Source organism: Dasypus novemcinctus, chromosome 12 (assembly GCF_030445035.2).
Source record: "Dasypus novemcinctus isolate mDasNov1 chromosome 12, mDasNov1.1.hap2, whole genome shotgun sequence".
NCBI lineage: Eukaryota > Metazoa > Chordata > Mammalia > Cingulata > Dasypodidae > Dasypus > Dasypus novemcinctus.
This window is the reverse complement of record NC_080684.1, coordinates 37452453-37576305: the sequence shown is the minus strand read 5'-3', so window position 1 is coordinate 37576305 and position 123853 is coordinate 37452453. Positions and strand designations below refer to the sequence as shown.

Below are 123853 nucleotides of genomic sequence, written 5' to 3'. Positions count from 1 at the left end.
TTAATGGTTGATTTATAAAAACTTGAAGCTACCTCATAAGGTTTCAGTGAGGATTAAAACAGATAAGTTGGGAAGTGAATGTGGCATGCGATTGGGCTCCCCTCTACCATATGGGAGGTCCCGTGTTTGGTTCCCAGGCCTCCTGGTGAAGGAGAGCTGGCTTGCGTGGAGAGCTGACGCAACAAAGAAGACACAGAGGAAAGACAATTAGAGACACAACAAACCAGGGAGTTGAGGTGGCTCAGGCAATTGAGTGCCTCTCTTCCATGTTGCAAGGTCCTAGGATTGGTTCCTGGTGCCTGCTAAAGAGAAGCCTAGAGGAGACAAGCAGAGACAGAAGAACAAACAGCGAATGAACACAGAGAGCAGACTGAATGCAAGCAGCAAGGGGGGAGAATAAATAAATCTTTTTTTAAAAAAACAAACAGATAAGGTGTATTAGGTTTCTCCAGAAAAAGAGAACTGGCGGGATTCACACACAAATGTATGTACTATGAGATTTCTTACAGGAACTGGCTCACATGACCATGGGGCTTGGCAAGTCCAAATTCTATAGAGCAGGCTGCAAGTGGGGAAATCCCAAGAAGATTTTGATGAATTCCCCAGGAGAAGCTGACTGGTCTAAGTAGAGAAATTCTGACTGCTGAAATAATCAGTTCTCCCTTTAAGGCCTTAACTGATTGGATGAGACCTCTTTTCTTGCAGAAGGCAGTCTCCCTTGTTGATTGTAGATGGAATCAACGGACTAATGATTTAAATCTATGATATATTATCACAGCAACAATCGTGCTAGTGTTTGCTGGACACCGTAACCTAGCCAAGTTGACACATGAATGTAACCATCACATAAGGCATGCAAAGCAGTTATTAAACTTAAACATGCAAAGAAGTCACCTGGAGATCTTGTGAAAATGTAAATATAATTCATTATTAATAGATCGATCCTCATGTTTTCCACATCTTTTTGTATGACAATTTTTAATGATTATGCATAACTTAAAATTATCTGTTTGGATTTTTAGTTGTTACTATATTTTTAGTATTATAAACAATGTTTCTAATTGTATTCAATTTTAAAGAAATTTGAAATTAAGATTTATATTAGCTACATTTTAAAGATATTGAAATTGTTACTTGTGTTTTACCTGGCTGAAATCAAGATGTCAGCAGGTTTGTACTCCTTCTGGAGGCTCGGGGAGAATCTTTTCCTTGCCTTTCTTAGCTTCTGGTAGCCACCTGCATTCCATTCCCAATTTGCAAAGCTGTGACATCTTAAAAAGTAAATAACCTGTGGAAGGGTTTACAAGTTTGAATTATTTTAATCAGATTCCTGCCCTCCCGACTCCTGTCAGAAATTAATACTAAAAGCTTTGGAATTGTTTCTTCTCTTCTTTTTTCAGCTTTATTAAAGTATAACTTGTGTACAATAAAAATCACCAATTTTAAGCATACAATTTTACCACATTTTGGCAAGTAGATATAGTTGTCTGTAACCACTACCACAATCATCTAGGACATTTCCATCACCCCAGAAGTTCTCTCATGCCCGTTCCGTGGATTAGGAATTTTGATGGAAGGAGAAAGGAAGGAAATTTAGGAGTACAGGAAGACCAATAACCGCAGTTCCTTCAGTTTTGCTTGGGGTGCAGGAGCTCACAATCCTGCCTTTTCCACCTCCTGCTCCCCCATTCCTCCTCCCATCCCAGACACCTTTTGTCAGATCATGAAATCCCAGCTGACTTGAACTAGTATTGTGGACCTTTTAATTTAGGGTGGCCACCTCATCCCAGCTTGCCCAGAGCTTCCCAATTTTAGTACCCAAAGTCCTGTGTCCAGGGAGCCCACTTCAGTCCTTGGCAACCCACACAGTTGGTTACCCTAGCAGTGATGTTCATGCGCTGTTTCAAAACCTGAGGTTGCCATCTCATTTTTAGAGTCACTTCCGTCATGCATGTACTAGGCACTCAATAAATGGGTGAATGGGTGGACACAGATAGGCCTCAAGTTGTAGACCCTGGCCTGGGGAGCAGGAGGCCTGGGTTCTGGTCCCAACTCCTCTAGGCCACAGTGGTGTGACTTGGAAGGTGTTTTTCTCCCTTTAGGTCTGTTTCCTCCACTGCAATGTGAGGGATCTGTAGCCACTTGTGCCTCAGACACTGATACTGCTCCACCTATACATGGATTATGCTCTTACAATTACTTCCACTCAGCTTTCTCTCTTCCCTGCCTTTTTTTTTTTCTTCAAATATATAGATCAATAAATTATTTAAGGACAGGTCGGTAATGGAACTGCTGATGGGCCAGGCTTATGCAGAGTGCTTCTGTGAAAGCAGTAGAGTTTGGACCTTGAACCACACAGCTGTGGCTGGGAGTTGGAGAGTCAAGTCTCTACCTTTAGCTAAGTGCCTGTAATTACCTAATTTGATCTTTGTGCATGCCTGGGAGAGAGGGTGGTAAGCAGGAGGAACCTGCTATTTAGGAATTTTCCTGGGTGGAAGAAGGGGTAGGAAAATAGGATTTTATAAGCTTTTTATCTGAGGCTGCTATGTTCAGCTGAGCCAGGGCCTGGGAAACGATATCTCTGGGTCTTTCTCATTGTCCTAGGGTGAAGGATTAAAATTAGGAGCATCTGAGCTTGGACTGGGAACCATGGCAGACTTAGGGTCAGAAGGCTTGCAGTGTGCTCCTGGGGTTCTGTCCTGCATTAGCTGTGGAGCCATGGCCACATTGTGTAACCTCTGTGAGCCACAGTGTTTGCCTCTAGTTTTCCTTTTCAATGGAGGATCTGAACTGCCTACCTCCCAGGCTGAGTGCAGTGAAACTGAGACAGGCTATACAACTGTGAGGTATTGTTACCAGCTTTAGTCTTTGGGTCTCTGATCGGGACTGGTTCATAGGGGAAGAGAAGTGGGGAGGGATTTGGGAGTTTTTGTCTGCTTAGTTTCTCAAGTAATTTCGCTAACATTCCCTGATCCCCAATTATATAGGAAGGGTAGATTTGAGGGAGGAACTGTTTCTTTGCTGAGACGACTCCCTAGCCTGCCCTCCTTGACAAAATTTCTGACTTCTCTCGGAAAAGTTTTCCCTTAGTTATAAATTCCTTTTCTTCTGCTTTCCTCATTTCCAAATATGGGGGCAGTGGAGCAAGAACCCGCCTCTATTTGAGCCCTCAGCTAAAGCTGGCCGGACACCCCCTCCCTTTCTAGGGGGTCTTTCTGAAGCGATTCAGCCTCTTCCCTGGAGCATCAGGCCTCAGAAGGGTTAAGTGAGCCACACCCTTAGCAGGAACAGCCTCGGACTTTGTGCTGAGCGCGGTCTCTGGCCTCTCCTGGCTTGACTGGCACAGGGAGCCAGGCTGGAGAAGGCAGCACAAAGCAAGGCCAGAAGAGTGGACACTGGCAAGCGGAGGGCAGCCTCTTTCTGACTTCCCTGACACCATGGACAGCTCCTGCTAACGAAGGCACCTCTCCACCCGTGGGACCTGGGACTCCTATGCCCCCTTCCTGCCAAATTGCGATTTCATCTACCATTCTCCAAGGGGGCACTGAAGTTACACCCTAGTTCCAGTGTTGGGTGAGTCCTGTCTTGACCTTTTACTGCTGCTCTTGCCACATCTTGTGGTACCTCATCTGGGGCTGCTCCCTTTCCCCCTCTCCCACCCCTAGCCAGTTAGATTCCTCCTCTCAAATCCAAATCCAAAGGAGATGTCTTCTGCAACCCATCCCCTTTTGCTTCTCACCCTTCCCTGCCAAGTTACTTAAACCTTACCATTTATTTCACCTGGAAAGTGGGGTATAATAATACTACCTACCTGATAGGGGTATTGTAAGCATCAAATAAATCAGTATATGCAGTGTTTAGAACAGTGCCTGGCTGTGGGGAGTGCTGCGTGATTGCTAGAGACTCGTTATCCGTGTTACTGCTCCCCCACACTTGTTTCATAGGAAATGACAAGTGCTCTCCTTTCCTGGAGATTGGAAAAAGCAGAGTGCCAAGGAGAAGGAAGCTGGTGCCCTCTTCCTGTCCCACCTTCCATGCCTGCTCCCCGCTCCAGTTCAGAGATGCCAGGAGAGGAGGAGGATGTGGCTCCTCTTCCTGTTGGGGAGTGGCATTGTACTGGTGGCGCTGTCCTGCATGCAGCCACCCTGCCTACCCTGCCCCATAGGGCAGACCGAGGAGGGCTGCTGGGCCTCCTCCTCAGCGGACACCTGCTGTGTGCCTCCTGAGTGGGGACTGTGCCCTGTAATTCTCCCTGCAGCTCCAGCTCTGCTCCTCCTTGCCTATTCTTGCCTGCTACTAAAAAGCTAGGTGTGTCTTTCTGGGGCAAAGTCCATGAAACACAGAAGGTTACAGGAATGGGTGTAATGCTGGAGATAGAAAAATAGGGACCGATTTGTAGGCCTATCCAGAGGCAACCACTTGTTTGTTGGGGGAACAAACCCTACTTTTCTCTTTTGGCTATTCTTTTATGGAGGAACTCCTGCCTTGCCCTCTAACTCATCTTCTTGTGCAGTTCCTATTTAAAAAATGAAGCTCACCCTACCAATGAGAGGAGAGGAGAGACCTTTGGAAGAACTTTTAAAATTGGGTGGGTTGGGTGACTGAAATGGGCTATAAGAGAAAGAGGGTTGAGAATGAGAATCGGGGGTAGATAGGGAGTCTGGACTCTGGCCAGGCAGGAGGGAGAGAGCTTTCTGTCCCGGCTGAGTTATGAAGCTTCGTTTCCCCTTCCCTTCTAGCTCACTCTCCTTCAAACACTGCACTTCCCAGTTGTGGCTTACTGGGTGCCTGCCTTGTACCCTGATGGTCAGGGACAGGTAGTCCTGTCCTACCCTTGTCCCACCTTCACCAACCCTCACCCCTAAAGCTTAGCAGACATCATCAAACTGCCCCTCTCCCCCCCTTACTCTCAGGATCAGTAGCCTCTCCGGACATGGCTTTCCTGGAAGGTTCCATTGGTGTGGAGGACCTTGTCCTCCTGGAACCTCTGGCACAGGAGTCTCTGATCAAGAACCTTCAGCTTCGTTATGAGAACAAAGAAATTTATGTGAGTGCTGTTTGGGTGCTGCCAGCTGTGGGCATGTGGCCAGAGAGCTCATGTACTCCTGCTCCCCACCTCCCTACCCCACCTCACCTGCCCCTCTAGCTCATATCCTTCTCCTCCTTCCCCGGCTCCAGACCTACATTGGGGACGTGGTGATCTCAGTGAATCCCTACCAGCAGCTGCCCATCTATGGCCCAGAGTTCATTGCCAAATACCAGGACTATACCTTCTACGAGCTGAAGCCCCACATGTGAGTAGTGGGGCTGAGGGAAGGTAGGCCCAGCTTCCTGGCTGTGAGACATCAGCATCCTCTGTCCTTGCCCTGAGGGAGGTTCTCCAGGGCCCCTTCCTCCCCTGGTCCTCTGGAGGCCCCTTCCTAGGGCCTGTCACTTCTTGCCTCAGTCTGGTCCAACCAAGGCCTGGTACTGAGTGACAGATGGTGACCGGGGCTAGTCCTATCTCATTCACTGTCCACCCCCCCCCCCCAGCTATGCGTTGGCAAATCTGGCATACCAGTCCCTGAAGGAGCAGGACCAAGACCAGTGTATCCTCATCACAGGAGAGAGTGGAGCTGGGAAGACAGGTGAGACGCCTAACTGGAGGCGGCATGGAGTCGCCTCTGAACCAGCCCCTTTGTCTCTTTGCAAGCCAGGCCTAGTTCTGTCCCCCACAGAAATTCCTTCCCAGTTTTTCTGACTCTGAGGGGTGTGAGGTGCTGGAATGAGGGGCCTTAAGGAGGGTGTGGGGGGCTGCTGGGTCAGCTCTGGGTGGGGAGCCATGTGGGAGTTTCTCTTGGACAGAGGCTAGTAAGCTGGTGATGTCTTACGTGGCGGCTGTCTGCGGGAAAGGCGAGCAAGTGAATTCAGTGAAGGAACAACTGCTTCAGTCGAACCCGGTTCTGGAGGGTGAGAATTTCCTGCCTCCGCCCTCCCTCTCCCCTCCCCTCTCACCCCTCTAGAGTCCCTCAGTCCTAAACCTTTTTTTCCCAGTATCCCAGCAACCACTGTTCTCATGGAAAATCTAAGATAGGTGTGAGGACTGGAAGACCTTCCTTCCCCCCTCTAGAGCCCTGCCTCTCCCCTCCACCCCACCTCACTTCCGCTCTCCTCATCTCTGCAGCTTTTGGCAATGCTAAGACCATTCGCAACACCAACTCCTCTCGATTCGTGAGTGAGCATCTCCCGGGCCTGGGAGGGGCAGGGGTGGGGGTTTGGGAGGGAGGAATGCAGCACAGACCCCTCCCAGGCAGGGTGACAAGAAGAGGATGAAGCAAAGTCAGTCTCACTCTCTCTCTCTGGTCTCTCTGAAGGGGAAGTACATGGATATTGAGTTTGACTTCAAGGGAGCTCCCCTCGGTGGCGTCATCACGAACTGTATGTGTCTCCCCCTTTCACTCACCACCTCTCTCTTAAGCCTGCCCACTCTGCTAATCTGCTGTGGTACAAAAGAGGACTATTAGAAAATAGACTTCCAACCACTAGAGACCAGGGATGAGGGCAGCCTTAGGGTGAGGCCACAGTATCTTCCAGGCCTTCCTAACATTATTATCTGATTCTTGGCCAGACCTGCTTGAGAAATCCCGGGTGGTGGAGCAGCTCAAAGGAGAGAGGAACTTCCACATCTTCTATCAGCTGCTGGCTGGAGCAGATGCACAGCTGCTAAGTAGGTGCTGCCTGGAGCACCCCCAACTCCATTGGGTCCCCAGAACCTATGTTCCCTTCAGGAACAGTCCTCACCTTTTGAACCTTCCCTGTCTCCCCATCCCCCAAGACCTCTCCTGGCCTGCATTCTTCACCCTGGACCTTACTCACCCATTGTTCAGAACAAATCTCCTGACCTGTGTTCTCTTCCTTTCCTGGCGTTTTATTGCAAGAGATAAGCCTGATTGCTGCTTCACTGCTCCTCTGTCCCACCTGGGTTCCTCTTTCCCCAAGCTGGCTTCATGAATGGAACACTCATTTCCATCTGCCATCCTTTCCTACCTTGAGGTTTAAGGGAGTTTATTGATCAGCAGGAAAATTGGTAGGATATTACAAGTGCTCAAGAAACTCTCAGTGAGCTCTAGTGGAAGTTGTCCTGGGTCTGCATCTGCCTCCCCCTATTCCTGATTTCTTCTGCTTACCTAGTTCTATGGAAGCTCCATTCATTCAATCCTCGAATATCTCTTGAACACCTATTACGGTCATTGCGTTAGCCTCTAGTGATACAAAGATGAGTAAGACATGGACCCTGTCCTCGAGGAACTTATAGTCTTTTAGGGACGGCAGATGTGTGAATAGTCACATTACAATACAGTATCATCCGAGCAAATAGGCCTGTGCAGGTGACTGTAGGAACAGAAGGTGTGGAGCACCTTGCCTTGTCCTGGGGATGAGTTCATTCCAGCTAGCCTGACCTGGAGCTGGACTGGCCCAAGGAGGCTCTGGGTAGGCATCACTGCAGGGTCTGGTGGGACTTGAGGCCCTGCCAGATTAGGCTCACAATCCCTTCTCTAGCCGTGAGCACCATGGGTGTCTGTTCCCCAGAGATTTGTCCCTTGGGTTTTTGGCTATTCTGTGCCAGATTTGTGCCTGTCTCTTTTTCCCCTCCTGGAGATCTATGGTTGAAGATTCCCACAGGACTCACTCTCCCTCCTGGCATAATAGCCTCAATCATTTTCAATTTGTCTGAATAATGGGCGCTTGTGTCTTTTTCTTCCCAGTTCTGCCAGAGGAGGCCTCTTTATCCATTGGTTGAGGCTAAGTCTGGGCTGGGTCTCATCAACCAAGGGCCCAAGTCTTTCTCCCTCCTGGTGCCTTTTTCCTAGCAGACTTCTATTTCAAAATTTGTGTTCCAGGGGGAAGTTCCCATTAAACTCGTTTGAGGGACCCTCCCTGATTCTTAGGTCATTTGTATAATAGATCACTGACATCCCTCAATCTCCATGATTAACCTAATCCTTCCCATCTCAGAATGGCTTTGACCATTCTCTTGATCTATTTATTTTTTATTTTGTAAAGTTCCTGGATGCCAGCCAGGCATCCAGGATACAGAGATGAGAGACACGGTCTCAATACATGAGTCACTCATTTGTGGGTGAGACTGACAAAAAAAAACAACCCATGTGATATGGATTGGGATAGAAATTCCCCATGGGGGAACACAATAGAGCTCTCTGGTTCAGCTCCTGCAGCATCAGAGAAAAATCTTCTGGAAGCTGTGTCAGGGCCAGGGAGCACGGTACCTGCTCCTTCGTTGGTGCTCAGTGAACAATTAATGAATGAAGCAATCCAGGCCAAGGGTGAGGTGTCGAGTCTGGGGGTGGGTGGGAGATAGGTGCTTTCCTTTCTTCCTGTACACTCATCCTCTCAGAGGTACTGAGATCTGAGCAGGATGGAGGTTTTGCCTGTTCGTTTTTATTATTTAGAATTTATGAGTGAGGAGAAGAGGAGAATGAGGCTTTTTTTTTCCATAAGGACTGGAATAAAACTCAACTACGAACACTTCACACTTAAAAATTTAGTCTACCGTCAGAAGGATTAATGATCCCAAAACAAAGGAGGTGGGGGAAGAAGCTAAAACAAAAGGGGTCCTTTGAATAAATGAGTGAGCCAGCTGAGGGCAAGGGCTATGATGTGTCGAGGCTGAAGGGCTCCAGAGAGTCCATGTGCTAACCCACTTCCCTTCACACTGGCCCCCCCAGAGGCTCTGAAGCTCCAGCGGGATACGAGTGGCTATGCCTACCTGAACAAGGAAGTGTCCACAGTGGATGGCATGGATGATGCTTCCAACTTCAGGGCTGTACAGGTGGGTGCCAGGGCGGGGTAGGCTTGAGCCCTTGGCCATCCCCTGAGCCCAGGCCCAGGCTTTGAGAAAGGAAGCACTGGACTGGCAACACCAGCCCAGTTTGTGTTTTCTGCTCCCTCCCCCAAGAATGCGATGACTGTGCTTGGGTTCTCGGAAGAGGAGATTCAACAGGTGCTAGAGGTGACAGCCCTGGTGCTGAAGCTGGGGAACGTGGAGCTGGCAGACGAGTTCCAGGCCAGCGGGATAGCAGCAAGTGGCATCCGTGATGGGCAAGGTTTGAACCATCTTGCTGGAGCACCCGTCCCCCCAAGACCCCTGAATCTCCTGTTATAATTCCTGCTCTTCCACCCGCTCCAGCCTATTCCACTTCACCCTGATTCAGTCCCACTCAGCCTGCACCTGAGTCCTCCCCCAAACAGACTCAGTGAGAATTCCCAGGGAGGCAGAAAGAGAAGAGCTTTTGAAGTTTGACAGACCCATGTTCTGGGACCTCCCTGAGTCTCTGCTGACTCTTCTGCAGAATAAGTGGGGATAATCCCACCTATTTCAGGAGAGTCTCGGATTAAAGTACATCATGCATGGGAAGTGCCAGATCTCCCTTCTCTCCTTCCACACAGAGATTTCCCCAGGGCCATGTTCTCGATTGGCCCTGCCTCCCCAGCCCAGTCTCCCAGGCAGTTTCACTTATCAGGCCCACCTCTCTCCCCTGGGGGAAAGCCCTCTCTCAGGCCATGTTGCCTTTTCTGGTCACTTTAGGTGTTGGGGAGATTGGGGAGATAGCGGGTTTGAATTCAGAGGAACTAGAGAGAGCTTTGTGCTCCAGGACAATGGAAACAACCAAAGAAAAGGTGGTCACTACACTGACTGTCATCCAGGTAAGGGGCTCTCTGGGAGGGCACTGGTCTTGAGTCAGCTCCGGGGCCGCCCACACTGACCACCCTGGCCTGGCCTGCAGGCACAGTACGCTCGGGACGCCCTGGCCAAGAACATCTATAGCCGCCTCTTCAACTGGATAATAAACCGAATCAACGAGAGCATCAAGGTGAGAGAGCCCTCCTCCCTCAACACTCTCCTTCCTCTGTCTCACCGTTCTCGTCCTGGTTTCCGTAACTCGGATTCTGAGATGAACAGAGTAAGGAAGTTGAGGAGTTGGGGGAACGGTTCCTTCCAGTAGTGTGTCCTGGAAACCTCCCTGGTTTTGGAGGTAGGCAATCTGGCTGCCTTACTTACTAGCTGTGTGGCCTTTCAATTTTACAGAGATTCTGAACCTGGGTTTCCCAGTTTAGAAAGTGGGGCATTAATGCTCCCCACTTCGCAGGGCTTAGTGAGGATCAGGTGAAACTACGTGCTTGGTTACCATATGACCCCGCAATTCCTCTCTTTGGGATATATATCCAGGAGAATCGAAAACACTCGGCCACTCACCAACTTGTACACAAATGTTCTAGCTGCATTATTCATAGTAGTCAGAAAGTGGAAATAGCCCAATGTCCATCAACTGATGAATGAATAAACATAATGTGGTCTATCTATACAATGCAGTATCTTTAAAAGAATAATGAAAAGTCATAAAAAGGAATGAAGCCCTGATACACGTGACATGGGTAAGCCTTGAAAACATTATGCTAAGCAAAAGAAATCAGACACAAAGGCAACCAATTGTGTGGTTTCCTTTATATGAAATGTCCAGAATAGGCCAATCCAAGAGAAGAGAAGTTAGAGTAGTGATTCCCAGGGGTGTAGGGAGTGGCTGCTAACAGGACCAGGGTTTCTTTCTGGGTTGATGAAATATTCTGGAATTAGGTAATGGTAATGGTTGCACAACCTTGTGAACCTACTAAAATCACTAACTTGTGCACTTTAAAAGGGTGACTTTTATGGTATGTGAGGTATAGTTCAATAAAGCTGTTATTTTAAAAATTATGTACATGAAAGTGCCATATATTTAGAAGGTACTCAGGGACAGCAGCAGGGTAAAATGGAATTTGAATCCAGGTTTGGGTAAAATTTTAGCCCTTCTGAAATTTGAGTTTATATCTGTAAAATGAGAATACTCATACCTTATAGGGTTATGGTAAGAAGGAATGAAATAAGGATGTGAGATTGTTTGTAAACAGCTCCACAAATGTGAGGGCAGGTTATTACCCCAGAGGAGTTGAATGTCTCTCCCTCCTGCCAGGGCAGCACCATTCTGGACCTGATTTGCATCTTCCTTTTGTCCCTTTCCCCTATCCTTGCTTGTTCTCCAGCATGTGGAGGAGGAAGGAGAATAAATCACAAGGATTTCTTTCCAACTCCCCCAGCTCTGTTTGGCCCCTGTTTCAACCACGTCTGCCCAGAAGGGCCCAGCCTGGTGTGCAGAGGGGCCTGGCCTCAGATTTATCCTTCCTCCTCTTCAGGTCGGCACTGGGGAGAAGAAGAAGGTCATGGGGGTCCTGGATATTTACGGCTTTGAAATCTTATTGGTGAGAGAGATCCACTCAATTAGTCCCTCCCTAGGGTTCGAGGCAGGAAGGCTCAAAGTGGTCGGGTCAAGAGGAAAGGGGGTCTCGGGTGAGCTGCTCTGCCTCTCTCTAACCCACGTACACTCCCTCAGAATAATAGCTTTGAGCAATTTGTGATCAACTACTGCAACGAGAAGCTACAGCAGGTGTTCATAGAGCTGACACTGAAAGAGGAACAAGAGGAATATAACAGGGAGGTAAGTCTTCTCCCTACTTCCCCTTTCTTAAATGACTTCTAGGCATTTGCCAAATCTTCCTCCTTGATCATAATTTCCCCTAAGTCGTCCCCAGTTGGGATCACAAAAGGCAAAAATTTCCCCTTGCACAGCTGAATATTCCAGCATTACCAAGTAGCCCTAATTCTCTGCTCTCCATCCCTGCCTCTCCCAGGCTCCCCACTCCCCACTCCAGGCCAGGTCAGGAGGGCCGCAGGGTGATGGACGGGAGTGTGGAGAGTCCTTTCAAGAGTGAAGTGACAGTGGAGGCTGGCCTTTGTCAGACTGTGCTCCAGACCTAGAAGGGACATGTCTCCTGGGCTTGGCACCCACCACATCCCTTTCTGTGTCCTTTTCTAACATCTGAGTCCTTTGTGCCCTCCAGGGCCCTGGCCGCTGTTGCCATCTCCTCCTGTAGCACCCTGATCCCCGACTTCGACAGAAGTGCCCCATGGCGCAACATCTCCACACTCCCTCCCTGACCCAGTAAAAAGCCCCATGTTCTATGTCTAGGTGTTAGAAAAGTCCTCTGCTTGAGCTCATCCATCCCAAAGTGTGAATGGCTGAAAGTCTCACTTGTTAAAACCCTCCCAGCAATGTTCCCTTGTGAGCTCTCAGGAATCTGTTATGCAAAATTTTAGGTAATGTGGTTGCAATGTGTGGAAATATATATATGTATTTTTAGGAGGTACCAGGGATTGAACCTGGGACCTCATAGATGTGAAGCAGGTGCTCAATCACTGAGCTACACCTGCTCCATTTAGTTCTTTCGCATGTTTTTATTTTTAAAATTTAATTTTTTTTTACAGATTTATTTTTTTATTTCTGTCCCCCCCCCCCCCCCGCCCAGTTGTCTGCTCTCTGTCTCTCTGTGTCCATTCGCTGTGTGTTCTTCTGTGACTGCTTCTGTCCTTATCAGCGGCACTGGGAATCTGTGTTTTCTTTTTGTTGCATCATCTTGTTGTGTCAGCTCTCTGTGTGTACAGCACCATTCCTGGGCAGGCTGCACTTTCTTTCACGCTGGGTGGCTCTCCCTACGGGGTGCACTCCTTGCGCGTGGGGCTCCCCTACGCGGGGGACACCCCTGAGTGGCAGGGCACTCCTTGCGCACAGCAGCACTGCACGTGGGCCAGCTCCACACAGGTCAAGGAGGCCCGGGGTTTGAACTGCGGACCTCCCATGTGGTAGGCAGATGCCCTAACCACTGGGTCAGTCTGCTTCCCTGAAATTTAATTATTGAACAATTTTGAGTTTTGAAACCTTCCTGTGTTTCAAAACTCAAAAAGCTTAAAAGTGTGTATAGTGAAAGTCTCCCTCCCTCCCCTGCCCCAGCCTCCTAGTTCCCCTCCATAGCCAGAGGCAATCAAGTGGGCCTTCTTTCAGGGGCATTGTAAGTGTGTACAAGCCAACCTGAAAATATATTTTCCCACAGATGTTTTTACAAATGGCAGTAAATGCATTCTATCCTACACCTTGCCTTCATCTGTTAACAAGAGGTCTTTCCATATCAGTATGTAAAGATCCCTGTTTTTTTTTTTTTTTTTTTTTTACACCTACATGGGACTGTAAGGATATCATAAGTCACTTAACCAGTTGGGGGAAGTGTTTATGGGATGTAGGGGAAGGGCAACTTTACTTATTCCACTTGGTTTTCTCTAAAGACCTGTGAGAGAGGAGGGAAGAAAAGTCTCGAACTCTCCAGCCCCACCTGGGAATGGCCTCAGCCTGGGATGTAGGGCCCTTGGGACCGGGCTGGGGTCAGGCGCTATCTTGCCTGCAGGGCTGATGTCCAGCAAGTTCCATTCCTGTTTTTAAATTTTATTTTTTAAAATTATACAGTCCCAAGGTATCATGTAGACCAATAGTTGTCAAAGCGTGGTCCTGGACCAAGAGCATCAGCCTGGCCCAGGAGAGTGTTGGGAAGGCAGATTCCCTGGTTCTACCCAGACCTACTGAATCAGAAACTCTGGGGGTGGGAGCCAGCAGTCTGTGCTTTAACAAGCTCTCCATCGTGATTGTGATGTCCATTCAAACTTGAGAATCACTGATGGAGGTCTTTGAAGATGTGTCAGATTAGTTTTGCTCTTTAATGATAAGCTCACTCCTGGGCTCAGGTTTTATAATTCTTCGTTACCAGAGAGGTGTGGACTTTTGCTCTTCCACTTGCGCAATCCTTCCCCATTCCCATGCTGGGGTAATCCCTAACCCAATCTTCACCCTGCATATGACACGCCCTCTCCATCCTACTCCACGTGCAGGGCTCCCTGCCCGGTCTCACCTCCCTCATAGCTGCTCTGGGACCTTCCATTTGTCTGACCCCGCCTCGATTCTCCACCCACCTTGGAGGGGTAGGGAGGGCAACAGGAAGCACACCAAGGAGCCTCTTAACTAAGGGCCTTTCTGATGGTCCCTTGTGAGGTAGGGGAGGGGGCTCTGGATCTGGTGAGCTCTCTGGGGATTTATCTTGGGCCTGCTCCCTGTAATCTGCCACGTCTTCCCTCACCAGGGCATACCGTGGACAAAGGTGGACTACTTTGATAATGGCATCATCTGTAACCTCATTGAGCATGTGAGTTATCCTCTTCTTAGCTCTAGGAGACCTCGCTTTCCAGATTACCTGAACATGCTGCTCTTGATCCTGTCCCACCTCTACCCCGCCCTACTTGTAAAGGATGATAATGAGCAAAGGATGAGAGGAGGCAGAGGGGGCAGTGGTGAGAACAGGGGCCTCTTGGAGGACAGGTCCAGGTGAGGCTGATCTTGTTCCCCCCGGCCCAGGGTCAGCGAGGCATCCTGGCCATGCTGGATGAGGAGTGCCTGCGGCCAGGGGTGGTCAGCGACTCCACCTTCCTCGCGAAACTCAACCAGCTCTTCTCCAAGCACACCCACTACGAGAGCAAAGTCACCCAGAACGCCCAGCGCCAGTATGACCAAACCATGGGCCTCAGCTGCTTCCGCATCCTCCACTATGCGGGCAAGGTGATGTGGCAGGGCTGGAGGGCAACGTCTAGGGCTGGGCATGGGAAAAGTCAGTGGGGAGATGAGAGTTGGGGGTACTTGACAATGAGATTGGGCGGCCGAGTGCTGGGATGAGGTCGTGGGGCTTCCAAACCAGTAGCCGCCCCTCTCCAGGTGATGTACAATGTGGCTGGCTTCATTGACAAGAATAATGACCTCCTCTTCCGGGACCTGTCCCAGACCATGTGGAGGGCCAAGCACCCCCTCCTCCGGTCCTTGTTTCCTGAGGGCAATCCCAAGCAGGCATCTCTCAAACGCCCCCCGACTGCTGGGACCCAGTTCAAGAGTTCTGTGGCCATCCTCATGAAGAACCTGTATTCCAAGAACCCCAACTACATCAGGTGACGTGCTGGGTACACAGTGAACAGGCTGCGTACAGGCTGGCATGTGCAGGGTCTGTGCCCTGAAGAGCAGGCCCCTTGGGGACAGTCTCTGGAATGAGAGGATCCGAGGCCCTTTCCTCATGTACAGCAGGGCCAGGGGAGGAGCTGAAACTCCTGAAGGAGGAGAGAGAGCATCAGGCTTTGGGAGGGACCACTCCGCAGTGAGTGACGCTGGGAAGGCCACTGTGACCCTTTCCTATGAAGTTTTTCAACAAAGGGAAATGGATGCAGAACCGGGGTGGGCTACCCTGGCAGAGGTGTTGGGTCCTGAAGCCCGTGACTCGCCCCCCTCCGACAGGTGCATTAAGCCCAATGAGCAGCAGCAGCAAGGTCACTTCTCCTCCGAGCTGGTGGAAGCCCAGGTCCGGTACCTGGGGCTGCTGGAGAATGTGCGGGTACGACGGGCAGGCTATGCCTACCGCCAGGGCTACAGGCCCTTCCTGGAAAGGTACCGATTGCTGAGCCGGAGCACCTGGCCTCGCTGGAGTGGAGGAGATCGGTAAGACCCGGTGGGGAGACCCGGGAGCAGGGCAGGGCAGGGGCCGTCCATAGGGGAAGGACCAGGAGGGGATGATGCTGTGCTCTTCTGCTGAGGTCCGGTGAATAGCTCTTTGGGGAAATGAATTCTTACTCTTCAGGGGCTCTGAATCTGTTTGGGCCCAGGATGAAAAGGGCTAAGGTTAAAGTGGAGGCAGCCTCTCCTGGGCCATCCCTCTGCAGCTTTCCCTCACTTGCCCCTGCAGGGAGGGGGTCGAGAAGGTCTTGGGAGAGCTGAGTATGGCCCCAGAGGAGCTGGCCTTTGGGAAGACAAAGATCTTCATTAGAAGTCCCAAGACTGTGAGTTTGAGAATGAACTTGTCTTTGGTGGGGGTGGGAAGGCAGAAGAGTGAGAGAGCCCACCGAGGGAGGCCGGAGGGGAGGGGAGGCTCTAGAATCTGGAATGGACAGTGAGTGGGGCAGTCTCCTCACTGCAGATGAGCTGAGTCTTGGGGTCCCCTGCACGCCCCCGTGCCCTCGCATGGCCCTCTGAGTGCCCCTGCCTGAAGTGGTCTCCTGGAGGGCAGGGACAATGTTCCACTCCTGTTTGGTTTCCCAGCTCCTAGCACAGTACCAGCTATAGCATAACCATCCAGTAGATGCTTGTTAAGTAAATGAATGAATAAATGATTGAGCTAGCAGCGATCACGTAAAACATGAAATGTTGACTGGGAAGCCTCTGAACCGGCGGCATGGGAGGAAAGCACTGTTGTTCCCTGGGCCAGCTTCTCTGTCCCCTTCTCGCCACCACCAGCTGTTCTACCTGGAGGAGCAAAGGCGCCTCAGACTCCAGCAGCTGGCCACGCTCATCCAGAAGGTGTACCGGGGCTGGCGCTGCCGCGTGCACTACCAGCTGATGCGCAAGAGTCAGATCCTCATCTCCTCCTGGTTTCGGGGCAACATGGTATCAGTCACCCCCAAAGTCCAGGCCCCTCACTCTAGTGGGATGCGGGAGGCAGGGTTTGGGTGGGCAAGTCCATCAAGGGGTTCACTAACCGGCCCAATGTTTTCTGCAGCAAAAGAAACACTACGGGAAGATGAAAGCATCGGCAATGTTGATCCAGGCCTTTGTGAGAGGGTGGAAGGTAATGGGGATGGGAAGAGGGATTTCCTCCACATCCGTGGTTCCGTCCCCCACATGGAAACCTCTGGATTGTGCCAGCTGCTAGGGAGAAAGACTAGCAGAGAGGAAGTCAAGCCTGCCTCCAGGACCTACCCCAGTGCGAGTGCACGGTGTGTCATTGTCTGCGAGTGCACGGTGTGTCATTGTCTGCGAGCTGAGAGTGTGGTGTGTGTTGGGGGAATCTGGACATGAAGGTCAGGGTGTGCCTCTGACTGGGGGACGTGGGGGGGACACTCTGCCTTCTGCTTTAAGAGTCTTCCTCGATACTGAGTTGTCTGACTTGACCCCTCCCTCCAGCTACATCTCAGCCCTTTACCTCATTCTAGAGCTCTTTGTGGTCAAAAATGGTAGACCTCTTCCTTGTACCCTGTCCGTCTCCACTTTGTCTTCTTTCTTGTATGTCCCTGCAGGCCCGCAAGGAATATCGAAAGTATTTCCGGTCAGGGGCTACCCTCATATTGTCAGATTTCATCTACAAGAGGATGGTGAGTGGTGAGAGTGGAGGTGGGAGGTGGGGGAGGGAGTGGAGGGAGGGCAGGTTTGAAAGAGGAACTGTGGGGTTTGAGAAGAGGTGATTCAAAGCTTTCCTAGCTCCTCCTGGATCTGACTGTTCTAAATCCTGGGAGAAGAGGGAGGGTAGCAGCCTCAGGGAGCAGGCCCCGCCTCTAGGGCCCTGGGGGCAGAATCAGAGAGCTTTTTGGCCATTCCAGGCAGCCTGCTGGCCGGAAGGGCACACCCTCCAGCTGGCCCGGGCGGGACTGGGCCCCTAGGAGGCTGAGGCTGGATGTTTAACAAATGGCTGCAGAGGCTGAGTCTCTTTGAATAGCAGATTGAAGATTAACTAGCATAACCTGAAGAGATCGCTCTTGGCGCAGCAGTGAGGAATCCCATGGCGCTCTCTCGCCTCTGAAACTCCAGCAGAAGAGTCAGCTGGAGAGCCCAGGAAGAAGGACCTGTCTTAATCCTGGAGGATTCAGGCCAGGGCGGGCAGGAAGAAGCCAGGGCCTGGATAAGCATTCTAACTATGTAGTTTCCAGTGGGCGAAAACAGGGCAAGAGATGAGTGATTTCCAGCAGATAGCGATGGTGCTGAGCAGCTGGGAAACCAGACAGCGAGAGCAGCATTTCCAGTGAGGCCCTGGGAAGGCTGGAGAGGCAGAGGAGGAGGTGACCTGGGGTAGAGGGCTGGTACCCGTTACAACTGACCGCCGCTGACTTAACAGTTAGGACTCTTACTAGCCATGCTCGTTCCGATGTGAGTCAATCACTTGGAGCCCCTCGGTTGTGGGGAAGGCTGGATCCTTTGGCTGAGGAGAGGAAGTCTGTCTCCTCTCTTGCTGGCTCCAGTGTGTCTGCCTGCCTGCACGGCTTATGTGTTCTCCTGCTACATACCTGAGGCCTATAATCTGATTTTGCTCTTATCTCCTGACTGCCCCCTTTTCCATCTTTTCACCTGTGTATTCTCAGGCAGCTGCTGAATGTCAACCCAGAAGCTGCTGGGTTTAGACCAAGAGTTCCGTCAATGGCTCCCCCATCGGAGCCTGCCGAGGGCCACTGAGCATTGATTCCCCCAGCCAATCTGCTATTCCATACATTTTGCCATTGCCTTGACCATACCTAGGACAGCATCCACTCTCTTTTGAACGCTTACTATGCACTAGGCTCTTGGCATGCTTCAACTCACAAAACGCTTTAAACAACTGTGAAGTGAGCTCGGTTCTTTCCCCATTTTATAGGTAAAAGTAAGGCTTGGGGAGGTTAAATAACCTGCTGGGGGCCCCCCATCTGCTAAGTGCCTAGGGCTGGGGTTCAAATTGACTCCAGACCTTTTAACCACTGTCTACTACTGCTCTCCCACCCCTAGTTGAGGCCTGGGCAATAAGACATCCCTGGCCCTGGAAGGACCTGAGGGAAGGGGGCTGCCCCAGGGAAGAGAGCATTTTCTGGATTTAGAAAAAACACAAAAAACTGTCAGAAGATCCACGGGAATCGGAGCAAAAGGGATTATGGGAGATGCCCACAGTCAAACCAGTCCAAGGACTGGGGACTCGGGGGTGAACTGGAGGCCTCGCAGGCCCAGATCCTGTGGAGCGAGCCCAGTAGACCTTCCAGGAGCAGAAGCTCCCCACAAGAGCTTGGGAGTTCCTGGAGAATTAGAGAGTGGTAGATACCAGGCTCTTTTTCTAATTTTTTAATGAAAAATTTTCATAAAAAGTCCAAGCATTTGGAAGTACCCAAGATCGAGTCATTTTCAATACCTTCGTAATTCTACCTGTAAACAAGCAGGGTGCTGGGTGCTCTCATGATTTAAAGATTTCAGAGTCCTTGTTCTAGATTAGGGGAGACTCAGCAGATGCAACAGGGGACACTTGATTGGATCCTGGATCAAGAAAAATAAAAAACAAATGTATAAAGGACATGCGGGGAAATTTAAGTATGGGTTGCTGTTGGATGAGTGTTTCTAATTAATGTTTATTTTCTTAGGTGTGGTGATAGAGCAGTGATGTGTAGTATGTCTTGGTTTTTGGGAAATGCATGCTGATATTTTAGGGGAAAATGTCATAATATCTGTAACCTACTTCAGGATGGTATGGGGGGTATGTTTATATATTTATATGAGCATGTATGTGTCATTGACAGCAATTAACAGATGAGGTAATATTTTAATACTGTAAGTTGATAAATTTAGATGACGTTTACTGATGTTCATTGAACAGTTTACTTAACTTTTCTGAAGTTTAAAAACTTTCAAAAAACAAATTATATTAAATTGAAAAAACAACTTAGGTTAGATTATGTTACACTTGAGCTCAAAACTCTCCAATGGTGTCCCATATAATTCAGAATAAAAGCCCAAGTCTTGCCCACAGCCTACAAGGCCCACTGTGGTCTGCCTCTGGCCCCCTCTCCCCCCTTCTCTCCTCTTACTCAGGCTACTGCAGCCACACTGCCTTTCTCTCTGTTCCTGGATCGTGCTACCGTTTAGTTCTGCCCTGGCCCTGCCCTTGTCAATGCAGATAGCATTGCATTTCATTTAAAGCACTTATCACTACATTATATTATGTTTTACATATATTTGCTTGTGCTCTGTCTCCTTTCCACTCACCGTAGAATGAAAGCTGTTAGAATAAAGACTGTCTGCTCTGTTCACTGCTGGGTGCCTGACCTAGACAGTGCCCAGCTGAAAGCGGGTGCTCAATAAATGTTGAATGGTGAAAAAATTCTAGATCTGGGGTCCTGCCTTCCAAGGACTTACTGTCTAGAAGAGGGAGACTTCCACATAAAGAACTTGTAGCACATAGACACAGGTATAGACCAAGTGCTATGGGCCCTCAAAGAAAGGAGAGGCCACTCCTGGCCAGGGGAATCAGGGAGGGCTTTGGACTGAATCTCAAAGTGGAGGATGTGGCTTAACAGAGTTGAGCTAAGAGTACAGCCTGAGCTAAAGGGGCAGAGTGACACCACATGGGTGGGGACAAGGACCTGACAAGTAGTCCTGCCTGGCTGTCGTGCCGGGAAATGCAGGGGACCCTGTGACCTAAAGCTGGACTCTAAGTGGAGGACTCTGGATGCCAGGCTGCAGTGTTTGGACTGGGCTGGTCCAACAGCCAGCACAGGCAGCAGCAGCCAACTGTGGACCGCTGCGAGCCGAGAGAATCAGGAAGCTCCAGCAACAAAATATTGAGGCCAGCTTGCTGCCCTAGGTAGCACTGATTAAACCAATTCTTCCCGCCTTCCAATCTCCCTCTTGTGCCCTCACCTCCCAACTCCAAGCCTACAGTTCGCACTGAAAGAGATCCAGGCAGGTGATTCCCTCACCTTCTCAGCTCCACTTGCTGCTCCCATAGAGGTGGCATCCTTCCTTTTAAGTGGCAGCCTCTGGGTGCGAAGTGTACACACCAGAAAGCGTCTCTTCTCATTCCACTTGCTCTGTCCCTGCTCCCAACCCAGGCACAGAAATTCCTACTGGGGCTCAAGAACAGCCTGCCTTCTACCAATGTCTTGGACAACAAGTGGCCAGCTGCCCCTTACAAGTATTTTCACAGAGCTAATCAGGAGCTGCAGCAGCTCTTCCACCAGTGGAAGGTGAGTGGGGCCCTGGGCAGCACCCCTCGTACCCAGACACCTTCCCTCTCCTTTGTTCTTTTTCAGGAACTACTGAGCATCCATCTGGGACTGGGCCTTGCACTGTGTGCTGAGCACAGATCCCTGTTGGTGCTTGTCCTCAACTGCTTTCACTCACCTCCCTCTGCATGCCCTCAGTTCCTGCCCTTGTCCTCAGTGTCCCTCCACCCCCTGCCCTCTCTCTGAAGTGTCGGGCACCTACCCTTGTGCCTCTGTCTCTCTTTTGCCCGAGTGTACCCTAGTCCCTGTCCTCCTTCCATGTCTCTCGGGAAATGCTCCTGTCCCAACAGCTTCCCTCCCACCTCTGTCCCCCAGCCCTGCCCCTCTCCCTCCACCATCTGAGCTCCTGCCCTCCCATCACCAGTGCAAGAAGTTCCGGGACCAGCTGTCCCCGAAGCAGGTAGAGGTCCTGAGGGAGAAGCTCTGTGCCAGTGAACTGTTCAAGGGCAAGAAGGCTTCATATCCCCAGAGGTGAGGGCCTCCCAGACCCTTGCAGCCCCTTTCTTCAAGTGCAAAGAGGAGATTCCGCTGGTGGGGTTGGCTGATCTAGGTGGTTCTCAGGCTTTAGTCCATGAGCATCAGAATCACCTGGCAGGCCCCTTAACAGGCAGGTTGCTTGGCTGCTCCTCAGTGTTTCTGATTTGATTCAGCAGGTCTGGGGTGGGGCCCAAGAATTTGCCTTTCTATCAAGTTCCCAGGTGCTGCTGCTGCTGTTTGTCGGAGGCCACACCTTGAGAACCCCTGAGCTAGACCATGTGGTGGAGGGTGGGCGAGGGGGTATAGAGGACTAAGATGGGGACTCTGGGAGGGAGGCACAGGGCCGTGGGGGGCCAGCGGTGAAGACTGGTCTCCACTGCCCACCCTCCCATGTGTCCTCAGTGTCCCCCTACCATTCCGCGGTGATTACATCGGGCTGCAAGGGAATCCCAAGCTGCAGAAGCTGAAGGGCGGGGAGGAAGGGCCTGTGCTGGTCGCAGAGACCGTGAAGAAGGTCAATCGCGGCAACGGCAAGGTGACGGCTAGCCTCCTCAACTCCTGCCATGGTCTGATCCAGAGCCGTGGGGCCGGCGGCTGAAAAGCAGGCCGGGCTGGTTGTGTGTGAACTCTGGGTTTTCCTCCAAGAAGCCTCTGGCTCCGAGTGGAGTGGAGTGGGGTGGGGTGGGGTGGGGTGGCGGTCAATCCCTGCCTTTACTCACCTCTCACGTTCTGTCCCTAGACCTCCTCTCGGATTTTCCTCCTGACCAAGGGGCGGGTGATTCTCGCGGACGCCAAGAAGTCCCAGGCCCAGATCGTCATTGGGCTGGACCGCGTGGCTGGGGTGTCGGTCAGCAGCCTCAGGGATGGGCTGTTTAGCCTGCATCTGAGTGAGGTGCCGGAGCCTCACTCCCGGTGGGGGCAGAGTCTCAGACAGGAGAAGGGGGCGGCAGCACGGGGCTGGGGCGGCCTGGAGGCTGTGGGACCAGACCCCTCACCCGGCCTGTTCCTTCATCATCTGATGAGGTGAAAAACCAATCCCTTCCCCGACGTCTTCTTCCTCTTCCTCAGACGTCATCGTTGGGCTCCAAGGGGGACTTGCTGCTGGTCAGCGGGCACGTGATTGAACTGCTGACGAGATTGTCCCGCGCTGTGCTGGATGCCACGCAGCGGCAGCTGCCCGTCACCGTGACTGAGAAGTAGGGCCACGAGCTGGGGCTGAGGGAGGGCCTGGGCCGGTGACCGAACCGTCGGCCCTCGTGACTGGGAGAACTGGCACGGGAGAAAGTGGGGCATGCCATGTGGAGGCTCAAGAAGGGTTTCTTAGTGCCCCCACCCCCCTCTCTCTGGGGATGGACTTGCCTCAGGGAGGGGAGGTGGAGTGATTATGAAAATGTGGGGGCAGGGCTATGAGGAGATGGGGCGCTAGCTTTGTCTTTCTTGTCTACCCCCCTCCAGCTTCTCAGTGAAATTCAAGGAGAGCAGTGTGGCTGTCAAGGTCGTCCAGGGCCCTAGGGGTGGTGGGGATGGCAAGCTCAGCTGCAAGAAGAAGGGGAGTCGTTGCCTGGAGGTGACCGTACAGTGAGGCGGGGGCCTAACACGAGACAGCAGCTTCCTCCTCCTGGACCAGCACCAACCATCCTTCCACCCACCTTTTCAGGAGGATTGCTTGTCCAACCCTCTGATTGTGGGGTGGGGTTTAGAGATGGAAGCACCCTTGAAGAGAACTTTTCTTCTCCCGAACCTTTCCAGTGTCTCCTCCAAACTTGGCTTCCTCCCACCCTCACCCTCTGCCCACTAATAAAACATGCCTTCTGTGCGGTTTGCTGAGTTTGGGTGGCTCCCATGTCCTCCCCCCATCTTCTCACCCAGTTACACTTAGCTCCCCTCCCCCACTCTCCTTCCCCTCGCTCAGGCTCCTTGGAGCCAGCTAAGGCAGATAATAACACTAGAAAAGAAGGGAAATTGTCTCCGGGCTCCTTGACCCGCTGAGCTCTGATGGAGAGGCTGGGGTGGGGAAGGGGGGGTCGGGGATGGGACCCAGGTCGCAGGTGGCCAATGGCCTGATTCATTAAGTGTGTCCCTGATGGAAGAAACAAGGATCCCTGTCTTGGCGGAAACTGGGATCCTTTGGAGATTAAGTCAGAAAAGGCGCTCAAGGCTGGAGGACTCACGTAAGCTGAGGTGAGCTGGGGGTAGGCAGGGTGCCCTGCATCTAGGAGCTCAATCATGCCCCACCCCCAAGCCCAGCGCTGGGCTGCTCACACCCACCCCCCTGGCAACCCCTTCCTCTCCATACACCCCAGGTGCCAGGCTGCTGCCAGCCATCTTTGCTAATCACTGTCCCACAGCTGGGTCCTGCAGCTGGTGACACTTGGACAGGCAAGGCTGCCCCACCCAGACTTTCCTTATGACTCGACCTCTTCCCTCTTGCCTTTGTTTATTTTCTCTGTGTGTCATCATCGTCATCTTTTCCTCTGTCTCCATCTGTCTCGCACCATCTCATCCCTGTTTCTGTGGGCTCTGACTAATAGTAATATGTACTATTTTGTAAAATGCTTTTAATCTTTTCCACCCCCCTTCACATCTACTTCCTCATAGACTGTCTCGTGTCAGCCCTCTCTTCACCTTTGGCGAACAGACAGCCCATCTAGGTGCAGTATTTATATCTGAGCTCTGAGAGCCGGCAAATGGCCGCCTGTGCTTGGCGCCTCCTCCTCTCGCGAGCTCTGCCTTCCCTGCCTCTTCCCTGACTCCTCCGCTGAGTTCACCGTGCCTTGAGGCCGGGGTCTCTCCCTCACCTCCACCAGCAGGCGGCTCACAGCCCAGGTAATCAGGCTGGCCGGGGAGGCCTGATGCACTGTTCTTCCTGCCTGCAAATTAATCTTGCTCTCAGAGCACAAGCCGCAGGAGCCTCTGGCACACCCTGTTCTGAGCTGAGTCTGGACCCAGGAGTCGGCTCTCTCCAGGCGGGTGAGATGCTCAGCCTGTCTTGGGGGGGGCTTGCCCAAAGTGGGGTAGCTTGGCCCCTGGCCAGCCTTCCCCACCCGACAGCGCCCCCCATTCTTGACTTCTCAGAATCTGGCCGAGGAGATCCTGCCTGGCAGAGAGGGCGGTGGGCCACCCGAGCCCGACCGCCCCCGCTCTCTGCCTCATCTCCTGCTCCCAGGGCCCAAATTGTCGTCACTTGCCCAGTGAAGTGTCTGGTCATTTTCAGAAGCAATTTCAGGAGCACACGCAGCTGCTGCTCCCTCTCCTGCTTTCCTGCTCCCAGGGCTGAAGGCGCTGTCAGCTCAGAGCCGGGGGCAGGTGGGCAAGGCCTGGGGCCTCTGGTCGCCCTTGGTCGTGTGGAGGGTGCCAGTTCAAGGAGGGGCTGGGGTCCCTCTCATTCTCCTTTCCTCGCCCATCTCTCCCTTCTCCCTCCTCTTTCTGTCTTTGCCTCTCTTCTCTTCGAGGCCCAGGAGTGTCTTTCCATCCCCTGCAGCCTTCAGGGTTTCAGGCTCCTCGCCTCTGTTGTAGGCCTTGACCTGGCCTCCACCTCCTGTGGGAGAAGCCAGAGTTCTCGGGCGGCTACCCCTCCAGCCCTCTCCTGCCTCAGCCAGTCCAGCATTCAAGGCTCTGGGCTGTTTCATCCTCTAAGGGGTGCGAGCCATTGGCACTCCCCTAATCCTTTCGAGGAGCCATCCCAGTGCCTCACAGCTCACACCAGCTTTAGCTCGGCCCTCCTGGCTCAGCCCGCTTCTTCCCCTCTTCTAGCCCCTTCCAACTCCTAGCTATCTCCTGGCTGCTGGACATGGCAGGACGGGTGCAGAAGCCAGCATCCTTCCATTCTTCACTAATGTCTACCCCCAAAGTCGCATAGGGCTCCCCTCCCCCTTCTCTGCCTCCAGCACCACTGTAGGAGGTAGAGAGGGTCCCCACATGTGCACCCAAATTGTACATCTGAGGTTGACATGTGCAGGTCCTCTCGTGTGACGTTCTCATGCTATGGCTTTCCCCACCCCTGTCCCCGGAATGACGGACTCACCATCTCCTCTGAGCAGAGCTGCACACAGCCTTCCCCTGGCCCCAGCAATAGAGATGGGGCTGCAGCGGGGAGGCCCTGCTGGGGACCTTGGAGTTCCAGTACCCTGCTCCTCTGGGCAGTGACAGCATCTGAGATGGGGCTCAGATAAAATGTAGGTGTTCAAAAAAAAAGAGTAGGTGCTCCTATCTGCCAACACCCACTTTACATGCTATTTGCATATGCTTTGTGGCAAAACGAAGCCGGGCCTGCTCCCATGCTCCAATGCCCCCTCCTTCACCACCTCTCTTACTTAGTTTAGCATTGGCTCTTTCAAGTCTTTGCTAATCCCCGAGATCAAGGGGTGATGTTCTCCTGGCCTTCGCCTTCCTCTCCCCATCCTTGGCTCCCACCATCCTCTGAGATGCTGCATCATCAAAGGACATTATTCATGGCGGACCTTTGCAGAAGCCCTGCCTCCTGGTGCCCGGGCTTTGGGGGCAGGCATGGACGGGCTGGGGGTGGGGTGTCAACACCTGGTCAGCCTAGGCCCTGTGTGCTCCTGCCCCCACTCCCAGCTCCCCCGGCCTCCAGCCTGCCTCCTGGGGCCTACTTCCCCGGGGGCAGGACAGGGAGATGGGGAGGTCCCGGTGGGAGCAGCCCTGAGCCTCCCAAAGGCCCACCTCAGTCGCGCCGCCGTTTGCCTGGACAAAGCCTCCTTACTCCGGTGCCTCGGTCCACCCTGGGTCTGGCCCTGTTCTTTGCCTACACGGCGCTCTAATTAACTTGTAATGGGAAGTTTTTAACGAGGTCCCATTAGCTTCTCCCATCATAAAGAGGCCTTGAGACCCAGCTGCTGCCCTCACTCTGAGCTGAAGCCGAGTGCTGTGCAGCCGGGGCGACAGTGACAGTGAACCCCAGTTCTGGGGCTTGGGGGCAGGGCTGGGAATGTGGGGCGGGGAGACAAACATTTCAGGACCTTAGTAGTACTCCATGGACTAAGAAGCTTGGCTCTATCTTTTTTTCATTTTTAAGTATTTATTTCATTTTTAAATATTTTATTTCATTTTAAGTATTATTTCATATTAAGTATTATTTCATTTTATTTTATTTTTTTAAAGATTTATTTATTTATTTAATTTCACGCCCCCCCCCCCCGGTTGTCTGTTCTCTGTGTTTATTTGCTGCGTCTTGTTTCTTTGTCCACTTGAGCAGGCTGCACTTTCTTTCGCACTGGGCAGCTCTCCTTACAGGGTGCACTCCTTGCGCGTGCGGCTCCCCTACACGGGGGGCACCCCTGCATGGCACAGCACTCCTTGCGCGCATCAGCACTGTGCATGGGCCAGCTCCACACGGGTCAAGGAGGCCCAGGGTTTGAACTGCGGACCTCCCATGTGGTAGACGGACGCCCTAACCACTGGGCCAAGTCCGTTTTCCCTATTTCATTTTAAAGTAACTATCAACAACTATTCCATGCCAAACACTATAGGGCTAGGGATACAGTAGCAAACCAAACAGGCAAAAATTCTTGCCCTCCTGATGCTTGCGTTCTAGTGGGGGAGTAGACAGGCAATAAATCAGTAGGGGAGTTGGCATGGTGGATGTGATAAGTGCTACAAAGGAAAAAGCAGAAGGGGATATGGAATATTGGGGTGGTTGTACTTTTAAGTGGGGTGACTAGAGAAGGCCTTGGTGAGCAGGAGCCTTTGCAGGAAATACGTAACAGATAAATTTCTTCCCAATCCCAAAATGTAAGAGTAAAAGACCCCAAATCTCCTTCAGGCAGAGTTAACTTCTCCCTCTACAGGTCAAAGTTCACACTAGTACAGTAAAAACAACAGGAGATTTGGATTGAGAAAAATCAGAATTTGTTCTCTACTGATGAGTAGTTGTATGTCCTGGCGCAAATGACTAAATCTCCTAAGCCTCAGTTTCCTCGTCTGAAAAATTGGAATATTTCTGCCTACATGGCGATGGCGATGAAAATCGCATGGATTGCTGTATGCCCACCTGCCTTGCAAGCGTTCAGGTCCTGATGCCATCTTCCACTTTGCATCTCCTCCATGGCTTTCAGCATCACTGTGTCCCTCTGGCTCTTTCTGGGCCTGGCTCTTTCAGACTCTCCCCTGGAGCTCTCTACCTCAGGTATGAAACGAGCAGAAAAAAGTCCCTCAACAGGGTGAGGCATGAACCAGAGGCTTGAAAGTCCAGGGGAGAGGATGCCCGAGCTACAGGAAGACAGATTAGAGTTGGGGAAAATGTAACAGAGAGGCAGGGAAGCAATTAAGAGATCAATGCTGGGTCGGGGGCAGGGGAACAGCCCAGGGTCCTGTTCTTCTCTTCTGAGATTACAGCAGGAGGGACAGAAGCTAGAACTCTGGAACATCCTAACCAGGGCTGGTTGGGGGTCAAGGAGGAGTGGGGGCGTGGAGGGAAGAGGTACTGGGGAAGAAGCCACTGGAGGCTTCTGGATTCAACCGCAGGTAGAGATACTGCCCCTCCCTGGGGACGAGGGCCGATGTGATGGAGCAGCTCTGGCATTCCAGTGGGGGCAGCGTCCAGCTGCGAGGGGCCTAGAGGGGGGAACGAGGCCCGAGGCGATGCCAGACGCATCCCCCAGCGCTCAGCAGCCTAGCCTGGTCTTCGTGGCAGTATCAGGGCCAGAGAGGCACCTGCCTGATGGCTTGTTGTGCAGAGCCCCCTCTCAAGTGCTCTGGCCTGGAAGTCAAGCCTGAAGTTCTGTTTTTATTTTATATATTTGTTAAGGAGGTAGCGGGGATTGAACCCAGTACCTCGTACATGGGAAGCAGAAGCTTAAACCACTGAGCTACACCTACTCCCCAAGCCTGAGTTTTAAAGACAAGGAGCTGGTGGGTGAACCAGTGGGGGAAAGAGGCCCAGGAGTTCATACCTACTGAGCCAGTGACAAGCCATGCACCAGAACATTCCCTAGAGGTGCTGGGCAAGTGGGCTTCTGCCCTGAGTTGCTGGACAGCTCCAGCGGGGTCTGTGCTTTTCCTGTGTGTGTGCTTGTGTGGCTGTGGGCGTGTGTCTGGCTGTGTGTCTGCAGCCTATATCCTCCTTCCCCCACCAACCCCCCCCTCCCCTCCAGCCACCCTGGGATTGGCGACTCTTAGCCCCTCCCCTTGGCTCCCCCAGACCCTCCCCGAGCCTTTATCAGGGAGCTGGGACTGAGTTCCTGCCACATTCCCAGGTCCCCTCCACTCTGTTTCTCTCTTCAGGGCGAGCGGCACCAGCAGCAACAGAGTGTGGGGGGAGTGGGCCGCGCTCCCAGCCAGCTCCCTGTTCTTCCAGACCGTCCAGCCCCAGGCTCCAAGCTGCTCCACAGGTAGGCAAGGATGAGCAGTAAGGGAGCTGGGGAATGCTGGATGGGGGGCACCCAGGGGAGGGACCAGAGCCAGGAGGTGGCATCCTTTGATGGGGTAGCAGGATACTGGAAGGTGAGCAGAAAGCACCCGCGGGGGCAGAGAGCTGGTTAATATTTGGAGCCTGGGGGGGGACTCTGATTCTTCCATGCCAGAAAGTTTTTGCCGAAAGTCTTGGGGCTCCAGATGGCTGGCAGCTAGCATCCGGGGTGCCTCTGTAAGCTGACTGAGGGAACAGCGCTAGGCATGTCCTGCAGAGCTATCCTCTTCCTCGGAGCCCAGAGGCTCCAGCTCCGTGCTACTGCCAGCGCACATCCTGGGAGGTCTGGTGGGGCATTAGGGAAACTGAGACTGCTCAGAGACAGCCTCCTCCTTCTCCCCAGGCCGGGGGCTCCGATGGAAGAGGGGGCTGGGGGATGGTCCCACCAGGCTTCTGGTCAGGAATGTCCCTGCGAGTGGCCCCGCGCTGAGGGCGCTGCCTGTGTCCTCCTCCTCTGCCCCCTGTCCAGGCGCCATGCGGAGCCCCCTGCTGTTCGCAGCCCTCCTGGCCCTCAGCCTGGCTCGGAGCCACGGGACTGTCTGTGAAGACTCACAGGAGCAGGTGGTGCCCGGCAGGCGCCAGGGCAAGGTAAGGCGGCCCCTGCGCTGGCCCCGCCCTGGAGAGTCCCGGGCAACATCAAGGAGCCTGCGACTTGCTTCCTGGACAGCTGGAGAGAGGAAGGCTGGGTGGGGTGGGGAGGGGCTGGGGGTTATTATCTGCCTTACCCAACAGAGGTATTCTGCCTCCTTTTGGGTTTCTCTCTCTGGGAGGGTCTCTGTCTCTCTGCGTGTCTTTGATGGCTGGTATGTAAAAAGTGCAGTGAGGGTTGATGGGTGGTTTGGGTGGTTGGTTGATTGGTGACTTGCTGCGAGGGGGTGAGTGAGGGTGGTCTCAGGTTCTCTACAGTCCAGCTCAAGTTCTGTCCCTTTGCAGGGGGCTCCACCCTGGATGATGTAACAGTCAAGCATTCTCTCCTAAATGGTTATTTGTATGCTATTTCCCCTACCAGTTATGTGTATTATTTTATTTACAAAATGCAAATGGATCTCTCTATTCTCTGCTCATTCACCCCTAGAAACCTCTAAAGGTACTCCTAAAATCCCAGTCTCTTCTCTCCTCTCCCTTGTTCCCTTCCATTCTCTGCGTAGTCAGGATTGGAAGGAAAAAAAAAAAAAGCAGGTTGGGCACTAATTTCCAAAGCTCCTCTAAGAAAAAGGAAAGGAATTGTCAGGGTAGGGGTACTGGGGAGAGCAGAGAGGAAGTCTTTTCAAGGTTTTGCAGTGACAGCAATTACATTGGTACGAATGCTTTTAGGATGATTACAGGTGGGACTTATTACAAATTCAGTGTGTGAAGTCTAACTGTCTCTCCAGCTCGAATCTGTTTAGCATCTCATCACTGGAGGCGGGCAGAGTAGTCGAACAATTGGGGCAAAGTGGCTGCCTGGGAAGCAAGGCTCTGGGCAAAGGGAGAGAGAAGCAGCCTTCATCCAGCGGAGAGGCGTCCCGGGCACCGTCGGCTGGCGGCCTGGCAGGTGGGGGCAGTTGCCCCGGATCTGAAAGCCCAGAGTCTGGACCCTGTGTTTGCAGCCACAGTGTTCCGGCCTGGGACCGTTGGGGTATCTGGTGTGAGACCTCGGGTAGCAGGAGGTCGTCTCTTCCCCTCTTGGTCAGTGAGGCGGGGTCCTGCACCCAGCCCCACCCTCCACAGATCTGTGAGGCTGAGGGACATCGAGGCATGAGACGGGAAGGCTGCGCACTGTGTGTCTATGCAGCTGGGCTGTGGGGGGCCTCCGTGTAAACGTGCTTCTGCGTGGGCCTGGGCTCTGGAGAGGGCACTGCTGAGGCTCAAGGTGAGCATCCCCAAACGGGGTCACTGTTACTGCCTCTGTGGCTGCGGCTCCCTGGGCGTGGGGTGTGTGACGACCGTCCTGCTGTCCCAAGCTGCTGAAAAGTCCTGAGGACGGCGAAGAGGCCCTGCTTGGCAGCAGCTCCATGATCTGGGGCTCAGTGGCAGGGTGGGGGGAAGAAGAGGAGATGCCATTCTGAGCATGCCATTTCCTGAAATTCTAGGTCCAGGCAGAAAGGGCAGAGGGAGAGAGAACCCAAGAGGAGGAGAGAGCGAGGGGCAGTGGGAAAGCAGGGGGGCCTTCGGGGTTGCAGGTGTGCTCTGCTGCCCGCCCCAGCCGGCCCGTTTCCTGACCGGAACCCAGTCACAGAGCGCAGGCCAGACACACCGGCCCCGAAGAGGGCCTTCCTTGGAAGTGGGGGAGCTCAGGCCCCCTCACCTAGTGGGGCAATCGCAGCCTTGGACAAACTGGTTCCTGACGTGCTGGGAGAAGAGGAGCCGAGAGAGGGCCCCGCGGACCAGTCCCCTTGGTGCTAGGGTGGTAGGGTGATGAACCGGCCGGGGTTGCCCAGTGCTGTCCTGGTTTTAGCAATGAAAGTTCTGTGTCTCAGAAAGCCCTCAGTCCTGGCACCCAGTCGACCAGCCTTCCAGGGGAGCCCCTGAGCCCGCAACCTGCCGGCTGTGGTGGAGCCTAATAAAGCCCCACCACACCATCAGCCAGAGATCGGGGGGTGTGTCCCCACCTGCCCATGTGGCGGGTTTTCTGTGTGTCAAATCAGACTTCTTCCCCCCCTGTCCCCAGCCTCAGACATCCTGGCCTGGGGCAGAGGGGATGGATAGAACTTCAGGGGTCTGTGTCTCCATTCACCAGTGCTTTTCAAACCTTAATGTGCATATGGATCATGTTAAAATGCAGATTCTGTCTTAGTAGGCCTGGAGTAGGGCCGAGAGGGTGCATTTCTAATCAGCCTCGGTGATGCCTGGTCCACGGTCCACACTTGGAGAGCTCACTTCTCTTCCAGTGTAAACCACAGGAGATTCTGAAAGAAACAGGATATCAGGTTCCACTGGGATGGGCTCAAGAAGAGACCGTTTCTTGTGGGAAAAGAGAGTGAGTGGATTGGAGTGTGAGCCTCCTGCCTCAGCTCTCTTGGTTTCTTCCCCTCCATCTTCCCCCACGAAGAATTCTGAGTTCTCCCAGCTGCCCCCATCATTGCTCCGGAGACTCTACGACAGCCGCTCAGTCTCTCTGGATGGACTGCTCAAAATGCTGAGCAAAGCTAGCGTGGGTAAGGAGCAGCCCTGGGGAGAGGGAGGCGTGAGGGCAGGACCCTGAAGATGCCTGGGGAACCCCTTCAGCTGGGAGGGAAACCGGAGTGGCTTACTGAATTCTTGAATTCTTTCCCTCTCTAATGGTCACTGTCTGGACTCCATTCTCAATTTATACACTTGTTCTTGGTTTCACAGATTCGAAGGAACTGTCACTTCCCCAGAAACGTGAGTAGCCTCTTCTCTCTCCCTGTCTCTGCTAACCACTTGCCTAGAGCTCCACAGGCATGGGGCCCAGTGGCCCTCTTGGCTGGCCCCATCTCAGCTGGCACAAGCAGTGGACCAGCTGCACCTGCTCGGCCAGCTTTCCTGAGTTTGAAAGGCCACTGGGAACCAGGAGGAAGCAGGTGTGGGGGGCCTGGTGGACTCTCCCTCCCTCCCCTGGCTGGCCACTGGGAACCAAGATTGGTGGTTGTGAAGATGTCTAGCCAGCTACCTGCTGGGGAAAGAATTCTTATATGGAGGAGGGAGAGATGGGTGGAAAGGGTAACTCAGGGGATGTGTCCGCCGACTGTGGGGAGCCATGCTGTGGCAAGGTGCACGTGCCTGTCCAAGATGAAGAGACAGACCAGAAACCCATCTCAGGTGTCCCAGGAAGTCTTGGCACCTGTCTGGGGGTGCATCTGCCCCCACCCCACCCACCATCATCACCATCGACAAGGTTGGCCTTCTTTCTGCAGGTGACATGCATGACTTCTTTGTGGGACTGATGGGCAAGCGGAACGGCCAGCCAGGTAGGAGTGTTGGAGGTCTGGAGGAGGGGTTTGGGGTACTGCTGAGGATACGGCAGAAACCCAGTGCCTCACAGGGGTCACCAGGGAAAGGCAGAACTTTCTTAGCTATGGCCAGGCTCCCTGGGCCCCTTCATCCAGTCAGCTGGGATCCTCAGACCAGCCCTCCCCGAGAGCAGAGCGGGGAGACCCTTAGGAGAACCCCACTGCAGCTGGGAGGAGCCGGGGAGGCTCCGCTTGCTCCCCATTCTCCCAAACTGGGTGTGTCTCTTCTTCCCAACCCTGTCTTCCACTGCTGGGTCATGGTGAAGGTCACGTTTAGAAAAATCCCTCCTAACCACACTGTTTGTAACAACACAGACCCTCCTATTGACGTGAACCACGAGAGCGTCCCCGGCTTTGGCAAGCTCAAGTATCCCCCCAGTGAGGAATGAGGTGAGGATCTGGCTGGGAGAGGAGAGGTGACTGTGGGGGGGGTGGGGGTTGCCAGTTGTGCTACAGGCACCGAACGCTCAGCAAGTTACCCTAAACGAGCCCAGCACAGAGCTGGTCAAACACAGGCTCTTAGAGCACGGGGACACACACAGACCTTTCTGTCTCTTTCCCCTGTTGCGTGGACTCTTGAGCAGGTGTGAATGGCAGGAGGTGGGGAGAGAAGGGCTTCCCCTGGGGCTTCTCTGATGAGCGACTTCAGTTGTTTGGACTCTTTTCTCTTAGGAGCTGTGCAAAGGACTGGGAGATCAGCATCTGATAATTACTAGGACCACAGCCAACTCACAGGCTGTGCATTTTGCCTCCCAGGCAGCTGAACCTTTCAAATTCTTCTGAATCCTCATTAGCTGGTCCAGTGCCTCTGTGTAGTCCTGCATAAGGGTGATTTAGGAAGAAACAGAAGCAACTCTAAAGTCAGCGGGGTGGAGTGGGACCTCTCGGAGTCCCTCTGTGTGGCATGGGGATGCGAGCGTGGCCTGCGTTTGGATCCTGGCTCTGCCACTCACCAGCTGTGTGATCTTAGTCAAGCTGCATAACCCTCTTGGGTCTTGGTTTCCTTAGCTGAAAAAACGAGAGTAGTAACAACGGCTTGCAGGGTTGGGGTTCTGGAGATTGCGTATAGGTACTATACTATAGGTATAGTGCTCAGATGTGTTTGGCACAGGGCGCCGTGTGTTGGATTTGTTACTGCTACCGCCTGGGAGGTATGGGGGCGTCCACCCGCTTCCCTGGTCTGCGGGCCTAGAGCTGTCTGGGATGGACCCCAGGCCTGAGTGGGCTGACAGAGCTCTCATGTGGGATGTGAGCGTCGGAGTCCCGCAGGGAAGTGTCTAGTCAAAACACAGAAACTTCCGCCTGGACACCATCTTCCCACACACAGCAATAGCAGCGCAGCTGACAGCTTTCTTTTCACAAGCTTCGAAAGAAAGAAGGTGGGGTGGGGGGCAGAAAGGAGGGGAATTGTCCAGCCTCAGTTAGCACAGAGAGAGCCTTGCCCCACTTCCTGCGCTGTCCCTGCTACCCACACTCATGGGTCTCAGGGTGGCCAGCCCGTGGCCCAAGGAGCTGGCTCTCCGTGATACTGCCCGTGCATGACTCCCGGGACCCCCCATTCAGGGCTGGGTGAGAGGGCACAAAGAGCCATAATAACCGTAACTGGCTGATTACATGCTACTTACCGTATCATTTTGCTCTCATTAGATGGCTATTTCAGTCCTGCTGACGGCCAGATAATTACATAGGCAGCTATAGCTGGATGACATACTCTCCTCCAGTGTTATGCACTGACCATAAAGATAATTACAGTGCAATTTTGCCATAGTGTTTTATACAAACGGCAGAAACAAGTACATTGAAGAAATGTACTTTTAATGTTTGCTGGTGAATCCAGGCTCTTTCAGAGGGACCGGGTCCATAATTGCAGGCTTCAAAATCTCACCATCACCACTGATGGAGCATCTCAACCTGTGAGGTACCAGGCAGAAAGGACATAAGGGCTCCGGAGACTGGCATCTAAAGGAAATTAGACGAGACAGAGCAACACAGGCGGTTGTGTTTCTGTGGAGCAGTCTGGGGGAAGCAGTCATCTTATTTCATTCATGTGAAGCTGCTGGGACAAAAAGTGGTCCCTGGGCCTGTCCATTGTCTGGGAGGTTTCTGGGAAGAGTAGGAGAGGCTGGGGGTCATTAACACCTGGGACCCTTGGGAGAGGCTGTGTGTATCCCTGGCTCATGGGGACGCTGGGATGATAAGGACTTTGTCACCAAGTCTTTCTGCATCCCTCCCTCCAGTGCGCCAGGTGTTTATAAGGAGCATGATAAATATGGCAGCTGGGAAGGTGCAAGCACCTGCTGCCAGGAGAGCCCAGTCCGTTATTTCATAGGCTGTATGGAAAGCTGAGGGATAAGAATTGTTCTCTCTCCTTCTCCTTTACGTGCTCCCTGCTCCCTCAGTGGGTGGTGGACTAGAGTTTTACAGGACACAAGAAGTGACTTCTTTCTTTCGGTCTTTAGCACTCCCCTTCTGGATCCTTGCGCTTCGTCATGAAGACAGCCTGTCACCCTCTCCCAGCGCCCAGGCGCACCCTCTCCTATTTCCCTTTTTCATCCTCACCATTGTAGTATCCTCGTGCTTTGACTCCTTTCTCATCCCTCTACCCCACATCGGTGTGGGAGCTGCATCGTGAATATTCCCAGTCCCAACCAGCATTGACTACAGAGTCCCCTGGAATTGCTTACATGGAAACTATAATGTCCCTCTCTACTCTTCAACAATAAAGGATTTTTACATATGAGTTAGAGTGATGTGTTTGTTTGGTTGATTGGAGGGTTTTTCTTTTTTTTGACTCTTCCAGATGTATCAAACATCCATACATATGATATACATACATATAATATTGAAATGGAAGTACCTCTATTTTCTACATATATTGATTTTCTCAACAGTGCCTTATACAGTGCTTCATGCAATAAATAGCAGAAGATTTCTTTAGTGATTAGAAGAGTAAATGAATGAATTTGATAGCTGGTTTCTGGTTTCAAGCACGTAGACTTTCACAGACAAGCTGCAGACAAAGAAAAACCAGAATATCTGAATGGCTTGTCTGTATTTCTAGGATGGGCCTGGTAGACATCAGTCTTGGAATCTGACCCTACTTAGGTTCCGTGGGAGGTGGAGGTCAAGGCTGTGCAAAAACCCAGCCAGAGAGGACATGTCTCTGGCACTGGACCATTTTTCTGCCCCAAGGTATTGAGGAAGAGTCTTGTGGCCGGTCCTGGGGATGAGATGGTGACCCATACACAGAATTTACCATGTAGCCTGGCTGCAGATAAACAGAACTTGATCCAGCTAGGATGGGGGTGGACAGGAAGTTCCTGCAGGAGCTGAGAAAGAAGGGAGCAGATACCTTCAGGGCAAAACGGCATTAAGTGGTTGCCTTAGTTGCTATAAAGGGAAAACCTTTATCCTAGACTCTTTGATAATGTACTTAGACTAGAAGTCCCTAGGATGTGTAAGGCATGTAAATGTGGTGTGCATGGGTGGGGGTGTCTTTTATGTATTTTATGTGCCAACTATCACAGCCCACTGATTCCAAGGGGGTTCTGTGCACTAATGGAACAGGCTGGGAAAGCCTCAGGCTCCCTATCTTAGTCTGGTTCATGACCTTGGCCATGACCCTAAATCACCCCAATAGAAAGTCTATACTCAGCTCTCCTAAGGCAGTGAGAGCATAGGGTCACCTGGGTCAGAGGCTATTTCCTGTAGTTCCTTTGCCCCAGGGAAAGTTTCTTCCCAGAGCCTGACTGGGGCAACTTTGGACTACAGCTGGACTGGGAGGGTGGGGGAAGGAAGGAGAAGCTCACCTCAGCATCTCTGGTGACAGGTTTATTGCTAGAGGTCAAAGAATGCTCCCACCCTAGATCTCTGAGCCTTTCTCATGGACTAGTCATCTTGCTGACTTTTCAAAATTAATGACCTATGGTTTTGAAAATGGGGCAACTTTTGCAGCATCTGGGGTAATTTCTTTAGTCATGAAAGCTTCAAGAACTGCTTCTGCCAGGCTTGGTGGGAGACGGGTGTGTGCTGAGATGAAGAGACAAATTGTTTGTCTAGTAGGTGCATAAATGTAGAAAGGTTGCTCTCTGGTGGGATGGACAAAAATTGCAGTCCTGGGGATTCCAGGAGCAATAAAGATACATTTTTAACTCAGATTCCTGTTTCTGTACTTAGAGATCCTGTGGAGGGATCTTGGTCGTCCCCTTCCCATTTTGAACAGTTCGATGCCTAGAAAGACCCGGTCAATAAGACCTTGACTGAGTTCCTGGCCCTCTCTTCTCTGTTTAGCTTTGTCTATGTGTGTTACCATGACTGTGGTGATTTACTTGACATAAAACGAACAAACAAACAACAACAACAAAAACCACATTTCAGTATAAACAGCATGGTTTGTGTTTGGGTAAGTTACCTTTAATTTACACTCTTGGGGTGGTAAGCTGGCAGCTGAAGGAGGCAGTTGATTGGAAAGACTGAACAGGCCCAAGACCCTTGCAAGGCCGGCAGCTACTCCAGGCATGCTGGAGGCCTGGTGCCTAGCTCGTTCTACCATGTTCCATGTCGGGGCTCTGTCACCTTGCCAGGCCGTGGAGGCCTGGGCCTGCCATCAGAACACATTGTATCAGCTTCTGAGTGACCCGATCACGGGAGGGCAAAGTGGACTCCCCACTACAAAACTAAAAAACAGGTTCTATGGCTTTTTTGTGTCTCCTGGCTGGTAAATGTTAAATATTAGGCAGCATTGGTACAATCCATGCCTTCGGTCTAATCTATCAGTAGGTCATGAGGTTGTGGGAGAGGGAACTCACAGTCTCCCCAGTTCGCCAAGAGAACTGATAATTGCTGAACAGCTGAACGTAGGTCACTTGGCAACGTGATGTGTGCTCCCCTCTCCCCACTTACCCACCAAGGAATTACTGAACCCCACCATGTGTGTGCCCTGGAGGCTTGTGCTGGGCTGAGGGGCGAAACCAAAGAGTCCTGCAGCCTGCAGGTTCCTCTGCACTGAGGAGAAATCGACCATGATTTCTAATGTTTCTGGTGGTGGTGGTGGGGACAGGCAGGTCAGGTAGTTTTGGTTTGATGACAATATTTGAAGAGAGGATTTGGGAGCAAACCTTGGAGAAGAAAGGTGTGGTGGGGGAGGCAGAGTGATGGAGCCCTGGAAAGAGTTGGGGAAGGCAGGCTGCAAGAAACAGGGCTGGGCTGGCAAGGTGCAGTGGGAGCCTGTGACTTTCTTCTTCTGGCCAGCTAGCTGGAATTAGGAGCAGCAATGGGTTTTCAAAGGGGACCACTAGGGATCCAACCTGAAGTGCTCCTTCTTTCCTTCCATCATTCATTCAAATAAGCTTAATGAGCACTTATCATATGTGCCAGGAAGTATGGTAAGAGAGGGATGCAGTAAACACAATACCACACAGCGCCTGCCTTCAGGAAACTCACAGCCCAGTGGAACAGACATAAATTAATCAAATAATTGTGTAACTTTTCCTAAAACTGCAATTGTGGAAGTTCTGAGGAGAAGCTTCTGGAACGATGAGACGGAACAGGAGAGGCGATGAGAGCTTGGAGTTTGAACGGGATCGAATCACTTCTCCAAACACCAGAGCCAGGAGGGAGAGATCCTCCACCCGGCGAATCAGCGCTCCGAAAAAGCCAGGCCTGGGAGGAACGGGGCTGGGGGCTTGGAAACGTGCCGCAGCCGCTGGCGCCGGGCTAGAGCGGGCGCCGCGGGGTCGCGCGGGGCGGAGGGGCGGCCGCGGCTGGGCGGCTGCGGTCCTGGCCGGCCTCGTGCCCGGCCCCGCCGTGGGGGGGCGCTGCCTGCTCCCGGGCAGCTGGGGGCGCCGCGGCCGTGCGGCGGGGGGCGCTGCCTCCTCCGGGACGGCGGGGGGCGCTGCGGCCCGGGCGGTGGGGGCGGCCCGGGCCGGCGCGGCGAGCGGCGCGGCGGATGGAGAGTCTGGCCGCGGCCGGCGGCGCCGCCTCCTCGTCGGGCCGGGCACGGCGGGCCGGGGCCTTTGTGTGAGGCGGCGGCGGCGATGGTGCTCGGGGCCCCGCGGAGCCGGGTAAGCGCGGCAGGGCGGGGGGCTGCCCCGGCCGAGGCCCGACCCCCGGCCCGGCCCTCCCTTCGCCCTCGCTGGGCCCCTTCTGCCCGCTCCCTTCCACGGACCCAGCCTCCCCGCCCGCGCGCCCACCGTCGCCCCCTTTTCGGCCCCGCAGCCCGCCGCGCACCCGCCCCCCGCCCCGGGTCGCCGGGCGAATCCCCGCCTGTTGGTGGAGGCACCAGATGGGGCGCCCCAGCCGGACCGGACGGGCTTCCCTCTTCAGAGGAGAGCTGCGGCGCCACCGGATTGTCGGGGTGCCCTGCTCCGAAGTTGCGACCCTCCCCGCCGCCCTTCATGTCCCCCCTTTTCCCACGGCTTCCTGATACCCCCATCTGTGGATCCGTTGATGTTGATGACGGACGGGGACCCGGAGCAGCTTGGCTGGTGCCCAGCAAGGCTCAGAAGCCTCCTGGGCCCCAGAAAAAGTTGGGAATTGTTGGTAGAATCTGGTGAGAAGGAGAAAGGGGCTGTGTTGCTTGGGGCGAGTCCTGAGCAGGAACAAGAATGCAGCTAGCTCATCCTCCTCAGGCCTTGCGGACCGGGAAGGGGAAAAGGTGGTATTGAACAAGCCCTCAGGAGGCTTGCCTGTGTAATTAGATGCCTTTCTTAAGGCATGAAATACATTTATTAGTAAACAGTGTTAAGAAGGAATAAAACACTTCATTTTAAATACCATAGTTGTGTTCTATTTTGCTTTGCCCTTTTGGTTTCTGAATGTTTAAACTTCATCCACAGAATCCAGAGAATGTGACAGAGCAGTGCCTGAGATGGGTTATAGAAAGACCAGGGAGTAGGCATGTGGCACAGTTAGAGAGGGAAGGGAATTCAGTAAAGAGCAAGAAATTTATTTAAGGGCTGAAAGGAAGCAGTAATGACAGAAAACTAAAAGATGGAGCATTCTTATCTTTTCCCCGGGAGCAAATGGAGCTTTGATAATTGCGTTCAAGTATGTATATGGCTTTGTGAGGGAAGAGTGTATCTTCAGTGAGGTAGGAAAGTGTGTACTTAGCAGGAAATTAATAGGAGCTAAATTTGAGCCAGTTGCTCTGGTGATGAAGTGCAAGATTATATCCTTGGGAATGCCTCTGGCTTTTCTCTCAGGCACAGAGGTCTAGCTTCTCTCCAGCCAGGCCTATGATCTCTCTCACTGACTGGGAAAGCCTAAACTATGAGATTTTTTCCCCAGTATGTTTGGATTTTGTTAAGATGACCCTATGTGTTTGGTACATGTGAGGGGAGAGATTGCTGTCCCACCATTTTTGCTGCGCTTGCTCCCAGCAGAATGGAGCAGCTCTTGCCTGCCTGCCTGTTCACGTCCGTTTTCCCCCCGGGGCCTAGAAGCCCTCGACCTGCTGGTGTTTTCTCCCGCAGAGCCCCTCACTTGCAGGTGTGTGTCTGGCCATCCATCTTCTCCTCTTGCTGTCCACAGATTAACCGTGCTGCTAAGGAGGCAACTTCCTAGGAGCTGCTAAGATGGGCATGAGGATCAAACTGCAAAGCACCAACCACCCCAACAACCTGCTGAAGGAACTCAACAAGTGCCGGCTGTCGGAGACCATGTGCGATGTCACCATCGTGGTGGGGAGCCGCTCCTTCCCGGCCCACAAGGCTGTGCTGGCCTGCGCGGCTGGCTACTTCCAGAACCTCTTCCTGAATACCGGACTCGATGCCGCCAGGACCTACGTGGTGGACTTCATCACCCCTGCCAATTTTGAGAAGATTCTGAGCTTTGTCTATACATCAGAGCTCTTCACGGACCTGATCAATGTTGGGGTCATCTACGAGGTAGCTGAGCGCCTGGGCATGGAGGATCTCCTCCGGGCCTGTCACTCTACCTTCCCTGACCTGGAGAGCACTGCCGTGGCCAAGCCCCTGACCAGCGCCAGCGAGAGCCACTCTGGTACCCTAAGTTGTACCTCAGCAGAACCCACCCATCCCCTTGGAGAGCTCCGGGGCGGCGGGGAGCACTTTGGTGTTGATAGAAACTGTATGTTGCCCAGTGATGCTGGGGGAAGCTACAAAGAAGAGGAGAAAAATATTACTGGTGACACTAACCACAGCCTGCCCCTGCCACCGCCACCACCACCAAAGACAGAACATGATGCCCCTGCTCCCTTCCCGTCCGTTACTGGGATGGTGACCCAGCCAGGCCTAGGTACCATCAGCATGGGTATCCAGACCAACGTGAGCTCCTGCCAGCCATACAAAGTTCAAAGCAATGGAGACTTCAGTAAAAACAGCTTCTTTACCCCTGACAGTGCAATAGACATTACCTCTGGGGGCAACTCCTGTCTGAGCAATAGTGACCACTCCAAAGATCCAGGCTTTGGGCAGATGGATGAGCTCCAGCTGGAGGACTTGGGGGATGACGACTTGCAGTTTGAAGATGCCACCGAGGAGATAGGCACAGCTGAAGAGGTGATTGAGCTGAGTGACGACAGTGAGGACGAGCTGACTTTTGGAGAGAATGACAACCAGGAAAATAAGGCCATGCCCTGCCAGGTATGCAAGAAAGTTCTGGAGCCCAATATTCAACTGATCCGACAGCATGCGCGGGACCACGTGGACCTGCTGACAGGCAACTGCAAGGTCTGTGAGACCCACTTTCAGGACCGAAACTCCCGGGTGACCCACGTCCTGTCCCATATTGGTATTTTTCTCTTCTCCTGTGACATGTGTGAAACCAAGTTCTTTACCCAGTGGCAGCTGACCCTCCACCGACGGGATGGGATATTTGAAAACAACATCATTGTCCACCCCAATGATCCCCTGCCCGGGAAGCTGAGTCTGTTTTCAGGGGCAGCCTCTCCTGAGTTGAAATGTGCAGCCTGTGGGAAAGCATTGGCCAAAGATTTCCATCTGGTCCGGGGCCACATCCTCGACCATCTGAACTTGAAGGGCCAGGCCTGCAGCATCTGTGACCAGCGCCACCTCAACCTCTGCAGCCTCATGTGGCACACGCTCTCCCATCTTGGCATTTCAGTCTTCTCCTGCTCTGTCTGTGCCAACAGCTTTGTAGACTGGCATCTCCTGGAGAAGCACATGGCTGTGCACCAAAGCCTGGAAGATGCCCTCTTCCATTGCCACTTGTGCAGCCAGAGCTTCAAGTCAGAGGCTGCCTATCGCTACCACGTCAGCCAGCACAAATGTAGCAGTGGCCTTGATGTACGGCCTGGTTTTGGGCTACAGCATCCAGCACTCCAGAAGCGGAAGCTGCCGGCGGAGGAGTTCCTGGGCGAGGAGCTAGCATTGCAGGGCCAACCAGGGAACAGCAAGTATAGCTGTAAGGTCTGTGGCAAAAGGTTTGCTCACACGAGCGAGTTCAACTACCATCGGCGGATCCATACAGGCGAGAAGCCGTACCAGTGTAAGGTGTGTCACAAGTTCTTCCGAGGCCGCTCGACCATCAAGTGCCACCTGAAAACACACTCGGGGGCCCTCATGTACCGCTGCACGGTCTGCGGCCACTACAGCTCCACCCTTAACCTCATGAGCAAGCACGTTGGTGTGCACAAGGGCAGTCTCCCGCCTGACTTCACCATTGAGCAGACCTTCATGTACATTATCCATTCCAAAGAAGCGGAGAAGAACCCAGACAGCTGACTGGTTCCCGGCAAAGCCAGGGTCAGCTCCCTAGGGACAGCTAGGACCTCAATTTTCTAAGGGCTGTTGGTCCCTCCCCCGCTGAAGTTACAAGTTTGCCTTGCTTAGGAATTTGGTTCTGTGTTGTGTTTAAAGAAGAAAAACGAAGAAATAGCACATAAGCTGAGTTACTGTTTTTGAGAAGCAATGGCCGTATCACGTTTACCTCCATACCTGTGCTTGCCCGGGAAGGGCTGTGTTTTTTATTCTTTTGAGTCTGGTTTTGGGATCTAGTCAAGCAGCTGGTGTCAACTAGATCCTCTTCTCCAGCCTCTCTACTTTTAGTTTACTGATAGGTTTTATGCTGCTAAGAACCCAACCAACAGCCTCACTGTATAGAGGAGGTGGAGAGAGGTTTTCACTGCAGGTATTGCTGCCAGACCTCCAACTGGGACAACCAGCTATGAGGAAGATTTTGGAAATGTCATTCAGAAAAGACTAGTCTGCAGGGCAGCTCATCTTAGGTTCCAGCCCCAGCCCTTGGCAGGGAAGAGGTGTCAGGGACGGAGGTGCCTGCTTGTTCCAAGGCCCTTATCTTCTGACTGGATGGTGAAAATCTTTGGGTGGCTAGAGCCAGACTGGGGACAAAGCTTTTTATTTAGGGGAAGGGATAAGTGAAAAAGCTTTGGGGTGAATCCTTGCCAGCTAGAAGGGGTTGCCCTGCAATCCTGTCCTAAGTAGCAGTGGGATGGACAGGAAGGGAGGTTTCTCTTTTCTCCTCATTTCCAAAGAAAAATGGTTTTACGGAGTGATGGCCCAGGACGTCAGGCCTTCCCTCTGGGCAGAGGGCAGGGAATCCCTTTGACATAGTCATGTGTCATTCTGGCCACCTCCATTGACCGTGAGTGTCCTGGTGGAGCGGTGGGGATGTCACTGACAGCAGCAGCAGCCTTGCCTTAATTTACAGCCAGTCTCCCACCCAGAAGTGTTTGGCCTATAGTGTACATTAGAAAACCCCACGAGGTGGCGGAGTGGTGGGCTCTGTGCGCTCTTCAGGATTAAGGGGACCTGAGTAACTGGTGGCTTGTAGTGGGGAGTGCGTTCCGACTGTCCAGTCGGGTAATGCTGTTGTTTAATTGTGCTAACAGGGCCCGAGTTTTGGCAGCTCATCTTCGACCAGCTGGAATTTATCCTGATCTGTCATGGCATCACCTCCAGAGGGCGCTGTTGGATGGGGGCTGGTTCAGGCCCTGCATAGGGCGCTGGGAACATGTCTACCTGGTTCACAGGCTGGTTGGCGCCCTTCTTAGTGGGATTTTGAAGGGGCCTTGCCCAAAGAACGCTTGAGGGAGAGGGCCCTCAGACCTTGCAAACTCACAAGGTGGCATCTCAGTAAATCATACTACCTCACCTGCTCCGGCGAGCGCTGGGAGTCCCTGGGCTCCGGCCTGACCCTGCTCCTCGTGAAACTCAGCAGCAGCCCTGGCTGTTTCACAAGCAAGTGGTTTGAACTAACTCACAAGGCCTTTTTGAACGTTAGTATTTATTTATTTTTTGTTTTTGTATACATATTACCCAGCATCTCTTGATAAAGAGATTTCAGGAAAACGAGTTTCTCCTCAGCAAGTGGCCCTATTCAAGGGGAGTCCTGGCCAAATATTTGGGGAACAGGGTTATCACAGGAGAGAACATGTCAAGCCTTTGAAACAAGCAAATTTCTTTCCTCCCTCTCCAGATAGTCTCTAGCAGAATAAGCCCAGGAAACATTTTAGGCAATGGATGTGAGTCCTGGGAAGTTAGGGCCAAGAGTAGTAAAATAATGGAGTCCAGTTAAATTACCAGGCCCTTCATCCCCATTCCATCCTGTGATGGAGTAGATTGGGGTCGGGATTGAGGGGCTCAAGTCTCATGAAGGACCTCTTTGCACATTTTCTCATCCTTCCTAAACCTGGAAAGCCTCCTGGCCTTGTGTAATAATGAGACTTGCAGGGAAACCAAAGCTCCCTCTCTGTTGACCCACTGCAGCTCTCCTAAACCCTAAAATGGTGACTCCTCCAAGGTGGATCCCGTGGCTCTCTGGTGGGGTGACCATCAGATGAAGGGACTTGCACAGGGACCAGTTTAAAGGCCCAGCTTTCATCATTCAAACCCAACTTGTTTAATGTCCCCTCAGGAAAGCAGTGTTGGGACTTGCCGTAACTGACTGACTTCTCCGTTTCTTTCTCTCGCTGACCATTAGAAATGTACAAAGGAAAATGCGTTCAAGACTATAATCAAGCATCTGCTAAGCTTTTCAAACCTCCCAGACTAGGGGTGAGGACTGATGTTTTTTGATGGGCCAGATTTGAGAGAGGTGGTATTTATTGGAACCCAGTCAGGTAGCTGAGAGTGGAGAAATGTGCTGAAGAAACACTTCTTGAACAGAGGGCGACTTAGATGCTGGGTAGTCTGTATACTTAACCTGAAACTGTGAAGTTTTCCCTTTTTGCCAGTAAACCAAAAAGCAAACCCTTGAAACTTTGCCCCTGAAACACTAAACAAAAAACTGGACCCCTTGATCCCCCTGAGGCTGGTTGATCACGGCGGCCCAGTGAGTCCCAGTCAGACATGTAGCAGGATCAGCAGCTGATGAGGCTCATTGCCCAAACATCCCATTCCTCTGTGTGTCCCAAAGTCAGGTGAGCTCTTCCCTCTGTTTGAAGTCAGGTTTGCTTCCTTGGCCTCCAGCTCACCCTTGTCTGAGCTGTTTTACTTGAAACACTGTATTGTGGCAGGAGCACTCTAGGATGCCTGGGAGAATGTATTTGTTTTATTTAGTCGTTTTTGTTTTTGTTTTTGTTTTTTAGGCTACTGTTCATTTGATTTTGTTGCCCTGTCTCTGCTGAAGCCCAGTTCAGCCCTGTCTCCTGCTGTATTGCCCTGAGGCTCTGTTTGACCCTTGAATGTTCTCTCTTCTCCTTTTTCCCCTTTTTCTTCTCTACTCAGGACCAACTACATAATTTACAGAGCCCCTTGTTAAAAATTATTAGGAATTTCAAGATGAGAGAGCATTGAACCAGCACAGGGCCGTTCCCAACTTGTTTCCTAATGGAAGATGGTAATATTTGTACAGCACACGGGAGGCCACTGTGGCCAGAGGAAGGGCATGCTGTCATGCACGCAGGCTCACTGGTGCCAGAGCACCAGCTGGAAGCTCTGCTGTACCTTAGTATTTGGTCCTAAATTTTAAGACTCCACGGAGTCTCTGTAGTTGATGGCAAATGAGAAAGAAGGGGTAGGGGTGGGAATGGGGTTTTGGCCCAGGTTACCCCTCAGAACAAGGAAATGGATAAAAGTTCTAACTCTCTTCTGTTCTGACCTGCCAGCATCCTGTGCCTCCAAGACAAGGCTTTGGGCCTAAATATCTTCTCCCTCGTCAGGTTTTTGCTACTGATGAATTTCCTTCCCAGCCGTCCCTTCTGGCCTGCTGCCATGCCCTATTCCCTAGACTACTCAACTTCGGAAGTGAATTTAAGTCTTTTCATAGAGGGACATAAGAGTGGGGTGGCCCACACGGCCTTTTCCCTATATCCAGCACTGAATGAGTCAGGGAGCAGGTGTTTGCCTCAATGTGGCTTCTCACCATAAACTTAACATCAGGATGAAAACGAAGTTGCTTTGATGTTTCTCTAACACCCGTCCCCGTCCAATCCACCCCCCTCCAACCTCTAATAACTAAAGGCTCTTTTATGAAGCAGACAAGGGTTGTTGACGTCTAACTCCTTCCATTAAATTAATAAGTACTGACCTCCTAATATTTAAGTGTTTACTATCTATTGCTGTAAAGTTTTGTATATTTTGTAAACGTTTTTTCCCCCCAGATAGTAGATGTCTAAAATCGTTGTACATCTGATTCTTTTATATTCCATTGTTGGGCACAAACTGTGGTTTTTATTTAGAATAAAAAAAGGAAATTTGAAATGTGAGTTGTTTTCCTATTGGCTGTGAATATGCTTATACCTCAAATTCAGAATTTCAGGGCTCATCACCCTTTTTGTAGCAGCAGATGCCAGAATTCTTTCAGGTAGCACATTTTCCTTTCCTGTAGCTGGAATTTCCCTGGATTGGCGCATTGACCTGTTTTTAGTAGGAAATTAAGTCAATGATCCAACCTTTTTGGTGGTGGTTAGGGCGTTGCTGAGGGCATCTTCTGCCAGCCTGGAGAGCAGTGGGCAGTTGGACTCGACATTCCTGAGAGATTTGGCCATAAATTGTCTTGCCAATACCATATATTTCTCTGTGATGCGGTATGGCTTTAAGTGGGGAGGGGCAGATGGAGAGTAAGAAAGGGGAAGGTTCAAACTGGTGAGGCAAAGGTTTGATATAATTTTGTGAGGTCCATACAAGGGTATGCCCACAGAAGGAGACTGAGGCCTCTAGAAACTAGTGCAGTGCCCCGGTCTCACCATCTGCCAGGCCGGTGCTGGGGCCCGCCAGGGCGCGGGGCTGGCCAAGCAGCATTTACCACCGTCAGCACAGCCAGTTCCCGCTCTCTTCCGTGAAAGAAAGACCTGGAGGAAGTATTCATGCTGGGGGTGGGGACGAAGAGCAAGATTTGGGGGACGTGGCTTCTGACGTGACCTGGGATGTAACAGACATGTAAACTCAGGTTTCTTTTGGGGAACTTCTGGAGTCCAAGTCAGAGGAGGCAGTGGTATGGGCATCTGATCTTGGCTTGTTTTTTTTAGTGGAGACGGGGGTGGGGTGTCTTTTTAATGCATTTTTTGCATTGTTAGGTTAAGCCCTTACTGCAACCCTAGACTCTGGTTCAAAATGCTTTCAGCTCTGCACCACCGAGGGTAGCATAAGACCCTTCTAGGTTTGGGTCCAGCAAGCAGGGTGATGGTAGATGCAGATTTCCCTCCATGCTCCTGGTAAACCTGGGTACATACACCATTGGAGCACACACTTAATGCATCTGGCAAAGACAGTTTCAGATTTCTAAATGCAGAGGAGACAGCTCCCAGGTAAGTGAGTAGTTATTCTAAATTAAACATTCCAGACACACTGAGCACTTAATCAGGACAAGAAGAGCTGGCAGAGGCTACCAGTGGTTACAGCCAATGCCTTCAGTGCACAGCAGGACTAAGGCCACGGGCTTGGAACTGGAAGGCAGAAACTCGGTCCTGCTCTTAGGCTTTTGCAAGAGTTCTTCATGGACACAGCCAGTGTTTCCTAAATTGATACCTGAGCCTTTTCCAGAAGGCCCATTGTTAACAAGAGGGTTTCTTTTCCTATCTGTGGGAAAGTGTTAATAGAGGTGAGTTGCTAGATAGGGAAATTCTGGTAAGACTTGGCCAGAAAGAATAAGGATAAGGATGAGAAGTGACTGAGAAGAATGTCAGAATTCTGCCTTGTGGTAGAATTGTTGAACTTCCACTTTGGCCTTTCCCATCCTGTGCAGGCGACAAAGGCCATTGGTGCCTGCTGCTGGCTGTCCCAGGGCCTGATCCCGGAATGGGAGTCCCTTGATGTTCTCCTAGGATCTGGAGGGAAAGGGAGAGACAGGGAGATTTCTGGCAGCATCTCTCCCTAGAAGTCTGGAAATAGCCTAAACCCAGAGCTGGGAAGAAGTCACATCTGAAGAGCATTGACCTGGGACAGCTCCTCCACTTCTGGGCGGAGGGGGAGCAGGATGGACAAGGGATGGGTATCCGCAAGGAAATGGAGCCCTGTTTCCTGGACGTCTGGGGGTGGAAAGACCATCCTGCAGGGAGCCTGCCTCTGACCTCAGTTTCGCCCACCCGTTGTCCCTAACCCTCTCCACTTATCATAGCACTGAGGACGCACAGCTGGGGAATGTCCAGCTGAGCCCTCCTGGTTCCTTGGCCTCTGGCCTCTTGTCCCCGCAACCTGCAGAGTGTGCTGGGAAGTCAACAAGTACACAAACACAAAAGGAAAGTTTGTGGGATTCCGGCAGAGTGCACTCTTTCCGGCCCAGATGATTTATGAATTGAGTGCATCTAGTTTCCTCTGCTGAGCATCTCTTTAGCTTTCGCTCCCTTCCCAAGCCCAGTTGTAAGTGCAGATGTTTTTCAGAGATCCAGAGTCATGGCTGTGTATTATTTATTTTGCTTTTGCTTTCCTGTCTGGTTCCCTTAGACACAGGGACCGAGACAATTAGTACAACACCAAGGAGCTGTTCCCCTAGCCCTCCTCGCCCCTCACCCTCTCCCCACCTCGGTATTTGAAGACACACTCAAAACTGACCATGGATGCTCAGACCTTCCCTTTCCCCGAACAAAAAATCTCTTATCTACACCTCCGGCCTTTTCATTTCACGGAGGGAAAATCGGAATCTGCCTCAGTTGGCTAAACAAGGTCGAGGAGTGGAGGTGGGCGAGGTATTTGGAGGCAAAGAGGGTGCCTGAAAGTCGAGGCTTGGGTGGGGGTGGGAGCCTGCTGCGGTGGGCTGCACGCCCTCCTTGGTGATAACGATGGAGTGCTGGGTGGAGGAGGAGGAGGAGGAAGCCCGTCTGCCGGCTCTGGTCTTGTCCTTGGGAAGGTAATGGACCACCGCGCTCAGGAGCCGCCCCCTGAAGCCCGGGCTGAGGAAGTTGTAAAGGATGGGGTTGGCAACGCAGTGGAGCATGGAGAAGCAGTCGATGATGTCGTAGAAGAAGTAGAGCAGGTGGGTCAGGTAGCAGTGCAGCGAGACGTGGGTGCCATGCAGCGTGAGCAGCAGCAGGGTCACGTGGTAGGGCAGCCAGCAGATGACAAAGACCGCTATGTAGGCGCACACCAGCAGGCAGTGGCGCCGGCCCTCGGGCTGCTCTGCCCGGCGCAGCCTGCGGGCTGTCAGCACGTTGAAGACGGCGATGAGCGGGAGGGGCAGCAGGAAGCCCAGGACGGTGGTGGACAGCGCCACCGCCAGGGCCCACGCGCTGTACGTCTCGAAGGGCGCCATGAAGAGGCACATGGGTTCAGAGCCCTCCACCACCTGGATGTGGATGACCTCGGGCAGCGGGATGAGGGCCGACACGACCCAGACGCCGGCGCACACGGCCTGCCGCGCCCGGTGCTGGTGGCGCTGCCAGGCGGGAGAGGCGTTGGTGAGGGTGACGTAGCGGTCGACGCTGAGGCACACCAGGAAGAAGATGCTGCTGTACATGTTGGCGAAGTAGAAGTAGTGAGTGAAGCGGCAGGAGAAGCTGCCCCAGAGCCAGGTGTAGTCCAGCGTGACCTCCAGCATCCACACGGGCAGAGAGAGGACGATGCCCAGGTCCGCGATGGCCATGTTGAGGATGTAGAGGTTCAGCAGCCCCGCCCGGCCCGGGCAGCGCCAGTTGACGCCGATCACCAGGAGGTTCTCCACCAGCCCGACCACGAAGATGGCCAGGTAGAGCACAAAGAGCACCACCCGCTTGGCGTTCTCGCTGAGCTCCACGTGGCACTCGGACAGGGTGTGGTTGAAGAAGTACAGCAGTTCCGTCCAGTTGTGGATCTCTCCAAAGTCACTGGGGGGGACCGTGGTGGAACCCTCTGAGGGCCTGGGCCCTGAGCTAGGTTTGACCGACATCGGGACCACCAAACACCTGTGGGGAGGAAGGAGGGGGGTAGCAGAGAGAGGAGACCTTGAAGGCAGTCTTGTGCCCTCAAGGCAGAAGGACGCAAGGACTGGGCTTTTGGGCATGAATGTTCTAGGTCTGGAGCCGCGAGAAGAGAACCGAGAACATTCAAGCTGGGACTAAGTAACACTCGCTTTCCGGCTTTGACCCAATGGCAGAGATGGCTTCCTTCTTGGGTGCTGGGAGAGACCCTGGCTGCTTGTCCCCAAAGGATTTCTTCCCAGCCCCAGGTGTTCTCCAGCCTCCACTACCTTTCCCACAGGTCTTGGCTAGGGGCTCTCGCTCTGTCTTGCCGCTGGTGTCTTGCACACCTGCACACCCGCAGCCCTCCAATTCACCCCTTGGAAAACCTGTGGGTCGCGCAGGTTCGGTGTCTCAAAGCCCTGATCGCCCTCTTCCCTGGGAGACGCCCACACTCACCTGAATTCCCGCCGGGAGCACCTCGCCTGCGGCAGCGGTCCCGGCCTTCGGGGAGCTGCGCGGACGCCGGAGGGGCTGCAGCTGTGGGGCTCGCTGTGCTGCTGCCTTCAGGGCCGCCCTCCGCAGCCGGGAAGTAGCTGTCACTGGCTGAGGCGCCGTGGGAGAGGGCCGTGGTTTTTCCTGCCTTTCCCCTGCCCAGTGAGAGGGGAAGTCACAGCAGAAGACCCTGTGTGCCAGGGCTGGGGAGGAGCCGGGCTGCGCGGAAACCGGACCCTTCACGCATTAGCTGTGTGAATCGACCTCTTTAGCGCCGTGCTTCTTCCCTCTGCAAAAACGGGTCCACGATAGGATCTCCTACTAGGGATTGTGAGAATGAAACGAGCCGTCAAGGTGAAGTGCTTTAATGCAGGGCGGTCGTGATCATTGCTTTCCTGCCACACGGGCGCTTTCCTCTCTCCGCAGCTGCTAGGACTCCCAAGCCCCCGGCCTGTCCTGGTTTCTGCTGAAGCAGACCTGGATTGGGGGGCGGGGGGCTTGAAATCAGTCTAGACATCAGTGCAGCTGTTGATGACTGCCCCTTCCCCTGCAGGCTCGTGCTGCCTGCATTCCGCCCAGCCCCTGCCAGGGTTTCCAGCTCTGCCTTCATTTCGGGATCTGAGGAAAGACTCCGAGGAGGGAGAAAAGCCCGAACATGGGGCGGGCAAGTGGGCTTGTGGGTGGGGGAGGGGAGCAGTAGCCCCTGACCCCCCTTGCTGCTCTAGTGAGGGTTGGCGACGAGGCGCGCCACGCCGCAAGGGGTCCCTCCGTGACCCGGAGCCCATGACTCGCGTGGTTGCGGACGTCTTGTGTCGGCAGAGCTTCGTGCTTCTCAGAGCACTTTTGCCCCAGTTAATCTCATCGGGTCCTTGCGACACCCCTCTGGGGAGGGAGGGTGGGCTCTCTTGTCCCCTCTGACACCCAGGGAGCTGCATGTTTCACACAAGACACGCTTTTGTCGGAGCTGCCTGGAGCTGGGCCCACGGTCTGTGGAATGCCGGGTGTGTTGTCTGGAGGAGACGTCTTTAATTTTATCGGTTTTCTTAAACCCTCTCCTCACACATCAGACCATCCAGCTCGAGAAATCTGTTGTCATGATGTCCTATGAAGATGTGAGATGTGGTCTACTTTGAATTTTCAGACAGTTCTACTCTCTTTGGGAGCTAAGTTTCTACCCCATGGATATCTATGTTTTTTTCAGAAAGGAGCCTTCTGAGAATTTTCACAGCCCTCTCTCTGCCTTTGACCCACACAGGCACACCTCTGCCAGGTCACCGCCCTCCAAGGAAGACCCTACTTGCCTTCTCGGTCCTCTCCACTTGGATCCCACCTTCTGACCGTTTGCTCTTTTCATTCCCCTTGCGGCTGCTTTCAGCGGCTCATGTCTCCTGGGTGGCTGAATCTTCCACCCCGGGACCTTTTCCCTCCCTTATGGAGACTTCACCCCCTCCTGCAGCCTCACCTCCACCTGCTCCACCTCCAGTGTGTATTTGCAGCAAATGGAAGTGATGGTGGTTCCTTCTGGCAGAGGCACAAAGAGAAAGTTGCTCCCTCAGGAAGAGCAAGTGGGAGCTCTGCAGTTTTCCTGTGAGTTATCTTTTTTTTCTCTTTTGGGGAAGGTGGGGGTGGGGTGGTATGGGCTGCTGGAAAGAGAGAGATTGAGAGGAAGGGAAAGAGGGAGGGGCAGGAGGCTAGGCTCCTTGCCAACCCAGCAGGAGGAGGGGGCAAACAGCTGGGCTCCAAGCAGCAGGAGCCACAGCATCGAAACAATTCCTGGAAATTTACTCTTTCTCCCTCCTCCCCCCCCCCCTTTTTTTTTTTCCCTCAAAAAATGTAGACAAGACATTGTGATCAACAATCAGAAAGGAAGGAAGGTACCAGGGAGGGGGTATTGAGAAGCACAGATAAAGGCCGGCTGCCTCGGAAGGTCAGGTGGGGCAAAGGGCTTGTGCCTGCACCCTGGAGGAAGGGGTGGGGCGGGTGGCCCCAGGAACTCCCCTCCCCGCCTGGCGCGTGGCCGAGGACCCTACTGCATGTGGTGGAGGCAGGTGGGCTGTGGAGAGGTTGGCACCGAGGAGCTTGGCAGTGACTACGCGCCTGCGCAGCTGCCCCCCAGCTTCCAGGAGGGCACTAGGCGCAGAAGCCAGGTTGGCTGTGGAGGTCGCTCTGCCTTCCCGCTAAGGCGTCTCCGTGCTGAGACAGCTTTGTCAGCCCGGCAGCACCAGATAAGGGGTGCCCCAAGCCCCCTTCCCGCCTCTCAAGAAGGAGGCGGCCCGGCTCCCCCGCCCGCGGCTCGCTCCGCTCAGCCCTTCTCTTCTCACTCGCTCTAAGGAGATGCACTGCAGATCATGCCAGTTTGGGATCAGACCTGGATTTAACGCCTTGTTCCGCCGCTTGGCAGCGAGTCGCTTAACCTTTCTGAGCCTCAGTTTCTTTATAATGAAGTGAAGATAGTGATGCCTCCCTCACAGGGTTATTGTTTGGGATACGTGAGATAATCTATGTAAAGTGCTTGGCATGAACACGCCCTCCTCCCACTTCTGGGACAAGGAAGTGTCCGGCGAAGCTGGTTTTGAGATACCTCTTTCTATTCTCACCACCAGCAGCACCCCCCCCCCCCCCGCTTTTTTTTTTTCTCTGAATTGCATCAACACCAACTTCCTCTTTTATATAGTTGTCTGGGATTCTGTTTCTTACATAGAAGGGCAAGAACATTCCCAAATGCCACAGTAAATCACCACAGAAGAGATAATAGTAACAGCTAGCGTTTATTGAATACTCATCATTTCACCGGCTTGGTTGTAAGGTGCTTTGCATGCATTACCTCGTTTAATCCTTGTAATACCTAGAGAGATGAGGAAGCCGAGGCACAGAGAGGTTAAATAACCCCAAGAAGAAAAAAATCTGGCCTCAACACTACACCATCTGCCCCTCTCTGAATTTTCAGCCTGCCAGCCTCCCTACAGATATCAGACTTGCCAGTCCTCACAATCAGGTGACCCAATTCCTTTAAATAAATCTACTAATGTACACACAAATCTACCCTGCTGGTTGTATTTCTGTGGAGAACCCTTACAGATACCCCACCTCAGTGCCCAGCACAATTCCTGACACATGGTTTTATGCTCAGAATAAACTTGTCAAGTGAATCCTTTTTTTTTTTTAAAGATTTTATTTATTTATTTCTCTCCCCTTCCCCCGCCCCCCAACCCCCACCCTGGTTGTCTATTCTCTCTGTCTACTTGCTGTGTCTTCTTTGTCTGCTTCTGTCGTTGTCAGCAGCGCAGGAATCTGTGTTTCTTTTTGTTGTGTCATCTTGCTGTGTGTGCAGCACCATTCCCTGGGCAGGCTGCACTTTCTTTCGTGCTGGGCGGCTTTCCTCACGGGCGCACTCCTTGCGCGTGGGGCTCCCCTACGCGGGGGACACCCCTGCATGGCGCGGCACTCCTTGCGCGCATCAGCGCTGCGCATGGGCCAGCTCCACACGGGTCAAGGAGGCCCGGGGCTTGAACCGCGGACCTCCCATGTGGTAGACGGACGCCCTAACCACTGGGCCAAGTCCGCCGCCTCAAGTGAATCCTAATACTGTCTTTTCTCCTATTCATGCAGGAAATTGACCAACGAAACTGGTCAAAATGAATATACAGCATTTTTAGAGTCTATGCTTGTTGACCATCTTTAAATAATCAAGTAAAGAGAAAATGAAACGAAATGAAAAAAGTAATAACCTGCCCAGGTCACACTGCTCATAGTTTGATAAACTCATATTACAGGGGTTCTTAACCCAGATTCCTTGCACCTAATGGCTCCTAATGGTCTAAGAACTCCCTCAAAAGCATATGCAAAATTTTGTCTGTTTTGTGATGTACATTTTCATGGGGGCTTAGAGCCTTCCTTAGATTCCCAGTAGGGTCTCTGATGTCCAAAAGTTTAGAAATGACTGCCCGGGAAGAGCTTCTCAAGGACTTCTAAAGAAGTGAGGTAGAGCAGCCACTTCTGTGGAGGTGATTCAGCCTTGGGAATTCCGGGAAATTTCTTGAGGGAGAAGTCCACTTGATAGAGGACAAGGGGTAAGAGGGATCATCCCTGATGGGGTGTGAGAAAGGAAAGGGGGATTGTCCTTGCTGTCACCAACCCCCAGCCTTCCATAAGATGGACAACTGTTTCCTCTCCATGATTTTCTGAGAGACTGGGAGTTGCAACAGTAGTTTAAGGAAGAGGAAGCTTGGAAACGCTGATAAGAGGCTGCAAGGGCCCCAGATACCATTTCCCTCAGGGAAACAGGCACCACCCAGCCACCTCCCAGCAGGCGCCAGCTCTTCCCCTTCTTCAAGTTTCCACCCCTCCCCCCCACCTCCCCGCTTCTGTTCCTCCCTCAGATTCATCCACCTCCCCGGGCTTCTCCGTAGATGTCGAGACAGTTGGTTACCGGTCCCAGATTAATTCAATTTTCACTAACTTTGGTGAGCACCTAATGTGTGCCTGACAGAAATTCTCCTTGAATTCCCCAGTGCTTCCTGGAGCCCCGATTATTTTTAAGGTTTCACCATTTTGATGACGACGTATGGACTCCTAGACTTCCTGAAAGTTGGAGCTGGAGGACTCTAGGAAGTCATCTTGGTTCTCCTCCTTCATTTTAGAGATGGGGAAATGGAGACTTCAGTGAATCTCATATTGTTGGACAATGCAGGAAATCTGGTAAAAAATGGAAAGGGAGGTCAGATATTGCAGTGCCATCTGCCATCTGCCTCATCGTTCTCTCAACTCTGTTAGATGCTCTGTTGGAAATACAGGAATGGTAAGACCCAGTCCTGCTTTCCAGGGGCTCCAAGTCCCTCAGTGTCCTAGTGTCCAGCCCACTCAAGGCACAAACCGGAGCTTCTGGATTTCTACCATTTTTCTTCCCATGAAGGACAGTGATTATGGAGCCACTTTGTAGCCCCCTTGCCTCCAAGAGTCCTCTTCAGAGTGTCGGAGAACTGTGGACAGGTCAGTTCTCTGATCTCTGCTAGCGCCTCCTAAAGGACACAGACCCCTGCTGCTTGCTGCTGGGCTGAGGCTGCGACTTGAGGGGGCTGCCTTGCTGCAAGGGAAGGAGAACACTGACAAAGAAGCCCCGCGTCTTCCCCCAGCCCTCCAGCCCCCCAGCTCCCCAGCCCCCCAGCCCCTCAGCATTCCAGGCCCAGTTCCCATGGAGGGAGCCTGGTCCAGTCAGAGCTGAGCCGAGGCTGAAGCCTGATCCCATCAGAGCCCACTGGGGTTCTGCAAGGAAGTGGTCCTCACCGCTTCCCTTTGCTGTTCTGATCCTTTCTAGGAGCCAAGGGTTAGTGTCTGTCCACATCTAGTCCTCCTTTTGCCACCCAGGTCTTTGACTCCTGCAGAGAAGGGGTGTGCGTTCTGGAAGTGGTCATAGACTTAGCCACGTGCTGACAGCCTTGCAGGCCTGGCAACAGGCTTGTGCAATTACCCCTTAATCCTGCCCCTTCCCCCTCCACCCCTATGGGGGGGCAATAGGGGACGCCCTGGTACTGCAGAGACTGGCTGCTGTGGGCATGGGCTGAGGGTCCCCATAGCGCCGATGCCAGGGAGACGCCCGCGCTGACTCTGCAGTGGCGCACACTCACCACCAGACAGTGCGGCTCCTCTCGGGCTCCGGTTCTGTGGAGAAAGCTCTCCTTCCCCCTTCCCAGCCCGTCCCCTCTCCATCTCTTTTCAAGGGACAATTGTGGATGAGGGAGTCACCGAAGGAAGCACCCTGGCTTCTCCTGTCCCTGCCCCACTTCACCCCACCCCACTTGGCGAGATGGTCATTATCCTCACCCTCGTCCTGCAAGGCCCTCTAGCGACGGTTTTTATGGGAGCCAGTCTCTAGCTCTTGCCATAGTCTCCTGAGGGGGCAGAGCCCTCATCCTCTCCATCTTCACCCTGGTCCATCGTTCGGGCTTAGAGCCCTCCGTGCCTGGGCGAGGTTTAGACCCTCTGGTCCTTGCTGGCCTTGTCGAACTTAGAAAATAAGGCTGGGGTGATGATTTCTGCTTTTCAAGTCTTGGTATCTCAGTGGGCCGGAATCAGCACGTGTGGCCGGTCAGGGGAGGCCCCAGAACAGGAGGGCCCGAGGGCATCGTGACCGGACACCAGGCTGGGGAAAGGGCATTTCTGGGAGGTGAAAGGGTCAAGCTCCCTACACCTGCTCTGCAGAGGTCATTCCATTCCACCCTCCTGGCAACTCTGAAAAGTTTCATTTCTGTGTGTCCAGGCACCTCTTCCTGTCTTCTCCTTTTTTTTTAAAGATTTATTTATTTATTTCTCTCCCCTTCCCCCCCACCCCGGTTGTTGTTCTCTGTGTCCATTTGCTGCGTCTTCTTCTTTGTCCACTTCTGTTGTCAGCAGCACGTGACTCTGTGTTTCTTTTCATTGCATCATCTTGCTGTATCAGCTCTCCATGTGTGCTGCGCCATTCTTGGGCAGGCTGCACTTTCTTTCGCGCTGGGCGGCTCTCCCCTGGGGCGCACTTCTTGCGCACGGGGCTCCCCTATGCGGGGGACACCCCTGTGTGGCAGGGCACTCCTTGCACGCATCAGCACTGCGCATGGGCCAGCTCCACATGGGCCAAGAAGGCCCTGGGTTTGAACCCTGGACCTCCCGTGTGGTAGACGGACGCCCTAACCACTGGGCCAAGTCCGCTTTCCCTTCTCTCCTTTCTTTCCCTCTGTGGTCAGATCCCCTCTTTGCCATCCCATTGTTACTGGATTTTGTCTAGGTTCTTGACTATGCTGCAGAAATGAATTTCAAAAGCACGCTGGGTGAGTTACGTCAGCAATTTATTCGGGTAGGGAGGGAAGAGAAATGGGAGAAAATAACAGAGCAGGGGTCCCAGGTAGAGAGGAAGGGGCTGAAAAGGGATGAAGAGGGCTGATTTACAAGCTACAATTCCCCATTATAGATTATAAATCTCCAGGTTTACTTGCGTGGCCACGTGGCCGAGGAAAAATGGCAAGAGCAGCGCACAGAGGACAGGGACAGGCCCAGAGGCAAGAGAGCCGGGCGTGAGTGCACTTAGACCTGTGCCTGGCTTTATGAACTATTAATTATCCCACCCCTTTGCTAATGGCAGGGGAGGGGTTCAAGCTCTTTGCTGTTTTGATAGATTAGCCCACCCCTCAATCCCCCAGGGAGGACCCAATGATAAAGTCCTTGGGAACATGGGAGACTTCTCCTTGCTCCCAGAAGCCGTCTTTGCTGTGGATAGCAGAATCCTGGGGTGGGATCCTCCAGCAGCCATCCTGGGGTCGCTGACGTCCACGTGGACTCGCTGCAGGTTCCAGATCCGGCTATTGATTCCCTGTCTTACTAGCCGCCTTCACCATCCTCCTTCCTGCCCCACAGAAGACCTTATCAGGAGGGGATCTTATTCCTCTCGCTCTTTTGCCTTAACCCTCTAGATTCAGAGAGACCGACAGTGACCAAGACTTGGTTTTCGGAGGAGCAAAATTCTGTGAGCAAAGCAAGATGAGGGGACCGTGGTGGTGAGTCACCTCCGAGACAAGGACGTCCTGTCACGGGCTGCTGCTCAGGCTTGGCGGGGCTGCCGGCCGGGCAGCGGGGCCTGAGGCCTGCGGGTGCTGGCTGCGCCTCACGGGGAAGGGGGCCGAGCAGCGGGCGGCAGGCGGCAGCCGGGCTGGAGGGCTCCGCTGCAGCCCCCGGGGCGCGGGGACCACCGGAACCTGCTTCTTCTTCTGCCTGTGCCGGGGAGCCCCCTCTGTGCTTCCTGGGAGGGGTCCTCAGAGGTGACTTCCCAGGGCTTGGTTTCCCCCGCCTTCTCACCCCAGAGTAGAAGTTTTAGGCTCGTGGGACCCCTCCACACCTGGGAGCTTCCGCCGAGCTCCAGCCTGACCCTCTTCCCTCCACCCCTGACCTCTGAGCTCCGTGGTCTGCGTCGTGTTTGCACTGAGGGGACCTGACCCTTCCAGACTTCTTTGTTTCCTCCCCCTCCCCGTCAAGGTCAAAGTTCTGGAGTGCTTGGAGGAACTCCAGACTGTGTGGAGGAGGGGTGGGGCCGGCCTCCGCGAGAGGGGTCGGGGTTTGAGGTGGGGCCCGCGGAGGCTGGGCTGGGCGCAGGTGCAGTTCTCAAGCAGCCTCACGATTGTCACCTGCATGCGCTTCCAGCTGTTACAGATGAGGCCGCTGAGGCGAGGAGCGCTGAGGGACTTGCCTCCGGGGAAGAGATTAGCAAGGGGCCCTGTTCTTTCCACCACATTTCTCTGCCTGTCTCTTTTGGGGAGAAAAGAATAGCTCCCTTGGGAAGCGGCTGGGGCTCAATCCATTGGGCTCCCGCCTACCAATGGGAGGCCCTGGGTTCACGTCCTGGCGCCTCCTCGTGAAGGCAGGCTCGCCAGCACGCCCCGGAGAGCTGGCGGCCCGTGCCCACGGAGGGCTGGCGGCCCGTGCCCATGGAGAGCTGGCGCAGCAAGAGGACGCAACAAAGGGAGACAAGCAGGCACAGAAGAACGTGCAGCGAATGGACACAGAGAGCAGACAGCAAGCCAGCCGCAAGGAGGGGGGAATAAAATTAAAAATAATAATACAAATAGAGAACAGACTACCGGGGTGGGGGGGGAGGGGAGAGAAATAAATAAATCTTTAAAAAAAAATAGCCTGCTCTTTAGTTAAGAAACATTTTCAACAGTTTTATCACTAACATTTTTTCCAGAACATAATATTCGAATATAATAACATAATAAACGAATATTATGACAAACGATGTCAAACGATGTCAGTTTGTCAGTTTATTTATTGCATCACACTCTTATTGGTGTGTGTTACAGTTGTTTCCTTGCATACATAATATTTTAATAAACATCTTGTATGTGGGAAACGGACTTTGGCCCAGTGGTTAGGGCGTCCGTCTACTACATGGGAGGTCCGCGGTTCAAACCCCGGGCCTCCTTGACCCGTGTGGAGCTGGCCATGCGCAGTGCTGATGCGCGCAAGGAGTGCCCTGCCACGCAGGGGTGTCCCCCGCGTGGGGGAGCCCCACGCGCAAGGAGTGCGCCCCATAAGGAGAGCCCCCCAGCGCGAAAGAAAGTGCAGCCTGCCCAGGAATGGCGCCGCGCACACTTCCCATGCTGCTGACGACAACAGAAGCGGACAAAGAAACAAGACGCAGCAAAAAGACACAGAAAACAGACAACCGGGGGAGGGGAGGGGAATTAAATAAATAAAAATAAAAAATAAAAAAATAATAAACAAAACAAAACAAAAAACACATCTTGTATGGAGGTTGTGCCACATTCTCAGGAACTTTTCTGAAATAAAGTGAAATGAGTGGAACAAAGGATAAGGCCAGGAAAGGTTTCTGAATAGAAGAGGGATTCACATCTCAGGGCCTTCATCTCCCTCCACCACTGGCAGGCCCCAGGCCCCCTGCTCCCTCCCTAAGAGCCCAAGGCTCCCTCCTTCCTCCCTAACTCCGCCGAGCTCTGCTCTCACCATCCCGAGGCTGAGAGTCTGGAACGCTGACCAGTCAGGTTGATGAGGCTGTGATTGTTTTCCTGTGTGCCTTCCAGGGAGGCTCTCTGAAAGCCAGGACTGAGCGGGTGGAAGACAGCAGCCGTCTAGGAGGGTGGGGGGTGGCCGCCCATGGGACAAGCGGGTGGGATCAGGACCCCGGGCTGTGAGAGAGGCCACATCACCTTTTCCCCCAAACCTCTCTGAGCATGCCCCCCAAGTTGCCGGTCACAGAGGGTGAGGTAAAAGGAATACTGCTTCTAAATCGAAGGGCAGATTTCCTGCTGTTGAAGGCAGGCCTCCCGCCGGAGTCCCCCAGCCCCAGTGATTTTAAGTCTGTCTCTCTCAGCCAGAGCAGGCCAGCAATTATTGGCTTTGCTTTTCTTTCCTTCCATTCCCATTCTTCTGATATTTTCTTTTCTTGTTCTCTTTCTTTCTTCTCTGGCTCTACCATCTCCTCCCCCTCCTGCTACTTGCCCTTTTCCTCCTCCTCCTCCTCTCTCTCTTACTGCCTCAACATATATATTTTTTTCACTCAAATTTTTGTATTGAAGTATATCATGCATACATGACATCTATAAGAGTGTAGTAAAAGTTGTGAACTTACACAACAAACATGCATAGCATATAGGACTCCCAGCATCGTGCCCCTACCAACCCACCCGATTATTAACACCCTCTATTAATATTATGTCTTTGTTACTGTTCACGAGAGAGTATTCTCATATTTGTTCTGTTAACCACAGCCCATCACCCACCATTGGATTCCCTGTGTTATACAGCTCCATGCTTCGTACAGTCCGTTCCAAGTGTACACTCGGTGGCTCTCATTTTCATCACAGAGTTGTGCTGTCATCACCTCAGTCAATTTCAGAACGTTTTCATTACTCCAAAAGGAAAAACCTCATACTCCCTTATACTCCCTGTTGTTGACCCTTAGAACTGATGTATCTTCCTTGCCATTGCTGCAAAATATTACAATATTACTGTTAACTCTCATCCACAAGTTACATTAGTTGTAATTTCCCCATGTATCCCCATATTTTTAACACTTTGTAATAGAAGAACATTCTTATATTTATACTATTAACCACAATCTTCTTCCACCAGTGAATTCACTAAGTTATACAGTCCCTAGATTATTCTTTAGTTTCCTTTCAATTGACTTTTTAAAAAATTGATTTTGTTTTTTAAGATTTATTTTATTTATTTCTCCCCCTCCCTCCATTCCCCATTCCCCCCATTGTCTGCCCTCTGTGCCTACTTGCTGTGTGTGTTCTTCTGTGTCTGCTTGTATTCTCATTAGGTGGCTCTGGGAACCAATCCTGGGACCTTCCGGAAAAGAGGCAATTATTCTCTTGTGCAACCTCACCTCCTCTGTTCTGCTACGTCTTCCCGTTTTCTCTCTGTGTTTCTTGTTGTGTCGTCTTGCTGCGGCAGCTCTCCCCATTGGCCAGCACTCCTGCATGGGGTGCTTTTCCCGCGCAAGGCAGCATTCCCACGCAGGGTGGCTCTCCTGTACAGGGCCACATTCCCGCATGGAACAGAATTCCACGTGGGCCAGCTCCCTGGGTGGGCCAGCTTGCCTTCACTAGCAGGCCCTGTGCATCGAACCCTGGACCTCCTATATGGTAGGTGGGAGCCCAATTGGTTGAGCCATATCCGTTTCCCTTTTCAGGTGACTTTCTTTCTTTTCAATTGACTTTTATGTCCCTAGACTTCCCTTTCAGCCACAGTTACATTTATAAATCATCCATGTTAGTTATACTATAATGTGTCACCATCAACTCTATTCATTTCCATACTTTTGCAGTTAACCTTGTTAAAAATTCTAACATACATTCAGCACCAGCTCCACTTTCAAGCCATATTTTAACTCCTAGTAACCTATACTCTAAAGCAGGGTTTTTTTGTATTTTAAAGATTTATTTTATTTCTTTCTCTCCCACCCCACCCCCCCATCCCCCCAGTGTCTACTTTCTGTGTCCATTCTCTGTGTGTTGTTCTGTGTCCACTTGCTTTCTTGTCAGCGGCACCAGGAATCTGTGTCTCTTTTTGCTGCATCACCTTCCTGCATCGGCCCTCCGTGTGTGTGGCGCCACTCCTGGGCAGGCTGCACTTTTCTTGCACAGAGTGGCTCTCCTTGCAGGGTGCACTCCTTGCACATGGGGTTCCCCTATGCAGGGGACACCCCTACATGGCACGGCATTCCTTGTGCCCATCAGCACTACACGTGGGCCAGCTCATCACACGGGCCAGGAGGCCCTGGGTTTGAACCCTGGACCTCCCCTATGGTAGATGGATGCTCTATCAGTTGAGCCAAATCCACTTCCTGAGAGCAGGGGTTCTTAACCTTTTTTGTTCCATGGATCAGTTTGCCAGTCAGGTGAAATGAATACTACTGTAATTTATTTATTGTATATATTCATAAATGAAGGAAATCCTAGGTTTCAGTTAGAGGTCGGAGTAAATAAACATAATAAGTTGATGTTTTTCAATTCAAGCTCACAGGTCCCCTGAAATCCCTGAAGTCCATGGACCCCTAGTTATGAAGCCCTGCTCTGGAGTTTATCTCTATGAGCTTACTCGTTGTATTTAGCTCACATTAGTAGAACATATAATGTTTGTCCTTTTGTGTCTGGTTTATTTCACGCAACATAATATCCTCAAGTTTCATCCATGGTGTCACATGCATCACAATTTCATTTCTTACAGCTGAATAGTATTCCATTGTGTATATACACCACATTTTGTTTATCCATTCATAGGTTAATGGGCACTTGGGCTGTTTCCACATTTCAGCAATTGTAAATAATGCTGCTATGAACATCAGTGTGCAAATGTCGGTTTGTGTCCTTGCTTTCAATTCTGAATGTATTCCTAAGAACAGGATTGCTGGATTATATGGCAGTTCTTTATTTAGTTTCTTTTTTTTTTTTTTAATATTTATTTATTATTATTATTTTTAATTACATTAAAAAAAAATATATGAGGTCCCATTCAACCCCACCGCCCCCGCCCCCCACTCCCCCCACAGCAACACTCTCTCCCATCATCGTGATACATCCATTGCACCTGGTAAGTTCATCTCTGAGCATCACTGCACCCCATAGTCAATGGTCCACATCATAGCCCAGACTCTCTCACGTTCCATCCAGTGGGCCCTGGGGGGATCTATAATGTCCCGTAATTGTCCGTGAAGCACTATCCAGGACAACTCCACGTCCCGAAAACGCCTCCACATCTCATCTCTTCCTCCCGTTCCCCACACCCAGCAGCCCCCATGGCTACCGTTCCCACACCCATTCCACATTTTCTCTGTGGACATTGGATTGGTTGTGTCCATTGCACACCTATGTCAAGTGAGGGCTTAGATTCCATATGGGTACTGGATGCACTCTTCCCGCTTCTAGTTGTAGACACTCTAGGCTCCATGTTGTGGTGGTTGACCTTCTTCAACTCCATGTTAGCTGAGTGGAGTAAGTCCAATAAGTCAAAGTGTTATTTAGTTTCTTGAACTGCCAAACTGTTTTCCACAGAGGCTGCACCATTCTACATTCCCAACAACAATGAAGGAATGTTTCTATTTCTGCACATCTTCTCCAGCACTTGTAGTTTTCTGTTTTTTATTTTTAAAATAATGGCCATTCTGTAAGTTGTGAAATGGTATCTCAGTGCAGTTTTGTTCTGCATTTCCCTAATAGCTAGTGATGCCTTCAACATATATTTCTTGAGTTTACCTTATTTACTCAAAATCCATCCATGCTTTATAAAAAAACTGGACCATGGCCTGCTGGTTGCCAGGCCCTGGGACTGGGAAGGACTTTCCTGCCCCAGTAGTCTTGAGACCCTCAGCCATTTCTTCAACCCCCCGCCCCCTAACAGCACACAGCACCACGTTCACTGCTCAGTACACATGAGTGCAACTGTAACGTGAATTTGAGCCATAACCGTGCACAAAGAGGACTAGCCTTGACAGTGTTTCTTTCGAATCCTCCCCCATGCCCAGGGCTCTGGGGCCTGGCTCCTAGAGAGGAAGGTAAGGGCCGGGGGCTCCACATCTCCAGCACCGTGGGGCGGTTGTCATTTGGGGGCTACTGCATCTCCCGGTGCGGCGTGGAGGCCTCAGACTTGCTGGGGTGATGGACTGGAATAAAAGCCCCTCCTCCAGTCCTCCTGCTTCTGTTCTAAGGAGCCATTTCTTGGGATTCATTTAATCACATTATTAGAGCCCCTGCTTCAGAGTCCTTGGTTCTCTCCCCAGAGGCCATTTATGTCAAACTGAGAAACAAATGCTGAGAATGGAGGGGATCATAGCGATGAATAAGTCAAAGTAAGTAGATGCTAACTTTTTCCTAGGAGAGATGGAACATGCACCCCCAAAAAAGCCAACTGAAGGTAGGGAACTTATGTCCCTCCATTATCCCTTAACCCAAATGTAACAAGCCTGCCAGGTGGCAGCATTCAGACGCGATGACTCTACCCTCTACTAGGTAGCATCTCCAGGGGCATGAAATGCAGAACTTTGCTCTTGAAAGGGATGAATAATTAAGGAATAATTTAGGATCATAAATAGCAGCCAAGAGTGTGAGTTCTGGGCTTAAAGATTTACTTACGATTATTCGCTAATATGACAGTTTTCCTCCTCCCCTCTCCTCCCCTCTCCTCTCCTCTCCTTTTTTTTTTTGGGAACCATGATGTCTATATGAGAAGCCAGAGCTCAACGACTGAGTCACATCAGTGCCCTGAGATGGTTTTTTTTTTTTGGTTTGTTTCATTGCTTGTTTATTTTTTGTTTTTGTTTTTAGGAGGTGCAGGAGAGACCTCCCATGTAGGAAGCAGGAGCTCAACTGCTTGAGCCACATCTGCTCCCTCTTTCTTTCTTTTTAATCCCAATTCCTTTTATTTTTTTTCCTGTTATTGCACTGGCTAGAAAAGGAGTAGAACTTTGAATAGAAATAGTGATAGCAGACATCTTAATCTTGTCCTGAGTCAGACCATAAAGCTAATATTTTACCCTTAGGTATGATATATGTTGCAACTTTTTTTTGGTAGATAACTTACATAGATTTGGAAAAGTTGCCTTATATTCTTAACCTAAAGGCTTTTTTCCACCTACATCATGTACATATTTTATTGTTTCTCTACTGAGATTGTGATATTATTTTAGTCTTTTATTCTGTACATTTGATGATTTCCATTGATTACATTTTTGGAAGATTGTACCACCCTTGCTTATGTTTGTTTGTTTTTATTCTTTTTTTCTATTTTCACCCTTGCTTTTTTTTTTTTTTTTTAGGTCCTGGGGGCTGGGAGCCTGGGACCTTGTATGTGGGAAGCAGGCATTCAACCACCGAGCCACATTGGCTTCCCCGAGTTGGCACTCCTGTTTGTTTTGCCTGTTGTCTGTCTTTGTTTCTTCAGGAGGCAATGGTCACCAAACTCGGGATCTTCCACATGGGGGGTGGGCATTCAACTGCTTGAGCCACATCTGCTCCCCTCTCCCTTGCTTTTTGAAAATAAGTAACTATATGGTGGTGATGTCTTAGTCTTTTACAAATCACTAATTTTTATTTTGGTAATATTTTGTTTGGGTCTTTTGCATCCATGCTTGGGTGAAAACTTAGATGATTGTTTCTTAAGATTATATGTATCCCTCTAAGCACAGCTTTAGACGTATCCCCCCTGTTTTGAAATGTAGTACTTTAGTACCATTCACTTCAAAATAATTTCTTATTTCTATGAGCTTCTTTTCAACCATAGATTATTATTTAGAGGTGCATTCCTTTATTTTCAAATATTTGGGTAGATTTTCTAGTTATCTTTCTATTCTTGAATTTTAGCTTAACTCCACTGTTTTATAGAATACTTCCTTATGATTTTTTTGAGACTAGCATTATGGACTATCATAAGATCAGTTTTTCCAGATATTCATATTCAGCTGAAAAGAATGCGTATTTCATAGTTGTTAAGTGTGGTGTTCTTTTTTTTCTAAATTTCTCTCCCCTTCCCTCCCTCCAACCCCCATTGTTTGCTCTCTGTGTCCATTCGCTGTGTGTTCTTCTGTGACCACTTCTGTCCTTATCAGCGGCACCAGGTATCTGTGTTTCTTTTTTTTTTGTTGTTGCATTATCTTGTGTCAGCTCTCCGTGTGTGCAGCATCATTCCTGGGCAGGCTGTACTTCCTTTCGTGCTGGGCGGCTCTCCTTACGGGACACGCTCCTTGTGCATGGGACTCCCCTACACGGGGGACACCCCTGCGTGGCACAGCACTCCTTGTACGCATCAGCACTGTGCATGGATCAGCTCCACATGGGTCTAGGAGGCCTGGGGTTTGAACTGCGGACCTCCCATGTGGTAGGGGGATGCCCTATCCATTGGGCCAAGTTCACTTTCCTGTCATGCATTTTAAGTCTTCATTTATCTTAAACTTATTTTTTTGAAAAGTCAGTATTCATTTTTTAGATTTATACTTCCTGGTGCTCTTTATTCCTTTTTGCATTATTGTTGGTCTTTCTTGGATCATTTATCTTCTGCTTGCAGAACACCTGTTAGAATATTTTTTCTTTAGTTCACCTTTCCTCATGAAAATCTCAGTTTCTTGTTTTCTGAAAAGGCTTCCTTTTGCTTTCATTTTCCAGTGACTTTTGGTTTAGTGCAGAAGTGTAGTGGATATTATTTTCTTTGATCACTTTAAAGAGTCATTCAGTTGTCTTTTAATTTACCTAGTCTCTACTGAAAAATCAGCTGTCAGCCTTATTGTTGCTGTTTTGAAGGTGCCGTGTGTCCTGCTGCCCCCATCCCCAAACTGGTTGCTTTAAAAATCTTCCCTATGCCTTTGGTTCAGAGTAGTTTTACTATGATGTGTCTAGGTGTGCTTGCTTGAGCTATTTAAAACTTCTTGAATAAGCAACTTCTAACATTTTGATAGTTTTGAAAAATTCTCAGATTGCATTATTTTCAGATATTGATTTTTTTGTCTTTTTGAGGTCCCAGGGCCAGGGATTGAGTCCCAGACCTCCTATGTAGGAAGCTGGGCACTCAACCACTGAGTCATATTGGCTCCCCTGAGTTGGTTCCTTCATTTCTTTGTTGTTTTTTGTTTGTTTGTTTGTTTTTTGGAGGCACTGGGAACTGAGCCCAGGACCTCCCATTAGGAAGCAGGGGTTCAACTGCTTGAGCCACATCAGTTCCCCCAGATACGGATTTTGTTTAAATTTTTTTGTCCCTTATTTCTGGGTCCCCAGGTATACATATGGGAGAAATTTTTCCATGGCCCACATGTGTCTGAAGCCCTATTCTGTACTTTTTATTACAGCATTTATTTCTTAGAGTGCTTCTGCTAAGGTAATTTCTACTGATCTGTATTCCATTCCATTCCCCTAATTTTGCCTATTGTTCTATCTACTCAGCCGAAATTCCTATTTTATTTGTAATTTAAATGATTGTATTGTACATTTCTAGACTTTTCTTTTAGAATTTTTTTGTTGTAAAAATAGATTCTAACACTGTGACATTCTACATCTTTTTCTCTATCTCTGATAACTGCAGAAGTAACTGTAGGAGTTGGACTTGGCCCAGTGGTTAGGGCGTCCGTCTACCACATGGGAGGTCCACGGTTCAAACCCCGGGCCTCCTTGACCTGTGTGGAGCTGGCCCATGTACAGTGCTGATGTGCACAAGGAGTGCCGTGCCACACAGGGGTGTCCCCCATGTAGGGGAGCCCCACGCGCAAGGAGTGCGCCCCGTAAGGAGAGCCGCCCAGTGCGAAAGAACGTGCAGCCTGCCTAAGAATGGTGCCGCCCACATGGAGAGCCGACACAACAAGATGACGCAACCAAAAGAAACACAGATTCCTGCCAGGGCCGCTGACAACAACAGAAACGGACAAAGAAGAAAAGACGCAGCAAATGGACACAGAGAACAGACAACCAGGGCGGGGGTGGGGGGGAAAGGGAGAGAAATAAAAATAAAATCTTTAAAAAAAAAAAAAAGAAGTTACTGTAGATTGCTCCAACTGTCACTTAACTCTATTTTTTAATCCCTTTTTCTTTTCTTTTCTTTCTCTTTTTCCTTATTTCTCGCCCCCACCCTCCACCCCCGTTATCTGCTCTCTGTGTCCATTTGCTGTGTGTTCTTCTGTGTCTGTTGTTTTCTCATCAGGCGGCTCTGGGAACCCATCCTGGGACCTTCTGGAGTGGGAAAGAGATGCTCATTCTCTTGCTCCACCTCAGCTCTCCAGTTTGCTGCATCTCATGTTGTCTCTTCTCTGTGTCTCTTTTTTGTTGTGTCACCTTGCTGCCTCAGCTCTCTGTGTGGGCCGCCCCACTCCTGGGTGGTCTGCAATCCTGCGCGGGGCTGCACTCCTTGTGTGGGGGCCGCTCCTTGTGCGGGGGGCACCCCTGTGTGGGGCGACCCTCCTCGTGTGTGGCAGCACTCCATGTGGGCCAGCTTGCTGGGTCTCGAGCCCTGGGCTTCCTAAATGGATCGGTGGAAGCTCTATCCATTGAGCCATATCCGCTTCCCTCTAACTTTCTTATTTGAAGTCATTTAAAGAGTGTTTTTGGCATGCTGTATTAGTCAGGGTTCCCTAGGGAAACAGAATCAACAAGGGATATTTGTCAATAGTAGATTTATCAGAGTCTCTCACACAGCTGTGGGGATGCACAGGTCCAGGTTCCACAGGCAGGTGGCAACCAGGAGCTCTGATGAAAGTCCAATGAAGATTATTCATGAGTTCTGGAAGATGTTGGCTGTCCAGAGACCAGCTGGGAAATTCTTTCTCAGTGCTTAAATCACTTCCCCTATTAACGGATTCAACTGATTGGGTTAAGCATCACGCATTGCTGATGGCAATCTCCCTGACTGATATAATTATAACTATCTATGATTTACCACTGCAGTAAAGTCAGTGGTGACTAAAGTCCATAAATGCCCTTGTATTACAGTTAGGTCAGTGCTTGCTTGACCAAACAACTGGGCACAATTACCCGGTCGAGTTGATAAAATAGCCTAACCATCACACATGCCTAGTAAGTTTTGATTGAATGCCAGATATTGTATATGAAAACATTGTAGAGGCTAGATATCTTTTTTAAAAAATTTGTTTAGATGTTATCTCTTTTCAAGGAGTATTTAATGTTCTCTGGCATGCTGATAAAGTTCTAGCAATGATCTTAATCCAGTAGAAAGTAGGCATATATTGTATTAGGACTGTTCTTTTTTATTTTTTTAACAAATCAATTTTATCGATACACGTTAATAAAGCACAAATCCATCCAAAGTGTACAATCAATGTATTTGGTATAATCACATAGTTGTGCATTCATCACTTCAATCATTATTAGAGCACTTTCATTATCCCAGTAATAATAATAATAATAATAAACAAACAAGGAAGAACATTCTTATACTATTAACCACAGTATTTATCTACCACCAAAATCACGATGTTTTACAGTCCCTACATTATTCTCTAGCTTCCTTTCCATTGATATAGGACTGTTCTTTTTAGGACGTACTTTTTTTCTAGGGCATAGCCTTTGTTAGGCTGCAACTGGCAACTGGTCAGTTTTCATGACCCTTCCACCTGAGTGGGTCCCAAATTCCTCCTCTGACTCCTCAATTCTGGGGCACTGTTGACATTTTTGTTCAGAGCTTTAACTTTCTGTTTGACATCCGAGTGTATCCTCTTGCATGTGCTTAGTCAGGCATTAGTAAAACCTCCGAAAGGTTTAGGCTCACTCCTCTGTGCTTCCCTCCTCTCCTTCTAGACCTGGTCCTCTTGGTAGTTGCAGCTGTCATTTTGTTTCCCAGGACCAGTGGGACAGCCACCAACCCCTGGTTGCCAATTTCTTCTAGAAGACTATTCCTGGTGCCCAGAATTAGCAAATTCCTGGGAGAAAAAGTGGTGTGTGTATATGTGTGTGTGTGTGTGTATATGTGTGTGTGTGTGTGTGTATGAGATGAGGGCCCTTCCTCAGTACATTTCTTTTCTTGCCCGGAATTTGGGCCTTCAGGTCTGTTACTATCTGACAGATGCTTTGTATATTTTACCCAGCTTTTTATTTGTTTGTTAAGAGGGAGATTAAATCTGATTCAAGCTAATCAGTCATGAATAAAGTGAAAATATTTAGAAAATGTTCAAAACTGCTATCCCAAATTAGTGGCAACATCCCTGTCTTCTCAAATTCTCCAAGCATTGCCATCCAATTATCTTACCCCTGACTTTGTCTCCAGCCAAATTTCCTCAGTCCTTTACCTCTTTCTGCTGGCTTGTCTTGCAGAAGGGAGTTCTCCTCTTTTGTGGTGAAAATGGCTGTGAGCTTGGTTACTTCCAGACTAGGATTTCTGAGAAAGAGACATTATCATGGAGCCTTCAGAAATTGTGGGATCGAGCCAGTCTGGTAGTCAAGGAGACCTAAAGCAAGGAGTTTCAGTAAGTGTCTGAGTGAGCTGTGGACAGCAGGGGAGAGTACAAACCGTAGTCTTGGAGGCTTCATGGCTGCCATTAGCTCCTCAAGCTAAGGGGATTCCTGGGATCCATCTTCTAGATATTTCCTGCCCTACAAAGTGGGGAAACTTATTCCCATGCCTATAGTCCAATGTGGTCTAGACAGTAAAGGAGTCGGGAAGCTAAAGAAAGGGTTCAGTCTTTTCAGACCTGGAGTGTGACTGTGGCAGTTTGAGATTATTTAGGAATTTCAAAAAGACAGTTTATGTTTATAAACTGGTCTGTTCCTTGGGTGTGATCCCCTTTGATTGTATTACAGTCAGCTGAGATGTCTGATTAAATTATGTTAAGATTAGGACTTTAATTCGACCACGTCAGTAGGATGTAACTCAGTTTAAGTCCCTGTCCCCTTGGTGGGCTACGTAAATGGCACTCACTCAAAAAGACACACAGAAGAAGATACAGAAGAAGAGAGAGCGTTGTCCATTTTGATTCTGGAGCCCCAGGGAGAGATGAGCCATTCACCTGATAGTTTAGAGTTGACCTTGTAAAGAGAGCAGAGCAGCTAAAAAGTGAAGAGGGACAAGCCCTCTGTCAGCCTACAGCTGAGATTGGAAGTAGCTCGGCCCATGAAGCGTCAAGAGGAAGAAGGAAGGTGAGACCAGGCAGAGGTCACCTACCGTCTTGCTTCAACACATGGCAACAGACTTTGGTGAGGAAGTAACCTGGAGCAGGACTCTTTAGGGCCTTGTAACGATAAGCTTCTACCCCAAGTAAATACCCTTTATTAAGGCCAACAGATTTCTGGTACTTTGCATCAGCACCCCTTTGGCTGATTAATACAGTGACTTCCCTGAATTTCTACTTTGTATTGAGGAGGGATCTGAAACCCAGAGACGGGGAAGCCGCTCACATCTCCGCATATGCAGTGAGCTGTTGTGGGAGGTAACTTACCAAGATTTTTAAAAAAAAACTTATTGTGATAACATTCATGCAATATAAAATTTCTCATTTTAATGGCTATCAAGTATAAAAGTCAGTGAGGTTAATCACATTCACAATGTTGGGTTACCATGGCAACCATCCATTACCCAAACTTTTCCATCACCCCAAACAGAAACTTTGTACCCATTAAGCAATAACTCCCCATTCCACCCCTGCTCCCCTGTACCTGGTAACCTGTAATCTACTTTCTGTTTCTATGAAGCTGCATACACTAGTTATTTCATAAAATTGAAATCACACAATATCAGTCCTTTTGTGTCTGGCTTATTTCACTCAACATGATGTCTTCAAAGTCTTTCTATGTTGTAACATGTATCAAAACTTCATTCCTTTCCATGGCTGAATAATATTCCATTGTCTGTATGTGCTACCTTTATCCATTCACCAGTTGATGGACACCTGGGCTGCTTCCATCTTTTGACTCTTGTGAGTAATGCAGCTATGAATATTGGTGTGCAAACATCTTTTTGAGTCCCCGCTGTCAGTCCTTCTGAGTGTATACCTAGAAATGAGATTGCTGGGACATATGACAATTCTATGTTTAATTTTCTCAGAAACTGCCAAAATGTTTTCCACAGTGGCTGCACCATTTTCCATTCCCATCAACACATGTGCATGTGTGTTCCTATTTCTCTATATCCTGGCCAACACTTGTTATTTTATGTCTTTTTTTAAATGACAGCCATTCTAGTGAGTGTGGAGTGGTATCTCATTATGGTTTTATACCTTGATTTTTAATGCTGAATGAGAACTTCAAGCTATGTAGCCTCAAGATTTTCCTGAGATGGGACCTGCCTATTGGGGACTATGGGCCACAATCATTCCTGAGCAGGGATGGGAGGTATAATGCTTCTGGGAATTCCCCTGGACAAGATGGAGCAGAATATGTGGGGGTGTGTCTTGCGGACTGAAAAATACTTAAAAAACATTCCTCTCAATTTAGAGCTCAGGCCAGAAATGGTGTGGGAAAGTAAACTTGGGTTCATACCTAAGTTGATGAAAACCATTGAAGGGAAGTAGAAGCCAACTTTGTTGAACTGAATGGAACATGCACTTCCTGCCTGCCAAGCTCACACCTGTTCCTCAGCTGACTGGGACCCCAAGCTCCTCTAATCCACCTTGAGCTACATGCCCATCTTCCTGGTGGTGACCATGGTCTATTGGGGCTACCCAAGACCATATAGCACCCAGTGAAGGCAGGACCAGAGTGCACGATGGGGAGACTTGGGGTGCTGTGTGAGGCAGATGGGTTGGGGGAGGGAAATTGGGTGGAATGAAGAGTCACTCAATTGATCAAGACCACCCCTCTTGATTGCTTCACCAGGCTTCTTCATGGGTTTTTCTCAGGAGTTTTAAGATCTTAGGAGGAAAGAAGCAAGTTTAGCCGCTGAGGCATGGAGACCCAATAGCTAACCATGGCATCCTGGTGCCTCGGATGGCCACTAAAGGCTTTCAGGTGTGTGGACCCTCCTGCCACTGTGAGGAATCTGCCCCTTTGGCATGGGTGTGGGCAGCTGGTAGTAGGCCCAGGCCACACCTGCTCCCCCTCCTGTCCTCCTCCTCAAAGTCTGTGTTGGATGTGGCCTTGCTATATCCTCGTATAAGATGCAAATGGCCTGGGAAGGAAACTGGAGGAGCTCGTGTCCTCCTCTGAAGTTACCTATCAGCATTCAGGGGTGTGGGGGGTGTGGAGGTGAGGGGACACAAGGGCTCAGGTGCTCGCTCAGCAGTTACGGACTGGAAGAAGAGGTTGTCAAAAAGGATCCTATAGCAGGACCTCACGGCTTTCGATTGCTTGGGTGCCAATTGCTCTGAGCGCTACTCTAAGAGGAGTTAGCGATTTTTGAAGCACTGCTATAATTGTTCCCATTTATATCAGGATGCCTGACAAAGCAAATGCCTCCAAGAACAAAAATTGCAAAAGTTTAAAAGAAACCCAAAAAAGAAAAACTCATGATGAAGAAATGGAGTTGTCAGAGAAAGAGGTTAGAAACTCAAATGAAAAAAATTTAAAAACAACCAAAGCATCTATCTTCGGAAGTGACAGGAAAAACAAAGCATCCTAATCTGAAACAGGTAAAAACAGCATCCAAAAGAGAAAAACCTGGCAACCTCTTTCAAAGAGTAGCAGAGAGTATTTGCAAACTATGATGGAATCAGTGATAATCGCAATTTTCAGTAACTGTACCAAAGAAAATGAACAAATCCAATGTCATCTCAACTGCCTGAAGAAAAGATTGCTACAACTGTGGGAAACACTTAAAGTCCCTGAAAATGGACAGGGCAGAGGACAGTGCTAATGAAGAAGGACTGGCATTATTGCAGGAAGAAAAAGAATAGTGGAGACCACGGAGTCAATGATGGGTAATATTCAAAACCTCAAAAGCAAACTTCGGATTCTGACAGGTGAGGTAGAAGAAGAGAAGGTGAAACAGATGCTTCAATGGACAGAAGTGGGGTCCTCTCTCTTCCAGAACTTTTTCTTTTTTTTTCAGGTTTATTTATTTTTACTTCATTTATTTATTCTCCTCTCCCCCTTGTCCATGCTCGCTGTCTGCTGACAGCATCTTGTGGTGGCGGGGTCCAGCCTGCCTTCACCAGGAAGCCCCCGGAATCAAACCTGGGGCCTCCCATATGGTAGATGGGAGCCCAATCACTTCAGCCACATCCGCCTCCCAGAACTTACGCAGAATAGTCTCAGAGCACGAAATTTTGATGCTAATTCCAAACCAGAAGTCTCTTCTAAAGGACTTGGATGTTCTTCATATTTCATCCCAGATGAAGGACATTTTAACTTTTATTGGAGAAGCATAAAAGAGACTGGGTGTCTCAAGTTTTTATATGAGATTGTTTCATATTAATTTAATGTTTATGAATTTGTAAAACTGTTACCCTACAATGATATTTCAGAGGCTGAGGCTTCTGTGGGAATTATTGTCCCTTTATAATTACAAGCACTTTAAAATTAGCATATGCAGATTTACCATAATCATCTAGTGTAGTCCTTTATTTTTTTCTTTTTTATACAACTGGGCAAGACTGGGAAATCACATTTATTATATTGCTACAACTCTGGCTATTTGCCTGGAATCATAAAATAAGAACAGCCATAGTCTAATAGTTAATAATGGCTGAATGGAGTTCATTATTGCTTACTGCTGATAAAATATGATGCTAAGTGTTTGTATAGTGCCTAGTACCTATTGCTATCGTTATTATCATTTAGCCGATAGCTTGCAGTTTGTGTCTGAACATCTAGATCTTGAGAAATCCCCAAATGCCTTTACTCTTTTACGTAATTCCCTAGTTTTTTGTGGAGCAGTTAAGATTTGCCAGGTGCCCTTAACTGTGAAGGCAGCATCTACATTTTATTTCTTTGGTTGAATTAACGAATAGATGTTGAATATTTATTTTTCACTAAGATCAAAGGATGCTTTTTATTAAAAAAAAAACTATTAAAAAGGAAGTTAAGCACATTCTCCTTAGTGATCCCTTAGAACAAAGACTAAACAAAAACCCTTCTTTCTAAACCATTTTGCCTCATTGTGATAAGCAGATGTACATATGCGACTAAGTTATCACTTAGCTATGTGAAAAGTCATTTCTTACCAACTACAGTCTTTTGTCTGGGTTACTTTTATCTATTTGTGGAATAAAATAACTACAATTTCTTTAAAAAGGGGAATCTAGTAGTGTTCACAGAAACCAATCTTTGCTTGGTCATGAAACCATGGATTTCCTTTGATTATTTTTGCCTTACAATAAAAGTTAAAAGGTTCATCTAGGTCCAGTGACTTCAACCGGGGCTTTGGGGAGGGGTGGGGTGTGGCGAATGAGTGGACAGGAGTCAGGTTCCTGCTGGAGTTCAACGCATGAGCACGATGACCTGGGGAAGAATTTGAAGGAGGAAGTTGGGTTAGGACACCCTTTCACGAATTCCCAGGTAGACTGTTGTCTTAAGATTAGACACAAACAAGGAGAACAAGGAAAGGTGGGTAAGGGCCTTACCAGGCCCAGCTCCCTTCTCTGGGGCATTTACTCCCTTCCCTCCTGCAGCCTCCCTCTGTACAGGCCTCCTCTGCCACCCCTCAGGTTCCCCAGCCTCATCCACTTGCCACACCTCCTAGTCTTTGTCTTGTCCAAGAGTCTCTTCCGGATCCCCAGGCTTTCATTTTCTGCTACCTCCTGGGTGCTGGACAGGAATTTTCTTCAGTCATCCAGGGCTTCCTGAGCCAAGGCTCTGTCTTCCTAATTTGATGATCTAAGTATGGACTCAACAGAGAATGGCTTTGCAAAAAGTCTGATGAGATTCCTGAGCTGCTTACTACCTGGAGCTGAATGGTAACTCATTTTTGGGCTCCTCCCTATTTATAAACATTAGGAAATGGAGGCATCCGGAAATGTCATTTAAAAATTCCAGAGTTCTTGGTGAAAACAAAGTGAGGTCATTGTTGCAGTGCCATTTATTCTAAGGTGTGCAGTGAGCGCTGGTTGTCAGGCACGTGAATGCTAAAGTTACAAATTGACCCAACCCTGCCTGGAGGGGCTGAGTCCATCAATGTTTTAGTGTCAGCTCTCAATTCATGTTCCTCACTCAAAAGCAAAGCAATGGGAAGTGGTTGTGGCTCAACATAGAGCGTCAGCCTACCATATAGAGGGTCCAGGGTTCGATTCCCAGGGCCTCCTGGCCTGTGTGGTGAGCTGGCCCACGTGCAGAGCTGCTGCATGCAAGGAGTGCCGTGCCATGCAGTGGTGTCCCCAGCGTAGGGGTGCCCCATGTGCAAGGAGTACGCCCTGCAAGGAGAGCTGCCCCATGTGAAAAAAGCGCAGCCCGCCCAGGAGTGGCACCGCACCCAGAGAGAGCTGACTCAGCAAGATGACGCAACAAAAACAGCGACACACAGTTCCCGGTGCCGCATGACAAGAATGCAAGCACAAGTGGACACAGACGAACACACAGCTTATGGACATAGAGAGCAGACAATAGGGGGGAAGGGGAGAGAAATAAATAAAATAAATCTTAAAAAAAAAAAAAAAAAGCAAAGCAAGAGCTTCAAGTGGAACCTGAAACTGCCAAAGTTTTGGATATTCTTTTCACAACATACACAAACGCACAGACACCAGAGGGAAAAAACAAATACTATGAGTTTATTACATAACCTCAGGATGTGTGTTCAGGAGGTTTGAAGTAACCCCCAGGAGTCCTCTTCAGAGCCAAAGGACTTTGGGCTGGTGGGTCCAATTCTTGCCTCCACTTCCAGATGGATGCGAACCCCTGGCCTCAGTACTGGCCTCCATCTGGGGGCCGGGGCAGCAGCGAGGCTGGACGTTAGGCCAAAACCAGGCAAGGACTCCAGGGTGCTGAACTTGCCAGGACAGAACAACAACGACCTTGAAAAACAAGTGAAGTAAACCAGCGCAATCCACACGCAGGCCCCCAGCAGGGCGCCGGCCTCCTCCGTCGTGGCCCCTTCCCTCAGGGAGGAGCCATGGCCAGAGCAGTGGATCCGAGGAGGGCGGAGCCCAAACCCCAGACCGCAGTGGCCGCCGGGAGGACGCTGCCCTCATCCTTCCTCTTGGTGTCCTGCCTGTTCCTGAGGAGACCGGTGGCCAGGAAGGCCCGCCCGGAACCCCCTGAGGGAAAGGCCGCCACCAAGAGTAAAGCTGGAGAGAACCCGCGAGTCCTCGGCCCTGAGATCCCGTTTGGAATGCGATAACAAGAGCTCCTGTGGAACGAGATCCGGTTCTGCTGGAGGTGAAGCCCTGGATACCTTCAAAAGGCCTCCCCATTGGCCCCCTGAGAACGAGCAGGTGGGGTAGCCAATCAGAACAGCGAACAGCTGGGCCCCTCCCCCAACATTAGGGAGGGGAGGCGTGAATAACGGCTCAGTAGAGGCAGCCAGTAACCCCAAACCCTCTGTCGCCTGGAGAAGCCCACCTCTACACCTTAGGTACGGAATTCTGTTCTTTTCTCCCATTTCTCAGTGAATACCTTTTACTGGCTTAACTAAACTGGCATGTTCTTAAATTCTTTTTTTTTTTTAAAGATTTATATATTTTTATTTATTTCTCTCCCCTTCCCCCCTCAGTTGTCTGCTCTCTGTGTCCATTTGCTGTGTGTTCTTCTGTGAACGCTTCTATCCTTATCTGCGGCACCGGGAATCTGTGTTTCTTTTTTTGTTGCGTCATCTTGTGTCCGCTCTCCGTGGGGGCGGCGCCGTTCCTGGGCAGGCTGCACTTTCTTTCACGCTGGGCTGCTCTCCTTACGGGGTGCACTCCTTGCACGTGGGGCTCCCTTATACGGGGGACACCCCTGCGTGGCAGGGCACTTCTTGCGCGCATCAGCACTGCACATGGGCCAGCTCCACACGGGTCAAGGAGGCCTGGGGTTTGAACCGAGGACCTCCCATGTGGTAGGCGGAGGCCCTTTCCATTGGGCCAAGTCCCCTTCCCCTTAAATTCCTTTTAGTAACATAGCCAAGAACCTAGAAGAGCTCATCATCCCCAACTTCACTGGTGAGTCAGCTAGGAGTTCTAGAGGCAGGTAACTCTCCCCAGCCCCCCGGCGGGGACTGGAGTCTAAACTTTTAATTACAGCCCTTCGTGCCCTCTTTTGGTTGTCCACCACCCCCTTCTGACATTTTGAATGGGTTCCTGGATAGGCTCCCACAGGACATAAACTCGGTCTGTCCAGACTTCCAGCAGATCCAAGGAAGCTCTGAGTGACGGATCAAACTGTCCTTGAGACCTGGCTAGACATACGGCTGGAGTGGAGCAGGAATCGGCTGAGAGTCGACCAGGCGGTCTCTGGGAGTTCAGAATGGCCATCACCTGTTGTATCCTTCCCTTAGGCCACCAGTTAACTCTTTTTAATTAGAAGCATCTTTAATCTTCTGATTACTGCTGTCCTCATTTGGATCTGTGAGATGCTTTGTAATGTCTTAGAAACGGAAAATGCATTTGCTAGTGAGATTTTGGTCACCCTTGGTAGCGCAGGAAAGTTCTGTTCCTTCTCAGCCCCCAGGGGGCCCTGACATTGCCTTGGGGCCCATGACGTTGTTTGCTGGAAAGGGCAGAACAATTAATCTCTAATATCTTAGTGGAGTTTTTTCCCCCTCAATATGGCTCCCTCATCTGTTTGCTCATTGTTTTTGTTCATTGTTTTTTTCCTTGTTTATGCTCATTTTCTCCTTGTTGTTTTCTGCTTGTTTATTTTTTTCTTTAGGAGGCACTGGAAACCGAGCTTGGGACCTCCCATGTAAAAGGTGGGTGCTCAACTGCTTGAGCCACATTTGCTCCCTGCTCTTTTGGGTTTTTTTGCTTGTTGTCTGCTTGTTGTTTGCTCATTGTCTTGCTTGTTGTTTTTGCTTGTTGTCTGCTCATTGTCTACTGTTTTTTTGTGGCTTTTTTTTGCTTATTGTCTGCTCATTTTTTTTTAAAGATTTATTTATTTATTTCTCTCCCCTTCCTCCCCACCCTGCTTGTCTGTTCTCTGTGTCTATTTGCTGCGTCTTCTTTGTCCGGTTCTGTTGTCGTCAGTGGCACGGGAATCTGTGTTTCTTTTCACTGCATCATCTTGTTGTGTCAGCTCTCTGTGTGTGCGGCGCCATTCCTGGGCAGCCTGCACTTTGTTTCGCCCTGGACGGCTCTCCTTACGGGGCGCACTCCTTGTGTGTGGGACTCCCCTAGCAGGGGATACCCCTGCATGGCAGGGCACTCCTTGTGGGCATCAGCACTGTGCATGGGCCAGCTGCACACGGGTCAAGGAGGCCCGGAGTTTGAACCGCGGACCTCCCATGTGGTAGACGGACGCCCTAACCACTGGGCCAAGTCCGCCGCCCTGCTCGTTGTTTTTGCTCGATGTCTGCTCTTTGCTCATTGTTTGTGGATGCTCAACTGCTTGAGCCACATCTGTCCCCCCTTTAATGGACTTTTTTTTTTAATCCTTTTCCCCTCCCCCTCTCTGCTGTTTTTGCTGTCTGTGTTCATTCACTGTGTGATCTTCTGTATCTGTTTCTCTTTCTGTCTTCTCATCGTTTTTTCTCCTCTAAGATTCACGGATTTGATCCTGTGGGGGTCCTGTGGGGACCTCTGATGTGGAGAGAGGTTCCCTCTCAGCTGCACCACCTCAGTTCCTGGTCTCTGCTGCACTTCAGTTTGACTCTCCCCTTCGTCTCTTTTGTTATGTCATCATCTTGCTCCATGGTTCACTTGTGTGGGCCCTGACTCACCATGCGGGCACTCGTGTGGGCACTCAGCTCACAGTGTGGACACTCCGTTCGCCACACAGACACTGGCTTGCTGCTCAGGCATGCATTCTCTTTTTCTTTTTTACCAGGAGGCCCTAGGGATTGAACCTGTGTCCTCCCATATGGTAGGCAGAAGCCCTATCACCTGATCCACATCCACTTCCCTAAATGGGCTTTATTTTTTTGGCTTTAAACAATAAAAATTTATTGTCAAACTTCTGAAGGTAAAAAGTTTGAAATTAGTTTCATTGGCCTAAAACCAAGGTGTCAGCATTGCTATGTTCCTTCTGGAAGCTCTAGGGAGAATCCATTTCCTGACCTTTTCTAGCTTCTATGCTAACTGCATTCTTCAGCTCATGGCCCCTTCCTCCATCCACAGGGCCAGTATTGTAATGTTTGCTCTCCTCTCTGACATCTGATTCTCTTAATGGACTTTTTAAAAAAAATTTCTCTCCCTTACCCCTACTCCTGTTCCCCCATCGTCTGCTCTCTCTGTCCATTTGCTGTGTGTTCTTCTCTGTCTGCTTGCATTCTTGTCAGTGGCACTGGGAATCTGTGTCTCTTTTTGTTGTGTTATCTGGCTACGTCAGCTCTTTGTGTGTGTGGCGCCAACCCTGGGCAGGCTGCACTTTTTTTTCGCGCAGGGCGGCTCTCCTTGTGGGGGCGCTCTCCTTGTCTCTCCTTGTGGGGGCGCTCTCCTTGTGCGTAGGGCTCCCCTATGCAGGGGACAGCCTTGTGTGGCATGGCACTCCTTGTGCGCATCAGCACTGTGCGTGGGCCAGCTCATCACATGGGTCAGGAGGCCCCGGGTTTGAACCCTGGGCCTCCCATATGGTAGGTGGACGCTCTATCAGTTGAGCCAAATCTGCTTCCCTTTTGATGGACTTTTAACATTCGGTTTAACTGTGAAACTCCCTGGTATAAAATGAGACTGCTTCCCAAGAGCTCTGTCAGATAGGCCAAAAGAAAGGTTTCAAGCCAGCCCCTTTACTAGAAAGAATCATGCACGTGGCTTGGTTGCTTTGGCCCAGAACCTGGGTCCAGATATCTTCCAGTCCTGTTTTTCATGGGGACGCCCAATGACATGGCTCTGAGTTCTCAATATGCTGAGAGAATAGCAACAGCTCCAAATGTCTCCCAAGACCTACGTGACCCAAGTGGTCAGCATCCCCTAACTTTTTAGGGACAAGTGACGTTATTTTGGGAGCTTCAGTTTGGAGGGTAAAAGTTAATCAGACTCGGTCTGGGATGCCAGATCAGCTGACAAACTCTTCTCCATTTTTCCTAGAAGAATGGGTGTGGCCTCTATCATGCCAGCAGACTCCCCGCTGGGGTGTATTCTCAAGAACTGGACAGCCTCACCCTCTGAAGGGTTGAGGAAGGAGAAACTCTTCTTCTGTAACACCGCATTGCCACAGAACGGCCTTGAAAACGGCTTGCAGTGGCCTGCCAACGGCGCTCTAAATCATAACCCTATCTTACAGGTAGATAGGGTTATGTGTACAATGAAAAGGGAAGCAGTCGGAGATTCCTGATGTCCAACTCTTGACGGCTCTGTCTCACAACAGGAATTTCAATGGGTTTTGCAGGTTGTGTTATGCTTGGGAAGTGAAACCACCCCCAGAAGAGAGAGGGCCAGAGAAAGAGGAACCTGAGGGAGAGAGAAGCTGAGAAGGAGGGTGATGCCCTACATGATACCCTCCTAGTTCTCCACTGGAGGAGCGCTGAGCCTAAGTCTCCCTTGGATTCCCTCCAGCCTCTGCGCCCCCACTGCATAACTAGTCCAGCAGGAGTCACTAGGAGTGGTGCATCTTTTTACCCTACCTGGGGACCCGAGAACGGCCTCTACCCAGTAAGGGAAGCAGCAGATGGAGACACGGGAACAATTACAGTCCATGTTCCCTTCTCCTCGACAGATTTAGCTCAGTGTAAAAAACAGTTGGGGTGATTTTCAGAGGACCTGGCTAAATTTACGGAGGAATTCCAGCAATTGTCCCTAACTTTTGAGCGAACATGGGGAGATACGCATGTTTTCCTAGATACCTGCTGCACCCCTGAAGATAAACGCTGCATTTGAGAGGAGGCCCAGGGACATACCGGTAAGATGGCAGCCCAACAGCCTCAGCACCCAAACCAGCCCTAAATGGGGCTACCAAAGGGGACAAGCAGACCTGTGGAAAAGAGACCACATGACGGCATGTTTATTAGGGGGAAGGAGAAAACATGTCATCGAGCCTGGTACCTATAATAAGCTGCAAGAAATAACCCAGGAAGAAAAGGAAAACCCTGCCCTGTTCCAAGGGAGACTAGTGGAAACTATGAGAAAGTATACCCAGGTTAATTTGGACTCGCTGGAGGGACAGATTATGTGAAAAACCTATTTTAAAAGCCAGTCAGCTCAGATATTAGAAGGAAGCTCCAAAAGCCAGCACTAGGACCCCGAACTCCAGTGAATTCTCTTTTAGAATCAGCTTTTTCTGTCTTCGGCAACCTCAACAAGGCCGTGAGGAGTTGAAGGTAAGGAGAGACTGGCAGAAGGCTCACCTTGTGGCAGTTGCCACGGGCCTGCCACCTGCCACCTTGGGCCACCCCGGCTCGGGCTCCAAAGCACTGAGATTGTGCTTCAACTGTTGAAAGTTTGGCCACTGGAAGAAAGATGGCCCCAGATCACCGCAACCCCAGAGGGAGCCCCCTTGTTTCTGCCCCGATGCGGGACGGCAGGCCATTGGGCTCGAGAGTGCACCAGATCATGAAGGGGTTACAGCACGACCGTGGGTCCTTACGGCATAGGCTGCAGGGGAAGACTGATGGGACCCGGGGCAGAAAGTGGCTCCTTGGACAACTCCATGGAACATCCAACTGGAGGAGCCCCTGGTGACATGTCACGTGGCAGGTAAGAATATTGACTTTCTAATTGATACAGGAGCCACCTATTCAGTTCTGACCTGTTACTCCAAACCCCCTCTCCCCAAATCTGTCTGGTAGTGCGTTATTGATGGTAAATATAAAATCAGATCCTTTACTGAGCCTCTCCTCTGTCAAATAGGAGACCTAATCATAAGCCATCAATTTTGAATTGTCCTTGAATGCCCTACCCCCTTACTGGGACAGGATTTACTTCATACCCTGGGGGCACACACCCAGGTAGTAGAGATAAATAAAACCTCTGGGATTCCTGTAGCCCAGTATGGAAGAGAAAAATATAGAACCTTGTGCATTGCCATGATTCTAGATAGGGAATTAGATGTCTTGTCAACAGCTAGACCCCAGGAAATCAATCATAAATCAATAATAAAGTAAATCCTGTAGTCTGGGAAACCGAGATTCTAGGAAGGGCCCTGGGTTCCCCCAGTTTCCATTGCTTATAATACCAGCCAGCCCTATCCTCGTAGAAACAGCACCCCTTAAGCTGTTAAGGGCCTCTGGCCTATGATAAAAAAGTTCTTGGAGAATGGCCTCCTAATTCCCTGCCAATCTCCTTGCAACGTGCCCATTCTTCCGGTAAGTCAATGGCACTCACCGGTTCAAAACTTAAGAACAGTTAATAGCTTTATTATACCAATCCATCCGGTCATGCCCAACTCTTTTTTTGTTTTTTAAATATATATTTTATATATATTAAAATATGTATAATATATATTAATATATATCACATATATTTTTAAAGATACTTAGATTACACAAAACATTACATACAAAAATATAAGGGATTCCCACACGCCTCAATCCCCACACCTCCCACGTTCCCCACATTAACAACTTCTTTCATTAGTGTGGTACATTCATTGCAATTGATGATCACATTTGGTGCATTGCCACTAAGCATGGATTATAGTTTACATTGTAGTTTATACTCTCACTCAAATCTCTAGGTTCTGGCAGGGTATATAATGGCCTGTATTGTTGTTGCAATGACATAAAGGACAATTTCAAGTCCTGAAAATGCCCCCATATTATACCTCTTTTTCCCTCTTCCTGCCTTCAGCACCTCCAATGACCACTGTCTCCACATCAGTGATATAATTTCTTCTATTGCTAGAATCACAATAAGTCTATAGTAGAATACCAGTAAGTCCATCCTAGTCCATATTTTATCCCCCAATCCTGAGGATTCTGGGATGGTGATGCCCACTCCCCCTCTAATTGATAGGGGACCTTGATCCCATATGGCTGATGGATGGGAACTCTCTTGGTTGCAGTTGTAGACTCTCAGTTCCTTGGTATGGTGGTTGTCCATCCTCACCACCTTCTTAGTTGTCTTGGGTGAGTCCAATGAACTGGAGAGTAGGTGTTGCAACTCCACTGAGACTCAGGGCCCAGTTGGCACATGGACAGCCCAAAGATGCAAGGGGACATACACCTATCATCTCTATCATGCCCAAATTTTATACTCTGCTAAACTAGGTCCCAGAAACCCCAGCTTGGTTTACTGTTCTTGACATAAAGGATGTCTTTTCTGCATTCCACTCCATCTGGACTCCCAGGTCCTTTTTGCCTTTGAATGGCAGAAGTCCAACTTTAAACCTCCAGTCCAGCTTACATGGGCTGTGTTGCTGCAAGGGTTCTGGGACAGCCCCCGTATTTTTGGGAATGCCTTAGCTCAGGACCTAGCTCATCTCCACTTTCTTCAGAGCTCCCTTTTACAAGATGTGGATGATCTCTTGCTTTGCAGTCCAACAAAGGAAGTATCCAATGCCAACACCATTTTAGTCCTTAGTTTCCTAGCTCATAGGGCTACAGAGTGTTGGCATCCAAGGAACAAGTCTCTCAGCAGAAGGTCTCTTCTCACCCAGGAGAAAGGTCTCCCTCTCCGGAAAGAGTTCAAGTCATCACTAGTATTCCCCAGTCCCAGACAAAGAAACAACTATGGGCTTTCCTAAGGATGACTGGTTACTGTAGACTCTGGAAACCCAGGTTTAGAGAAATAGCCCGACCCTGTACAGTGCTATTGCGGGGGCTGATAACCATCCCTTAGAATGGGGAATAGACCAGGAAACTGTCTTCCATGCCTTAAAACAGGCCATAATTAGCCCTCTAGCTTTAGGAATTCTTAACCTAAACAAGCCTTTCTTTCTGTATATAACTGAGAGGAAGGGAGTGGCTCTAGGAGTGTTAGTCCAGAAACTGGGTGAGAGTTCTCAGCCAGTAGTTTATTTCTCCAAAGCCCTGCATAACAAGGTGCTGAGGTGGCCACCTTGCCTGAGAGCAGTGAGGGCAACCGCCCTTTTGATTGAGCAAGCCACCAAATTAACCTGGGGGCAACCTCTCACAGTCCTTACCCCAAGCCAGGTGAAAGGCATGCCTGAGGCCAAGGGCCACCAACAGCTTACAGATAGCCAGTTAATTAAATACCAGGCTCAATTACTGGGGAGCCCTGAGGTGTAGCTAAGGCATTAACAGCCTGCTAATGGCAGAGGGCCCTGGGTCAGTTCCTGAGGGGCGCCTCCTCCACTCCTGACTTGAAACTCTTAACCAAAACTACTCAAGCAGGCCAGACTTAAAGGATGAGCCTCTGGCAAAATCAGATGTTGAGTGGTTCACAGATCGAAGCAGTTTTATTAGGGAAGGAATTAAAAGGATAGGCTAGGCAGTAGTCTGTCAGTTTGAAACTACAGAAGCCCAAGCCCTTTCCCCTGGGACCTCAGCCCAGAGGACAGAGCTGATTGCCTTCCCTGAGGACCTGGTACTAGATCAGGAGACCCAGGAACTCACCAGATATTTTATCAACCTAGGAAAAACTCAACAAGTCATCCAGGAGCTCGGGAACAGAATCCTCCCAGTCCCAAATGTGATTGACCTTTACCTAAAGTTAAACTTGGAGACCAGGTTTTAATCAAAACCCCGGCAGGAGAACCCGGCAGGTTTCACTCCCAATTAGAGCCAAAATGGGAGGGACCTTACTCTGTGGCTCTGATCACTCCCACATCTGTTGGTATTAAAGGAATTGCCAACTGGGTGCACTTATCCCAAGTGAAGCCTGCTGTCCAAGGAAGTGCCAGCTCACAGGAAAGCACCTGATGAAATGTTTGCGTACCAGCCATTGGATGACCTGAAGAGCCTTTTCAAGAAACGAAATTAAGTAGTGTCTGTGTCAAAGTCAGCTGTTCCCTCTAACTCTAACCCAAATGCCTATTGCTAGGGGGAGGGTCAGCCAGACACCCCTTAAGAAATCTTGTCTGTGTCCATTTCTTGTATTTTCTCACCAGACAATAACTAAAAGGGCAGTACCTCTTCTCATCCCCCTCTTAGCTGTCTTAGGCATAACCACCACCGTGGGAATTAGGGTCGACAATTTATACCAACCCCAGCACATCCACCCCAATCTCTCCCTAGAGTTAACCAACAGCACAGAAGAAACTAGTCATGCCTTAGAAGCCCTAAGACAGCTAATAGACTTTCTTGCTGCTGTGGTGCTGCAAAATCACAGAGCCCTAAACAGGCTAACAGCAGCACAGGGGGAATACATCTGTTTCTCAAGTAAGGATGCTGTTTCTATGTAAATCACTCTGGAATCATCCTAGACAGCCTTCAAAACCTGCGAGATGAAGTGCATCGACTTCGGGAGGATGCAGCCTCTGGAGGCACTGACCTTTCGCATTCTCCTGGTCCAGTATGTCATGGCGGCCTCCTATTAGGGCCTGCTAACCACCACCTTCTTTATCCTTTTAGTGGGGCCGTGTAGCTTAAAAAACCTAAGTAAGTTTATTGCTTACAGAATCAACACCTTATTAGTAATGCAGGGATTTCATCCAGCTCCAACCAGGGTGTCGGATTCATCTTCCCTTAACCTCAAATAGAATAGCCAGATGGGCAGCGGACTTAACCCAATGGATAGGGCGTCCGCCTACCACATGGGAGGTCCGCAGTTCAAACCCTGGGCCTCCTTGACCCGTGTGGAGCTGGCCCATGCGCAGCGCTGATGCGCGCAAGGAGTGCCGTGCCACGCAGGGGTGTCCCCCGCGTGGGGGAACCCCATGCGCAAGGAGTGCGCCCCGTAAGGAGAGCCGCCCAGTGCGAAAGACAGTGCAGCTTGCCCAGGAATGGCACCGCACACACGGAGAGCTGACACAACAAGATGACGCAACAAAAAGAAACAGATTCCCATGCGGCTGACAACAACAGAAGTGGACAAATAACATGCAGCAAATAGACAGAGAACAGACAACCCGGGTGGGGGGTGGAAGGGGAGAGAAATAAATAAATAATCTTAGGAAAAAAAAAAAAGAGTAGCCAGAGGGTTCCACACCCTGTTAGGGCGGGCCTACTCCCCCAGTCAAGGAGAAGCTGTTACAGAATGATCGTCGTGGCTCCTTAAGAATAAGGCTGTAAACTCTCAGAGGGAGGAAGTGGAGGTTGAGGCGGGATGGTTTAGGGAAAGGGAAGATGAGCCACAGCTGAGACCTGGCAGGAAACATGCCCACGAGACACGTGGCCATGAAACGCCTTCCAGAAACCCCCTGAGGGAAAGGCCACCACCAAGAATAAAGCTGGGAACCTCATATTTTTCATAATGTAGTTTTAAAAAATAAATAAATAATTAAAAAAAAATAAAAAAAAAACAAAACTCCAACATCAAAAAAAAAAAAAAAAAAAAAAAGAATAAAGCTGGGAAGAATTCACCAGACCTTGGCCAGGAGATCCCGTTTGAAATGAGATAATGAGATCTCATTTGGAATGAGATCCAGTTCAGGGTCAAGGTGAAGCCCTGGATCCCTTCAAAAGGCTTCCCCATTCACCCCCTGAGGACTAACAGGTGGGGTAACCCATCAGAAGAGCCAGCAGCTGGGGCCCCACCCCCAACATGAGGAAGAGGAGGCGTGAATAATGGCTTAATAAAGGTAGCCCAGTGACCCCCAACGCTCTCTCTGCCTAGAGAAGCCCGCCTCTACACCTTAGGTGCGTAATTCTGTTCTTTTCTCCCATTTCTCAGTAAACTCCTTTTACTGGCCTAACTAAACTGACATGTTCATAAATTCTTTTATGTAACAAAAGAAAGAGTCCATCATCCCCCGACTTCAACAGCAGTTTAAATCCAGCCTCACCTTGGTTTCTGCTAACACCAGGGTCTTGACAAGGCAGTCTTGTCCCCCATAACCTAACATGAAAATAGTTTTAATTGCCTTGTTGATGAACAAAAGTACCTAGTTTATTTTGAAGTGAAAATGACACCTAAAACTGCAGCTGAGAGTTAAGAATTAAATGATTATGATTACAAAATCATTATATAGATACCTTTATATTATTTTAAAAAATAGCAAAAGGTTAATATCTGAAATTGCTGTAACTGGCTGCTATTATGATGGTCATTTCAAACAGGTCTCACCCTCGTTCATGGTTACTCTAGACTTTTCCTCACCCTTGTGTTTCCTTATTGTGGTAATTCTGAACTTACATTTGTGTATGGATATTTCAGAACTAGGCTCACCCTTGTCTATACTTGCCATTGTGATGGTAACTCTCCACCCTCTTGTTTAATATTCATAGGAAAAATCCTGTTCATTGACCTCTATCTACTCTGTGCTTTCCTATCCAGAACCTTGATCTCTGATATGACTGTAACTTGTGACACACCTGGTTTGGTACCCACCCCACATTGTCCAACTCCTTCACGTTTATTAATGAAGCAACCTGTGTCCAGCTCCACCCGTTTTTCATTAGTATCCTGATGGTATAAAATATTGGAATAGCCACAGATGGGGGGAGGCTGCTTTGAGATTGTACGTGTCCAGTCTCCCTCCAGCGAATAAATCCTCTTTCCTTCCTAGCCTAGCCCCCAGAGGAACTAACCCAGCCATGGACCACGGCAGTGCCTTCACAGGGTCAGAGACTTTCAGCATGCACCTTTCATCTCCTACCACCTAGAACTATATTCCTGCCGGACAGGGGTGTGCTTTTTTCCATCCTCACCAAAGAATTGTGTGTGTGTGTGTGTGTTCCGGGGAGGGGAGAGTCGGTGCAAGCCATACGGCGCTGGAAACAGGTTTGCCCAATTCACCGTCATGTTTGGTCTTTTCAAGCACCCAGTTATGTCCTCTGCACTTCAGTCTCTTCAGCAGACCGAAATGGTTGGAGAAGGGAGAACAGGTCGGCAGCGTCCTGACGCAGATCTTGTGGCTGAGCTGAGGCGCCCCTTGGAGACCCATCCCTGGGGGCATCCCCGCCGGGACTCTGCAGTGCTCTGTCTCACCACCAGGGGGCGGAGCCTCTCCTGCAGCGCGCACTGGTCCCAGGTGTGCTGCGCTTTCACCAGGTGGCCTGTGGCTTCCCAGGGAGTGGTTGGGGCTGAGTCCCCACGACCTGTTCAGGAGTCCCAGTCAAGGGGCTGGCGGCTCTGGAGTCTCCATTCCGGAGGCTTCTCTGAGGGATTTCTCGTTTGCTGGAGCCCGTGAATTCCAAGTAAGTGAGTCTGTCCCCAGGCTCCCTGTCCCTACCTCTGTTCCTAGAGCTACACCTGAGCCCTGACCTGGCTGCACACAACGAAATCTCTTGAAATTTTGCAATTTCTGAAAGGGACCCTAAAGTTTTTGCTCCCAGCAAAGAGTTATATTGTCTTCAACATTGACGAGTATGAAAGAGCAGGTGTGGTGAAATGATTTTGCTGGATGGCCCCTTGGACTTTGTTGGGTTTTAGGAAACTGTGGTTTCTGACAGAAAAACAATCCTAACTTGTTCTGAGTAAAGAACACCTGAGCCTGCTTCTAATATGTGTCTCGCCTTGGCAGGCTCAGAATTTCCAGGGGCGCCTGCCTTCCTCCTCCACCTCTCTCTGAGTTCCTGGTAGGAGGGTCCCAGAGTCACTGCAGGGAGCAGGGAGGTGCACGTTTCTGCAGAAGATCCCCTGTCCAGCTGCTGCTGCCACTTTCCACCTTGAAAGACAGAAAGGACTAGCAGTCTGCTGCTGGTCGGAGGTGATGTTTATGCCTTCAGGAGAGGCTGGAATTAGGGCCCCTGTCCGTCTTTCAGGCTGGGCTCTGGAGTGTTGGGGGGCAGGGGTGTGCATTTGAGCCTCTGCTACCCCCTCCCCGTCCACTTCCTTGCCTTCCCTTCCCACCCTTCAGAGCTGAGAGCACAAGGACAGTGAGGAGTCCCCCAGGCCAGTGAAATCCTGGCTGTTTCGCTGCTACCCACTCCCCTTGCTCCCAGCCCTCTACCCCCCACCTCACTACTGACAGACGGTGGCACGTCTCCTGGGCCTCTTTGCGTATAGTTCTTAGGTGACCCAGTGTCTCCAGGCCCCTTCTTAGCCTTTGAGGGGTACCTCCCTCCTCTTCTCCATCGGCACGCTGATCAACTGCATGAGCATCTTCCCAGTTACCAGGGTTTCGAGCCCACTCTGGTAAGGTGAGGATCTGGGCCTCCTGTCTCTCTCGTCCTTATTGAACTGAGCCTTGGTGGCATCACTGAAAATACCGCTGGGATGGCTTCTGCTTTTGAGTCACAGTATCCAGTGTCTGTGACAGTGGCCAGGCCGGGCAGGGCTCAGGACAGGAGGGCAGAGGACAATGTGCCGGGGCACGAGGACGAGGGAAAGGGCAGTTGATGGGGTGCGAGGGCCCAAACTCCTCACCAGCTCTGCATGTCATTCCACTCCACCCTCCCGACACCTCTGAGAACGCTCTCTGCAGTGTGTCCCCAGCCACCACTCGGTTCTCCCCGCTTTTTGTTTTTTGCTTGTGTCACAAACCCCCTTGTGATCCTGTACTCCGTTTGACCCAAGAGAACTATGTCCGGAGGGATCTTATTCCTTTATACTGTTTGTCTCCTTCTAAACCCAGAAAGGCTGACAGTGACTTTGTTTCGAAGGAGCATACTTTTTGTGCTAAGCTGATGAGTGAACCCAGGCTCAGAGAGGGATTTGAATCTAAATGTATCTTGAACTTACAGTAGTTTTCCAGTAAGCAACATCCTCTGGTCAGGAAGACCTGGTCCTGGGGGTGTTAGCAAACAAGGCAAGTTGAGATGGTTCCAAACCTTGAAATCTTATCAGAGTGGCCTGTGTGTGCGTGCGCCCGTGTGCACGAGTGCACATGCACAGCGCAGAGAGGAGGGGGAGGACTCGGGGATAGTTGCTGAGTAGTGCTGTGTTCTTTCTGGGCTGGATTTAGAATTTTCGAGGGTTTTTGGCAGATCTTCCAAAAGTAGTCCAAAGAGCGGCAGGTGGGGCCCAGAATTTAAATTGTTTCAGAAATATATATTGATCAGGGAAGAAATTGAGGCCTCCCGGCCAGACAGTGTGGAAACCAGCCAGCCTGCACAGCCCTCCAGGTTGAAGAGGACAGACGTTTTTCTGAACCCAGCCCATCTGTGTCTGTCTCCTACAAAGACATGTGGGTCTACCTGGCGGGCCTCGTGGGCCTCTTCTACCTTCTGCGCTGGCTCCGGGAGAGGCAGGTGGTGAGCCACCTCCACGACAAGTATGTCCTCATCACGGGCTGTGACTCGGGCTTCGGCAACCTGCTGGCCAGGCAGCTGGACCTGCGAGGCCTGCGGGTGCTGGCTGCGTGTCTGACGGAGAAGGGGGCCGAGCAGCTGAGGAATCAGACGTCAGAGAGGTTGGAGACGGTGATCCTGGATGTCACGGAGACAGAGAGCATCGCTGCAGCCACCCAGTGGGTGAAGGAGCGCGTGGGGGACAGAGGTAAACTGTGAATCTTCATATATCTTTTCTTTTTTCTCTGTGCAAGAGGAACCTTCTTTGCTGCTACCTGGGAAGACTCCTGTGGTGCTTTTCTGGCCTTCCACACCAGCGCCCTCTCTCTCACTCACCAGCCAGTTGAATTCCTTCTCTTTTCTACTCCTTTTGCTCCTTCCCCGCACCCCAGAATTGCAGCTGTGATTCTTTGGTGAGAGTTTGTGCTGATGACAGTCTGTCCTTCCAGAATTCATGTCTTTCCTCCCTCCCCTTCACTGCTGCTCCCTAAATCAGAGGTTCTGGGTTGGAGGCAATTGTGCCGGGGCCAGGTCAGGCAGATTTTCTGGATGCCAAGCACTGCCCTGAAGGTTTGCGGGGGCCCTTGGTGGCGTGGCGACGCGCTCTAGCCGCAACCTATGGGTTTGAAATTAAGATCATCCCTGCCCTCAGATGAGGACACTGAGGACTGTTAAATTAGCGGTTACCCCTTTCTTCGTGCACAATATTTAATGTTCTAGAATATCTCTTGTTTAGCGTGACATTCCTTATTTAAACAGCACCTTAGGATTTTTTTAATACAAATTGAGTACCCATCTACCTCACACCCTTTCCCCTACTATTTTTTTTTTAAGATTTTTTTTATTTCTTTCTCTCCCTTGCCCCTCCCTCCATCCCAGTTGTCTGCTCTCTCTGTCCATTCACTGTGTGTTCTCCTGTGTCCGCTTCTATTCTTGTCAGCAGCACTGGGAATCTGTCTCTTTGGGTTGCGTCGTCTTGTTGTGTCAGCTCTCCATGTGTGCAGCACCACTCCTGGGCAGGCTGCACTTTTTTTTGTGTGGGGCAGCTCCTTGCACGGCACACTCCTTGCGTGTGGGGCTCCCCTACATGGGGGACACCCCTGCGTGGCACAGCACTCCTTGCATGCATCAGCACTGCACGTGGGCCAGCTTACCACACAGGTCAGGAGGCCCTGGGTTTGAACCCTGGACCTCCCATGTGGTAGGCAGATGCTCTATCCATTGAGCCAAATCCACTTCCCTATACCTGAGGATTTAATATTGAAATTGATTTCAACCCTTATGGTCATAAATAATATCTTGATAAATCTCTTTTAACCTAAATCTCTACCATCATAAATATATATATTGATTGGATTCTTAGACATGAAATACCCTGGCATGTCCTTAAGGGCTGGGAATATTTCAGAGGAGTGGAGGGACTCCTGGCTCCGGGCTTATTTACCCACAGTCCTCCCAGGTCGCCATCTGGCACCCCCGCGCCCTCTCCTGCTGCCCCGAGGCCTGGCGCTTGGTGACTGTCTACTGTACTTCTTTGGGGAGGTCTCTTTCCCCTTGAGTCTTTCAGGGAGGCTTCCAGAAAGCTGGTGGTTTAGGGAGGAGAGACGGCGGCCTTCTGGGAGGGTGGGAGCAGAGAACGACGTCTGGGGGACCCTGCGCTCTGGGGAGTGGGCTGCGGCTGCCTCCTGGCCCTCCCAGATCCTGCCCTGGGCATCACCTCGGGGTGAGTGTTGGATGCCCCAGGGCAGAGGGTGAGCCCTGCTTCCTGCGAGGACAGTGCCCGGGACTGGTCGAGCTGTTCCAAGGCCAGTGTCCTGACGCCAGACGCAGGCCTGTTCTCCTGATTGCCCCAAACCTGCGACATCGTGTGCCTTTCCCGCCTGAGCCATGCCAGGATATTATCCTTGTCTTTTTCTTTTTCAGTCTTTTCTCTCTTTTTCTACCTCTCTTCCCCTCCTTTCCTCATTCTCCCTCTCTGTCTCTCTTTCCCTCAGTAGAATATGTAAGGTATCCATAAAATCTGAAAATTGCGGTTGTATGTTTAATGTCTACCATGCCATCATTAATGTATATAATAAAACATTATTATCTGGACACCTACATTTCCTCAAGATCCATTCCTGCATTCATCACCTGTTGTCTAACTGAAGAATAAATGGAGGAGGAGGGCAGAGTTCCTATCCTCTAACAGATTACATCCCCACACCCGCCCCGTGGATGGCTCGTCTTTATTTAATCCACCCCCCTCCTCGCAGCCCGTCTCTGTCATCACGTTTTCACTCCACTGGAATGTGCGTCGGAGCCGTTTCTGTGTCCGTCCTGGGCACTGTTGCTCGTCAATCCTCCCTTTGTCCCCAGGGCTCTGGGGCCTGGTGAATAACGCCGGCATCTCCATGCCCTCGGCACCCAACGAGTGGCTGACCAAACAGGACTTTGTGAAAATACTCGACGTGAACCTGCTGGGGCTGATTGACGTGACGCTGAGCCTGGTGCCCCTACTGAGGAAGGCGAGGGGCCGCGTGGTCAACGTCTCCAGTGTCATGGGCCGGCTGGCCCTATTTGGTGGGGGCTACTGCATCTCCAAGTATGGTGTGGAGGCTTTCTCAGACTCCCTCAGGTATTGGACCCGCCCCTCCTGGTTCGCTGGAGTCTGCTCCACTGGGGAGCCTTTGTTAGGGGGTTTATTTACTCCCAGCCCTGGAGGCCCCACCTTTGAGGTCTGCTCTCCCTGGCACACGCTGCTACCCCTCCCTGGATTAGTTGGCCATTTGCTCTGGGTGGAGGGAGGGGCCCCAGGCTAACAGAGTTTAGTTAAACAAATGCCTGCCCTGGGGGTAGTAGCTCACAGCTACTATGAAATTCCATTTTGGGAAGAGCATGAGTGGACCCAGGGCACTGATTCCAGCATCAGCTACTTACTTTCCCGAGTCTTCCACGAGGGCCAGGAAGTGCGTCCTCGGCCAGCAAGACCGTGGCCCTGACCTAAATCGTCTCCCAGCTGAGAGCGGGACAAGAGGCAGAATGTTGTTGCCGCTTCGTGTAGGGCCGGTGAGCACGGTGGCCGTGGCAGCCGCAGATTGAGGGGTGGTGGTGTCCTGGGGACGGGGTCCGAGGTGAGGACTGAAGAGCAAGGGTCAGCCTGGCAGCCTGACAGAGAAGGGCGGGAAGGGCTTCCTGGAGGCGGGAACGTCATCAGCGGAGGTCCGGAGTGGGTACTAGCACGCCCCTGTGCTTGGGACCCTGCAGGGACAAGAGGCCACGGCTGGAGGGGTCTGGGGGGCGGGAGGCTGGGAGGCAGGCTCGGGTGGGCTTGTGGTCCAGGAGAGGTGCTGGGACCTTGTACGGATGACGGCGGAGCCCCAGGGCAGGGCTTTGTTCAGGCGAGCTATTTGTCCAATTGGCGTCTAAAGCCCCTGCTGCCTGCTGAATGTGGGAGAGGTAAGTCTAAAGGCAGAGAGGTCCTCCTCAGAGACAAGGCAAAGGCTCCTGGGAGACGACCAGGGAGGATTCTAAAGCCAAAGGGGACGAGGATCTGGACGAGGTCAAATCAGCAGGGCTTGGGGTCAACTGGATGTGAAGGGAAATAGGGCAGGTATCCTGAAAGTGATGGTTGCAGACTAGGTAGGATTTAGTGCTAATAGGCTTACATGTATAGAATTATTTCAAAATGTTCCAAACCTGGTAGAGGTAATGCTGTCATTTTAAATTTTCTCCACTAGCAGGTCCCCTGTCCTTCAGCGAAGCCATCATGATCCTGGTTTTTTCCATTGTTGTGCCTCCCAAGGTCTCTGAAGCCCTTGGCCCCTCTTCCTGTTTCTTGCAGGCGGGAGCTCTCCTATTTTGGGGTGAAGGTGGCTATGATCGAACCTGGTTACTTCAAGACTGGAATCGCCAGCAAAGAGAGATTTGTACAGTCCTTCCAGGAATTATGGGACCGGGCTAGCATGGAGATCAAGGAGACCTATGGCCAGGCATTCTTTGCAGCCTGTGAGTGAGTTATGGACAGCAGGGAGTAAAGTAAACCATTGTTGGGGGGTCCAGCTCCATCACTAGCTCCTCCCACAGTTTCAGCCACCATGCTTCCAGGTTCTGTACCCTCCACAAGTGGGGAAGTTCATTCCATTCCCATGGTCCCATGTGGCCAACTGGTGACTTCGGGAAATGTTCCAGGCTTATTAGTGTTGGGACCAATTTTCTGAATCCCTCATTATATGGAGTAGGAAATTGAAACCAGAGAGAGAAGACACCCATGGACTCATGATAAGCTGGTGTCAGAGACAAGTGATTTTTATCTGTTTACATTAGTAGTATTGAGAGAGACCTCCATGTTATGCATCCCAGACATTGTCAGGCAGAGCCAGGTGACATAGTGTGTAACAATTGTTCTTGCAAGGGTGGGGGTTCTGTGGTGAACCTGGCTGGGTTAAGTTGGGGTCATGGCTTTGGGGCCACAGGAATTCTTGGTAACTTTTCTCACGAAGGGCTTCCCTGGGCAGGCGGGGTAAGAGACAGAAGAATACATGGGTCCTTTCCATTCTTGACAGACATCAAAGCTTGTGACGCTCTGGAGGAAAAGTGCGAAGTGGATCTGACCTTGGTGACAGACTGCATGGAGCATGCGCTGATCTCCTGCCACCCCCGTACCCGGTATTCGGCCGGCTGGGATGCCAAGCTTATCTATCTCCCCATGAGCTACATGCCCACCTTCCTGGTGGATGCCATGATCTATTGGTCCTCCCCAAGGGCTCAAAAGGCCCTTTAAGGCCAGCCGTTGGGTGCATGGTGGGGTGGAATTGGAGTTGGGCAAGGGAGATGGGTCCGGGGAGGAGGTAGGGTGGAGGCAGGATGCTCTCAAGTGACCAGGCCTCTTGGCTCACCCCTTTGCAATTCTTGCCCCAGACTTCTTTTGGGACATCACTGAGGTGTTAGGAGGAAAGAAGCACATTTCACAAGTTAGAAGCAGAGCCCCTAAAGCCACACTATTGTCCAATACCGGTGCAGTCAATGACAGCTGCAGCTCTCTTGGCCCTATTGCCACCCTGGGGAATCTGTACTTCAATGGAAGGTGGAGCAGCTTGGAGAAGGCCCAACCCCCGCCTGCTCAGCCTCCTGTCTCCCTCCTTAGGGTGTGTGTTGGCCATGGCCTCTCTACACCCTCTCAGAGGATGGAGATGGCCTAAAGACGGTGGAAGCATGGGCGAGGATGGTGAGGGTGACCACCAGCCTGGCCCCTTAGACCTCATGGGGGGCTGGCTAGCCTTGTTGACAATGCTGTATCTATACACACCTGGGATTTTTCCACCCTGCAGCAATTTGGGCCTTTGCTTCAGTGTCTGATCGTCTAGTCAAGGAGGTGTCTGGGTACTGGAAGTCTCAGTCCTGTAAACTGGTACTCAGTTATCACTGACTCCTGAAGATGACACTGAAATTGTTTCAAGAAACTCCCCCCACCCCACCCAGCTCTAGCACCGTTCTCTCTCTGTACTTTTTAATCTGAGTTTAGCACCTCGCTACCATACACCACTGCCTCATTTCCTTTCCTTTTCTGGATGCCTTTTGATCTCTCTGTCCTTTGTCCATTCCCCTTACCTGTCTTTTGACACTGTTTCCCAAGGCCCTGGGCTCAGCCATCTGCTCCACTCACATCTCTTTCCCTCTCAGAGCCTTGGACTCTACACTGTGTCCTGCCTCCAACTGCTCATGGAACTTAGGGTTTGCTCTAGATCCAGATCAGAATTCTTTGGGCTCTTGCTACCCTTCTTATCCCCAGAGTATCTCCTCCCTTGACTTCTTCCATCACCTACAACCTATGTTTCTCACTGTCATTGACTCTATACCTTGGAATCACATTTTTGTTTTTTTTCAGTTTCAAATTTTTTTCAGAATCAGATTTTGTTATTTGAGTTATATCCTTCTCTTCAGTGTAGTTTAATTGTTCTTAACCTTAGAATGATTATTGAACCTCCCTTATTTGGGGGTCATGGGCAATCAATAAGCAAGATAAAACAAAGATCTGTGCATAAAGATACATTATTATGTTGTTCCAAATGCATAAGAGATCTTTCTCTTCCAAAGAAATGCCTGAAGGCCTTTATTTCACTTTTATTTGAATGTAATATTTGGGCCAATTGTCTAAAATGCTGATTTAATCTAAAATTATAAAGGAACAAGCAACAAAAGAGTATTTGGTATCTCATTGTCTCACCCTTACAATCAAGATTCACCGCTTCCCATTACTGATATTTATTGGGCATAATGTATAATGTACTAGGCATAGTAGAACATATAGAAATCATTATCCCTGGAATTTTCACTCTAAATGAAAAAAAAATACACATGTTGAATAAGTTATTTTTGTTTTGTGTTTACTGCAAGTACTGAGGAAATATTTTGTAGAATCATCTTTTATTATCATTTAGCCTCTTTACTATTTAGAGAAGAGATAAAGAAGGACTTAAAGGCAGATAATAAGAGAGCATTCAGGATAGGTAGATGTAGCAGGCAGAATAATGGTCCCCAAAGATTCCCATGTTCTAACCCCTGGAACCTGGAAATATGTTGCTTTACATGGCAAAGAAGAATTACGATTTCAGATGGAATTAAGATATTAACCATTGATTGGGAGGTTATCCTGGATTACCTGCGTGGACCCATGTAATCACAAGGGCCCTTAGAAATGCAACAGGGAGGCAGCAGAGGAAGTCAGAATGACTTGATGTGAGAAGGATTCAACCTGCCATTGCTGACTTGAAGGTGGAGGAAGGGACCGTGAGCCAACGAATAAGGGTATCCTCTCGAAGCTGGAAAAGGCAAGGGGGAAGGAGCACGGCCCTGCCCATACCTTGGTTTTCAGCCTTGTGAGACCCCAGCAGACCTGTGACCCACAGCACTGTAAGATAAATTTGTGTTGCTTTAAGCCACTAAGTATGTGACCATTTGTTACAGCAGCAATTGAGAACTAATATTGTAAGGCTTATGGGAGATAAACACTCTCTCCTCAACTAAGGAGGGATTGGCTGCCATGAAAAGAATGAGGAATTAGTTTGTAGGAACCAAGCCGAGGAAGCATGGTGGTAGACCAGGAGTGGAGGCAGAAAGACACCCCCTTGGCAAGCATTATGCATGGCCACCAAGGTAGGAGTGGTGGGGGACAAGACAGAAGAGGAGAAAAGGCAAAAAAAGGAAGATAATATTGTACTACTGACAAATAGAGAGAATGAAGATTCAGAATCCAAGGCAAGATATAAGAGAATGAGAAACTTAAAAAGTTACACTTGGAAGTGGATGTGGCTCAAGCAATTGGGCTCCTGTCTACCATATGGGAGGGTCTAGGGTTTGATTCCCGGGGCCTCCTAGTGAAGGTAAGCTGGCTTTTGTGGAGAGCTGGCCTGTGCAGCAAACTGACCTTAGCAGAGAGCTGGCCCACACAGGAGTGCGGAGCAGAGAGCTGGCACAGCAAGATGACACAACAAAAAGACATGGGAGACAATAGGAGACACAGCAGACCAGGGAGCTGAGGTGGCGCAAGGGATTGAGCACCTCTCTCTCACCCCGTGAGGTCCTGGGATCAGTTCCCGGTACCTCCTGGGCAGAAGACAAGCAGACACAGAAGAATGTGTGGTGAATGGACAGAGAACAGACAAGGCGGGAAGTGGGGGGATAAAATAAATAAATCTTTAAAAAAACCAAAACCCTTACGCTTAATGCTACCCAAATGCCATGATGGGCCAAGAACATCGTGGCTTCCTTACGTTAGAAAATGCCACAAAATTTAAAGGGAGCACATTACTTTATTCAGATAATGCCTGTCCCCAGTAGTAGGTGTGTGTGTGTGGGGAATGGGACATGACTGAGAACAGTAGTAATTATATTAGCAGTATTTTTGTTGTTAAAATAAACTTCGTATTTAAACTTGGTGAAAGCAAGAAAAATAAGGAACACATTTACAAAAATGTACAATTTCCTTTAGAGAGGTTTGAGAGCCCAAGAATGAATTTACTTGAACAGCAATAAAGTAGTTGAAAAGTCCATTCTTAAAACTTCTATTCCACTTTTATCAGCTCAATACTTGTGTTCTTAATAATTATGCTTGTATTCATGAAAATTTCATAAGACATTAAGCAAAGGTAGCCCTCATCTCTGGTTAGATTCCTGTTAACTATTTTTACAGCACATGCATGTTAGGCAAGTATAAAATAAATCACAAAAGCAAAACAAACAAAACTAAAAACTAAAAAATTAGACGTTTTAAAAACTTTTATTTTACATGAAGTAAAATTAAGCAATTCATTTATACTTCACCTTTACTTATACATTTGTTCCTAAATGTAACTTAAAGCATTTAACTACAAATAAAATGACTGTAGCAAAAATAATGAAAGCAAACAGCAGATAATATTACAAATAATGGATTGTGCCCTTCAGAGTAAATTGGGTCACACCTTTGTCTAAAGAAATACTTCTGCAGCTTTTGTCCTGAAGGGATGCGCATCGAAACTATACCACAGATGCACATGGTTCCACAGGTAATATCCTGGGGTATCTATTTCTACCATAGCCTTGCAGGTGCTCTAAACCTTTCATTATAGACAATAGGTACACCTGTGGCTGGGAACCACACATTCCTTTTATCCCTCACCAGGCCAAACCAACATGTAGGCAGTTTTCTTTGCTTACACATTGTTTTAGTTTTGTAGGCGGCTTAAAGCGGATATCATGAAATGCATTGACCTAAACAATAGGAATTTATCAGCTTATAGTTTGAGGCTATGGAAATGTCCAAATGAAGGCAAAGCTAGGGCCATACTTTTCAATGACTGGCTGCTGGTGATTGTTGCCTCATCTGCCAGTCTCTCCCTTCTCTTCCAGGTTTCCTTGCTTTCAGCTTCTTGTTTCCATGGCTTTCTTTTTTTGTATTCATGCAATTATAAGGACTCCAGTAAGAGGCTTAACACGTATGCTGAATGAGGTGGGCCACAATCTAACTGAAGTAGCTTTGCCAAAAGATCCTACTTACGGGAAGCGGCTGTGGCTCAATCAGTTGGGCTCCCGTCTACCATGTGGGAGGCCCTGGGTTCACGTCCCAGGGCCTCCTTGTGAAGGTGGGCTCGCCCGCATGCTGTGGAGAGCTGACTCAGCAAGGTGACGCAACAAAAAGGGAGACAAGTAAAAACACAGAAGAGCATGCAGTGAATGGACACAGAGCAGATAACAAGCAAGCCACAAGGGGTGGGGGAAATAAATTAAAAATAAATACAGACACACAGAAGAATGCACAGCAAGTGGACACAGAGAGCAGATAATAAACAAGCCACAAGGGGGTAGGGATTAAAAAAAAAAGGATCCCACTTACAAGGCACACCCATAGGTATGGACTCACTTTAGGAACATGCTTTTCTGGGGTACATACAATTTCAAACCACCACACATCGAAGCAGTTTCAACGATGGCCTTTGTGAAGCCACAAAGTACCAAAAGTTCTATGCCACACATTTATAACTCATCTAAAAACTCCACATCCTATTGGCCGTGTCAAGAGGGAAACAACTTCTCAAATGTTAACTGGCTTTACTCCCCTAATATTAATCATGAAAACCACATGGGAAGTACATAAGCTAAAAGAGAAGTATCATAAACTTGCCAGAAATATTTGTGAGACAGCATAGGTGTCGATGCATCTGTTGTGTAAATTTTAGAATGAGGCAGTGTAGAGTGAAGAATTACCCTTACCCACACAGAGGTCTCGTCTGTGCCATCGGATACTGGGAGTGGTATGGAGCCCCGTGGGGTGACGTGCCTGATAGAGTTTTTATTTGCCCAGGGGCTTTGGACACTGGGCTGTCTAACAATGTGCTTTATGGTGGGGGCTTGGAGCCGCGTGGTATCAGTTCTGCCTCTGGAAGGAACAGGGACTAAAGGTATTAACGTGACCTCTGGGAGGCCTAAGGGTCAGCCACATGGACAGTATGTGTCCAAGCCCCAGTAAAATCTCTGAACATGGAGGCAGGAGTGAACTGCCTTGGCTGGCAATACCCTGTGTGTATTTTCACACAGTGTGGATGATTAATGCATCCTGACTCCAGAGGAGAGGACAATGGGAACCCTGCCTTCACCCCTTCTCCTGGGTCCTCCCCCATATGCTTCTTCCCTTGGCTGATTTTAGTCTGTATCCTTTGTTAAAAACAAACAAACAGCAACCAGAAACACACCTGTAACCATGAATTTAACACTTGTCGGTGAGTTCTGTGAATCCTTCTAGTGAATCAAACTTAACGGTGCTTTGGGGAAGCCCCTGAACTTGCAGTTGATGTCAAAAGTGAGGGCAGTCTCATGTGGGGACTGTTCCCGCTAACATTACAGTTGTCCCTAAATGCTATACATGTAGATGAAAGTTTGGAAGCCTGGTGAAGTTTCCCCTCTTCCTTGTCACAGCAGAACAGCTGTGTTCAGCTCTGTCTCCTTGGCTCTCCAATGTCCTCAAACAATTCTCTCTGTAATTGCATTATTAGTATGCTGTCTTTTTTTTTTTTTTTAACTAAAGAGTATTTATTTATTTCTCACTAAGACTTTATCTTAAGGACATAATTAAACTTTGTTACCACTCCCTACCCCATTTTGCAAAAAGGTGAATGTTATAGAACAGATACAAACAACTTGAAGGATTAGAACCAATGTTAACTGATAAAGAACAACTTTCATCTAAATCACCATAAGAATGTTTAAGTAATAAAAGTGGGGGGAGAGGGGACAACAAGGGTTTGAACAAGGTCTTCACATTTCCTCTAATACCTTCAATCCTGGCTGGAGTGTAACAAAATGGAAACAGGACTACTAGAGTACAAAACTTCCACTGCAGCACACTGTGCACACCTGTGTTCCAAGCCCACCCCATCCCCCTAATGGTTCCAACTCAACTAATTCCAGCCTTTGGGGCCAGCTGACGAAGAAGCACGTAAATCTTCTCCTTCACCCGGCTTTGTTGTAAGGCTGGTATGTCTGGGTATCAGCTCGGTAAATTAGGCAGCTGTCTGCCAGATCATCAATAAAATCAAACAACTGACTGATATCATGTGGGATAGAGGGGCTGTTGGAAGTCCTTCTCTTCAGACATTCTTCATACATTTTACAGACACATTCCATGCACTCGTTCACAGAGTCATGGTCAGTGTATGTTCTGCCTTTTGGCCTCTTGGTAGGCTGTACCAGCAAGGTGGTGAGGGACACGGCGCTGAACTCCACTGCAGCTGCTGCTGCCACTGCCGCCGCACACCAGGATGTGTCCTTGGATGGCTCTTTACTCAATGCATCAAGTTCAATAATTGTTTCACCAAAACTTGTCTTTGCAGGAAAGCAGGCTTTCCCCAGGGAGTTCAGAATCTCATACTAGAATATAGAGATGTGATGGGTCAGAACCAATCTGATTTATATTTCCTTTTTTGCTGATTTCCCAAGTTTCCTGGTACACTTGTAACTGTTCTCCAGGGCTTTTCTTGCCATCACCAGCAGCAGCCTCGGCCAAGTGACTGAGAGTATCATTTCATTTTTCAAATACAAGATTTTCCTTCCTACTCGCAAAAGAACTTTTGTAAAAGAGACAATACCTCATTGCAGATATCTCTTCGCTCAGTTTCAGTTTTCTCTCTGCATTCTCAAGCCATCTGCTGGTTTTTTCTCAGCACCTCCAGTGTCTTGCTCAATACTTGAAACAACCCTCTAGGATGACCTATGAATTCCTATACCATTGTCATAAGCAACTGCGAGAAGATTCCTTTCTTCATTGGGTAAGTCAGCACCTTGCTCAGTTGTAGACTTCACGAGACTGTGACATTATCGTAACTCTCAGCCTGCTCAACCAGTTCGGCCTTCTGTACCAGGTCATTTTTACCAACGACTGCATGTCCTATGGCTCTAGTAAGTGGTAGAGAATGAAAGCGGGCATGGCAGTCTCTGCGGCTGGCAGTGGTACGGCTGAGACTATCCCTAGGTCTTGATGCTCATAGACTCTGGATCACTTTGGAGTCTTCACTTTCCTTCCTTCTGCTCTCCCAATAAGCCCCCTTTAGCCTCCTTGATGAGCCAACATCTTCTCCCCTGTGCCTGGTCCTTGGGTTGAGAAAACGCCCTCTGAGGCTGATGCCTGGGTCTGCTGTTTTGTCCTCAGTCCTTGACCCCCTCCATTGCCTGGTTATGGGGGAGGAGCTGGGTCTGCCCACAGTGGTATGGGGCTTCCTGGGTGCCCTGAATGTCAACACCCAAAGAGCTGGACCCTGAGGCCCTTAGTTCTTCCCACTTTCTGGGTGTTGGGGCCTCCCCTATAAGAGGGTCCTGTTGCCTCTGGCCTCAGCACACAGGAACACATCCCTTCTGGGGGAAGCCCTTTGCTTTTTTCATCTCCCATAATGGAGACTCACTTAGGGCCAGAGAATTCCAAAAAAGCTGATGACCTAGACCTCCCTTCTCTTGGGCTTTGGAGGGCAGACATAGAATCAATTTTTTCATTGTCTTGAAAACGTGAATTTACCTTGACTATTTTTTACCTTAAAATAAAAGTTTAAAAGATCACCGTACACAGTGAGTTGACCCCTAGCCTCAGGGAGGTGTGAGGTGGGGTCCAGAGAAGTTAAGAGTCAGGTGCCTTCAGGGAGGTGGGGGGAAGGGGATGGCCTGAGGAGGCAATACTGGATCATCTTTTCCTTCGCTCTGGCCCTCTCTTCCACAGAGGTGAGGGATGATTGTTTCCTTTTCATGAATTCCCAAGTAGCCTGGGATGGATCACACGATGGGACTCAAGGTGGGGTGTGGGGAGGAGAGGTCACTGAGGGTCTGGTGGACCCAGATCCTTTCCCTGCAGGAATTTAAGCCTCCCCGTCACCGGCCACAGCCCAGAGGACCCCTGTGACTCTCCCCTCCTTGAGAGCCACTTCTGGACCTGGCTTTTCATCTTCACTGGCTCTGTTGAGCACCGACTGTGTGCTGCGTAGGGTGTCCCTTGAGCCACTTAGGGCTTCCCGAGGCCACCGCTCTTCATGTCTTCACCATTTTGATGATGTTGTAAGTATAGATTCATCAGAGAGTGGATTAGCAGACAGTCATGTGGATTCCTGGGCTGAGTACAGCTCCGAGCTGAGAGGTACCCGTGGTTATGGAGAGTTCAGGGACTGCCATGCTGTTGAATGCTATGTTGCAATATCACACACCTTATAAATCAGTGGTCTGTGCAACCATTCTGTAAACATTTATGGAGGGAGGGGACAAGACAAGCCCAGGCAATTCTGAACTATCAGATGAAGACTGGAGGAGACTCCAGGGTAGACGGGAATGGGTACAGGAATGGGAGGATGTGGGGGGAGTGGCTGGAAGGGGTGGGACAGGAAAAGGCAGCAGCGCCTGTCAGAGCTGCCAGCATTAGGTCACAGAGCAATCAGGATGGGCCTGAAATCAGTGATACTCAAGAATGGCTGCGAACACGAAGACCCGGGAAGACTCCGCGACACAGAGCGTGGAGGGCAGCACACAGCCCTCCTGACGTAGGAGCGCCTGGAACGTCAGCTGACTGTAGCCTGCAGCCTCTGTCTCCACCTGGCCTGCCTCCTGGCTCTCTTCTACCTTTGCCCTGGTTCCCAGGGCTGTAGGTGATAAGTCACCTCCGAGTAGGTCTTCATCAGGAGTGGTGACTCAGGTTTCAGGAAACTGCCAGCTAGGTAGCTGGACCTGCGAGGCCTGCAGGTGCTGGCCGCGTGTCTGACAGAGAAGGGGGCCGAGCAGCGGAGGGGCCAGACGTCAGCCAGGCTGGAGGGCAGCGCTGCAGCCACCCAGTGGGTGAGGGAGTGTGTGGGGGACGGAGGTACCACCCACATTCCTCATGCCCACTGGTTTCCTCTCTCTGTGAAGGGGAGCCCTCAGTCTGGATACCTGGGAAGATTTCCAAGGTGTTTTGATTTTCAAGAGCTTGAGTTCTAGAGTTTCCAGAGCTCTGGAGTGATGGTTGCTGAGCCCCAGGTTTAGATGGGCTCCCTCTTTGCTCAGGGCATTTTCTCTGGAGGAGGGCCGAGGCCTACACCTCCATCTTGAGGGCTGGCAGAGGGCCGTGGGGCCTGGGCCAGGCTGGGTCTGGGCTCTTGCTCTCAGCATGCACTGTCTCCTTGCTCTCACCTCCCTGGAGGGCTTTTTGATCATCCTCACGTGACACATGAGGTCACCGAGGTGCGGAGAGCTGAAGGGACTTTAGGTCCAATAAAGAGAAAGGGCTCCTACTATGCTCTCTGCTTTTTGTGTGTGGAAAAGATCATTGACTTTTTTTTTTTCTGATTGTATGTGTTAACCATGCTCATTGTAGAAAACAAAGAAAAGGACAAAGATCGAACAACATTCACTCTAATCCACCATCCAGAGCGAATGACTCTTGTGATATGGTGTATATAGCCTGTGATCAGCACTTTTGTCAGCAAATCTTTTCCAAAGCATAATATTCAACGTAGTGTCTATTCCAGCATGTTGAGGGACCGTCACTTATTTAAGCAATCCTATATGGTTGGATGCCGAAAATGTCTCCCACTTTTTCCTGGTATAAATAACACTCCGGTAAAGATTTTTATAAATAAAATTGTGCTCACATACCTTTATAGCCATGCTATTTAAATTTGAAAAAAATTAGATCAAAGAATATGCATTTCTTTAAGGCCAGGGAAGGCGTCTGTGCAGGGAAGGTAAGAATCTGGCAGGGCCTGATTCTCTTCCCAATATTCCCTGGCTCAAACTCGGTCCCCCAACCCCACCCCACCTCAAAACAAACTCACCCGACACCCTGCCCCTGCTGACCTGACTATTTCACATCCCTGATGTTGTGTCTTTCCCCCCGTGTCTTCCAGGAAGGCTCCCTGAAAGCAGGGTAGGCTAGGACCTGAAGGTGAGGGTGGCTGTCTGGGAGGGTGGGAACAGAAGGGGGCTTTGTCTGCGCCTTGGGGTGGGCTCCGGCTGCCTCCTGGCCTTGCCAAATCCTGCCCAGGGTGAGCGTTGGATTCCCCAGGGCAGAGGTAAACCCTCTTTTGCGAGGACAGTGCCCGGGACTGGTGGAGCTCTTCCAAGGCCTCCTGACATCAAGCGCAGGCCTGTTCTCCCAGTTGCCCCAAACCTGGGACATCGTGTGTCTTTCCCAACCAGGTTGTGGAAAGTCATTTTTCTTGTTTTTTTTTCTTTTCTCCTTCCCCCCTTTCTCTTCTCTCCTCATCTTTTCCTGTGCTTTCTGTATCTCACCCCATCCTTCTCTTCCTACCTCCACCTCTCACTCCCCTTAAAAGATGTTTCTTGAGCACTTGTTCTAATTTCTCAGACTCTGCCCATGCATTTAACAAACTTGAGTTGGTGGCCTGGTGGATGGCGCCCACTGGGAGCAGAAAGAGGAGGAAGGACTGTCCCTGCCCTCCAATAGAAGGGTGGATCCTTACTTCATCTCTCCCTCCCCTTTTCCCTTATGGCGTGGAGCACATTGTTGAAGCATAAACCCAATTTGGAGGTGAATATGAGCCATGACTGTGTCTACCCTGCACAACCCATCTCGGGGCCTCTTTCTACTTGCCCACACTTCAGGACACAGGGCCTGGTGAATAACTCTGGCATCTCCTGCCCACTACATCCAACGAGTGGCTGACCACACAGGACTTTGTGAAAATACTTGGTGTGAGCTGTTAGGGCTGATGGAGGTGACACTGAGCCTGTGGCCCCTAGCGAGGAAGGCGAGGGGCCACATGGCCAATGTCTCCAGCACCATGGGCCGGCTGTCATTCGGGGGCTACTGCATCTCCAGGAACACGGCGTCGGCCTCCTGGGACTCCCTTGTGAACTACACTGGGACAGAGGCCCCCCTAGTTCTCCTGCTTCTACTCCACTGGGGAGCCTTTTTAGGGGGTTTATTTATGCTCAGCCCTCGGGGCCCCACCTTCGAGTTCCTCTCTCCACGGCACATGCTCCCATGCCTCCCAGGGTTAGTTGGCCATTCATTGTTCTGCGAGGGCACGCAGTTGGCTTGCATGTGAGACAGAATTAGAGACCTGGATAATTTGGATCCAGAGCCCATGCCCGCAGCCACTGTGAAATTCCATTTTGGAAAGAGCTTGAGTGGACCCAGGGCACTGATTCCAGCATCAGCTACTTACTTTCCGGAGTCTTCCATGAGGGCCAGGAAGTGCGTCCTCGGCCAGCAAGACCGCGGCCCTGACCTAAATCATCTCCCAGCTGAGAGCGGGACAAGAGGCAGAATGTTGTTGCCGCCTCGTGTAGGGCCGGTGAGCACGGCGGCCGTGGCAGCCGCAGATTGAGGGGTGGTGGTGTCCTGGGGACGGGGTCCGAGGTGAGGACTGAAGAGCAAGGGTCAGCCTGGCAGCCTGACAGAGAAGGGCGGGAAGGGCTTCCTGGAGGCGGGAACGTCATCAGCGGAGGTCCGGAGTGGGTACTAGCACGCCCCTGTGCTTGGGACCCTGCAGGGACAAGAGGCCACGGCTGGAGGGGTCTGGGGGGCGGGAGGCTGGGAGGCAGGCTCGGGTGGGCTTGTGGTCCAGGAGAGGTGTTGGGACCTCGTGCGGATGACCGCGGAGCCCCAGGGCAGGGCTTTGTTCAGGGGAGTTACTTGTCCAATCGGCGTCTAGAGCCCCTGCCTCCCTGTGAGCTCCACGCCCACCTTGTTGGTGGACGCCCCGGCCTATAGAGCTCCTGAAGGCCAGAAAGGCCCCGCAAAGTAAGGACTAGGCGCGGTGAGGTGGAGTTGGGTGCCACGGGAAGGCGGATGGGCCAAGAGGTGGGAAGGAGTGGTGAGGGAGGGAGATCTCGGTGACAAGTACGCCTGGCCCACCCCCTCTGGATTCCCGCCGGGAATTCTCCAGGACATGGCTCAGGACTCTTGGGATAGGAGGAGGGAAGAACCAGGTTTCACAGCCCAGCTGCTGAGACCCCGGAGCACATACCGACGCCCGGAGCCCTGGGAAGCCACTAAGGACTCGGATCCACAGGGGTCCTGCCACCCTGAGGAATCTGCACTTTGGGGAAGGTGGGAGGGGCTGGGGGGAGACCCAGCCCCCACCTGCACAGCCTTCTGCCTCCCTCCTCAGGGGTGTGCTGGCCTCGGCCTCCCGACCCCTCCCCAGGACGGAGGAGGCCTGGGGCGGGCGAAGGCAGCCCTCTCTGAAGAGCCCGCGGCGTGCCTAGGGTGGGGAGGGCGCCTGCCAGCCTGTCCTTATCAGGAGTCGCTCAGGTGCCGCTTCAGCAGGGAGGGCCCTCACCTGACAGCGAGAGGTGGTCCCAGCCCTGGTAGGAGACCCCTCCACGGGGTTCTCGCAGGCTCCCAGCCTCACTTGGACCACCTTGTCTGATGTTGCTTTGAGCCCAGGGAGCACTGCCTTGGCCGGCATCAGCGGACAGGCCTGGGCTGGGCTGTCCCGAGTCATCCTCCTCCAGGTCCAGGGCCAACCCCGGCGCCTCACCCATTTCCTCAAGACTGGGAGAGCGGGCTGCCCTGGGCACACCTGCCTGCTCTGCCCTCAAGTCTGCCTTCTCCCCACAGACCATCCTGCTCACCCCCCAGGAGGCAGGCAAAGGCTGGTGGTGCCTGACAGGTCCAGCCCAGGAGGTGTCCTGGCTTTGGGACTGGTGAGACCGAAGCAAGGTGCGCCTTCCACGGCGTCCCTCCTCCCTCCCCTACAGGCCCTGCACGGGCTCTTCAGGGCTGGCTCCTCGCTCTGATGCCTGACTCCTGCCTCCCTTGGAGCTGAGTGCTTGAGCCTCGCGAGCTTTCCTAGTAGCACCGCCTTCCGATTCTGCCTCAGTAGACTGTGGAATGTAGAGATGCATCCTGGGTCTCTTCACTCAGGAGAAACTTGGAACCCCAGTTCTGTGTCCTTTCTGTCCCTCTAGACATGGAAGATGTGGGGATGGAGTCCTGGATCCCTTGGGTGAGCTGGTGACCAGGCTCACCCTGAGGACAGATGACCCTGGAGGGTGACCCGAGGAGCCACCTCGTCTCCACCCCCCCATCATTCCCTCCCTGCCTCCTATGCAATCCTGGGTGTGGCCCTTATTTACCTCACACCTCTGTGTCATTTCCTCGTTTCCTCTCCCAGCTCCCCCTTCTACCTTTTGAGAGTCTTTGTCCCATTGCCTGGAATCTCTTCCTGGCCTTGAGAATTTTCAGGCCTCGGGCCTGAGCCCTCAGCTCCTCTCCATCTCATCCCCCTCGGAGCCAAGGACTGTGCCCCAGGCCTGTCCTCTGCTGCCAGCGAGCTCATGACCTGTTCTTGTCACCTGGCTGGACCTCAGTCTAATGGTGTTCAGATCTGAACTCTATTCCTCTGCCTTCCCTCTCTACACCCCAAGGGTCTCTCCTGGCTTCCTTTCCATCTCAGCCATGAGGTCTCCCTGTCACTGGCCCCACACCTTGGAATTACTTTGACGCTTGATCCCCCTCCCCTCTGTGTCCTCTCACTTCCTAGTCCCTTCCTATCACTGTCACCACCCCTCTTCCATCTCAGCTCATCGGAACAGCCACCCTGAGCCTCGTTCTGGTGATGGAAGGAAAATGCCCACCGGGGTCCCTCCTGGGAGAACTGGCGTGTTCTCCATCCTTGAGTCCCTCTTCGGCCTGGTCACAGGGAGAGGCTGGGCCTGCTCCCAGTGGGGTGGGCTCCGCGCTGGAGCTCTGAGGATCCACCCCAAGGAGTCGGGCCCTGAACACATTGGGCCTTTCCACTTTCTGGGAGTTGGGGCATCCCACCACCAGCTTCCCTCTTGGGAGGGCCCTGCTGCCACTGGCCTCAGGAAAACGGGAGCACATCCACCCTGGGGGAAGCCTTCTGTTTCTCATCATCTCTCATAATAGAGACTCACCTAGGGGCTAAGGAATTCCAAAAAGCTGACGACCTCAAACTCATTTCCTTTGGGGTTTTGGAGGGCACAGAACCAATTTTTGTTTGCTTTGCCTTAATAATTTGTCTAAATTTATTTCTCTGAAAATAAAAAATATAAACTTATTACATGCCTGTACTCATGACAAATTTTTGATCCCTGAGCTGGGGTGAGGTTGAGGTGGGGGCTTTGCAGAGGGCCTTATCAGGGCTGAGTCCTCCTTTCTCTTTTGCCCCCGGCAGCCCACCCTGGTGAGCCACCTCTCAGCACCAACGTTGCTATTAGGGCCTCTCCTGTCCTTGCCAGCTTCAGCCACCAGGGCTGGGAGAGAGAGGGAGGCAGCCACCGTGGCTGTCGGAGGTGACAAGACTTCAGGTTGGACTTGAATTTCTTGTGCCTGGGCTAATTGGCGTGCTGATGCCTCCACCTATAAATTTTACAGACTGGCTCACCCAGGGGCCCCGTAGTACTGTAAGCAGTGGGAAGGAGGGGCTAAGAGCTCTTCTTCCCAGCGGGCACCAGCATACTGCCAGCTGGAGCTCGGACGACCCGCTGTCTCCCAGGCCTTCTCGGCCATCACTACCCCCACTGCCCATGGCGACTCTCATGGACTTGCCCTTTATGTATCGCTGGTTCAAGAACTGCAACGTGGTCCGCAACCTCTCAGAGAAGTATGTCTTCATCACTGGCTGTGACTCGGGCTTCGGGAACCTGCTGGCTCGGCAGCTGGTGGATCGGGGCATGCGGGTGTTGGCTGCTTGCCTCACTGAGGAGGGGGCCCAGAAGCTCCAGCAGGAGACCTCCTACAGGCTGCAGACCATCCTGCTGGATGTCACCAAGACCGAGAGCATCAAGGCTGCGGCCCAGTGGGTGAGGGCCCAAGTAGGCGAGCAAGGTGGGGCGAATGGCGTTCTTTGGCTTTCTCGGTTTATCCATCTCTCTCTCTCGCACGGGCACCTGCAGCATCAGGGACCCTGTTGTTCAGATGAGGAGGGGGAGGCAGGGTAGGGCAAGTGGCTGGGGCTCTGGCTGAGTCTGACTGGAAATCCTTGCATGGTTTGGCCTGTTCATACAAAGGGGTGATTTCCCAGAAACTCCGAGGGATGGGGAGAGGGACCGTGAGAGAAGGTAGGGGAGGGAAGATGTGTTCTCTAAAGATGGATGTGCCTCTCTGGGCTTCAGTAGCCCTAATCATCAGCGCCTATGAGCACATAGGCTGAGGGAGGAGGGCTGGGGGAGGGCAAAGGGGACCTGAGGTGGGATTCTTTGAGTGGGGCATTTGATCTCTTTGTGGCAGGCAGGAAGACAGGGGAGAGGGAGATCTGTTTTCTTCCCTTCAGGACCGTCAATACCGGTTTGAGTCAGACTAGCTGCTCCTATTGGGAAAGGAGGCTGTGGGCTGGGATTGAACCAGGACAGCCTGGAGACAGGCTCCGGAACTTCCGGCACACAGGGCGTTGGTGGGGCGCAGGACGAGCAGGCTGGCGCTGCTGCAGAAGCAGTAGCCTGGGAGAGTCCTCTCTCCTAAAGGAAGTGTTCTGGGGGTCCTTGCCCACAGGTGGACTGGTGGGGCAGCAGAGCCACAGTGCCCAGTTACTCCCTGCTTTGCTCTTCTTAGCTCCTCTCACTGCCCAATATACAATATATTTTATTTATTTATTGTCTGTTTCCTTTGTTAGCATGAAACTTCATAGAGGCAGGGCTTTTAGTCTCTTTAATGTGATGCTGTATCCTTAGTGCAGTGCCTAGCACTGTACTAATATTAAAAAAATATTTGTTGAATGAATTAATTAGTGAATAACTCAGCAAGGGTCAGTCTCATTCTTCAAATGTTGGGAGTCTAACTGGACTCCTGACATTTAGCCTGAGCCTTTGCACTAACGATTCACTGGGTGTATTAGTTTCCTATGGCTGCTATAACAAATTACTACAAATGTAGTGGTCAAAACCAGTACAGATTTATTACCTTTCAGTTCTGGAGGTCAAAAGCTCGAAATGGATCTCGGGCTAAAGAAAAGTTGTTGGCAAGACTGCGTTCCTTTCAGAGTTTCTAGGGGAGACTATTTCCCCGCCTTTTCCAGTTTCTAAAGTCCACTCTCATTCCTGGACACATCGCACCATTCCTTCATCTACAAATCCAGCAAGCTTGGCCGAAATCCTTTTCATAAGGCCATTGCTCTGTGTGTGTGTCTCCCTCTTCCACCCCTTTTGATTATATTTGGCCCCAGGGGCTAGCCAGGATAATCTCCCCATTAGCAAATTTAGTTCCAGCTGCAATCTTAAGTCTCCTTTGCCATGTAATCTAACATAGCCATCGTTCCAGGATTGGAATGTGAACATCTTTGAGGAGACATATTCTGTCAAAGTAGCACTGGGGGCTGGGTGGGTGGAGAAGTTTCTCACATGCTTTCTTGTTGCCCCTGAGAGTTGCTGAATTGTCCAGCTGGCACAACCTTAGCACTGTTAGCACAGCTTGGACAATTCTTCAGTTGCTCTTTACAGAGAAAAGTAAGGTCATCCTGTTTCCACAGAAGGTACGACATCCTCCACTAGAGCAGTTTACCAGGGATGATTGGAGGTAGCAGTGAGTGTGTGTCCCTCTCCGGTTTATCTGTAGTCTTTTTTTTTAAGGAGGTAAGGGGGATTGAACCCAGGACCTCATATATGTGAAGCACGTGCTCAACCACTAAGTTCCACCCGCTCCACTGTATATGGTCTTTAGATCTTTGGAGGCTCATTTTCTCCTCTGTAAAAATCAGAGAGTCCCCAATAACTAGGATGATTCTGAGTCCTGACAGCTGTTTGGTCTTCTGGGATCTCTCTAACTGGAGGAAAGCAGGAAGATAGGATGGGAGCATGGCTTGTGTGAGCACCCCAGATCTAGAGCATGAAACAAACCTGGGTTGATGTCTGCATCCAGACCTGCCCTTAGGAGAGTGTGGGAAGTGTTCCCATCGGATAACTGGAGGCTGCAGAGGCCAAGGTGGGGTGGTTGAAGGGGAAGTAGGGTCAAGGAGAGAAGGAGTGTGGGAAAGAGAAGAAGCCAAGGCAGTGGGGCTGATGGGATTCTTGAATGAAAGAGCTGGAACAGGCCCTTGGAGCTTGTTCCAACATGCTTTCAGCAGCAAAGCTCCCAACTGCCCCCCACCAAAGGGAATTTTACTTGGAAGCTCAACATGCAAAACAAATGAAAGTAGAGCGCCTCCTGAATCTCCCTCCCCTAGCAGGTTCTGGGGTTCTGCCTGGAAAGCCCTCCTCTGGCTTACAAAACACAAGTCAGAAACAACTCTTCTAGTCCAGCCAGATGAAAAAACTCAGGCCCAGAGAGAAGTGACTTTGTTGGAGGTAGGACTGAAACTAGAACGTGGGGCTCTTCAACCCTGGGCCATTGTAGGATCAAATGGCAATACTTAGCAACATTTCCCTCTGTTTATACCAACTCAACTTAAATATCTCATAGATAGCCCTTATCGTATTTTTCTGTAATTTTTTTTTTTTTTGCTGAGGTACCAGAACAGGAGATTGAACCCGGGACCCAGTGTGTAGGAGGCCAGCAATCAAGCACAGATTTACATTTACTCCCTTGAGCTGTTTTTTTGTTTGTTTGTTTTAGAGGGCACCAAACCTGGAACCTCCCATCTGGGAGGTGGGTGCTCAACTGCTTAAGCCATATCTGCTCCCCAATTATTTTTATTTAATCATTTTTAGATGTTTATAAGCATTATTCATTTCCTCTCAGATTCGTGAGCTCCTGAAGGGATGAGTCCCTGTCTTGTTTGTTATATGTCTCTAGCACCATCTCCTATAATTGGCACAAAGTAGATGTGTGAATGAATTAATGCGTAACTGGATAAATGAATGAAAGAATTGATTTGGGTAAAAAGTGAAATGGAGTTGTCTCCTTATGCTTAGGCGAATATATAGAGGGAAGCATGGAAGGAATTCAAACATTAATTCATTGGTATGAAAATGTCTTTTATCCCAGAGCTAATAATTCAGGTGCTATTAGCTTAAGCCTGGATTGTAGCTGATATAAGGTCCCAATTCACTTTATGCGAATCAGAAAAAGTTTCCCCTCCTGGACAAATTAATTAAACATCATCCTCTGGGCTGTCAAAACTCCCCATCCTGCCCTCCCCAAGCTGGCCTGTCTCGTGTCTTGGGCTCCTGCTCAACCGTCCTTGGCAGCCTGAGCTGGTGGATGGTGGACTCTGATACTTTCCCACCGACGCTGCTGATCTTTCCCATGGTTCTCTCTCCCTCCATCTCACCCAGGCCTCTGGGCCCTAGTGAACAATGCTGGTGTGGGCGTGCCCAGTGGTCCCAACGAGTGGCTGACCAAGGAGGACTTTGTGAAGGTGATCAATGTGAACCTGGTGGGACTGATTGAAGTGACCCTCCACATGCTGCCCATGATCAAGAAAGCCCGGGGCAGGATTGTCAACATGTCCAGCTCTGGGGGTCGTGTGGCTCTCATCGGTGGTGGCTACTGCGTCTCCAAGTTTGGAGTCGAGGCCTTCTCTGACAGCATCAGGTGACTGGGTCCTAGTGCCAAACCACTCTGGGGGTCCCACCTCAGGAAGAGAGGGCTGGGGGTGACAGCATGGGGGTAGGGGGGTTGTATTAGCCAAAGGGGTGCTGATGCAAAATACCAGAACTCTATTGTTTTATATAGGGTACTTATTTGGGGTAGAAGCTTACAGTTACCAGGCCATGAAGCATTTAAGTTACTTCCCTCACCAAAGTCTGTTGCCACGTGTTGGGGCAAGATGGCCACCAATATCAGCCCAGAGTTCAGGCTTCCTAGATTCTTCTCTTCCCAGGGCTTGTTTCACTTTGGGCTCAGCTGTCCTGCTCTCTCCACTAGGCCAGCTGTAGACTATCAGGCGACTGGCTCTTTCTCTCCAGCGCTTGATTCTTTCTGGGCTCAGCTGCTCTGCTCCTCTGTGTGCTTACTTCCTGGGCTCTAGCTTAAAACTCCAGCATTAAAAATTCAAGCAACACGTCTGCTTTGCTGTGTAGTTCTCTGTGAGTCTCTGCCCACCAAGGGAGCAGGGACTCAACGTCCTACTGACATGGCCCAATCAAAGCCCCAATCATTATTTAACCAAGTAAAAGTGAAACCTCTGAATCCAATATAATCTAATATGCTCAGAGGGATGGACCAGTTTACAAACATAATCCAATATCTGTTTTTGGAATTCATGAACAATATCAAACTGCCACAGGAGTTCTTGAGGAAAAAACTAAAACAATAGCAGGGGGCAGGGCCTTCCCCAGGACCGAGAGAAGAAGGAATGAGAAGAAGAGTTGGGGCAGCAATGGGAGGCCATCCGGTCTGCCTTTCTTGAGCCATCCCAGATTGAGCAAAAACCCTGTGAGAGGAGGAAGGAGAGACCCCAAACAGACAGGGAGGGCTGGGGGTGGAAGTGCCCATTGGGAGGCCCAGGCCTTGCACATATCCCTTCACTTCTGCCTCTACCGTGGGTGCTGGGAGTGGGAGGAAGCTGTCAGAAGGTGAGGCCTGGACCTAGGTAACTTCCTCCCGGCTGGATTTGCCTTGTACAAATTGTCCAGTGGCTGCTGGGTCGGGTTTGGGAAGGGCTGAGGCCCTGAGGAAGGGCTTATTTTCCTGAAGGCAATGCTGGGCTGGGCTGGGGAGTGGGGGAGCATCTCCTGGCTCCTGGGGAGACAGGCCCCTCCCGAGGTGTCAGAGGGCACTCTCTGATGACCCTCTTTCATCTTGGAGTCCCAGAATGATTCCGACTCTTCTTTCCCAGGCGTGAGCTCCACTATTTTGGGGTGAAGGTCATCATCATTGAGCCAGGAGTCTATCGAACGTCCATTCTGGGCAGGCAGAACATAGAGGCGCGCATGCGAAAGCTGTGGGAGCGGCTGCCTCAGGAAACCCGGGAGAGTTATGGAGAAGAGTACTTCCGCATCTGTAAGTTCCCCAGCTGGGAGAGGGGTCTTGAGAGGGATGGGGAGGTTTTTGGACTCACTAACCCACCATCATTTTGCAGATGATGAGATGGAGTCTCAGAGAGTTAAGGGCCTGATGCCATACAGCTGGGGTTTGAGAATAGCCACCAAGTGGGCAACTGCTAGGAGTGGCAGAACCATAGCTGTCAGGCCAGGGGCAGGGATACCGCCCATATCATCATGCAGGTGAAAACACGCTGAGATGAACATAGACAAGTGACCACGTGCATGGCCACTGGAGCCGGACGGCCAGGGGTCGAAGCCTGGTTCTGCCACTTGCACAGGGAGGCTTTGGGCACCTTGCCCTGTGCCTCCATAAAACCGAGCGAAGGCTAGTGCCTGCCTCACAGGGTTCCAATGAGGATCAATACCTGTGAAGAGTCTTGCACACATTAGGAGTATAATAAAGAGGCAAAGAGCACATAGGAATTTTAAAGGGAAGATCTCCAGGCAGCTCCCTCTCTCTCCTTGAGCTGAGGGTTTCCTATGATCCTCATGTATTTTTAGAGGGTGTTTTAGAAGGTGTTTCATACTGTTTACTATCTCTCCCACCCCTCAAAAAAAAACAAAAAACAAAAAGAATTGCATGCAGTTCTTTTGGTTTGGGGGAATGGATGAAAAGCATTTGAGGAGTGGGTGGCCTGAAGGTGCAGTAGAGTTGGAATTGGCCCACACTCCTGCTGGTGCACCTCCTGGGAGAGGGAAGAAGACTGCCCTGACTTCTAGAAGGCCCCATACTCACTAGGGAACATCTGATCTAGAAGCTGAGCTAGCTGGTTTCAGAAGAGGATGAGCCGCAATTCATCCTCCATTTCTCCAGCTCCAAGTGCCTAGCGGGAAAGCAGCCCCTCAGAGCCACCCCCGTAGCTGCCCTTGTGCAGGGCCACCTCTGACCTGCCAACAGAAACTGGCTCTGGCACAATTAGCCAGCACCACTCTCTCAGTTTGCCTGAGCTGCTATCACAAATACCACAAGCTGGTTAGGCTGGAACAACAATCATGTACTGGCTCAGGGTTCCAGCAGCCAGAAGTCCAAATCAAGGCAGTGGCAAGACTGTGGCTGGGGCACCTTGCCTTGCCCCTCTGCCTCCCTGCGTGTGGTGACCCCTTTCCCTGTCTGTCCTTCCGCTTTCCACTGAGTTCCGGCTTCTGGCTCCTGTGGGGCCCTGGCTTGTGCTTCTTCTCCAGCTGAGGCCCCCTGTAACACGACCAAGACCCACCCCGAGTCAGCCGGGCCACGCCTTAACAAGAAAGAACGCTGTCTAAAGGGCCTATTGGCCAATGTTCTCACCTGCACAAAGAGCGAGGCCTGAGAACATGTTTTCCGTCGGGGTGCATACTTCAGCCTGCACGAGCCACGCTGGCGGGCGTCTCCCTTCTCCCATTGCCTCTTTTTTTTTTTTTTAAAGATTTATTTTATTTCTCTCTCCCCCCCCCCCCCAGTTGTCTGCTCTCTGTGTCTATTTGCTGTGTATTCTTCTTTGTCTGCTCCTGCTGTTGTCAGCGGCACGGGAATCCGTGTCTCTTTTTGTTGTGTCATCTTGCTGCATCAGCTCTCCGTGTGTGTGGCGCCATTCCTGGGCAGGCTGCACTTTCTTTGGCGCTGGGCGGCTCTCCTTACAGGGCGCACTCCTTGCGTGTGGGGCTCCGCTATTGGGAGTGACCCCTGCAGAGCAGGGCACTCCTTGCACACATCAGCACTGCTCATGGGCCAGCTCCACACAGGTGAAGGAGGCCCGGGGTTTGAACTGCGGACCTCCCATGTGGTAGACGGACGCCCTAACCACTGGGCCAAGCCCGCTTCCCTCCCATTGCCTCTTTATCACTGGGCTGCCCGCCCCAAGCATGGCCCTGGCACTTTGCTGGCTCAGGAGGTTTCCACACGGCCAGGGTGAAGCGGCTGTGTCCTCAGCCCTGTTCCTGCTCCCTCTGGACCTCGGCAGCCTGCTTACAAATTTCCCCGACCCCCAGCTTATATGGACACTATTTCCTGTTTTACATGGCTCCCATGAACATTTCTGAGCAGGAATTTACTGTCACAGTTAAACTCTTAGATTCTGGAATTGGAATGCAAATTTCCATGTGCCTGCTTGCTTTGGGCAAATTACTTAACCGCTCATCTGAAATGGGTTGTGAGAATTAAATGAGTTACTATATGTGAAGTACTTAGAACAGCACCTGGCCTGTTAAAAGGTTGCTGGTATTTTCATCCTGCCTTAGACAGTGTGGCCTCCTTCTCCCCGTCACACCGAGGCCTATAAGCTGTAAGTTCTTATATTGCAAACAGAGATCCTTAGGTGTCAATTATCCAAAATCCGAAGTGATGAGGCTTTGAAATACACCCAGAAACTCTGGATGGGCTCAGTGGAATCATGTGATCAATCCATGGCAAGTATTTAACTGTCCAGGGGGGTTTATCTCCGCAACGTGCTCTCTGGGACATCAGACTGTACATCGACCAAGTGAAAGCCACTGAAAGGTGGACGGCGTTTATTCATTTAATGCATATTCGACGAGCGCCTGCCTTGCACCAGGCGCTGGGAGGGACTGCGGAGTTGATTTTGGGGGAAAATAAGAGTTAGGTAGCTAGAAAGTGGAAAGAGGGTGGAAGGGGCAGGGAAGTTTTCTCAGGAGAGAGGACAATGGCAGGCAGGCCTGAGGCAGGGAATTCTTCTGAGGAACTTTCCAGAAGCTGGAGGGCCCCAGCAGCAGCGTGGGGGAGCAGAATGGGCAGGGCTAAGTTGGAGAGGTCCAAGTGAAATGAGAGTTAAGGATCTGAACTGATTTGTGATTGGCAAAGGCTACTCTGGCTGCTGCTGTATTCCAGGCTCTACGGGAAGGTGATTTTAGACAGGAAGGTGGAGGGTTTCAGACAGGTCGATGGACTCCAGGTGTACCTTAGACCTGCTGGGCCTGGGGGCGAGGGACAGGGAGACACCAAGGATGGTGCCAGGCTTACGGCTTGAGGAACCTGGAGGACGACAGTATCTTTCAGGTGTTGATTTATGGGAGACTCAGGGAGAAATATCCCTGGGAGAAAAGTAATTGTTTAGTTTTGGACATATTAGAATTTTGTGAGGAGAAGAAAAGTCCTAAAGACCTTCATCATCTGGGACTTTTCTCCCTGCTGTGGCCTCTTAGGGTAAGCATGACCATTTCCAACAGAAAGGTCCACCTGACACGGTGCTACAAAGGAGAAACATTTCTCTCAGTGAGAAGGTGATTTATTGCCAGTACACAAGCAAGGAACTGGGGGAATCTTCCCTAAAACCATTTCCAAGTGAGAAGGGGGGCTGGGGTGATTTTTATTGGGGAATTAGCAGTTTAGGATCAAGTGATGACTGAGTGATGCATTGGGAATTTTTCACAGGGTCTCCTGTGTTATCTCTGTACGCAAAACTCCTGTTTGATGTCCCCGTTCATAGCCTTTTATCCCAGGGAAGTTCCAGATCTCCTGGGCTCTAAGGTGCTCCTGGCACCATTCTGTGATTTTGCTGAGATGTTATCTTATTCCTGACTACCCTGGGAGTAGAACTATTAATCGGAAGTTCTGTTTATTGTCCTTCTGGGAACTAAGAACAGAGAATAAACTACTAAGATTAGGTTAAATGAAAACCAGTTCAACTAGATCTGGGAAAGGTATTTGAATTTTTCAGAGATGCTTAAGAAAATTAATTGAAAAAATTTTTTAAATTTATTTTTATTTATTTTATTTTTTATTTTAAAGATTTATTTTGTTTCTTTCTCTCCCCTTCCTCCACACCCTCTGTTGTCTGCTCTCTTGTGTCCATTCACTGTGTGTTCTTCTGTGTCCACTTGCATTCTCGGCGGGACAGGGAATCTGTGTCTCTTTTTTCGTTGTGTCATCTTGCTGCATCAGCTCTCCGTGTGTGTGGCGCCACTCCTGGGCAGGCTTCGCTTTTTTTGTGCTGGGCAACTCTCCTTACAGGGTACACTCCTTGCGCATGGGGCTCCCCTACGCAGGGAACACCCCTGCATGGCACGGCACTCCTTGCGCGCAGCAGCACTGCACATGGGCCAGCTCATCACATAGGCCAGGAGGCCCTGAGTTCTAACCCTGGACCTCCCATGTGGTAGGCGGACACACTATCAGTTGATCCACATCCGCTTCCCAGAAAATTAATATTTAATAAGCACATTTTTCAGCTATCAGACCTGCTGGCAGTTGTCTCTGTGTCAGGGCCAAGGTTGAAGGACAGGGTGTTGGCTTCCTAAGATATTATTGCTGTCTAGACAGTCTGGCTTTCATGATAGCAGTCTTTTTAGGACTCCAAAATGTAGTTTTTGTTTTGTTTTATGTTTTGCTTTTTATTTTTGATTGCTTTTAATTTTTTTCTTTTGTTTTAACATGTAGTTTGGCTTTTCCACCATAGCAGTTTTCTCTTCAAGAAACAGAAAGGGAGTTCCTCGGGGCCAGGGCTGAAGGGCACTTGAGCAATGCCCCTCCCCCGGGGGGGGGAGCAGGGTAACTCAGTGGTTGAGCACCTGCTTCCCTCATACAGAGGTCCCGGGTTCAATCTCTAGTACTGCCTTTAAAAAAAAAGTCCCCCTCCAGTAACCATGCCAGAGGTCTTGAGAGCTTCTCTATTGTGTCAGTGAATTCCCTGTCTGCCTGGAAAATCCTCCACACGCAGCTTTTGCTCTTTCCTTATTTTCAAGTTTTAATCCTGCATCCTGGAAATCTGACTTTCAGGCACCACTTCCTCCAGGAGTCCTTGGAACTCTCATGAATCCCTCCAACCTGCCCCTGTCCCAAAACCCTGGGGCAGGGTGCAGGTGGGGCTCCACCCCATCTCCTATTTAGGCTGGCGCCCTGGACCAATCTCCACACCTGAGCACAACACCAACCGAATGACCCCTCACAGCTGTTAGTGCTTTACCAGGTGCCGCCTGTGCCTTAGCGCATCTAAATCCTACAATAATAATAATAATAATAATTTATGACTATTATTCAATAACATTTTTTTCCTGCATGCTATTGTACAAAATTGGGGACTCTAGGAAAGTACATAGAAGAAAAAATCTATGTAACTGGGAATCTCACCAGGCAGGCAACATTTTAATTTATTTCCTTCCAATTTTTCTATGTGCTTATATGCACAGGTTTTCTGTCCTGACTTCCCTCACTGACTACCCTGCTACAAATCATCTTAATTATTCTCCATGCCAGGTATTATTATCCCCATTTCACAGCCAATGAAAGGTTTAAGCTCAAGGTCACAAAACTAATAAGTGGCAGAATTAGGCACAGGTCTTTTCATTGCTAGTCTAATGCACTAGTAAGAATTCAATGCCCAATTGTTGAATGCAGGAAGATAAATAAGATTATTTAGGGGGTGTTAGTATAAGGGTCACCCTGGAGGGCCTGACAGACCTACTTGAAATGTTAGATCAGGAATCAGATGGAAAAGGTGCTTGGATGGAATTTAGAGGAAACCGTCTTTTATGAATAATGATGGAGCTTTTGATTTTTCCCCATATCCTTAAACAGATACTGACAAGTTAAATAACTCGTTGCAGTTGGCAGAGCCGAAGATCTCCGAGGTCACCAACACCATGGAACATGCCATTGTTTCTCGGAGTCCCCGCATCCGCTACAACCCTGGCCTGGATGCCAAACTTGTCTTTGTCCCCCTGGCTAAGTTGCCCACCCCTCTGACAGATTTCATCCTGAGCCGGTACCTTCCAAGACCAGCAGACTCTGTCTGAGCCAGGGAAGCTCAAGGGATGGTCAATGGAGTGTAGAAGAGGGGGTGGGAGAAGGGACTGTGGGTGTCACCAGAAGTGGCATCGGATATCCCGGGGAGGACTGGCTGCAAAGATGCTTAGCCTGGCTGACACCGCTGCTGGAGAATTTACCCGTAACTTCTAATAGATGAGTGCCTCTTCCAACCTGTTGAGGCCCCACAGAAACCTGCTGTGGCCTTTGAAGTTCAGAGACCTGAGGGATGGTCCAAGGACGTCGCCACTCAGTCACGACTTGGCTTTTACTGGACCTGGAAGAGTCAAGGAGAGGACAACTAGCTTCTGCTGAATCTTGAACCCCTCTCAGTTATCACTACCACAGGGAACTCTTCTAGGGATAACCTAGCCCACAGGAGAATCTCAACCACCTTCCTATTGGGTCTCTCGATATGCATTAACTTCATTCAGATAATCCATTTCTTTGAAGTACTTAGTAGGGCAGACAGGGAATGCAAGATTATATCAACTGAAAATTTAAAATGCTTTCTCTCTCCTTAGATTTCTCTATTCATAGGTGATTGGGATTCACATTAAATACCATTCATTTATTTAATTATCCTTGGTTAATTCTTCAAATATTTATTGAGTGCTAACTATATGCCAGGCACTGTGCAGGTGCTGGGATATAAAGATAATAAAATCATGGTCTTGGATTTTTTATTTGTTCAGTTTTTTTTTTTTCAGGAACATCTAGTAGCAAAGACAGGACAGTGTTAGAAGGAACGAAAATCAGAAAATCAGATTTTTTTTGCTGTGCAGATCTTGGAGTTCATCTTATCTAGAAGTTCTCAAACTTTGCTGTACGTCGATGCACCTGGATACTTGATGACACAGATTCCTGGGCCCCAGTGATAGAAAATCTGATTCAGTAAGCCTTGGATGGGGCCTAGAAATCTGTATTTGTAACAAGTACTGACATGATTCTGATGTAACTAGGTACATGGACACTGGCATGTCCACAGAGGAAGCAACTAACACTCAGAGGAGAAATGACCCACTCAAGGCCCCCTGCTTAGTCGAGACAGGAACTGAACTTAGGAGTTCAGACCCCCAGACCAGGTTCCTTTTAGTTACAGGAGAATCTATTAGTGAAATGGTAACTTTGTCAAAAAAGTCATGGAAGTGCATTTTAAAATAACAACATTCTGATCCACATGAAGTTCTGCTGAAAGACTTTTCTAATCTTGAGGAGCTATGACATAATATAGGTCAAACGTGAATTATTTTTTATTATGAAGTCTTTAACTTACATCTCTGCAATATCTGACTGAATTTGAAAATAATAAGATGGTATTTAAAGAATAAATTTTCTAATTCAGACTTTTCACTCAGTGAGATGAACTTTCTATCCTCCAACTCTTAATCCCCCTATTCCAAACTGAAATTTTACTCAATTATGTTAATTCAACTGCATGGATTGAAGATATAGGCTAGGGCTTTTTCCTACTTATTTGTGATAACTAGTCAAAATTCTTCCCTTCCTGAGTTCTGAGAAAATAAATAAATAAGGGACAGTGAGATGGAAATTAAAACATCGATTTTTGTGCTAGAATCATTGGATTGGAAAATGTGGTTTGAATCCCAAGGCTAGACATTAGGATGTCCCACTCAAGGGAGTATCTGTATCTTCAGAGCAGACACACTCAGAATCACCACCTCACACCCACTGAGTCCTTGAATCTCACTGGACCAAATGGGCTTAGGCTTCTCATCCCTGAACCAATCACTGGCAAGGGGTAAGTTGCCATCCGTTCCTTAGGTTATTCATGGGTCAGAACAGGGATGCTAGAGAATCAGTCACAATGCCCAAAACCCTGGAAAATTCAAAACTAAAACTTCTATGCTATTGAGAGCATTGAACCTAGTCAAAAGTAAATTAGGGACAACTAGCAAGATGGTGGCAGTGTAAGGCGCTCCTAAAGTCAGCTACAGAGCAGTTAGTAATCACATAGAGCTACCTAAAGCACCTGTTTGGGGGCTCCAGGACATCAGAAGAGCATCTTGCAACATACTTGAAGGAATGGAAAGAGGAGACTGCCCAAGTGCAGAGAAGATTTGTAAGTAGAGCACTCCATTTCCAGCGCCAGCTGTCTCAGGAGCTGTTCTGAGGCTGTAATTGGAAGCTCGACTTCCCAAAAACAGGGGAGAAAGAAACGGTTGGGCATCAACTTTAGCTACTGATTAGTAAATTCGGTGGGCTAAAAACTAATCCTAAGAACAGCTGAAGTCTGAGCTTG

General features: G+C 50.4%; 6 protein-coding genes, 2 long non-coding RNA genes and 1 pseudogene across 9 annotated transcripts; 8 read left to right on the top strand and 1 right to left on the bottom strand.

Moving 5' to 3' along the window:
- Positions 1–3277: 3277 nt before the first annotated feature.
- Positions 3278–23030, top strand: MYO1A (myosin IA). Its single transcript, XM_004466156.5, has 28 exons — positions 3278–3573; positions 4914–5047; positions 5179–5294; positions 5533–5627; positions 5845–5949; positions 6164–6210; positions 6354–6417; positions 6608–6706; positions 8727–8830; positions 8957–9104; positions 9587–9705; positions 9786–9872; positions 11230–11295; positions 11427–11531; positions 14056–14118; positions 14328–14528; positions 14682–14908; positions 15249–15449; positions 15694–15787; positions 16242–16391; positions 16504–16572; positions 17021–17095; positions 20561–20695; positions 21099–21205; positions 21614–21746; positions 21951–22103; positions 22280–22407; positions 22667–23030. The coding sequence occupies exons 2-28, from the start codon at positions 4934–4936 to the stop codon at positions 22791–22793; spliced, it is 3132 nt and encodes a 1043-aa protein (XP_004466213.2). The 5' UTR covers positions 3278–3573; positions 4914–4933; the 3' UTR covers positions 22794–23030.
- A 5394-nt stretch (positions 23031–28424) lies between these two features.
- TAC3 (tachykinin precursor 3) lies at positions 28425–35309 on the top strand. The gene is made up of 7 exons (XM_004466155.4): positions 28425–28560; positions 29107–29225; positions 31669–31774; positions 31953–31982; positions 32495–32548; positions 32906–32980; positions 35050–35309. Exons 2-6 carry the CDS (start codon positions 29112–29114, stop codon positions 32977–32979), a joined length of 378 nt encoding a protein of 125 aa, XP_004466212.1. The 5' UTR covers positions 28425–28560; positions 29107–29111; the 3' UTR covers position 32980; positions 35050–35309.
- A 3201-nt stretch (positions 35310–38510) lies between these two features.
- On the top strand, positions 38511–46233 carry ZBTB39 (zinc finger and BTB domain containing 39). Of its 2 annotated transcripts, XR_009188255.1 has the most exons (3): positions 38511–38652; positions 40121–42700; positions 43422–46233. XR_009188255.1 is itself a non-coding variant. In XM_058308295.1 (2 exons), the coding sequence occupies exon 2, from the start codon at positions 40165–40167 to the stop codon at positions 42292–42294; it is 2130 nt and encodes a 709-aa protein (XP_058164278.1). In that variant the 5' UTR covers positions 38511–38652; positions 40121–40164; the 3' UTR covers positions 42295–46233. The 2 variants fall into 2 exon arrangements, 1 of the variants encoding a protein (XP_058164278.1); XM_058308295.1 differs by having other exon boundaries at positions 40121–46233.
- Positions 46234–48361: 2128 nt separating this feature from the next.
- Positions 48362–49831, bottom strand: GPR182 (G protein-coupled receptor 182). Its single transcript, XM_058308296.1, has one exon. The coding sequence runs from the start codon at positions 49829–49831 to the stop codon at positions 48617–48619; it is 1215 nt and encodes a 404-aa protein (XP_058164279.1). The 3' UTR covers positions 48362–48616.
- A 2011-nt stretch (positions 49832–51842) lies between these two features.
- On the top strand, positions 51843–58935 carry LOC139440155 (uncharacterized). Its single transcript, XR_011650255.1, has 3 exons — positions 51843–51923; positions 52174–57862; positions 58720–58935. It is a non-coding gene; the product is annotated as an uncharacterized lncRNA (long non-coding RNA).
- A 14207-nt stretch (positions 58936–73142) lies between these two features.
- On the top strand, positions 73143–74184 carry LOC101426619 (centromere protein Q pseudogene; annotated as a pseudogene).
- Positions 74185–76855: 2671 nt separating this feature from the next.
- LOC111765986 (uncharacterized) lies at positions 76856–83126 on the top strand. The gene is made up of 3 exons (XR_002798164.3): positions 76856–77252; positions 78527–78566; positions 80839–83126. It is a non-coding gene; the product is annotated as an uncharacterized lncRNA (long non-coding RNA).
- A 5666-nt stretch (positions 83127–88792) lies between these two features.
- On the top strand, positions 88793–97329 carry RDH16 (retinol dehydrogenase 16). Its single transcript, XM_058308294.2, has 5 exons — positions 88793–88946; positions 90874–91188; positions 93339–93597; positions 94804–94967; positions 95525–97329. Exons 2-5 carry the CDS (start codon positions 90876–90878, stop codon positions 95740–95742), a joined length of 954 nt encoding a protein of 317 aa, XP_058164277.1. The 5' UTR covers positions 88793–88946; positions 90874–90875; the 3' UTR covers positions 95743–97329.
- Positions 97330–110462: 13133 nt separating this feature from the next.
- On the top strand, positions 110463–121580 carry SDR9C7 (short chain dehydrogenase/reductase family 9C member 7). Its single transcript, XM_004466151.1, has 4 exons — positions 110463–110763; positions 114144–114402; positions 115649–115812; positions 121363–121580. Exons 1-4 carry the CDS (start codon positions 110463–110465, stop codon positions 121578–121580), a joined length of 942 nt encoding a protein of 313 aa, XP_004466208.1.
- The last annotated feature ends 2273 nt before the right edge of the window (positions 121581–123853 follow it).

What these genes read in the sequence shown, in the direction of transcription:
- MYO1A (XM_004466156.5), top strand. Translation starts at nt 4,934, where the DNA reads ATGGCTTTCCTGGAAGGTTCCATTGGTGTGGAGGACCTTGTCCTCCTG. An exon ending in GAATCAACGAGAGCATCAAG is followed by an intron (nt 9,873 to 11,229) that starts GTGAGAGAGCCC and finishes CCTCCTCTTCAG; the next exon opens with GTCGGCACTGGGGAGAAGAA. An exon ending in CGCTGGAGTGGAGGAGATCG is followed by an intron (nt 15,450 to 15,693) that starts GTAAGACCCGGT and finishes TTGCCCCTGCAG; the next exon opens with GGAGGGGGTCGAGAAGGTCT.
- TAC3 (XM_004466155.4), top strand. Translation starts at nt 29,112, where the DNA reads ATGCGGAGCCCCCTGCTGTTCGCAGCCCTCCTGGCCCTCAGCCTGGCT. An exon ending in CCGGCAGGCGCCAGGGCAAG is followed by an intron (nt 29,226 to 31,668) that starts GTAAGGCGGCCC and finishes TCCCCCACGAAG; the next exon opens with AATTCTGAGTTCTCCCAGCT. An exon ending in CAAGCGGAACGGCCAGCCAG is followed by an intron (nt 32,549 to 32,905) that starts GTAGGAGTGTTG and finishes GTAACAACACAG; the next exon opens with ACCCTCCTATTGACGTGAAC.
- GPR182 (XM_058308296.1), bottom strand. Translation starts at nt 49,831, where the DNA reads ATGTCGGTCAAACCTAGCTCAGGGCCCAGGCCCTCAGAGGGTTCCACC.
- SDR9C7 (XM_004466151.1), top strand. Translation starts at nt 110,463, where the DNA reads ATGGCGACTCTCATGGACTTGCCCTTTATGTATCGCTGGTTCAAGAAC. An exon ending in GGCCCAAGTAGGCGAGCAAG is followed by an intron (nt 110,764 to 114,143) that starts GTGGGGCGAATG and finishes CATCTCACCCAG; the next exon opens with GCCTCTGGGCCCTAGTGAAC. An exon ending in AGAAGAGTACTTCCGCATCT is followed by an intron (nt 115,813 to 121,362) that starts GTAAGTTCCCCA and finishes ATCCTTAAACAG; the next exon opens with ATACTGACAAGTTAAATAAC.
- RDH16 (XM_058308294.2), top strand. Translation starts at nt 90,876, where the DNA reads ATGTGGGTCTACCTGGCGGGCCTCGTGGGCCTCTTCTACCTTCTGCGC. An exon ending in GGAGCGCGTGGGGGACAGAG is followed by an intron (nt 91,189 to 93,338) that starts GTAAACTGTGAA and finishes CTTTGTCCCCAG; the next exon opens with GGCTCTGGGGCCTGGTGAAT. An exon ending in GCTTTCTCAGACTCCCTCAG is followed by an intron (nt 93,598 to 94,803) that starts GTATTGGACCCG and finishes TGTTTCTTGCAG; the next exon opens with GCGGGAGCTCTCCTATTTTG.
- ZBTB39 (XM_058308295.1), top strand. Translation starts at nt 40,165, where the DNA reads ATGGGCATGAGGATCAAACTGCAAAGCACCAACCACCCCAACAACCTG.